General features: G+C 39.0%; 1 protein-coding gene across 1 annotated transcript; it reads left to right on the top strand.

Annotated features, from left to right (window-relative positions):
• The first annotated feature begins 57,418 nt into the window (after positions 1 to 57,418).
• TES (testin LIM domain protein) lies at positions 57,419 to 115,405 on the top strand. Its single transcript, XM_005899128.3, has 7 exons — positions 57,419 to 57,657; positions 91,358 to 91,443; positions 102,631 to 102,883; positions 103,863 to 104,198; positions 105,162 to 105,377; positions 105,784 to 105,942; positions 114,148 to 115,405. Exons 1-7 carry the CDS (start codon positions 57,631 to 57,633, stop codon positions 114,334 to 114,336), a joined length of 1,266 nt encoding a protein of 421 aa, XP_005899190.1. The 5' UTR covers positions 57,419 to 57,630; the 3' UTR covers positions 114,337 to 115,405.
• Positions 115,406 to 144,179: the final 28,774 nt, after the last annotated feature.

The raw sequence follows: 144,179 nt of genomic DNA on the forward strand, positions 1-144,179 counted from the left end.
ATAATTTCTTCAATTCATAGTTTCCTTTTGCTTTTATCAAATTCATCACTGAAACATTATAATCAAATGTTACCAATAATTTTTAAAATAGCACTAAAATTTTATCTATTTCTAACTTATAGAGCAAAATGTAATTTAAATGTTTTTAACACATGACTTTAAAATTAAGTTGAAATTTATAGTTATGTGCTTTTAAATCCCTAGATATATGTAATTCTATATTTTATAGTTCTAATTAAATTATTTAGAGGAAAAAATTACCTTTGTAATGTCTCAGGAACATAGTCTGTGAGAGTCAATCTCTCCATCTGCTTTCTATGTACTATAAGCATTGTCTTTCTGTTCACTCTTACTTCTCTACTTGTTCTACTTCTATGGGAGGTGAAGCTATATAAACCATGATTTAGTTCCTCTTTTTGGCATTACATTCATTTCTCATATTTCTGACTATAATTTTGAAGAGAATGAGTAATATTTAACTGATTATGATTTGAATAATTTGCAATAGCAAAAAACAACCCAGTTCCTTTTCCCCCTCTATCAAATATTTTACCAACAAATGCTCTACATACAAATAAAAGTTAGAAGTGATTAATATAAAAACTGAGAAGTAAGCACAAATTTCCATGTGTAATAAGAGGATAATATTGCCACTGTTAGGTGAAGTCTCCTAGGAAAAGATAAATTATTCCTTTGTCATCATTATCTGGCTTTGTTCCTCTGGATTTTAGAAATTTTCATCCAAAAAGGTCAACAAATAAGTCCAAGTTGGAAACACTGAACTTGCTTCAAACATTTGTAAAGCAAGTAATCTTCCCAGACAAAAAAGTAACTTACATACATCTGTGTATCTATGTCTGTATGTGTATTTGGCAATGGATGAGTGTGGGAATCATTACCAATGCTCACCGTTTTCATTCATATTCCAGTCTCTTATAGTTCAGACACTTGAAGTTAGGCGTTGCCATGGAACTAACTTTGGCACAGAGAAGTAAAGGAGTCTGAAACATTTACTTGCTGGTAATTGGCTCTACATCCCTACTTTCTGGCTGCCTTGGTGGTCGTGGAAGCAAGTGTCCAGTTTCCATCAACCCAGGGCCCCAAATGACTCTGGTGGACAAAATCCTCCTATAACCTACATTGAGCTTATAGCCCAAATGAAAAATAACTATTTTATTAACTACTGAGATTTGGAGATTAAATGTCTAACCTAGTCAATTCTAACTGGTTTAGGGGATGAAATTATAAGTACTCCATTTTCAAAAATAGTGTACCTTTAACTACCCATGTCTAGAAGAACAAGCCTCTGCACTCTCCTGTGAGCTACCTTCCTTCTACAATGAATGTGCAGAATAGTGGTATGGAAAGAGGACAGTGCTTGGGGATCTGCATAGTTGTCCAAAGCAATGCAAACTAATCAGCAGCAAAGCTTTGACTTCTCACTAACTTGTTGCATTATTTGGGCAAGTCATTTAAGCACTCTAACCTTAAGTTTCCCATTTGTAAAATGGGTACAATAATAGCGTCTCTGTTTATACAACCAAGTTGAGTAACATAATAATGTACAAATTTTATGTGCTGCCCTTACTAGAGGATAGAAATGCACTCTATTCTTCTCTAAATCACCAATACCACAATGGATACTAAATAAATGTTAATAATTAAGGCAAAGGCAAATTCTATTTTAATAGTTATTTAAGCCTTTAATCAATGTCTAACACTGGTTTATGGACTGAGAACATTTCTTTCAGGAAATACTTTTAACTAGCAAAGTATTTAATTATTTTAATGTGTTAAATACTTATTAATGACTTACCACATGACAGGTATTGTTCTATGCAATGTGTATGTTAAGTTGCTTCGGTCTTGTCTGACTCATCGCAGCCCCATAGACTGTAACCCACCAGGCTCCTCTGTCCATAGAATTCTCCAGGCAACAATAGTAGAGTAAACTTGCCTTTTCCTTCTCCAGGGGATCTTCCCAACCTGGGACTTGAACCTGAGACTTTTACATCTCCTGCATTGGCAGGCAGGGTCTTTACCACTACCACCACCTGGGAAGATCCCTCTATGCCCTGGAGGAGTGGATAATTAAGCCAATTAGGCAAATTCTCTGATGTGATGGAGGAAAACAGACAGTGACAAGCAGAGGCCATAAGCAGAAAAAGAAGGAGGCAAGGGAGAGTTTGATAAGTAGTCAGAAAAGACCTCCTTATTAAGCTGACATTTAAGCAAGAGTATTCAAAGAAGAAATGTAGACCATGTAAATACTTGAGGAAACAGAGTTCCAGGCAGTGGGTTGCAGCATGTACAAGAGCCATGAGGCAGGGGTGTTCTTGGTGTGTTTGAAGACCAGCATGAAAGCCCCTTAGATTGAGATACCTTGAGAAAAGGATGAATACAAGGATGAGATTGAAGATGCAGAGAAGGAACCAAATCTCCTATAAGCTATGATGAAGGCAGTGAATTTTTTCTGAATGACATAGAAAGCATTAGAAAGTTTTAAGGAGAGGAGAACATGATTTGGCTTACATATTCAAAGGCTCATCAAGGCTGCTTTGTGGATAACGGATTGTAGGAGGCCAACTATGGAAGCAGGAAAATAAGTTGGTTATTGAAATAGTCCAAGTGAGACAATTGGCTTCCAGCACTGATATTTGGACAGATATATATGTGTGTGTGTGTGTGTGTGTATTTATATTAATATAAACTCATATAGAGTTAGTTGCTCATTTGTGTCCGACTCTTAGCAACCCCATGGACAGTAGCCCACAGGCTCCTCTTTCCATGGGATTTTTCCAGTCAAGAATACTGGAGTAAACATATTTATACAGCATATATGGATCATATTTCCTTTCTGCGGCTATTTTCAGAGCTATGTTGCTATGGCAAGAGTCAAACTAGAGCGCCAAGGAAAGTGCTGCATGTGCAGAGGTATAAGTATGTCAGGAATAGCCTCTGAGATAAATCCATGTACCTTTGGTCACCTAATCTATAACAAAGGAGGCAAGAATATACAATGGAGTCTTTTCTATAATTAGCACTGGGAAAACTGGACACTTAAACATAAACGAATGAAATTAGAATACTCCCTAACACCATACACAAAAATAAACTCCAAATGGATTAAAGACTTAAATGTAAGGCTAAATTCTATAAAAACTCTTGGAGGAAAACACTCTTTGACATAAATCACAGCAAGATCTTTTTCAACCCACCTCTTAGAGTAATGAAAATAAAAACAAAAGTAAACAAATGAGGCCTAATTAAACTTAAAAGCTTTTGCACAGCAAAGGAAACCATAAAGAAAACAAAAAGATAACCCACAGAATGGGAGAAAGTATTTCCAAACAAAGCAACCAACAAGGGATTAATCTCCAAAATATACAAACAGCTCTGCATTCAGGAGTGTTAAGTCACTTCAGTCATGTCCAGCTCTTTGTGACTCTATGGATTGTAGCCTGCCAGGCTCCTCTGTCCATGGGATTCTCCAGTCAGGCATACTGGAGTGGGTTGCCATGCCCTTCTCCAGGGGATCTTCCTGACCCAAGGATCATTCGCATGTCTCTTACGTCTCCTGCATTGGCAGGCAGGTTCTTTACCACTAGCACCACGTGGGAAGCAGCTCTTGCAGCTCAACTTATAAAAGAAAAAACTCAAAAAATGGGCAGAAGACCTAAATTGACTTTTCTCCAAAGAAGACATACAGATGACCAATAGGACATGAAAAGATGCTCAACATCAGTAATTATTAGAGAAATGCAAATCAAAACTATAAGAGGTATACCTCACACCAGTCAGAGCGGGCATCATTAAAAAGTCTACAAATAACAAATACTAGAGAGGATGTAGAGAAAAGGGAACCCTCCTACACTGTTACTGAGAATGTAAATTGGTGCTGCCACTATGCCAAACAGTATGGAGGTTCCACAACAAATACTAAAAATAGAGCTACCATGTGATTTAGCAATCCCACTCCTGGGCATATATCCAGAGAAAATCATAATTCAAAGAGATGCATGCACCTCAGTGTTCACTGCAGCACTATTACAATAGCCATGACATGGAATCAACCTAAATGACCATCAACAGAAGCATGGATAAAGAAGATATGGTACATATATACCATGGAATATTACTAGGCCATAAAAATAATAAAATAATGCAGTCACATGGATGGACTTAGAGATGGTCATACTGAGTGAAGTAAGTCAGAAAGATAAATATTGTATGATATTGCTTATATATGGAATCTAAAAAAGGGGTACAAGTGAACTTATCTGCAAAACGGAAATAGAGTTACATATGAAGAAAACCCCTGGTTACCAGGGGTTAAGTAGGAGCAGTAGGAAAGGATAAAGTGGGAGATTGGGATTGACATATACACACTCCCATATATAAAAGGAATAACTAAAAAAGACCTACTGTGTAACACAGAAAATTCCACTCAATACCCTGTAATGAGCTGTGTGGGAAAAGAATATTTTAAAACGTGTGGCTATATGTATATATATTTGATTGATTCACTTTGCTGTACACCTGAAACTAACACAATATGCTAAATCAACTGCACTTCAACAAAATTTTTTAGAAATAAAGAGATGCACAAGAACAGAGTCTGTGTAGAGGAAGAAAGAGAAGTAGGGATAGAGGAGAAATGTTATTTGTTCAATTCAGTTCAGTCACTCAGTCATGTCCAGCTCTTTGCAACCCCATGGACGGCAGCACCCCAGAACTCCCTGTCCATCACCAACTCCCGGAGTTTACTCAAACTCATGTCCATTGAGTCAATGATGCCATCCAACCATCTGATCCTCTGTCATCCCCTTCTCCTCCTACCCTCAATCTTTCCCACCATCAGGGTCTTTTCCAATGAGTCAGCTCTTCGCATCAGGTGACCAAAGTATTGGAGTTTCAGCTTCAACATCAGTCCTTCCAATGAATATCCAGGACTGATTTCCTTTTGGATGGACTGGTTTATTTGCTAACGTTTGGTTATTTTCAAAAAGTGACCTTCAGTGGGAAGACTGGGAATCAAAACAATCCAAATAGTGAGAAGAACATGGGGGCAACACACATGGCTTTAAAAAAATCGCCTGTGATACATGTATATGTATGGTAAGTCCCTTTGCTGTTCACCTGAAACTGTCACAACATTGTTTGTTAATTGGCTATACTCCTATACAAAATAAGTTAAAATAAAATGACCTGTGGACCTATTACTAGAGACATGAGAAGAGTTATTTAGAACAGCCAGCAAGAGGCAGTGTAGGCTTATGAAGTATAACAGATACATCAGCCTGAAGTCCAAGATGAGCCTCTAAATCAATTTTATGCAACCCAATATTAACAGGTGGTAAAAGCAAACTGTGAGATATTATAGTATTACTGTGACACATCATTTTGCAAAATATTCAATAGTCGTTGGTTTCTATTATTGCAAGAACATGTCCCTTTGTTACATATAGTCAGCAGAATCATTACCAGTGTCTGAACTTACAATCTGAGACTCTCTATAGAAGGCAATTTCCTAAACTTCAGGGAAATCTGACCCAATAGAAAGGTGACCCCCTTAAAATATCACCCAGGGGTCAATCCCAGAGAAGCCAGACTAGTTTCTCAGGCATTCTCAGGCATTTCTCCCACATTCTCAGGCAGTTCTAAAGGACAGTTTACAATGTCAGTTGCTCAATTTGGTTGGCAGTCATGCCCTGTGTAAGGAAGAAGACAGAGAGGCATAATCTGAGTGGGGCATGCCAAAGCAGTGGGCATAGGGCAGTCTGGAGGTAAAGAGGAAAAGTTTCCTTGACTTAGACTTAATTTAAAGTCAAGGCAGCCAAGAGGCTGGAGAATAGCTACTGAGAACTTTTGAGACTATTAATTTTTGCACAGTTCAGCACTATAAATTTACGCTGCTCATTAAGAATCTCTAGAATTTTTAAAGAACTCTGATGTTTCTAAGTACCACTATTCACTGTCAGGAGTGTACACTCAGTGTGGTAAAGACTCTGCTGCTAAGACTCTACTACAATGTTAATCTAGAAACCACCTACTTTTTCTCTAGTACAGTGCTATGCTCCTCTGGTGGGTTGAATTATGAGGGCATAGTCTAAGCTTTTGCAACAGAGACCTCAAATACAGGTGGTTTGCTTTGTGCTCATGTAATCATACCAAGATAAGAAGTCTCAGGACTGATATGAACGATCTGCCATTCTCAACAGGGGGCTTCCATCTTCTGGCCAATGTACCTGTGCCATTTCCATCATCATCTAGTGGCAAGCATCACTTTCTCTCCCATCCCTTTGGTCAGGACTAAATCTGTAAGGGAAACTGGGAAAAATAAGGCCTAGAAGACAGCCATGCTCCCTACTAAAATTCAGGATTTCTTTTAATAAAGAAGGAAAGAATGCATCCTGGTAACATCTAAAAAACTCTGCCATAGAGAACTTAATAAAGTATTACAATGTGAGACATCAAAGGAAAAGATTACAGATTTAATCTTCACCATTTTATAGATGAAGAAACTAAAATATAGTTCTATGACATCTTTCAACCTATTCAGAAAAATCTGGAAAATCAGTGAGTTTCCTTGCTATCATTCACTATAAAATCACAAGAACTTGTTTTCCTTAAGTATTTATATCCTTTGTAATTACACAGAATATTGATGAAAATAGTTCTATTCTTTCATAAAGTACTATAAAAATTATTTGTGGCCCAAGAGTTTGAAGACTAAGAATTACAGAACATGCTGTGTAAAACATGGCAATAGTTGAGCTCTCTATTTCTTCTACTAATAAGGAGACACATTTTAATAAATACCTTTAGCTCATATCCTCAAAGGAAAACCCCTTCAACTGAGAAAGATGTATATCTTACTCAAAATTGTTGCTACTATTAACAAACAAATGCTTATAATTCTCCAGCTAGAGATTATTTTAAAATATTGAATCCTATTTAAGATTAAATATACAAAAAAAAGTTACATAAACTAATTATAAATTTCAGTGCAATTGATATTAGTAATACTGTACTATAATTGCCTATGGTGACAGTAAGCATTTTATACATATTAACTATGACTTGCTCATTCAATGGCCCTAAACTGTCTTGTGACTACATGGTGCATTTGAAACAGAATTTTTCTTCTAGATCCCCTAAGAACATTAGCCATAATGTCCATCATTATTATGTACACTAACCTCTTCAGTCTTTAAGTGCAATTAATTCTTTTACTTTTTCTATGATCAATGCAATTCTGATTTGGAAGTTTGGTTCAATTATAGCAATCAGAAATTCATCTTACCTGTGGAAATAAAACAAATAAAGCAAGAAAATACCCTGGAAACCACACTTTCTTTGGGAAGTCGGTCTATTTTCATAAAGTAAAATGTCCAGCAGAGTTTACTCTTTCTTTCCCTTTTTTTAAACTATTAAGACATGGGCATTTGGTATTCTTCACTTCTCTATTCTTGTTAACATAGTTCCTCTTTATTCTATTTGGGTTATAATAAAACTAATAACTGTCTTGGTTCTTGTTAAAAAGTCCCTAACAGTGGTGAGACAGATATTGGAATTAAACTGCTGACTCACTCTCACATGACTGCACTGTGACGTCCTAGAACTTAGGGGATCTAGAAGAAAAATTCTGTATCAAATGTACCAAGTAGTCACAAGAAAGAAGCAAATTCAGAATTGAATAGACTATGGCTAGGTGGAACTTCCATGGGTGGCACAGTAAGACTGAACTTTTCATTATAAAATCTAAGGTTCAGTTGTACCTTCTGTGGAATGAGTGAACAACTTGTCACAGGTCATTCGCAGGGAAGATGGGTTTCCCCAGTGGCTTAGCACGTAAAGAATCCACCTGCAATGCATGGTATAAATCAATGTCACTAAGCTGTTGGCTATATATTATGCTATCCTCATGATCAATAATTAGCTGATTAATGGCTGATTGAAAACTACTGAATTCACTCTGAAGTATAGGCCCTAGTGGAATGCAGCAGATTCCTCATAAGTCAAATGTTTAATCAACTGTAGAAAAGTTTAAGGCATGGTCTTCTGACTCTCACCCATTCTCTCCCCATCCCAGATTATCCTCTGCCCTGCTTTGCTCTGCTCTGTGCCTAGGAGCAGAGTCTGAATTACTGTTGAGCTAATAAAGCTTCTGCTTCAGGGCCCCTTCCAAGCATTGTGTCTAAGAAGACCATGAATTATTTTTCTTGTATAGTACTTCCTAACTGTATAAAGTTCATTGCCACATGACCTGTATCCAACCCTGCCCAGGAGGCTAAATCTTTAAGACTGTCAACTGATACCGTAGGTGGAAGAGTGGCTCCTCCTAAGATGTCCACATTCTTACCCCTAAATTTTAAATATGTTTCCTCACAGAACAAAGATTGTCAGAGTGATGCTATATGGAGACTCAGTCTGCCATAGCTGACCTTAAAGAAGGAGGATTGAGCTAAAGAGTGTGGATGACATCTGCTGCTACTGCTAAGTCACTTCAGTCATGTCCAACTCTGTGCGACCCCGTAGACGGCAGCCCATCAGGCTCCCCCGTCCCGGGATTCTCCAGGCAAGTACACTGGAGCGGGTTGCCATTTCCTTCTCCAATGCAGGAGAGTGAAAAGTGAAAGTGAAGTCGCTCAGGATGACATCTAGATGCTGGAAAAGGCAAGGAAATGGATTCTCCACTAGAGGAATAAGCCCTTCTGATACCTTGATTTTAACCCAGTGAGACCTCTGTATGAGTTCTAACCTCTAGAATTATAAGATTATAAATTTAAATTGGTTTAAGCCATGAAGTTTGTAGTCATTTTTACAGCAGTAACAGGAAGCATAAACCTGGCTTCTGGTTGGATGTGGCTAATGGGAATCATCCAAAGAAGAGTGCAGATTGAAAGGAGAAAATGTTTTTTTTCCTGCTCTATGTTGCTGTTATTATTCAGTCGCTAAGTCGTGTCCAACTCTGCGACCCATAAACTGCAGCATGCCAGGCTTCCCAGTCCTTCACTGTCTCCTGGAGTTTCGTGTCCATTGAGTCAGTGACCGAGCCAGTGATTGAATCCATTGAGTCTGTTCTATACCTGCTCTGAAACCAGTGTCATGGCAGGGCACTCATATCTCTACCACTCAGATCTCTAGAATTACTGCCATGGTCCCCTGCTTCACTGGCCCAGCTCAGTAGGATCCTGGGGCACAATTCCTCTCCTTGCCCCTTTAACCACCTGTTTTCTTAGTCCACACACAACTTCATAAATGAACCTATAGTGTTGAATAGTATCGCTCAAAATTTCATGTCTACCCAGAACCTGAGAATGTAATTTTATTTGGTCATAGGGTTTCTGTAGATGTAGTTAAAGATCTTGAGATAAAATCATCCTGGACTTAGGGTGAACTTTAAGTCCAATGACTGATATCCTCATCTAAAAGAGGAAAGGATGCCAAAAAAAAAGAAAAATACACAAAGAAGGCTATATGAAGATGCCTTTTGAAGCCAATGAATGCCAAGGATTGCTGGCAGACACTAGAAGTTAGAAGAGAAGCATGAACATTTTTTTTTCCCCTTTTAGAGACTCTGCTACTGCTAAGTCACTTCAGTCGTGTCCAACTCTGTGTGACCCCATGGACTGTAACCCACCAGGCTCCTCCATCCATGGGATTTTCCAGGCAAGAGTACTGGAGTGGGGTGCCTCCAGAAGCAACTAAATCTCCCAACACATTGATTTTTTATTTCTGGCCTCCTTAACTTTTGTTTTAAGCCACTGAATTTGTGGTAAGTTGCTTTGGAAACCCTAGAAGACTAATACAATACCTTTATTAAAGTCTATTGAACCATCTGAGTTAGCTTCTGCTTTCTGCCAGGATCCTGGCTGACAAGAAACCTATGCTTATGACACTTGTGAAAGAAAGGAAGATGGAAGAATGTTAAAATCCTAGGCCACAGAGTCAAAATTAAAAATTATCTCACAGTTTAATATAAGGGGCTGTAACTGAAAAATATAAATTGTAACAGCCTTACATTTAGGCTGAAAAAAATCATCTGATGTTATTGCCCATGTAGATTTAGCAAATCACTTAGTATTTCTTATTCTAAATATCACCATGTTTAAAATGGAGTTAATACAATTTGTTTTTCCTATCTAATGCTGTTCTAAGAATAAGAGGAAATAGTAGAATATAAGGAAATGATAGCAGCCATCGGATCTAGACTCGACTTTGTCACCAACAAGTTATGTAATCTTATTTCAGTTAATTAACCTCTGTGATCTCTAATTCCCTCATCTCTAAAATAAGGAGCTTGGACTAGATAATATACAAGTGGATCATTTTGTGATAACATACTATAGTTTGTTCGATTGAGATAAGGAAGACATGTACAAACAGCCCTTCTCATGAAAAAGACCAAGGGGATTTTTGGTAGTTGATCACAAGCTCAGAAGTAACCAGTTAAGTCATGTGGGTACTAAAAATTAATTAATTAGAGAAGAGAAACAATATAGACTTAGTCTGTATTAGAAATATCTATCTAAAGGGAGATAAGAGTTCTACTGAACTGTGTTATGTGGTCAGTTAAAAACATTAAATTTGTAAAGGAATATTAACAATAAAAATTATAACCAAGGCAGGGTTATCAGAATGATTCAGCATGTGGAAAACGTTATATATATATACTGCTACTGCTGCTAAGTCACTTCAGTCGTGTCCAACTCTGTGCGACCCCATAGACGGCAGCCCATCAGGCTCCCCCGTCCCTGGGATTCTCCAGGCAAGAACACTGGAGTGGGTTGCCATTTCCTTCTCCAATGCATGAAAGTGAAAAGTGAAAGGGAAGTTGCTCAGTCGTGTCCGACTCTTTGCAATCCCATGGACTGCAGCCCACCAGGCTCCCCCACCCATGGGATTTTGGCAACCCACTCAGTATTCTTGAAAACCCCATGGACTGAGGAGCCTGGAGAGCTACAGTTCAAGGGATCACAAATGATTGGACACAACTGAGTGACTGAGTATACATAATATATATGTTGATTTAATTAGCAAAGAATATATATCCTGGAAAATGAAAGGTTTAAGATGGTAATAAAGAAGGAAAACTAAGGCTAGAGGATCAAAGTGGAGCAAAGGTAATTTTAGAAGCACAACCAGGGAAAGAACAATAATAATTAAAACTATTAATATCAAACAGTGGAGTGGCAATGTTTGATGCCAGGACAATTCAAAGCTAAGGCTAGGTAACATTTTAGGGTTCTAATCAACCTATCAATGGTTTGTTAATGCTGGATTGTACTAACTCATAAGAGATCATTGCTAGGAACTCTTCCAAACTCCACTGACATCATTTCAGTATGTTGAAACTGGCCTCCATGGGAGTATTTTCACCACAAAAATCAGCAAACACTGAAAATAAGAGTCTTTGTTTTCCCCCAAGACCTGGTAGCTAAACATTTACCATGACACTACGAGGTATTTTAGAATTTCAGCATTGAACAGTTCGACATTTGCAATTTTACTCCCAATCCTTTGAGTCTAAGATTCTATTTGACTTGACTTAGTAGAGGGGAAAATCAAAAGAGAGGACTCTAAGTAAAGTTAAAATGCCTTCAGGGTCTTCCCTGGAGGTCCAGTGGTTAAAACCCTGCACTCTCCATACAGAGGGCTTGGGTTTGATCCCTGGTTGGGAAACTTATCCCTCATGCTACACCACATGGCCAAAATAAGTAAATAAATAAAATGCCTTCAAAGTGGGACCTCTGCGCCCAGTTTCCTGATTCTACACACTCATATTCTTCCTCATATTCTTCTGCTGATAATGACTCTTCCATGTACTTTGGCTATTTCCTCCCCACCAGTTTTCTTTATCATCTTTCTTATCAAGATCTGACAGGGACCCATAATAAAGACCTTCAAATAGGTGAAGGGTTGTTGTGCAGAAAAGAGATAAAGCTTATTATTATTATTATATAATTTATCAGCAGAGGTATTATGGTGTGATTTAAACAACAACAACATCAACAATTATGTTTAGATTAACACCATTCGTTAGTTGGCACTGATTATCTACACATATGACAGAAGTTACTTAATATCCCCTGGATTCTGTCTCTCATCTCTGAAGGACTTACAACTTCTAAATCAAAGATTTTGAAAGTTCTATATGACATAATGAAACAAAAATATTTTGTCAAGTACTGTGGCTTCCCTGGTGGCTTAGACGGCAATGAACTTGAATGAACTGTAATGCAGGAGACCCAGGTTTGATCTCTAGGTCAGGAAGATCCCCTGGAGAAGGGAGTGGCAACCCACTCCAGTATTCTTGCCTGGAAAATCCCATGGACAGAGGAGCCTGGCAGGCTACAGTCTACGCAGCCGCAAAGAGTTGGACACAACTGAGTGACTAACACACACACACGCGAATAAAAATTATTATTGTTATTATACTATCACTAAATTTTACCTGCATCCCAACTTAAAATTGTGTTTATTTTATGATTTTAACAGGAGCAAGAACTGGCTGCACATCCAATCTCCTTTATCCCCCATCCACATCGTGTATCTGAATGTGATTCAAAAGCAAAACAATGCAATCCAGGCCTTGCCATTTCCCACATAACGGCAGCAGTGACCACTGCAAACAATCTCCTGTGACTTTGTTCATCTCTTCAGGAGAATAGTAGGAACTTATAATACGAGAGCCTTGCTCATGTGGAGCATCTCCTTTCTCAGTATGCTTTAAGACATAAAATTTTTGAAAGTAAAAGCATTTTGAACTACTTCACATTGTATTTTCCTTTGTATTATCTCACTTTAAAAGTCATTCCTTCTACCACTAAGGCCAAGGCATAGGGTTCAACAGCCTAGAAAAAGAAAGTGGTAAAAGCCTAGAACAAAAAGGTCAATTTTTTTCTCTTTAAAGTTCAAAGTTTCGATTTTTGAGTCCACAGCAAGAGAATACTCTTGAGAGTCAGGCTTTGTTGAGAGAGTAAAGAATGTTCTAAAATCCAAAGTCTGCCTTTGCATGTGAAGCTTAGAGGTCTGAATATATAATATTTTATAAGGTATAAGTAGAGAAGATACAGGATATCACATCATGTCCTAGAGCTTGTGTCTACCTATCAGTTTCAAATGAACAATTAGGTAGCAGAATGTTGGGGGTGAGAATAGGAGGTAGGATGAGAAATGCAGGGAGCAAGGAGAGAAATTCAGATTAGGACAGTCCAAGAAGTTGCAAGGACTCTGAAAAGAGCCTTAACCCACTGGTTTACAGAAATTCTGATAGAAATTCCAAATAAGCTGAGAATGAGAGCAACTGAGCTGGTACTCCAGTTTACACTGTGCGGAACCCTACAGCAGCAAGGCCAGGAGAAAGCGGTTTAGGTACATGGGGCTGGACATTCTTGCATTGTGCCCTTACCTCCTGAGTAACAGAGAAATGATTCAAGGACTTCCCTGGTGGTTAAGACTCCACGCTTCCACTGCAGGGGCATGGATTCAATCCATGGTCGGTCACATGCTGTGCAACAATATAAATATAAAAATTTTATATTTATAAACCCAAGTTCAATCCCTGAGTCAGGAAGATCCTCTGGAGAAGGGAATGGCAATCCACTCCAGTACTCTTGCCTAGAGAATTCCATGGATAGAGGAGTCCTTGGGGTCACAAAGAGTCAGACATGACTGAGTGACTACATTTCACTTTCACTTTCATATATATATATATACATACATACATATATGTGTGTGATTCAGAAGTTCCCATGAGGGGTAGAAAGATAAAGTGAACTTACCTGAGGGGTCTGGATGAATAGGAAGTTTTCTTATGCCACAGAGCTTTGAAACCAAATTCCCATATAAGGGAGTAAATTGGAGTCATAACTGGATCTCTGGGGACAACATAGTGGGAAAGAGTTGTAGCAAAATCTGCCACCCCAAAATGTCTCTTTGGCACGCAGATTACTTTGAGATGCAAATAACCAAGGCCCAGAGGACTCAGGAAGAAACTCCGACCTTCCCCCTAACCACCTAAAGAATGTAGATGGGAACATGTTCCAGAAAGGGAGCTGTCACCATAGAAAACTATAATGTGAATTAGGTGTGTAGAAGTGAAGGAACCTAGCAGAGTCTGTTTGTTAAAATTTTTATGTGTCTCTGCATGACCTAGCAAACACCTGTTAACCAAACATTCATTTTTCCATGTCCATGTCAAATGCCTTCTTCCCCTTGAAGTCCCAAGCCACTCTCCTCAACACCCTCGTTTGTCTTTAGCTGAAGGTGGTATTTAAGATGAGAATTTCAGCCTGTTTGGTGACTTAGACTTTCTGGGTCTCTCTTATGTATACTGGTTATTAAACTTATGTGTGATTTGCTCCTGTTAATGTACCTCATGTCAATTTAATTCTTAGAACAGCCAGAAGAACTTGGAAGAGTGGAGGAAAATTTCTTCCTCCCCAACAGAGTCAGGGCAGGATTTGGTCAGATGGCGGAGGTAATCAAGTTTACCTGGAGCAATTTCACACCATATCAATGCTAAGAGGACAGAACATAATTTACACCATCTGCAGACACATTAGAAGAGGCAGCTGTGGACACAGAGTGCCCAATGAAGGTGCTGTAAACCACCAAGTTACCTAGTTATGTGTCAACAATAGAGGACTGTGGTTTAAATTATGAGAGTGAAATTTAATGCCCAAAGAATGCAACTCAAGGTCCATGAGAGCCACAGACAGAGACAAAGGGGAAAGCAAATGTTCCTCCTTGGCTCTGACATGAGTTTTGTAAAACAAAGTAGAAGTGAATATATGAAAGACTAGGCTTAATAAAGTGAAAGTGAAATCGCTCAGTCGTGTCCAACTCTTTGCGACCCCATGGACTGTAGCCTACCAGGCTCCTCCGTCCATGGGATTTTCCAGGCAAAGGTTTTGGAGTGGGTTGCCATTTCCTTCTCCAGGGCTTAATAAAAGAAATATTAAATTTAAGAAAAAGAGACCATTTTAAAACAAAAGAGCATGAGCTATTTATTTTTCTGCTCGGTCCCCAAATTTCTCATTAACAAAAATAAGGGCTTGTAAGCAAGGTGATATAAATATAAAGAAAATAAAGGTTACTTTTTCTTGTATATCTGACTGGCAAAGCATATATTTTAACTTGCCATAACCACTCCAAGTCACTTACTTTAAGGAACGGTACTTTGGGTAATAAGTCAGCTAATAAAGAGACCAGAAAACCCACTGTTCTTGCTGTGAAGGGATTAAAAAAGGAAACTCTAATTGAAGGGCCTGCATTCATTTTCTCTTATGACTGAAACCAGTCTCCCTGGAGTCTGGGGAGTGATAAATATCAATATCCATCAGACTAAAGCCCTGAGTATCAGACCCAGGTGGATCCAGGGGATGATGGGCCTCCCTATGGAAAGCAGTGGTTATGCCAAGGAAAGATAGCAGAGTTTTGAATGGAGAGTGTCGAGGAAGAAGGATGTGAAGCTAGAAGAGAGACACAACTGGCCGGTCATCTTTAGAAGGTGGAGCAGAAATCATCCATAAAACCTCATCCCTGTGAAGTCCTAAGTATTTAGATTCCCTAATATGTGGGATTCAAGAGAAACTTCAAGTTAACTAAGACTCTGACCTTGGTTCTCTCAGGCTTGTAACTCCTTTATAAAATTGCCTTTATCCTAAAAATGTCATATACTCCTAGAAAATTGGATGTGATGGTTTTGTGAAGGATGAACAAATAGGATGGCCAAGAGGTTCCATGGATCCAATGGAAAAAGTGTTAATATATTGGGGCAAATATACCTCAGAATCCAAGAGTGGAAATAGAACCAGTGGCAAATCCCTGGGATTTGAAAAATACTCCAGAAGGACACGTAGAAGACAGATTTTACAGTCACATCATCTAGCAGCCCTCACAGGTTACTGAAGGGGACTAGTGAACAGCAAGTTGCATGGCTATGTGTCATTAGATGACTAGTATGGGTTTATGTTATGAGTGGGATTATAGATGATTTTGCTTTCCTTCCTTTATTTTCTAGAGTTTCGGTTCAGTTCAGTTCAGTTGCTCAGTCATGTCCAACTCTTTTCGACCCCATGAATCACAGCACGCCAGGCCTCCCTGTCCATCACCAACTCCTGAAGTTCACTCAGACTCACGTCCATCGAGTCACTGATGCCATCCAGCCATCTCATCCTCTGTCATCCCCTTCTCCTCCTGCCCTCAATCCTCCCAGCATCAGAGTCTTTTCCAATGAGTCAACTCTTCGCATCAGGTGGCCTAAGTACTGGAGTTTCAGCTTTAGCATCATTCCTTCCAAAGAAATCCCAGGGCTGATCTCCTTCAGAATGGACTGGTTGGATCTCCTTGCAGTCCAAGGGACTCTTAAGAGTCTTCTCCAACACCACAGTTCAAAAGCATTAATTCTTTGGCGCTCAGCTTTCTTCACAGTCCAACTCTCACATCCATACTTGACCACTGGAAAAACCATAGCCTTGACTAGACAGACCTTTGTTGGCAAAGTAATGTCTCTGTTTTTCAATATGCTATCTAGGTTGGTCATAACTTTTCTTTCAAGGAGTAAGCGTCTTTTAATTTCATGGCTGCAGTCACCATCTGCAGTGATTTTACATACACATAAATACTGTTTCTCCAACATATAGAATGTACCAGTTATTCTTCAACAGTGAGAAAAAAAAGCAAAAATCAATCCTTGTCAGTATTTTAAATAAATACAATATAAAATTAGGTTATAAATAGAAAAATAGCCACTTTGAATATTTTCAAGCTCAGCAAGCAGATATCTCTCCTCTCTCTTACTCTTTCCTGTGTATTTCCCCAGTATCCTTTCACATTATGACTAATTCTTCGTTTCACTCATAGGTTACCTGAATTGCTTAAAGTTCATTGAGAAAAAAAGATCAGCATTCATAAACAATCTATTATATCCTTAAGCCTTTAGTAAATTAACTCGAACAAAATTATAGAAATGAATCATGATCCTTAGATTAAAACCTCAAACTAATTTTCACATTCTACTATACCCACTACACTACCACCACCATAACATACTCACACACATGCAATAATGTTAAAATTAATATAAATTTTTAAAACTTATTTGCAGTTCAAGTATATTTGTTAAAATAATTATTAGTTTTATATGAATGTTCCATGAAGTAAAAGGGTAATTGTCTCTTACAGGAAAATGAAAAATATTCCACTTATTCCATTAGGTGGCAGCAAAACACTGCCAAATCCTTTGCCTTGAACTGTCTTGACAGGTTATACTACACAGAGAAATAAAAATGTTCAGTTGTTACCTCTCAGTGGAAGGGGCTCCATAAACATCAAGATTCATAGTGTATTGAATTTAAAGGCTTGATTGTTAAATTATTTCAAATTAAAAAAGATTCAAACTTCCTTTGTTTTTAAATCCAATCCAAAGAATTTGCTAATTATATATACCAATAATAATCTACGAGTTTTCCATTTTTATGAAGTTGACTCCAGTAGGTAGAAATAAACATGAAATCAATAAATACCAGTAATGTAAAAAATACTAAGCTTTAGTCTTCATCTCCTTTATCACCAGTCCTGTGTCATCTGAGTGAAATTATCCTCTTTCTAAAAAGTTACCTCTTAACTAGAAGCTCAAGTTTGAAAATCATTATAACACACATTGTCAAAATTGCTTGTCTAAGATTTCCTGAATAAAACAAAGATATCCACTTCCTTCACCCCCAAATTCACCTGTTTTGTAGGGCCCACGTCCATCCCTGAAGTTCTGGTATGGAATGCTGTTCTTGCCCCTGCCTCCATTCATATCTTGGGGTAGAGCAGAAAAAGGTCCAGAAAGGGACAGAAATATACCAAGTACAGGACAAGTATGTATAGAGTTAAAGGCTTAACTCCTTACAGGTTTACCAAACTTCTTTCCAAAGTTTTTACTATTATACATGAGTGAGAAATATGTGAGGGTTCAGGTCATTCTACATTCTCATCAACACTTAGTATTAATACTGGCAGTAATTTTCATTGTACCAATTCTAATGTATAAAGTGATATCTTCCTGAGGTTTCTGTTTTTAAGGATCCCCTTAATTCTCCACATAACTTTGTTAAGAACTTCTACATAAGTGAGCTGGGGCATGGTGGTTGTACCACTTATGTATAACAGATATACAGATGTATCTTTATCTCCCTAGCCCTCGGGGTCTCCAGGGCCAGGATAGCCAGATTACCTAGGCTGCTTTCTTCCAGATCAAAGGTCTCATCTACTTACCTCAAAGTGCCATACAAACTGCATTTTCAGTGTATGTCATATGAAACAGACTGGCAGACTTTTGAAAACATATACTTAAGCTTCTACTTAAGTAGAACACAGGTCAACAAAGGTCCATCTAGTCAAGGCTATGGTTTTTCCTGTGGTCATGTATGGATGTGAGAGTTGGACTGTGAAGAAGGCTGAGCGCCGAGCGCCGATGCTTTTGAACTGTGGTGTTGGAGAAGACTCTTGAAAGTCCCTTGGACTGCAAGGAGATCCAACCAGTCCATTCTGAAGGAGATCAGCCCTGGGATTTCTTTGGAAGGACTGATGCTGAAGCTGAAACTCCAGTACTTAGGCCACCTGATGCGAAGAGTTGACTCATTGGAAAAGACTCTGATGCTGGGAGGGATTGGGGGCAGGAGGAGAAGGGGATGACAGAGGATGAGATGGCTGGATGGCATCAGTGACTCGATGGACGTGAGTCTCAGTGAACTCCGGGAGTTGGTGATGGACAGGGAGGCCTGGTGTGCTACGATTCATGGGGTCACAAAGAGTCAGACACGACTGAGCGACTGAACTGAACTGAACTGAACTGAAGCTTCTACTTCTCCTCCTGTTATGTCAGTTTCAATCAGAATCTTTTGGCACCTGATTAGTAACCAGAATTCCTTCATTTGTATTATTCTCCTCTCTTTATTCTGGGAACAAGGGAGGGGTTGCAGACCCTGGTGGAGCAAGCAGTTTCAGGGAAGATTCAGTAGTGGACTTAGAAAACACTGGGACGACCCAGAGGGATGGTATGGGGAGGGAGGAGGGAGGAGGGTTCAGGACGGGGAACACATGTATACCTGTGGTGGATTCATTTTGATATTTGGCAAAACTAATACAATTATGTAAAGTTTAAAAATAAAATAAAATTAAAAAAAAAAAAAAAAAAACACTTCTGAAATGGGTCTACTACATCCTGAGACCCTGTCATTAAGCATAGGACCTACTCATGTTGTAAAATATGAAATCTGGCAAAAGTTATGTAAGTTTCCACCTGAATAAATCAGCTCTACATCACAGTTTACAAGAAGGTCCATAAAATAATCAAGTTCGAAAAACTTGTTCCTTCCATTTCTATTTTGCAAATGTATGCTATGAAGCACACATTTAGGAAGGATGTGCCCTGTAGCTTCTAAAGCTTATTCAACCTACCCTTCAAAACATCTCCACCATGTGTTATCACTGACCCGTTATAGAATCATGGTGTCAGGGAAAGGGATTGACTGTATGCTCATTGTATTTGGGGGGAAGCTTTTCTGGAAGCATTTCACTCTAGGCTGTCTTCTTATCTTTGATGTTTTTAAACTCACTTCAGTAACTCTGGATCAACAGTCACCTCATTAACATCCTACCTTATACTCCCTGTGCCATTGCTGGAGACCATGTTTGGTTTAAAATGATTAGAATAGGTGATGCATTTGTTCCAGGAGATAAGTTTTATTATCATGAAATATCAGGCAAGACTAGGTTAGATGTTCCTGTGAAATTGTCTGATGAGATGTAGCTTCTGGAGGCAAGAAAATTAGCCTCAAGCCAGTCTCAAGTGTTTCCTGGATTTATTTATTTTCTTAATAATTTATTGAAATAAAATTCATGTAAGATAAACTTAACCATTAAAGTGATAATTTGGTGACATATCTAACACATTCACAGTGTTATGCAATCACCTCTTTAGTCTAAGACAGTTCCATCACTCCAGAGTAAACCCCTATATCCATTGAACCATTTCTTCCCATTTTCACCCCTCCCTAGCCCTTGGACATCTGAATTCTCTATGGATTTATCCATTCTGGATATTTCATGTAAATAGAATCATACAATATTTGACTTTTCATATCTGACTTCTTTCACTTAGAATAATGTTTTCAAGGTTCACCATATACATCCACTGTGGTATGTATAAGTACTTCCGTCTTTTTCATGGCCGAAATACATATATACATACATATATATATTATATATATACACATATTCTTAAAAATGACGGGACACTTGTATTTTTTGGCTGTGGTGCGTGGCACGTGGGATCTTAGCTTCCCAAAGAGGGACTGAACTTGCACCCCTACAATGGAAGTGCGAAATCGTAGTCACTGGACCAGCAGGGAAGTTCTTGAAATATATTTTTTTAACCATAATTTGTTTATCCACTTATCTGTTGATGAATCTTTGGACTGTTTCCACCTTTTGACTACTACAAATAGTGCTGCTATGAGCATATGTATCCAAGAACTTATTTTAGTACCTAAATTCCCTTTTTTTTTTTTTTTTTAGGTGTATACCTAGGAGTTCAATTGCTGGGTCATAAGGTAAGTCTATGTTTAACTTTTTGAGAATTTCCAAACTGGTTTCCATAACAGCAGAACCATTTTGCATTCCTGCCAGCAATGTAAGAAAGTTCCAGTTCTTCCTTGCCAACACTTAGTTTCCATTTATTATTATTATGATAGCCCCAGGAGATATGAAGTAGTACCTCATTGCGGTTTTGGTTTATATTCCCCTGATGACTAATGATGCTGAGCATTTTTCATGTGCTTTTCGGCCATTTGTATATCTTCTTTGGAGAATCTATTTATGTCCATTGCTTATTTTTTAATTCAGTTGTTTGTCTTTTTATTCTGGAGTTGCAACAGTTCTTTATATATTCTGGATACTAGTCCCTTGTCAAATATATTATTTGCAAATATTTTCTCTCATTCTGTGGATTATATTTTCACTTCTTTGAATAATATCCTTTGACACACACAAGTTTTTAATTGAGATAATTCCAATTACCTATTTTTTTCTTCTCTTACTCTTTCTTTTGGTGTCATACCTAAGAATCCATTGATAAGTTCAAAGTCAAAAAAATTTACCCCTATGTTTTCCTCTCATAGTTTTATGATTTGTAATTCTTATATTTAGGTCACTGATCCATGTTGAATTTGTATTTATAGGTAGGAATCCAACTTCATTTTATGAATGTGGATATGCAGTTGTCTGCATCATATATTAAAAAGATGAGTCTTCACCACTGAATGGCCTTGGCACATTGCTGAAAATCTATTGGTCATAGATGTATGGGTTTAATTTTTAAACACTCAATTCTACTCCGTCTGTCTATACTTCCACTGCTGCTGCTAAGTCGCTTCAGTCGTGTCCGACTCTGTGCGACCCCATAGACGGCAGCCCAGCAGGCTCCCCCGTCCCTGGGATTCTCCAGGCAAGAACACTGGAGTGGGTTGCCATTTCCTTCTCCAATGCATGAAAGTGAGAAGTGAAAGGGAAGTCGCTCAGTCGTGTCTGACTATCTTCGACCCCATGGACTACAGCCTACTAGGCTCCTCCATCCATGGGATTTTCCAGGCAAGAGTACTGGAGTGGGGTGCCATTGCCTTCTCCGTCTATACTTCTAGGCTTATACTAATACCACACTGTTTTGATTACTATAGCTCTGTTGAAGTTTTAAAATTGGGAAATGTGAGTTGTTCAACTTTACTCTCTTTTTTGAGATTGTTTTGGCTATTCAGGGCCCCTTACGATTCCAAATGAATATGAAGTAATATATTTCAATGTGTTGAGATTTAAGTCTTTGTTCTTTTATCTTGTGTTCAGCTAGTATTTTGATAGCAATTTCCATGTTCACCAGGAGCTAAAACACACACACACACACACACACACACACAAAACCCTCCCAGTTTTTAGAGATTGACTCGGTGATGAGTCACTCCCTCAAACTTAGCTAGGCTGTTTACAACTCTGAATTAGACTTCACTTCCTGCTTGCACTGAGACTAGAGGTCAGCCAGAGGTAAAAGCTTAGAGCATTCTATGGTCTTTTCTGAGCATCTGACCTTCCTTGGACAAATATTTGGGTTTCTAAATTCCCAAATATATGTGGATGCTTTTCCAAGCTCTGGTTTCTCAAAAAAAAAAAAACTCTTCCCAGCTTTTCTTCCCAGCCTTTGGACAGGCTGTGGCATCTCAGCCAAAATTTTTAGCCCCAGGTGGCTGTGGGTTGTTTGTCACCTTACAATGTTTCAGAGTAATGCTGGCCAGTTGTCTTCCCTGAGTGAGCTCCAAGTTAGGCAAATCAGAGACCTTGCTAGTGTCTCAGGCAGCTCCCAGAGAGCTTAGACTAAACAACATTAATATTTTGTCAATTAGATCTGCTCTGCTCCCTATGGACCAGGGAGTCAGACTCTTACACTGGGTAGGTGGGCTGCCATCTTCAAGAACACCACAAAGCTGGGGAGGGGTTTGAGCAAGAGGAAGGAAAAATGCCACAAAGCTTTCCTATCATTGTTAAGTTGCCTTCTGTTTTTGATTCAGCATCCACCTGGCTGCTGTAAACCTTTAAGTGTTTTCCAGAATTCTAACAAAGTTGATTCTGCCAGTTTCTGCTTCTTTTCAGTGTTTCTGTAGAGAGATAGGAGCTTGGAGCTACAGCTCTGCCATTTTGCTGATATCCCCCAAATTTCTTTTTCAGATCAGATCAGATCAGTCGCTCAGTCATGTCCGACTCTTTGCGACCCCATGAATTGCAGCACGCCAGGCCTCCCTGTCCATCACCAACTCCCAGAGTTCACTCAGACTCACGTCCATCGAGTCACTGATGCCATCCAGCCATCTCATCCTCTGGCGTCCCCTTCTCCTCCTGCCCCCAATCCCTCCCAGCATCAGAGTCTTTTCCAATGAGTCAACTCTTCGCATGAGGTGGCCAAAGTACTGGAGTTTCAGCTTCAGCATCATTCCTTCCAAAGAAATCCCAGGGCTGATCTCCTTCAGAATGGACTGGTTGGATCTCCTTGCAGTCCAAGGGACTCTCAAGAGTCTTCTCCAACACCACAGTTCAAAAGCATCAATTCTTCGGCGCTCAGCTTTCTTCACAGTCCAACTCTCACATCCATACATGACCACTTTTTAAGGCCATGCAAATCTACTCAGAGTGTATTTAGAAGCTCTTGTGATGGTCTGCATCAACAGAATAACTGAAACTGGTTAGGAGGCTACTCATAAATTCACTTTCCCAGGAAATAACCTGTATGCCAATATACAAAAAAAATTTTTTGAACAAATTTGGTTTACAGTAATGAATTTTATTTTGATGCCTTCGGGTATTTTATAAGTATTTTTCATTTTAAAATATCATGAATAAAAATAGCTCAGTTAAAACCTATTATATGCCTAGTCAGTACACCTATTAGAAAAATGCCACACACTACTATTAAATGTAAAACTGCTACAAAACAAGGATAATTTGTAGTTTGAAAGATAATCCATCTTCTGTGGTCAAAATTCCATCTTTATATTTCACTAATGTATTTATTGATGTTCAAGCTGGTTTTAGAAAAGGCAGAGGAACCAGAGATCAAATTGCCAACATCCGCTGGATCATTGAAAAAGCAAGAGAGTTCTAGAAAAACATCTATTTCTGCTTTATTGACTATGCCAAAGCCTTTGACTGTGTGGATCACAATAAAATGTGGAAAATTCTGAAAGAGACGGGAATATCAGACCACCTGATCTGCCTCTTGAGAAATTTGTATGCAGGTCAGGAAGCAACAGTTAGAACTGGACATGGAACAACAGACTGGTTCCAAATAGGAAAGGGAGTACGTCAAGGCTGTATATTGTCATCCTGTTTATTTAACTTATATGCAGAGTACATCATGAGAAACGCTGGACTGGAAGAAACACAAGCTGGAATCAAGATTGCCGGGAGAAATATCAATAAACTCAGATATGCAGATGACACCACCCTTATGGCAGAAAGTGAAAAGGAACTAAAAAGCCTCTTGATCAAAGTGAAAGAGGAGAGTGAAAAAGTTGGCTTAAAGCTCAACATTCAGAAAACGAAGATCATGGTATCCGGTCCCATCACTTCATGGGAAATAGATGGGGAAACAGTGGAAACAGTGTCAGACTTTATTTTTCTGGGCTCCAAAATCACTACAGATGGTGACTGCAGCCATGAAATTAAAAGACGCTTACTCCTTGGAAGGAAAGTTATGACCAACCTAGATAGTATATTCAAAAGCAAAGACATTACTTTGCCAACAAAGGTTCATCTAGTCAAGGCTATGGTTTTTCCTGTGGTCATGTATGGATGTGAGAGTTGGACTGTGAGGAAAGCTGAGCACCGAAGAATTGATGCTTTTGAACTGTGGTGTTGGAGAAGACTCTTGAGAGTCCCTTGGACTGCAAGGAGATCCAACCAGTCCATTCTGAAGGAGATCAGCCCTGGGATTTCTTTGGAAGGAATGATGCTAAAGCTGAAACTCCAGTACTTTGGCCACCTCATGCGAAGAGTTGACTCATTGGAAAAGACTCTGATGCTGGGAGGGATTGGGGGCAGGAGGAGAAGGGGACGCCAGAGGATGAGATGGCTGGATGGCATCACTGACTCGATGGACATGGGTCTGGGTGAACTCCGGGAGTTGGTGATGGACAGGGAGGCCTGGCGTGTGTGGTTCATGGGGTGGCAAAGAGTCGGACATGACTCAGTGACTGATCTGATCTGATCTGATCTGAATGTATTTATAAGTAAAGTACTATTGTTGTTGTTTAGTTGCTAGTTCAGTTCAGTCGTTCAGTCATGTCCGACTCTTTGCGACCCCATGAATTGCAGCATGCCAGGCCTCCCGGTCCATCACCAACTCCCGGAGTTCACTCAAACTCACGTCCATCGAGTCGGTGATGCCATCCAGCCATCTCATCCTCTGTCATCCCCTTCTCCTCCTGTCCCCAATCCCTCCCAGCATCAGAGTCTTTTCCAATGAGTCAACTCTTCGCATCAGGTGGCCAAAGTACTGGAGTTTCAGCTTTAGCATCATTCCTTCCAAAGAACACCCAGGGCTGATCTCCTTTAGAATGGACTGGTTGGATCTCCTTGCAGTCCAAGGGACTCTCAAGAGTCTTCTCCAACATCACAGTTCAAAAGCATCAATTCTTCGGTGCTCAGCTTTCTTCACAGTCCAACTCTCACATCCATACATGACCACTGGAAAAACCATAGCCTTGACTAGACGAACCTTTGTTGGCAAAGTAATGTCTCTGCTTTTGAATATGAGTAAGCGTCTTTTAATTTCATGGCTGCAATCGCCATCTGCAGTGATTTTGGAGCCCAAAAAATAAAGTCTGACACTGTTTCCACTGTTTCCCCATCTATTTGCCGTGAAGAGATGGGACCAGATGCCATGATCTTTGTTTTCTGAATGTTGAGCTTTAAGCCAACTTTTTCACTCTCCTCTTTCACTTTTATCAAGAGGCTTTTGAGTTTCTCTTCACTTCCTGCCATAAGGGTGGTGTCATCTGCATATCTGAGGTTACCGATATTTCTCCTGGCAATCTTGATTCCAGCTTGTGCTTCTTCCAGCCCAGTGTTTCTCATGATGCACTCTGCATAGAAGTTAAATAAGCAGGGTGACAATATACAGCCTTGATGTACTCCTTTTCCTATTTGGAACCAGATTGTTGTTCCATGTCCAGTTCTAACTGTTGCTTCCCAACCTGCGTATAGGTTTCTCAAGAGGCAGGTCAGGTGGTCTGGTATTCCCATCTCTTTCAGAATTTCCCACAGTTTATTGTGATCCACACAGTCAAAGGTTTTGGCGTAGTCAACAAAGCAGAAGTAGATGTTTTTCTGGAACTCTCTTGCTTTTTCGATGATCCAGCAGATGTTGGCAATTTGATCTCTGGTTCCTCTGCCTTTTCTAAAACCAGCTTGCACATCTGGAATTTCACGGTTCATGTATTGCTGAAGCCTGGCTTGGAGAATTTTGAGCATTACTTTACTAGCGTGTGAGATGAAGACATGTCCAAATCTTTAACCACGCCATGGACTGTAGCCCATCAGGCTCCTCTGTCCATGGAATACTGGATACTGAATGGGTTGCCATTTCTGCCTCCAGAGGTTCTTCCCGACCCAGGGATCAAACTCACATCTCGCTCATATAAAGACATATTGCCTATATATTTTTAAAATTTTATTTTAAAAATAACAAAAAAGTATATTTTGGAGGTCCTATTAAATATTTAACCTCATTTGAGTCTCACAGGAAGCCTGTGAGGGAAAGATTCCTAGGGCAATTATATGAGGCATCAGGAGTGTGACTCATGGATATCATAAATATCATTCCTATCTTGTATCTGAGAGAGACAAACTGTGAGAAACAGAAGAATATGACTTATAAAAGACTACCTTAATTGGAACTTGAAAAATGGGACTAGCCACTTGGGAGGGGAATAAAAACCGAGAAAGTATCAAAATATTTTTGGGAACTTCTTGGCCAAGAAGATTCCCTTCTCTTTACTGGACTCTTAATTAATTAGTTTTTTATTTTATTTTATTTTATTTTTTGGTAGGATAGTGTGAAGAAAGTTCTAGAGCTCTAAGAGAGAAATATCAGTTAAAAGGGTTTGCTTATTTGTTTTCAACAAAATCTTACTTATTTTCTATTTTGATCGTAAGGGTCTATTTTGTTTCAGTTATAGGAAATTAAAAGCACCCCACCTCCCACCTCCCCACCCCACCTCACTCACTACTGGTTTTAAGAAAGGCAGACAAAAAGGAGAGATTCATCTTTTATGCTATAGAGAAGCAAGCATAAACTTTTTTTTTACCACGCAAAATAAGATTTAAAGATTTGATAAAATATCCCTTAATTTTGTTTTATCTATTAATCAAACTTAAATAAGTTATTTTTTGTGATTTGAATTGCCCCGGTGTTACAGAACTATATTAAAATAAAATTTTAAAAAACTATTGAATTTTTTCCCTGGGATTAACTAAATCCTACAGCAATGTGTGTAGGTATGAGTCATTTTTTTTCTTATATTCTGTTTTGAACTCTGTTTGATCTTTCTCCATACTTGTTTCTTTCTTCTTCTAATTTTAAATGTTTTCTTTTACGTCTTTGGTAATTTTCTTCCTGCCATATCTCTTCTTTGTTATAGGACTTCCATCATATACTGGGCCTGTTGGGTTTACCCTTTATATCTCACTTTTTCCTCTCTCATTTTTTACACAAATATCTTTCCAAAGAGTTTACTCCATGTCTCTTCAATAGCTAGTGATTATGCTGTTTCCCCTGCACATTTCAAAAGGCCCTGGGAAACTCCACTGTCAGCCACCCTGTGGACACTGGCTGGCACTTCCCAGTGCCATCTGGGATCCTGGAGCAGGGTCCCAACAGGCTGACACTCTTTCCAGTTTGGATCCTGAAAGACCATTCCCCTTACCCTTCATAAGAATTCACAGTACATCAGCCAAATATGAATGGCTGCTTCACTGGCAATCAGAGCAAGCTCAGAAAGAAATTACAAATTTAAATTCTAATAGCTTCCCTTAAATGTCACAAAGAAAGGATTTCCTACGGGTGCCCTGACTCCAACTTCTGACCAAGGTCACCTACCTTCAAGTTTGTAACCATGCGGGGAAAATGCAAAAGTAGACATACTTTAAAAGACAAACTGCTATTGTGCTAGGATGACAGGAATATGGAGGATTGTACTTAGTTTTTCCCCATCTTCCGGTATTTGGGTAAAGTATGCATATTAATTTTAAAATAAATAACAAATTCAAAGTAAATCTTATCAGTATGAAAAGCATATCAGTATTCATTGCTTGATAGTCAAATATTCATGACTTTGTATGTGCTCCTTGTTTTTTATGCATCAAATTCGGTGTCCTTTTACCATATTCCCTATTTTAAAGAGAAGATATCATTGCAAAGTATAGCAAAGCATGTAGAATATTGATGCTTTATGGTATTCCTCAGCTCCCGTAACTTTCCAGTTCTTGATGTAAGACTCATATGAGGCCCAAGAGCACCTCTTGTCCTTGGACCCTATGGTATTCCTGTACTCTCTATCATTTCTTCATGTTTAGAACAAATTAACCTACATGATTTCAGTTAATTAGAATGGAAAGTTCCCTTAGAAAGACACAGGGCAAAAACCTCCAGTGATGAAAAGCCACCACCTAGCTAATATGAAGGCTTTAAAAAATGTAATAGAGATATCTGCCACGTCTTAAACGGACAGTTTGGAAAGGCATTGCCAAAAGCCATTGCAACTGTGTCCTTGATTTGAGTTATAGGAGGAGAAATCAATTAGCAATAATTTTAGTTAGGAAGACAGCTAACTTTGGAAGTCTATTATTAAGAAGTTCACACTTCTTTTTTTCCCCCTATAAATAGCTCTTGGTTTACTTCTTTAAAGTAAAGCACATACCTTAAGGTTCAGAGTGGCAAGCAGTACTCTTCAAGTATAAAAGTTAATCAAAACAATTCATTTCTCAAATGCTGATATTTACTTTTTTTTAAAATACAGTTGACCCTTGAACAAAACAGGTATGAACTATGTGAGTCCATTTATACGAAATTTTTTTTTGTTCAGTATTAACTACTTCAGAACTACACCATCAGCACTTGGTTGAATCCACAGATGCAGAACTGGGGATGAAAAGAAGCCTTGTATATGATGTGTACGTGTGCTCAGTCGCTCAGTGGGCTACCAGGGCTTTCCAAGTGGCGCGAATGATAAAGAATCCGTCTGCCAATGCAGGAGACACAAGAAGCATGAGTTCAATCCCTGGGTCAGGAAGATTCTCTGGAGGAAGAAATGGCAACCCACTCCAGTATTCTTGCTGGGGAAAATCCCACGGACAGAGGAGCCTGGCAGGCTACAGGCCATGGAGTCACAAAAGAGCCGGACGCAACTGTGCTACTGAACACCCACACGCCACAAAGGTCACATATATGGAAGACTGACTATAAATTATATGGTGGGAATAGGGACTCCTTGAGGGTTGGTGCCCCTAACCCCCATGTTGTGCAAAGGTCAACTGTAGATACTATTACCGACTTTTTACAAATGGGGAGATTGAAGCTCAGAGAGCTAACTATTTTGCTTGAGATTTCAAACCCAGTAAGTGCGAAAGCTACCCATAAAATCCTGATTCTAAGTCTATTGGGCTTCCCATCTTTCCAGAGCCACTATTTTTTACAATAAGACTATTAAAAAAAAGACTACTTTTTACAAAAATACAGTAAGACTATACAGGACATTGATCTCAATGGAAACCAGCCTTATGAATAATACAATCAGCTAAAGAATGTGTTGAGAAACCGTGAGCAAAATCCCCTTCTCCAAAGTATTTCACTCACTACCTAACAGATTTCCTCATCCTGGCACCCAGGTCAGGAGGAATTTACCTGAGATGAAAGCAGTAAGACCTCTGCCCTTACCAGTTAGTAATGGATATCAAAATAATATTGGTAGCCTTTTCATTGTATAGTACTTATTCCTAGAACCCTCTATCTCCTTCTCCCAAATCTGTATTTGGTGTGGGTAGGGACTAGCACATATGTATAATGACAATCCAGGGGATTCTCAGTTCAGTTCAGTCGCTCAGTCGTGTCCGACTCTTTGCCACCCCATGATCTGCAGCACACCATACCTCCCTGTCCAACACCAATTCACAGAGCCCACCCAAACTCATGTCCATTGAGTTGGTGATGCCATCTAACGATCTCATCCTCTGTCGTTCCCTTCTCCTCCTGCCCTCAATCTTTCCCAGCATCAGGGTCTTTTCAAATGATTCAGCTCTTCGCATCAGGTGGCCAAAGTATTGAAGTTTCAGCTTCAACATCAGTCCTTCCAATGAACACCCAGGACTGATCTCCTTTAGGATGGACTGATTAGATCTCCTTGCAGTCCAAGGGACTCTCAAGAGTCTTCTCCAACACCACAGTTCAAAAGCATCAATTCTTCGGTGCTCAGCCTTCTTCACAGTCCAACTCTCACATCCATACATGACCACAGGAAAAACCATAGCCTTGATTAGACGGACCTTTTTTGGCAAAGTAATGTCTCTGCTTTTGAATATGCTATCTAGGTTGGTCATAACTTTCCTTCCAAGGAGTAGGTGTCTTTTAATTTCATGGCTGCAGTCACCATCTGCAGTGATTTTGGAGCCCCAAAAAATAAAGTCTCTCACTGTTTTTGCTGTTTCCCCATCTATTTGCCATGAAGAGATGGGACCAGATGCCATCTGGGACCAGATGCTTAGTTTTCTGAATGTTGAGTTTTAAGCCAACTTTTTCACTCTCCTCTCTCACTTTCATCAAGAGGCTCTTTAGTTCTTCACTTTCTGCCATAAGGGTGGTGTCATCTGCATATCTGAGGTTATTGAGATTTCTCCCGGCAATCTTGATTCCAGCTTGTGCTTCTTCCAGTCCAGCGTTTCTCATGATGTACTCTGCATAGAAGTTAAATAAGCAGGGTGACAATATACAGCATTGACGTACTCCTTTTCCTATTGGAACCAGTCTGTTGTTCCATGTCCAGTTCTAACTGTTGCTTCCTGACCTACATACAGGTTTCTCAAGAGGCAGGTCAGGTGATTTGGTATTTCCATCTCTTTCAGAATTGTCCACAGTTTATTGTGATCCACACAGTCAAAGGCTTTGGCATAGTCAATAAAGCAGAAATAGATGTTTTCCTGGGACTCTCTTGCTTTTTTGATGATCCAACGGATGTTGGCAATTTGATCTCTGGTTCCTCTGCCTTTTCTAAAACCAGGGGATTCTAAAATACTCTAATTTAATAACTGTCTTATCGGGATTTGTTGATAGATGGCAGTGAGTAAACTAGTTTTCTTTTGTTGAGGTGGTTGTTGTTTAGTCACTGAGTCAAGTCAGACTCTTTTGTGATTCCATGGACTGCAGCCTTCCAGGTTCCTCTGTCCATGGGATTTTCCCAGGCAAGGACACTGGAGTGGGTTGCCATGCCCTCCCTCCATGGGCTTTTTGCAACCCAGAAATTGAACCTGCATGTCTGATGTCTCCTACTTTGGCAGGCAGGTTCTTCACCACTAGCACCACCTGGGAAGCTCCACACTGTTCTTCCATCTGTGTCCAAATTTCCTCTTTTTATAAGGACATAAGTCATATTGGATTGCTGCTATGTCACTTCAGTTGTGTCTGACTCTGTGTGACCCCAAAGACAGCAGCCCACCAGGCTCCCCCGTCTCTGGGATTCTCCAGGCAAGAACACTGGAGTGGGTTGCCGTTTCCTTCTCCAGTGTATGAAAGTGAAAAGTGAAAGTGAAGTCATCAGTCATGTCCAACCCTCAGCGACCCCATTGACTGCAGCCTACCAGGCTCCTCCATCCATGGGATTTTCCAGGCAAGAGTACTGGAGTGGGGTGCCATTGCCTTCTCTGCATATTGGATTAGGGTCACCCTAATAACCTCATTTTAGCTTAATTATCTCTTTGAAGACTCTGTCTCCAAATATAATCACATTCTGAAGTACTGGAGGTTAGGACTTCACTTTGGGGCAGCAGGGAACAAAATTCAGCCCATAATACAAATTCTTACTGGGTACAATATATAGCTTGCTAGTAATTTCTTTAAGGAATCCTTCATCTTGATTCTGTTCATCTCAGGCTGGGTTAGGTTTCTTTCCTCGGAACTCCCAAAGCAGGATATACATTCCTCTATCACACGAAAGGGTCTGTTTTTTTTCACTCCACTCTAAGATATGTTTTTATTTTCTTCATTCCAGCACTTAACCCTGTTCTTGGAAGATGGCAAGTGTGCAAGACTCTTTGTATTTATTTGCTTTATTGAAGTATTAAGCCTTCTTGCTCGGCTGTATTATGACAGCATTTCTTGAAATAGGAAATATAGGATTAGCAAGTTTGCCCAAGGAGCTTTCTTTTGTATGCTGAGTTTAAGCTCTATCTATGGGAAATTCTTAAAGAGTTGGGAATACCAGACCACCTTACCCATCTCCCAAGAAACCTGTATGCACGTCAAGAAGCAACAATTAGAACCAGACATGGAACAACTGACTGGTTCAAAGCTGGGAAAGGAGTAGGACAAACCTTAGATATGCAGATGATACCACTCTAATGGCAGAAAGTGACAAGGAACTAAAGAGCCTCTTGATGAGGGTGAAAGAGGAGAGTGAAAAGGCTGCCCTAAAACTAAACATTAAAAACACTAAGATCATGGCCTCTGGTTCCATAACTTCATGGCAAATAGAAGGGGAAAAAGTGGACTGTGACAGATTTTATTTTCTTGGACTCCAAAATCACTGTGGATGGTGACTGCAGCCACAAAATTAAAAGACACTTACTTGCTCCTTGGAAGCAAAGTTAGACAAATGTAGACAGCATATTAAAAACCAGAGAAATCACTTTGCCATAAAGTTCTGTATAGACAAAGCTATGGTTTCTCCAACAGTCATGTATGGACATGAAAGCTGTCCCATAAAGAAGGCTGAGTGCCAAAGAATTGATGCTTTTGAAATGTGGTGCTAGAGGACTCTTGAGGATTCCTTTGACTGCAAGAAGATCAAACCTGTTAATCTCAAAGGAAATCAACGCTAAATATTCATTGGAAGGACTGATGTTGAAGCTGAAGCTCGAATACTTTGGCCACCTGATGCGAACAACCAACTCATCGGAAAAGACTTGATGAGAGAAAGATTGAAGGCAAGAGGAGAAGGGGGCAGCAGAGAATGCGATGGTTAGATAGCATCTCCAACTCAATGAATTCGAGCGAACTTTGGGAGATAGTGAAGGACAGGGAAGCCTGGAGTGCTGCAGTCCATGGGGTCGCACAGAGTTGAACGTGACTTAGCGACTGAACAGCAACAACAAAGCAGGGAGTAGGAAGTATGAGCACAAGCTCAACATTTGCTGAATGGGGTGTGATCATTTAGTGAGAATATAAAAATGAGAAGAGAGGCATGAAAAAAGCCTTTAAATAATGACAAAATTTTAAAGAGTGGGAAGAACAAAAATTAAATGGAAAGGTCAGAGACGTAAATGAGACTTAAAGAAGGTGATTTCAAATTGCATTTACTCTAATTTCCAAACTAGAATCTGGAGTTTTTTGGTGAGCTGTTTTCCCTTTATGTTGCCACCAGGGGTCTCCAGTAACCCCTGCAATATCTGTTAGGGGAGCCCTCAACAAGTATCCTTTTAATTCAGTTTAGTTCAGTCGATCAGTCGTGTCTGACTTTTTGCAGCCCCATGGACTGCAGCATGCCAGGCCTCCCTGTCCATCACCAGCTCCCAGAGCCTACTCAAATTCAGGTCCAAGGAGTTGGTGATGCCATCCAACCATCTCATCCTCTGTCATTCCCTTCTCCTCCTGCCTTCAATCTTTCCCAGCATCAGAGTCTTTTCAAATTAGTCAGTTCTTCACATCAGGTGGCCAAAGTATTGGAGTTTCAGCTTCAACATCAGTCCTTCCAATGAATATTCAGGACTGATTTCCTTTAGAATGGACTGATTGTGTCTCCTTGCAGTCCAAGGGACTCTCCAGGGTCTTCTCCAACACTGCAGTTCAAAAGCATCAATTTTTTGGCATTCAGTTCAACTCTCACATCCATGCATGACTACTGGAAAAACCATAGCTTTGACTAGATGGACCTTTGTTGGCAAAGTGATGTCTCTGATTTTTAATATGCTATCTAGTTTGGTCATAACTTTTCTTCCAAGAAGCAAGTGTCTTTTAATTTCATGGCTGCAGTCACCATCTGCAGTGATTTTGGAGCTCCAAAAAATAGTCTCTCACTGTTTCCATTATTTCCCTGTCTGTTTTCCCTGAAGTGATGGGACCCGATGCCATGATCTTTGTTTTTGAATGCTGAGTTTTAAGCCAACTTTTTCACTCTCCTCTCTCACCTTCATAAAGAGGCTCTTTAGTTATTCTTCACTTTCTGCCATAACGGTCCTCTCATCCACATATCTGAGGTTATTGATATTTCTCCCAGCAATCTTGATTCTAGTTTGTGCTTCATCCAGTCCAGCATTTCTCATGATGCACTCTGCATAGAAGTTAAATAAGCAGGGTGACAATATACAGCTTAGATGTACTCCTTTCCCAATTTGGAACCAGACTATTGTTTCATGTCCAGTTTTTTTTTTTTTTTTTCCATGTCCAGTTTTAACTGTTGCTTCCTGACCTGCATACAGATTTCTCAGGAAACAGGTCAGGTGGTCTGGGATTTCCATCTCTTGAAGAATTTTCCACAGTTTGTGGTGATCCACACAGTCAAAGGCTTTGGCATAGTCAATAAAGCAGAAGTAGATTTTTTTTTTTGGAACTCTCTTGCTTTCTCAATGATCCAATGGAAGTTGGCAATTTGATCTCTGGTTCCTCTGCCTTTTCTAAATCCAGCTTGAACATCTGGAAGTTCATGGCTCACGTACTGTTGAAGCCTGGCTTGGAGAATTTTGATCATTAATTTGCTAGCATGTGAGATGAGTGCAAATGTGCGATAGTTTGAGCATTCTTTGGTATTGCCTTTCTTTGGGATTGGAATAAAAACTGACCTTTTCCAGTCCTGTAGCCACTGCTGAGTTTTCCAAATTTGCTGGCATATTGAGTGCAGCACTTTCACAGCATCATCTTTTAGGATTGGTGGCTCAGGGGTAAAGAATCTGCCTGCAAATGCAGGAGACACAGGAGATGTGAGTTCAATCCCTGTGCTGAAAAGATTCCCTGGAGAAGGAAATGACAATCCACTCCATGAACAACTGAGCATAAACGTGGCATTAAGAAGAGGGCTTTTCCAGCTGTGTCATCCACACATCAAGAAGTCCAGGTACCTCACAACAGTAACAGTTTATTGGATGCCTGATACTCTTGACTGAAGTAAAGTTAGATGAGTCATTCAAGTGATCCATTGGTCTGTGGTCTATTGACTTCCCTGTAGTCACTTGTATTGGCAGTTTTATCACATGATAAATGAATGAAACATATTTTCCCATTTCAGAACTGGACTGATTATCTGCCTAGGACACACTAGTGCCCAACATACAGATTGTATAAGGTTTGGTGAGACCTCTAAGCATACTGGAAAAAAAAAAAAAAAACCTGATGTTCTAAAAAAAAATTCATCATGTTATAGTAACTCTAGAAAATATTTTTCTTTCTTTTAAAAAAAAAAAGATGAGAAGAAAAATAGGTCTGTCTCCTGGAATGATGAGAAAAGTGAAACTAGATAAAGCTGCCGCTGCTGCTGCTGCTAAGTCACTTCAGTCGTGTCCGACTCTGTGTGACCCCATAGACGGCAGCCCACCAGGCTCCCCCGTCCCTGGGATTCTCCAGGCAAGAACACTGGAGTGGGTTGCCATTTCCTTCTCCAATGCAAGAAAGTGAAAGGGAAGTCGCTTAGTCATGTCCGACTCTTCGAGACCCCATGGACTGCAGCCCACCAAGCTTCTCTGTCCATGGGATTTTCCAGGCAAGAGTACTGGAGTGGCGTGCCATTACGTTCTCTGAGATACAGCTGACAAGTGTTTATTTCTAAACTTTTCCCTTTTTCTCATTATTCCTACAGATGACACTATTTCTGTAATGACAACATCATTATCTCCAACAGGTTATAATGCAATTAAGTTATGTGCATATATACTTTTATATTGGATATTTAAAGTTTTACTAACATGAAGATGTTTATTAATACAGAAAAGTAGAAAAGTAAAATATCACCTAGAGATGTCCTATATCACTAACACTTTGCCATATTTGTTTGTTCTATATGTTTTTTCTCTTGAACCCTTATAAAATAAATTATATTCTGATGCTTCAACCTAACTGCTTTAGCATGCATTTTTAGAAAAATAAGAGCATTCTCCCAGCTATTGACAGTACTGTGCACGTGTGTGTGTGCTAAGTTACTTCAATCATATCTGACTCTGTGTGACCCTATGGACTGCAGCCCTCCAGGCTCCTCTGTCCATGGGATTCTCCAGGCAAGAATACTGGAGTGGATTGCCATGCCCTCCTCCAGGGGAGTCTTCCTGACCCAGGGATTGAACCTGTGTCTCTTACATGTCCTGCATTGGCAGGTAGCTTCTTTACCACTAGCGCCCCCTGGGCAGCCTGACAGTACAGTAATCACATCTAGTAAATTTGGAAAACATCTTAATGTCACCTATTTCCCAGTTTGTATTTAAATATTGTTACCTCTTTCCAAAGCACATTGTATAGCTTTTTACTTTCAAACCAAGAGCTAATCAAGAACCATGCATTGTCTTTAGTTGGTTTGTCTCGCTGAATCTAAAACAATTACAATTCCCTCTTCCTTTTTCCACTACAATACAGACTTGAGATAAGACAGACTGTCTTGCAAAATATCCCATATCCTTGATTTGTCTATTTCCTTGTCGTATCCTTTAAATTGGGCTTTCCTAGGAGAAGGCAATGGCAACCCGCTCCAGTACTCTTGCCTGGAAAATCCCATGGATGGAAGAGCCTGGTAGGCTGCAGTCCATGGGGTTGCACAGAGTCGGACACAACTGAAGTGACTTAACAGCAGCAGCAGCAGCAGCAGTGGCTCAGACCTGGAGGAGGAAATGGTAACCCATCCCAGTATTCTTGCCTGGAGAATCCTATGGACTGAGGAGCCTGGCATGCCACAATCCATAGGGTCGCAGAGTCTGACATGACTGAAGTGACTTAGCTAGCTAGCTAGTGGCTCAGACAGTAAAGAATCTGCCTGCAATGCAGGAGACCTGGGTTCAGTCTCTGGGTCAGGAAGATCCCCTGGAGAATTCCATGGATGGAGGAGCCTGGCAGGCTGCAGTCCATGCAGTTGCAAAGAGTCGGACATGACTGAGTGACTCACAAACACACACACACACACACACACACATCCTTTAATCCTCTAGCTCCTATATTTCCTATATACTGGAGGTTAAAACTGGGCCTCCTGAATTATGTTCAAGTTTAAATTCTTAACAGGAATTCTTCCTAAGTGATACTGTGAACAACATTGTACATCACACTGAAAGGCACTGGCAGTGTGTCCCTGTCATGTCTGATGTCCCACTATTAGTGACAGTAAATGTGATTACTGGATTAAAGGCGACGAGCTAATCTCTTGGTTTTAAAATTAAGTTATTTTCCTTTGAGAGCTACATATAATCTGCATTCCCCATCAACCATTTACTTACTGGTTTTAGAATTCATTAACTTCCCCTACTGTGACAGGCACAATAAATCCCTCAAAGATGTTCATGTCATAGTCCCCAGAACCTATGAATATGTTACCTTACAAGAAACAAAGAAGTTTCAGGTGTGATTAAAGTCAAGGACCTTGAAATGGGAAAATACACTGGAATATTGAGATGAGTCCAATCTAATCACTTCTCCAAGTAGAGCAGAGAATCTTTTCCACATGTAGTCAGAGAAAGTGATATGATGATGAAGCAGGGTCAGAGAGATACTAAGTTGCTGGCTCTGGAGATGGAATAAGGGATCCATGAGTCAAGGAATTCAGGCAGCCTCTAGGAAGTGGAAGAGGCAAAGAAACAAATTCTCCCCTAGATCTTCCAGAATGGAGCACATCATGCTGACATCTTTTCAGTCCAGGGGGAACCCTCTAGGACTTCCAACCTACAGAATTGTAAAATAATACATTTGAATTTTTAAATAATATTTATTTATTTATTATTTCTGGTGGTGCTGGATCTTCTTTGCTGCAAGGGCTTTTCTCTAGTTGCTGTGAGTGAGGGCTATTTTCTCGTTGTGCTGTTAGGGCTTCTCATTTCGATGGCTTCTCTTGTTGGGAACACGGGCTGTAGGGCACACAGATTTCCGTAGTTGTGGCACATGGGCTGGGTGGTCATAGCTCCTGGCTCTAGAGCACAGGCTCGCTAGTTATGGCATATGGGCTTAGTTGCTCCATGGAATGTGGGATCTTCTCAGATCAGGGATAGAACTTGCGTCTCCTGCACTGGCAGGCAGATTCTTTACCACTGAGCCATCAAGGAAGCCTTATATATTTGTACTTTTTTAAGTCACTAAATCTGTGGTAATTTGTTATAGCAGCAATAGAAAACTAATGCAGATCTTCAACTTACAATGGGGTTGCTGCTGCTGTTGCTAAGTCACTTCCGTCGTGTCTGACTCTGTGCGACCCCACAGACGGCAGCCCACCAGGCTCCCCTGTCCCTGGGATTCTGGGTTACAACCCAGTAAATCCATCATGGGTTGAAAATATGATTAAGTCAAAAATACACTTAATACGCCAAACCTCCTGAACGTCATAGCCCAGCCTACCTTAAACATGCTCAGAACACTAACATTAACCTGCAGTTGGGAAAATCATCTAACACAAAGCCAATTTTATAAGAAAGTGTTGAATGTCTCAAGTAATTGTTGAATACTATGCTGAAAGTAAAAAACAGAATGGTTGTATGGATACAGAATACTTATAAGTGTACTGATTGTTTACTCTTGTGATTGCAAGGCTGACTGGAAGCCGCAGCGTGCCACTGCCCAGCATTTCAAGAGAAGATCAAATGTATGTCACTAACCAGGGAAAAGATGAAAATGCAAGATTCAAAGTATGGTTTGAAATGCATATCATTTTCATGCCATCATAAAGTTGAAAATCATAAGTTAATTGTAAGTCAGGGTCATACCTACATCAATTATTTATTGAGGGATATGAGTGAAAGTGTGTACACATTTTCTACATCAGTCATATTCCAAATCACGTGTTCCTCAAGGCTGTACCTGGTCTATTATGTTGAACTACAAACATAATCATGGCCCATCGGTATTTAAGTAGTTATGCAATTGAATGATTTTTACTAATTTTCATGTCATAGAATGAGATTTTTCTAGTTTTCAAATACTCTATACCTTCTCTATCAAAACTTAGGACTTTATTATATAGCAACAACATGGAGGCAAGCCAGAAAGTATCCATTCTTGGAAAGCATTATCATCATCAGTTAAAGAATACTGCTTATATGGGAATTTTCTTGCATAGTTCAGGAAGTTTTAGAAGCTTTATAAACATTAGTTTCCTCCTCTTCCTGTACACGACTTTGTCCCAGAAGACAAATGCCAACAGTAACTAAAAAGAGCTGGAGTACCTGTTACTATTGTCAGACAAAATGAACTTAAAAATAAGAACTGTTACTAGGACAAAAAGGGCATTTTATAATGGTAAAAAGGATCGTTTCATTAAGAAGGTAAAACAATGATAATATGTATGCACCTAAAAACAGAGCTCCAAAATGCATGAAGCATAAACTGACAGAATTAAAGGGGTAAATAGACAATAACAATAATTGTTGGACACTTCATAATCCTATTTTCAATAATGGATATAACAACTAGAGACATCAACAAGGAAATAAAAACTTGATCAAATTATAAACATAGCAACAGACAAAGAACATCTATAAAACACTCCCCCAATATCAGAATATATATTCTTTTCAAATGCACATGGACCCTTCTCCAGAAGAGATCATATATTAGGTCATAAAAACATGTCTCAAACTTAAAAGAATCAAAATCTTACAAAGTGTGTTCTCCAACTTCAATGGAATGAAGTTAGAAAATCACAATAAAATGACGGATGGAAATTTGAAAATTTCACAAACATACAGAAGTTAACCAACATACTCCTAAATAATCAATAGCTCTACCTGGCTCGGCAGCTGGATTGGGAGATGTTAGTACTGCAGTCCATGGGGTCGCTAAGAGACGGACACCTGAGCAACTTCACTTTCACTTTTCATTTTCACGCATTGGAGAAGGAAATGGCAACCCACTCCAGTGTTCTTGCCTGGAGAATCCCAGGGACGGGGGAGCCTGGTGAGCTGCGGTCTATGGGGTCACACAGAGTCGGACCCGACTGAAGCGACTTAGCAGCAGTACTATAGAAGATTGTGGTAAGCCTTAAGGCTTAAATCAATGTTGCTGCTGCTGCTGCTGCTAAGTCGCTTCAGTCGTGTCCGACTCTGTGCGACCGCACAGACGGCAGCCCACCAGGCTCCCCGGTCCCTGGGATTCTCCAGGCAAGAACACTGGGGTGGGTTGCCATTTCCTTCTCCAATGCATGAAAGTGAAAAGTGAAAGTGAAAGTGAAGTCGCTCAGTCGTGTCCGACTCTTCACGACCCCATGGACTTCAGCCCACCAGGCTCCTCCATCCATGGGATTTTCCAGGCAAGAGTACTGGAGTAGGGTGCCATCGCCTTCTCCAAAATCAATGTTAGGTAGGGCCTAAGGAGCACTGTTGTGTTCAACTCTCAAATATTTCTTGGATCTGTCTTTGTCTATAAGCAAACATACATTTAATGGCTTCTCAGATAAGCTCCCAATCCCATTTATAATCAAACTAATCTATTAAACTATTGCTCATTACTGCCAATTCAACTGCCCAGCTAGATTAATCCCTCAGGGTTTTGTAACTCAAGGAGCCTTCACATCCTCTGTGCCTTAGCTGTACTACTGAATGCCTGCTCTCCTCTCTGCTTCAGTATGACTCTCGATATGACATTGTGCTGTGTGCTGTGCTGTGCTTAGTCACTCAGTTGTGTCCAACTCTTTGTGACCCCATGGACTATAGCCTGCCAGGTTCCTCTGTCCCTGGGGATTCTCCAGGCAAGAATACTAGAGTGGGTTTCCATGCCCTCCTCCAGGGGATCTTCCCAACCCAGGGATTGAACCCAGGTCTCCCGAATTGCAGGCAGATTCTTTACCAGCTGAGCTACCAGGGAAGCCCCAATATGACATTATGTGTATGCATTGTTGTGTAAACTAGAACAATACATTGATGTAAACTACATTTACTTGCATTCACATCCTTCAAGAACCAGTTAAATTTCCTCTTCTTCCAAGAATCTTACTAACTCCTAGAGTCCTCATTGATCTCTTATTTCTTTTTCTTTTTTAGATTTTCCTCTCTCCCTTTCTTCCTTCCTTCTTTCCTTCCTTCCTATTTTCCTTCTAAAACTGTATTTTCCTTCTTCTATACCTCTATCCCCCACACACCTAGTAAAAATTATTTTGAATTGTGTATTTATTATTTCCTGGTTTATTTCACAGAATTTATCATTCATGTGTATTCCCTGAAATAAAACATTGCTACATTTTGTCTTTTTTAACTTCACATAAAAGCAATTATAATGTATTTGTTCTTCTGTACTTTGTTCCTTTTTATCATCATGGGTCTGTCAGTTAACTTGAGTAGGAATTATATACAAGGTTCAGACAGCAAAGCAACACAATACAAAATACTGAATAGCCTTACTCCACCCTCCCCCTCTCCGCATTGCCGCCAACCTATGTCTCCCTCTACCTTCTTCCTATGCTTCTATTGAATCTTTCCAGGGTAAGCAAACACAACTGTATTCTTATCCCACCCTACCTTTTCAATTTAAAAAGGAGTTAACATCATGTATAAATCTTTTCATATAAATTTACACAGAGAACTTTCTTTTTTTTTTTATAATATGCATCTGCCATAGTTTCATAACTAGTCTTCTTTAATGGACTCTTGGATACTCTCTAATCTTTTACTAATACAATGTTGCAGATAACAACATATTCCATTTTCTTCTATGTTCATGTATTTCTGTAGAATAAATTCCTATGCGTAGGACTCCTGGATGGAAGGGGAAAATACATTTATAATTTTGACAGGCATTACCAAATTGCCCTTCAGAAAAAGTGTGCTATTTTATACTTGTCCAACAATATGTGCCTGTTTTCCCTCTGTCTCATTAACCTTAGATTTTTGCTAATCTAATAGGTGAAAAATTCATCTACTGGATTTTAAGTTGTGTGTATTTTCTTATTTTTAAGACTATTTGTCTATCTTTTCTATGAGCTAACTTTTCATGTCTTTGGTACAGTTTTCTCTTAGATTACTGATACTTTTTTCAAATTAATTCCTAGCATGTCAATTCCTAGAATTACAGGAATGACAACTTTTTCTGATTTTTTATCTTTTACTTTGTGTATTATAGTTTTGCCACAAAGAAATTTTTATAAATGTTAGTTTTGTCTGTTTTAAAATAGCTCTGGGTTTTTAATCAAAGGTAGAAAGTGCATTCCTAATTTAATTTTGTCAAGATATTCTTCAATGTTTTCTTCTAGTACTTACGTGATTTTATTTAAATCTTTGAGTTTATATCCATGTAGAGTACAAGGACTGGCTCTGACTGTATCTTTTCCTAAGTGGAGTTACCTAGTGCTCCACCCCAACATCATGTATAAGATTCACCAGTGTTGATGCATATAGCTACTGCTCATTCATTCATTCTACATATTGAATTTCATTGTCTAAATATGAACAACTTATTTATTTTCTCCAGCAATCCAGTGATGTTGGTTATTTCCAAAATTTTGCAATTATAAGCAGAGCTTTGTAAATGTGCTTATAGTATCTTATTTCTAAAGTCTGTAGCACTTACTGTCTATCATGTATAACTTGCATTAACTGGATAAATGAATTGATATTTAACTATTTCCTATTATTTATTCACTCTTTTCACACTAGGACTTGAGAAAAAGAAGACAGTAATCTTACATCTTCTCCACTGACTAGAAGAGAGATGAGCTCTCAGTAGTAAATGAATTGAATTGAATTAAACTGAATAGAATTAGTAGCCTGCTATAGGCAGTGAAATGTAACATTATTTCCTGTTATTCACCAAAAGCAGAAGCAACAGGATAAAATTAACTGCACACATATTTTGAATATATATAGCTGTTTATTTTTTAAGGTTACAGAGAACATGAATCTTAACGAGAAGCCCATTGTTATTGTTCAGTCACTAAGTCATTTCTGAGTCTTCTGTGACCCCATGGACTATAACTCACCAGACTCATCTGTATATGAGATTTCCCAGGCAAGAATGCAACAGTGGACTGTCATTTTCTTATCCAGGGGATCTTCCAGACCCAGGGATCAAATCCACGTCTTCTGCATTAGCAGGTGGTTCTTCACAACTTCGGAGAAGGCAATGGCACCCCACTCTAGTACTCTTGCCTGGAAAATCCCGTGGACGCAGAAGCCTGGTAGGCTGCAGTCCATGGGGTGGCTAAGAGTTCGACACGACTGAGCGACTTCACTTTCACTCTTCACTTAGCCACATTGTTAGTCCACTCAATTAATTCATTCACCTTTGATGCTCTTGGAATATTTCATGTGCATATGAATACTGATATAGATTCTGTGTGTGCTGTGCTTAATTGCTCAGTCGTGTCTGACTCTGCAATACCATGGACTGTAGTCTGCCAGCTTCCTCTGTCCATGGGGATTTTCTAGGCAGGAATACCAGAGTGGATTGCCATGCCCTTCTCCAGGGGATCTTCCCTACCCAGGGACTGAACCCAGGTCTCCTGCATTGCAGGTGGATTCTTTACTGTCTGAGCCACCAGGGAAGGCCTTTTATGACCTATCAAAAACAGATGAGAAATGAGAAATGGTGGAAATTTTATTGCAGTTTCCTTTTCATGCATTCAAAAAGAACATGTTGGCCTTATTTGGTGTTATCTCTCACATCACTTTTGACTAATCCTTTTGTTTAAATGATAGGCGTCTAGGAGTGCCTACATCCTCTTATGGTAGAAGCAAATGCCTTTTAGAATTCATTCCAGGCTAGGTTTTTGCCCAGGGATTAGAAGTCTGAGTTTTAAGTGAACAAAATCTACATCTCTTTCAGAACTGTAATTGATTTTCCTCCTTACCCTGCTATTACTGCAAGTACTGCACTAAAATAGTCACCAATAAGCTGGAGTCATCCCTTTTTAGGACTGATTAAACTTATGAAAAATAAATTAATATCTTATGTTCACACTGAGGCTTACCAGAGGCTCATATTTATACTACAGTTAAGAGACAATCTTAAAAGTACATTTCCATTAGCAATAACATATTGAGCTCTCAGGAAATGTTTAAAAAATGAGATCTATGTACATTCTTAAGGTAAGAAAATTTATTAAACGACAATATAATAGATAGAAGGATGCTTTTCTATAAGGCAAAATCATGATTTTACTATTAAGTGATAATAGTCCATTAAGGCAAGGTGTTGTGTTATAATTTAAATATTGATAGAATTAAAATGCCTGTGAGCTTTGAGCCATTTAGGAATCGCACATAGTACTGTCTGACATACAAGCCAATTTGTCTTTTTCTGTGCTTAAACACTTTTCTAGAAAAGCTATAATTACATTATTTAGGAAATAAACTGCTAAAATAGTTAGAAAAATGTAAGACAATAGTATTTGTTTAATTTTTCGTGATACTTGTCTTAAAAAATACCATAACTTGGTGGCTTATACAGCACGTATTTATTTCTCATAGTTCCAGAGGCTGGGAAATTCAAGACCAAGGTACTAGCAGATTAGGTGTCTGGTGAGAACCTACTCCTCCCTGTGTCCTCACATTGCTCAAGGGCAAAGGAGCTCCCTTGGGTCTCTTCTATAACGAGTGTGTACTCAGTTATGTCCAACTCTTCGCGACCCTGTTAGCCTGCCAGGCTCTTCTGTCCATGGAATTTCCCAGGCAAGAATACTGGAGCGGGTTGCCATTTCCTCCTCCAGGGGCTCTTCTGACCCAGAGATCAAACCCGTGTTGCCTTTCTCTCTTGCACTGGCAGGCAGATTCTTTACCACTGTCATTTGAGAAACCCTCTTTTATAAGGACATTAATCCCATTTATGAGAGTTCTACCATCATGACCTAATCACTTCCCAAAGGTCCCACCTCTTACTATTACCACATTGGAGGTTAGATTTCAACATGAATTTTGGGGGGATGCAAGCATTTAGTCTATGGCAGTGCTCATGGTTTTTTGTTCCTGCTGATGAGCAAAACTTTAAAAAGCCCTCAGTACTTATTCCTAAAAGGTATCATTCTACCCAGGGAACATGCTGCCATAGACAATAATTCCACAAATACCAGTCAGTCCTCACTGCATTTGCCCACAAGGAAATATTTATTCTAAAAATGATGTAAAATTCTCCATTGCAAGAAACACAGGGATTCCTAGCCAATGACTTCAATAAACTCCAATGCTCTAATGTCTCATGCTTTTATTTTACACCCCTATCTTTTACATCACATTTTCCTTTTTTGCCTAGGAAAGTAGTGAGCATTTAGCATTATTATTAATGTTTAACACTGACTTGTGGAAGAAACAGATAATAGCTTTGCTTTCTGCTTTTTACATCATGTCTAAATTCATCCAGCAATTCAAGAGGGATTACTCAATGCTCTAGGTTTAGGTTAAAAGTAAATCTTACTAAATTTTGGTGAAATAGGGATGGAGTTCTTGCTATCAAAACAACAAAAAGAAAGAAAAAATTCCCTAGAATTGAAAAATGATTGTGCCAGTATTTCCCTTAAGATTATAAGGGACTTAAATAGATAATAACATCTTGTGACTCCTTAGTTTAATAAGAAAAAAAAAACTTGATTGGCCATAGATCATTTCCAGAATTTTTCAAAATTAAACTTGTAAAGAAGAGTCTTATTTTACTTGGTTATGAAAGATGTGAACTGGAATTATCTGTTGCTTTGTCACTGGTAACATGAAGAAGCTTTGTAAGCGACATTGAAGTCGCTCAGTCATGTCTGACTGTTTGCGACCCCATGGACTGTAGCCTACCAGGCTCCTCCATCCATGGAATTTTCCAGGCAAGAGTACTGGAGTGGGTTGCCATTTGTAAGGGAATGAATTTGAAATACTACAAGGGAGAGAAAGAATTCTAATGAAGTCAATAAACCCAATTGGGTTAAACTAGTTCAAATTATGTTTCTGTCCTATGCTACCTAGACAATGGCAAGACATTGAGAAACTACTATCTGGAAAATGGGGTATTGCAAAGGAAAGGCCTTAATATATGATTCTATTGGTGAAGGGAGACAATGGTGAGATACAATCCATTGAAAATGATATTAAGAAAGTTAGTTAAATTTCTTTCCAGTTTTCTATTAGGACACAGGCCATGCACACCAAGGCTGTTACTTAAAAGAATTCCAAAACAAATGTCAGGGTATTGGAGGGTGTGGGTGACATCTTGCAGTCTACATAAACTACAAGACAGAGATAAGCTAGGATCCAAAGCTGGAGCATCAGAAAGAAGAAAGGATCCCTTGGTACCAACCAACAGTGTCAGTGTTGTTAAGAGAAGTACTTTCTACCTGTTGCCAAAAATCCAAAGCAGCAGGTCAAAAAAGCACATATTCTGCTCATACAAAGATGAACACTCTGTCTCATACTGAACGTAGTGTGTTGGCTTAGAGAGGTGCTTTCAGGAGGAATCAGAGAAATGGGGAAGATTTTATCCCACGTGACTCACCAAATGATCTGTGTCCTCGCTGTTAGGCTCCTCTCCAAAAGCCTCATTTCAAGATGCAGTAACCTGGAATCAGTCCTGTGGCAAGCTGAAGCTTTCTATTATCTCTGGCTGTTTGAGGATAGTGGCCTAGAGCAGGCAATTAAATTGAGGTTAGAGGGGTAGACAGAAAACCAAACTTGTTGCTCAGAGATCAAATCTATGGCTTAAGGCTAGAGATGGAAAGATTTCACTTGAAAAGGGGGGCAGATTGTATCCAAAGATGACCATAATAATATTTTCCATGCCACATTCTTACTGTGTGATATTTACATCTTTCCTATTGCACAGTAAAGTCTATGACACCATGATCTTGAGGGGACCTTTGTAACTACATTGATCAACAGAATTTAGTGAAATTGATGCCATGAGACTTATGAGGCTAGTTTAGAAAAAATGTTAATCACTTCCACCTTGATCTTTTGGGATGTTTATTCTTGGAACCCAGCTACCACATGTGAAGAAGTTCAAATTAACCTATGCTGAAAGAACACATGGAGAGATCATTTGTAGATGTTTTTGCTGATAATCCTAATCACCAGCCATCATCAACTAGACAGTGAAGCACCTTCAGGTTATTCTAACCCTAACCATTGAGACAACCCCAGGTTTCAAGTCTTTCAGCAAAGAAGCCTTTCCTATGTGTGTGGTCCCCAAGACCACTCTCAGGTTCAATGATTTAGTAGAAAGACTCACGTAACTCAGAAAAACTGTTAAACTCATGTATGATTCATTACAGTGAAAAGATATAGATTAATTTCAGCAAAGGAAAAAGACACACAGGGCAGAATCCAGGAGAGACATGAGTTTCTAGTTTTCTTCTTTCAGTGGAGTTACAAGGACAGCACTTAATTCTCCCAGTAATGATGTGTGACAATATTCAGGAAATATTTCTAGCCAGAGAAACTCACCTGAACCTTGGTGTCTACTGTTCTACATAGGCATGGGTGTCTGTGTGACTGACCTTGGTTACTCAGTCTATAGCCACCCAAGAGGTCAAACTGATACAGCACAGCCCATGAGTCACATTTTTAAACTATCTAGTACATCTTAAGTCTCCAGATAGATAAATGCATTTTTCTGAGGCAGGATACTCCAAAAGTTTAGAGGTTATCTCCTAGGTGACAATTAAAGCCAATTTTATATTTGGAATTTGCAGGGTTTGAACAACTGATATCCATTGAGTTAACCCTCTACTGAGCGTGAGGCTAGTTCAGAAAGATGCCCAGCACTTCCACCTTGCTCTCGGGGACCTTGGAATTCAGCTACCATGCTGTAAGGAAGTTCAAACTAACCCAGGCCAAAAAAAAAAAAAGAAAGAAAGAAATCATAGAGAGGCCATATTCAGATGTTCTTGCTCTTAGTGCTGGTCAATATCTATCATTAATCATACATGTGAAGACATCTCCAGAGAATTTTGTTCCCCAAATGTTTTGTCATCCTTAGCTTTTAAGACTTCCAGCTTAAGTCCCAGAAATCATGGAACAAGACTTCCCCACTATGCTCTCTCCAAATTCTTGATCCACATAGTTTCTAACCCTACTAAAATGGCTTTTTTAGGCAGCCGACTTCAGGCACTGGAAGTAGGGTCCTGCCTCCTTCCCTGCCCTACCCCTCACACAAAAAAAAATCTAAAACATCTTACACTGGCTTTGGGAAGAAGTGAGAAGAAACTCAAGGGCCTAAGTATACTATTTGAAAGTCTAAAGGGATTCCAGGCAACAGTTATCTAAAGCTAAAGAAGGCCGTCAGTGAGTTTTTAAAGGAAAGTATGAAAGTGTTAATAGAAACTGGAGGAAAGAAAGCAGTTGTTACGTAGTGGTAGAAAATTTGCCAAGACTGTTGTCTCTAGTAATGTATAAAACAGAAAACAGCTAGAACTGGATAACTGGAGAATATTGAAAGTGCCACTTGGCTTCTTTTTACTCTCTATGGTAAAATGTGAGAAGAGAGATGAACTAAAGAATGAAATGCATTGTTAAATAAAAAAGGGACTGGTACTTTCTGGGTTCAAAAGTAAAACTGTTTCACATAACCAACATTTCCATATGTCTAACAATTTTTAAATTAAGTATTGAGAAATGGCTTCTTGGTAAATACCAAACCTGGGGTGGTATATAACAGTCTTTGTTAAGACAGCAAAGAGATTTAATAGATTGACTCATATATAGTCTTTAGACAGATGGAGGGCCCCCTGAGGTTCTTAAGGGTGTGCCTCAGATATCATCTGCATTTTAAAGTGTTTCTAAGAATACTAAATATAATATCTCATGGAAATTTCACACTGGAAGGACAAGATAAAGAAATGATACTATCAGAGAAGTCTGTGGATGTGGCTTTGGCTTAACAGAATATATTACACATTGGCACATAAGAAACACAAATGGTTTTTCAAATAATTATAAAAGCTTGAACTGAAAGGGAAAAGTCAGTACAAAATGCTAAAAGGCCTTTGGACTCCTATTTTTTGCATTCAGGAAGCAGGTTGAGAAAATGATTCGAATGCAAACATGATGTGCTCTTGGTAGAAAAAGAAGAATGCATCAGAAAGCAAAGCCAAGATTCCAGAGTGGAGTCAAGATCCATGAAGAACAATTGCCAAGGAACAGAAATGAGTGCCAATCAAGGAAGTCACAACATGGTCCTGGCCAGATTTCAGAATTGCTATGGAACAGTGGTTGTTATGTGCCGCCTGTTTTACACATTATTGAAGGGGGTCGTCTACAGCAGGTATTCCAGGACTCTCCCACTATACACTAAGTATGTGTGAGGCACAGGTATCTTGTTTCTTTAGTTCAGAGTTTTTCAGATCAAGAGGAATTGTACTCAAGGAGCTGTAACCAAATAGCTGCACTTGAGGAGTATCATCCACATCTGGACTTGGTGTGGATGACAGAGACCAGACTTTGTACTAAGGAGACCTGAAGATCTGAGAGAACGACATAGTTATATTTGGCATGTGAAGGAAGGTGAGTTTTTGTGACAAAGGGTAGATGGTAGAAGATTATATTTTCCAAAGAAGATTGCAACTATATCTCCTACTTTATATACTCTTCTTAAATTGTGATTTTTATACTCTTCTCATCAAGGTGGGGTCTATGTCTCTTTCCCTTAAAACTGAGAAGATGTTTATTATTATCTCAAACAACAGAGCATGATAGAAGTGGTACTACTATTATGACTTCCATAGCCAGAACATAAAAAAATGCCATGAATTCTGCCTAACTCTCTTGGAACACTTGCTTTTGAAACCCAGCCACCAAGCTGTAAAGAAGCCCAAGCAGCTCATAGAAGCCCTAGCTGGAGAGGAACCGAGGCCTTCCCCCACCCACAAACATCACTGAGGTCCCAGCTGAGAGCCAGCACTAACGTGCCTGTTGTGTAAAGCCATCTTGCAGCATGTCATGTAGCATTCAGTCATCTCAGCTGATCGTGCATGCGGTGGAGACGGGGGACTCTGGCCTTTCCTGCTCAAACTGCAGATTTGTGAGCAAAATAAAGTTGTTGTTCTTGTTGTTTAAAGCTATTAAGTTTTAGGGTGGTTTGTTACCCAAAAATAGATAGTAGACTTCTGGAATCTTTTAAAGCTGAGTGGTTCTTAACTGGGGATAATTTTGCTCCACAGAACACATCTGACAATGTCTGGAGATATTTTTGGTTGTCACAAGTGGGGAGGGATGCCACTGGCATCTAGTGGGTTAAAGCCAGGAATGGTATTTAACATTCTATAATACACAGGACAGCCCCCTGCAACAAGTAATTATCTGGCTCAAAATGTCATTGGTCTCATGGTTGAGAGACAGTCAGACATAACTAGCACTTTGACTTTTCTTAGCACACAGTACCTGAGACATGAAGTCTTCTCAATCTTCTTTCATCACAGGCCAACCTTCTGAAAGCCATCAACTGGAATTTATTTGGGTTTCCCAGGTGGCACTAGTGGTAAAGAAACTGTCTGCCAATGCAAGAGACACAGGAGGCTGGGGTTTGATCCTTGGGTCAGGAAAATCCCCTGGAGGAAGGCATGGCAATCCACTCCAGTATTCTTGCCTGGAGAATCCCATGGACTGAAGAGCCTGGCAGGCTACAGTCCGTAGGGTCACAGAGAGTCGGACACAACTGAAGCAACTTAGCACACACATAAAATGTCATTGGTTTAATGGTTGAGAGATGCCGATTTAAAGTTTCCCTGAAATAAAAATGGCAGGCATATTCTTAAGTCTCAAGCTTGGCAAAAGGTGTTGTTTTATCCCAAACATCTCAGTCCTCCAAAACTCTGCTCTTATGCTAGCACAGCTTTCCAGAAGGAAATCCTCAATCAATGCCTTTCTAGAATTCATTTTAGGGAACAATGGATAAGGAAGAGTTTTCCAGAAGTAATAATCCAGTGCCTCTAAAGTAGAAGACAAAGGAACTAACGCCACTGACAGTAAATTTAGTGCTTATATTCTCAATTCTGCAAGATATAGTGTTGAGTGTGGAAGAAAGGCCACTGATTGCTTCTGCTTTTTCCTAGTAACAGTTTTATTGTGACTATGTTGCTTTTGTTCTCCTACTGTAATGGGTTATATCATGTCCCCCCCCCAAAAAAAAATTCATATCCACCCAGAACCTCAGAATATAAACTTATTTGGAAATAGAGTTTTTAATAGACATAATTCATTAAGATGAAGTCATATCAGATTAGTGTGCATGCTAAGTTGCTTCAGTTGTGGCCAACTCTTTGCCATCCCATGGACTATAGCCCGCCAGGCTCCTCTGCTTATGGGATTTTCCAGGGAGGAATACTGGAGTGAGTTGCCATGCCCTCCTCCAGGGGATTTTCCCGACCCAGGGACCAAACCCACGTCTCTTAAGCCTCCTGCATTGGCAGGTGGGTTCTTTATCACTAGTGCCACCTGGGAAACCCCATACCTCATTGGGGTTGGCCTTAAATCCAACGACTGGCATCTTCATGAGAGAGAGATGAGAGATTTAGACAGAGATACAGAGAAAACAGCCAAGTGAAGATTCTTCAGGAAGGGCTCATAAGAACTGTATTTCCTAAATTCTATGTTTATAAAAGTCTTTGCCCTTTAACTTGAAAGTTACTTCATATAAAATCCTTGGTTTACATTGTCTTTCTTGAATAGCTTAAAATGTTACTCTATCCTCTTCTGATCTAGAGAATTGCTAAAGCAAAAGCGCACTGTTAATACAATTGTCTTCCCCTTTTAAGTCACATCCCTTCCTAAAGCTGAATACCCAAAGGATTTTCTTTCCTATTCTTCAAAGTCCAGTAACTTTACTAGACTATGTTTTGTGTTGGTTATTTTGAGTCAATATATTCTCAGGTAAGCAATATGATCTTTCAATATCTAGTTTCATATCATTTTTGTAATTTCAGAAAGTTTTCTTGAGTCACCATTTTTCAGCGTTTGTTCCTTTGGTTTTCATCTTCAGAGACTTCTATCATCCATGTACTTGATCTCATCACCTTTTTAATATTTGATACTTTCTCTAGAATACTTTATATTTGTCTTCATTACTTTTTAAATTTTTTATTTATGTTTAATTGAAGGATAATTGCTTTACAATATCGTTTTGGTTTTTCCCACACATCAGCATGAATCAGCATAGGTATACATATGTCATCACTTTTCGATTTTTTAGAAAGAAGAATTTTTACTATCCGTTGTTTGTAGGCATTATCGGTTTTTTGCCATAGTATCCTTTTTAGTTTAGCCTTCATCTATGTAATATTATTTTCTTCATTTCTAATTCTTTCCTGAATTCTATTACCTCAGTTATGAGTTTTTCTAATTCTGATTTGTATGATCCTTTCATGACATGCATTAACTTTTTGATGTCTTTAATTTGTTTTCAAGTAACACACTTTTGCTCTGTTTTGTGGACACATCTTTCTGTAGGGAAGTTATTCTGCTCCGTTTGCTCTCTTTTCTTATAAGTTTGTATTGGATTTGACCTTAATAACTTACTGTTACCCATTATTATGTGACATTAATTTTCCTAAACTTATACGATGATGCAGAGTTTAGAAAATTGTGTCCAACTTCAGAGAGCTCCATCCTCCCTTGTTTTTATGAAGCGCTAACAAATACAACAAGATTTTGGAGATTTCCTGACTCCATTTCCCTTTCCGGCTGTTGAGCACTTGAAATATGGCTAGTATGACTGAGAAGTCAAATTTTAAGTTTTAATGGATTTTAGTTAACCTAATTAATTAAATTTTAAATAACTACATGTGGTTACTGGCTACTACATTGGAGAGAGCTCCTCTAGCCTTTCACTTTCCACTGTCTCTTCTGCCCCAACCTACTTATTCTGATTTCCCTTGACAAAGTTTCTTATTGTGGGACCCTGTCTTAGAAAGAAGTCCTAGTGGGTGAGTCATGAGATATCACGGGGTGAGATTAATTCAGCTCCTTCAGTCACATTTCACTGTTTCAGCTGCTGTTTGAAATTTGGCCTGAAGTGTTTTAAAATGGATATCTGGAGGAGAACATCTTGAATTTTCCTGGTGTCTGTCAGACACCAACTTATTGCTTCTCTCCCTCCCCTGACAGAATTTTTTATACATGCATGTCTTGTGGCTTTTGTTGGCTTGTCCTTATCTGTTGTGTTTTTGGATTTATGGAGATACCTTGCCAATTTTATTGTAAAGGCTGTCCATGGCTTTTGGTTTTGCTAACCAGTTGATCAGTTTTTTGTTTTTTTTCTTTTTAATGTAGATTTTTCAGGCAGGTTGAAAAATTATACTGCCGCTGCCCCATCTTCCTAAAATGCTTTGAATAATATATTTTTAGATAAGGTTTTTCCATTAAGAAATATGCCATGATCATCATGGAATATTTTTTAAAGGAAAGAAGGAATCCCCATGGACCTATCAATCAGAGACAAACCTCTGCTAACATTTTATGAATTTTCCTCATGTTTCTTTTCTGTGCATGATATTTTTGCACAGTTGTGAGCACAATCTATATACCATTCTATTTTCTATTTTGTTCCTATAACATTGATTGTTTACTGTTAGAAAAAAATAATATAAACTTATCATGTGAATCATTCATTATTTCCCTAGCCAAACACCAGTGTTTGGTCAACTAAAAAAATTTTTACAGGTAATAATTTGCTCTGAAAAAATGTTTGTCTCCCCATAGAACAATGTGTAATCCATACAAGCTGCTAATGAGCAATAATAGCTAAGTCAGTAGCACAGGAGTTCCTCTAACAAGTGTTAATAAATTATGAACATTTGCTAAAGAGGCCACCTGGGACTACATTAATAATTGAGGAGACAGGTACAGTCATCTTTATCTTGGAAATTTACCTTACCTGGTGTAGAAAACTTTCCTATTGGTGTTTCATTTTCCTAGTGTTCTGGTATGCTGAGTGTGTGTGTGTTTATACGTACATGTGTATATGTAGATGTTTGTGCCTGTGTATTTATAACCAGTCATCTGTATCTCCATCCCAGATGTCTCTTTTGACTGCCAAACTCAGATCCAATTGGCCTTGCAAAATCATTACATACAAACGAAACTCATCTTAAGGTGGGAAAGGAGAGATTTACAGCCACCGTACAAGTCACCAAATTAGATCCCTAAGAGTGACTCCTAGGAATGCTCATCCTTCCTCCCTTCAAGTCAATCACTCAATTCCAGTATTTTCTACTTCCTTAAAATCACTGGTTACTCCTTTAACTCTCTATGTTGCTGCCTCAGTTTGTCCTATAGCCTATTTGACATGGGATACAGCTTTTACTCCCCAAGTTTACTTTCTGTTAAATTCAATGAGAATTTGACCCTTTTCTATAGCTGGACATTGTTGATGAATTCCTTCTTGAATTTCTTCTCTTAAGAGTTTGTTGGGAACTCTAATTTTTTTTTTTCCTTACTAACTAACCTTTATTTCCTTTCTGTGCTTTTCTTGCTCAACTTTGCTCAATTGAGGTCATTGATATGCTCTCTTATTTTGCTATATCCCATGCTGATCATTTCCATCCATGGCTTTCAATTATTTATCTATGTAAGATATTGACACTTAATCACCATTCCACCCCAGTTCTCATCTCCAAGATTAATATTTGGATACTTCAGTATCCCAACCTCAAACCTAATGAATTAAAAACTGTACCCTTTGTCCTCATCCCACTCCCAGGAAAACACAACTAAACATAGCCTATATTTTCCTTTTTCCAGAACCACCTACAAAAATAAGCAAGCCAGCAACATGTGTGTTATCTTCTACTCATTTTTCTGTCATCAATTACATCTTGTCATCAAACAGTGCCAGTTCTAATTCCTTAGTATCTCTTTAACGTAACACTTGAACAGCTAATAAGAAATCGGAATCTAATCCTCCTAACCTAAAACTTATCTACCTCAATGTTACCTTGTATATAATTGGCACAGTAATGTTTCCAGGTAGATATCACTTAATTTCAACTAGCAAATGATACACAAAGTGATGCTAGAAGGTTTGGGAGGGAAGAGAGAGAGAAGGGCAGAATATGATGCTAAAAAATGTTTCCAAAGTGTTCTTGCCTGGAGAAACGCAGGGACGGGGGAGTCTGGTGGGCTGGGGTCACACAGAGACGGACACGACTGAAGCGACTTAGCAGCAGCAGCAGCAGCAGATATTTTCTTTAGTATTTGTTTCTCAAATTTCACAAAATAAGCCCAAAATTTATGTTACAACATTGTTTGATGCCTTATTTAAACTGTTTCACTGGACATTTTCCATCTGTTAAGCTCCCTGAAAGAGACCAAATTGCCTTGTCATAACTAAACCTCATATTCACTGGAGTTTACATTGGGTAAACTTTGCAGGAGCCCAAACATTGTAGCATGGTTTGGGAAAATGGCTTGGAAAAGTTTTAATTAAACTGAGTGAGAAGAAAAATTCATGACCATCTTGGTCATTCCATTTTTAGTTTATTAATAGAATAAGAAAAACATCACATCATAAATCAGTGCTCCGTTTGTTACTGAACTGAATTTGGGTCTGCCCATCCAATATGAGACAAAGCTAAGCTGCTGACACCAGGCTGTGGTGAAGCAAACTGTAGTGTTTATTGTGAAGGCATCAAGCAAGGAGGACAAGCAACTAATGCTCAAAACACTAAAACTCCCCAATGGTTTTTAGGGGAGGGTTTTTAAAGGCAGCATTTGGGGTATGGGTTGTAGGATGCCTGACCAGCTTGTGCACAATTCTCTGACTTGTCGGTGGTGAAGTAACAGCATGCTATTTCAGGAATCCCAATCATCAACCTTCTTAATTGCAACTGGTCTGGGGCCTACATGTTGGTGGTTCATCTGGTTGGGGTGGGGGCTGGTTTCTATAAAACCAGTACAAGGATATGGCTCAGGATACTATCTATAGCACTGAAGGAAGAAACTAAAGGCCCCTGGCTTTACTTTACAGCCAAACTATTATTATTTAGTTTCATTTGACTGTTTTCCTTTGTTTTTGCAATTTCTCATATAACTGATTAAATTTGCTTTTGGGGACTTGGAAAAAGCCTAGGAAGTTAATGTTCTTCTACAAACAAAAGGCAGGGGACACCAGGGGACTGTCCAGGGGAAGGTCCTAAGGGTTCAAAACGTTAGCTAAAATGAATTTGGGTTTTTTACAGTTACCATATTTCAAAAGGTAAAGGGGATAGAGGACTTCCCTTGTAGCTTGGTTGGTAAAGAATCTGCCTGCAGTGCAGGAAACCTGGGTTCGATTCCTGGGTCGCGAAGATCCTCTGGAGAAGGAAATGGCAACCCCCTCCAGTATTCTTACCTGGAGAATCCCATGGACAGAGGAGCCTGGCAGGCTACAGTCCATGGGGTTGCAAGAATCAAACATGACTGAGAGACTAAACCACCACCACCACCACCACCAAAGGGGAGAGAAATGTGAACCTAAATAGCTATATGATTTGGGACTTTTTCCCTTTTAAAAGTAGATGCAGATTAGGTGGTCACTTGCTATCTAATCATTATAATTTTCTATCATTACCATGAACAGAGGGGAAAAAAAAGACTCCTCTCTTTTAATTAGTCAAAAGGTTGTTTTTTTCCATCCCAAACAAGCTGAAGACACTGTTTAAAGACTCATGAGCTTTAGCTCTGTTCCCAAGAGACTAAGAAATTGGGCAGGTCCCTATACCTCTGGGGTCCTCAGTTTCCTGCAAAATGAGAAAGTTATACTCAATAATCCCTAGAATTCCTTTCAGGTCCACCAAGGCAATAGTATTCATTGCAGTTGCTCCTGAAGGAGGCCATGATATGGATCCAAATCTAGAGCTGAAGCGCTGCTTGTTATGCCTATGATACTGCTTCATCTAAGCATGAGCACATGAGGAGCCTCACATCTTTTCACACAACAGGGACAACGGGCAAGCCTCTTCTTCCAAAGGAATGGTGTAAGTTATCTCTTTAGTGGTTCACATTATCCTCATTTTTGAACTATCAAATCCTCAGACAACCCATATAACCATCTTCATTGGCTGTCTGAGATAAGGTTTCCTGCCAGTGCTTGGGATATTGGAGAAAAGTATTTAGCCAAGTGCCTTTTCCACAACTCAACAGTGAAATTATAGAGTGCAATTATAGAGTGCAATGCCCATCACGAAGATCCCTAACAATCCCCACAACTTGTCTTTTTCTTTGCTCTGAATTCATATTTAAAGTCCCAAGCAAAACAGGTACAAGCTGACTGAATGGAAAAGGCTCTTCCTCATTTCAGCTGGAGGCAGCCTGGGCTCCAATTCTTTGGGAGGAGGTAGTGAGGACGCCCAGCGGAGCCTCAGAGACGAACTCCCGGCTACCCAATTGAGCTCCGCAGGGTACCGCCCCGAACGCGGCCCCGCCCCTCACCTTGCTGGCGCCGCGCTCGGCAGCGAAGGTGCGTGCGGCGTTCAGTGATTGGCGGCTGCCCGGAGGGGCCCGGCTGTCATTGGCTGCTTGGCCCTCTTTGTTCCCGGTCCCCGCCGCAGGCCGGCTGCAGCCGACTGGGCGGCGGAAGTTTGACCGTGCCGGGCAAGTGGCTGCGGCGGTGGTGCCGGTGTCCCGGCACATCTCCTCCAGTACCCGCAGCGGTGCCAGACGCCAGGCGATCCTGGGCGTGATATCCCCGCCAGGAGGAGAAACCCCCTCTGACACATAGACATGGATTTGGAGGCCAAAGTGAAGAAGGTAGGGTGGCTGGCAGCAGCCGCTTCACCTGCGCGGGGCGCCGCCCCCTGGCTATCAGTGGCTGGTGGGGCGCAAGGGCCGTCAGGCTCGAGCGGTGTCGGGATCTCCGGCGCCCGGGGCCCCAGTACCCGGTCCTTCGGGTAGAGGGGTGTCCGCTGGCCCTACTAACTCCTGAAACCCAGGAGCGACTGAGAGTCGCGCGCGAGGGCGGGCGCGGGACATTTCTCCCTGTCTAATCAAGTCCAACGGTTGGAGGTGTTTGAAACTTTTTCTTAAGATGTTTTGGCTGGGCCTGTGCCTCCCTAGAAGAAAAGGATGAGCTTAGGGCGAGTTCGGGCGAAACCATGACACTACTTCTTCCTGTCTCAGGAAGCTGAACTTTATTAAGCCTTTGTGGTTTGGGGTCACTGATGAGACTTTTGACAGCTCAGACCTCCTCCCTTCCCAGCTTGGCAGTCAAGAGGCTGTCTAGAGTGAGCGTTGATTTAACGTCCTTCCTTCGCAGCAGCGGCTGGTGATGGCGTGAAAGGTGAAGTTTTGGGTTGGTTTTTTTTTTTTTTTGGTCTCTCTTTGGTCATTCATTACTTGACTTCCAAAGCACTGCATTCGTCTTCCAAAGAAAATGTTCTCCTTCTTTGGCAACTAGTCCCAAAGGACGATTGTCAGCGGTGGTTTAGCTCCAGGAGACGTTTCCTGACTGGCTGCCCTCCGGGCTTCAGGACCCATGGCCCTACCTGAGCCGCTCCGTGAGTTTAGGAGACTCAGGTTTCCTGGGAGAAAAGGGTGGGGACCAGACTGTGACTCAGAGGGAATGCTGATGTCACATTCCAGTGTAACGTTCTGTGTGAAAGGTCGTCTCATTCCAGGGAATTGATTAAGCTAGTTGCTCCTTGGAGAAGGAAATGTTGCTCCTTATCAAATAAGGAAGGAAGTTCTGCTGAGAGTAAAGGGGGGAAAAATAGAGAACCTAATTTTCTTCTCTTGCTCATTGTGGGTTATCAGCATTGCCATTACTTCATCTTCTAAAGACAAGGTTTCTGGCCTAAGCATGAGTTCTGTTTCATGCCCACAGTTGGATTTTTGAAAATATATGCAAGTGCAAAATATTAGGTTAGGTTAGGAGGCTGTTGAAAAATAAAAAGCCTGCAGTGGGGGAAAAAAAAATGTTTGCCCTTTGTGACTAGACTCAGCATCCAAAAGGGAATTCAAGAACAGGAAAACGTAAATTCTGAGAGTACAGTGATTGAATTCTGTTGTCTTATAGTTTGGTTTCTTATTCTTTTCTTTGCTTTTAGATGACACTAAAAGCAAATTGATTTTTTGTTAATCTTGCTTGCTACTAGGAAAGCATTTTGTTTGCCCCTTAATTAGCCTTCTGTTGATGAACGCTTTGCTTATTTTGTTTTTCTTGTGGGAAACAGTGGGTAATTTAGTACTTGTCTAAAATTTTTTGTGGGGGGATCTTGTCTATGATTAAACACAGTGCTTCAAAAAGGACTTTTTAAATGCCCAGATTCTTTGGAAAGGAGGGATGAGTGGGTGAAACCATTCTGTGTTACTGTAATTGTGAATACCTGTCATATATTTGTCAAAACCCACAGAATAAACACAAAGAGTGCACCCTAAAATAAACTATGGACTTTGGGGGATGATGATGTGCCAGTGTAAATTCATCAATTGTAGCAAATGTACCACTTTGATGTGGGATATTGATAAAGCGGTGGGGGTGGGGGGGTGGTCTGAAAGGGGATAGGAGATATATGGGAATGCTGTATCTTCTGCTAAATTTTGCTGTGAACCTAAAACTGCTCCAGGAAAAAAACAAAACAAAACACCCTCTATTTAAAAGGAGGAAAAAAAAAACACACACACAAGTAACATTCAAAAGTGATTTTGAAATTATTTGGGACGAGAAGTAATTCTGAGGGAGAAAGTCCAGAGTTAAGAATTATATGTGCTAGCAAGGGAAAAATCCAGACATTATTTATACACAGTTTCCTTAGTTTCAGAATGTGGATTATCGTAAATAATCATCTTGATATATGGATGCATCTTCCCTTTACTTTAAAAGGTTATCTTTTCAACCGAGAATCTTATCCTTCTCTCTAATCCTCCTCCCCCCCTCCCCCCACCCGAAGAAAAAGGATTCCATAAATTTAAAACTTTTACAGACAATACCATGACAGTAACAAATCCTGTTTCACTACCTTGTCATCACTGGTGATTCTCAGGGCAAAGTCCTCAACTAGTAAATTGGAAAGTAAAAGATCCCAAAGATGTCCAATCTGATTGCCAACATACCCTCTCTGTGTCTAGGTAGGATCCTTGACAGATTAATGTTCTGTGTATTTGACAGAGTGTTTCCCAGTACAAATAATTTAGAGGTCCCAGGAATACATTTCATAATTTCAAAAAGAAACTTGCATTCCCTTTAGAAATTGTTTTCTAACACATGAGAAGGAAACATTACAATATCATCTTTGATCTTATGAGTCTTCTTACCCTGTTTTGGTATCTAGGATACTTTTCAGGTCTCCCTTCTTTTTGACTTGGATATGCAAGAAAACTGATGGTTTGAATATACCTTTTAAAAATCATAGCTGAAAGTTGAAATAAAGGCACAGCCATTTAAGTAAAACTAAATTCGACTTCTGTTTTAAGATGCATGGCATTTTTTTCCTTTTAAAACCTTTTTACTGTTGTTTTCATAAGAAATTTTCTCCAGGCAGATGACAAATGTTACTTTCCCATTAACATTTCATGTAAAAAGAATTAGAGGGTTGTCTTCATTTCACATCCACCTAGGTGGATGATGTTATTATAAGATTCTTTGTTTTTAAAAGGAGAACTTGGGTGTCTATCATTGGCATAAATTTGGATTAATTACCGGTTAAAATACACCATCAGGCAAGGAATTTTTATAACTAGATTTTACTATATTGTATTTTGTTTGAGATAAGTGAGCTGTTGCTAGGAAGTGAGAGCTAGTTTGGTTATACAGAGTTTTGTTTTAATAATATTTTAGAGTAGAATTTGATTTTTACATCTTTGCCCTTTCTTTGGAGTTACTTGTCTAGATCTCTTCCTTATGTCTTGTGTCTCTTTATTATAATTGACTTCATGTAAGTAGAGCCTGTGTCTGCTTGGAAAAAACAATGACCTTTGAGAAACAGAAACAGAGTCTCATTTTATGGTGAATGCTAAATCATGGCCCACAGCCAGATGTTTTCCTCTTTCCTTTCTGTGTTACTCTCCCCTGAGAGGAGAAGGAAATGGCAACCCACTCCAGTGTTCTTGCCTGGAGAATCCCAGGGATGGGGGAGCCTGGTGGGCTGCCATCTATGGGATCGCACAGTTGGACACGACTAAAGGAACTTAGCAGCAGCTCCCCTGAGAATCACTTTTTTCTCTTTAAAAACATACCAGAGAGAAAGAGAACTATAGTAATTTCCCTTAGGCTGCCTGGAATTGCAAAAGAGCTTTTAATATTACACTTTATTCATTGTTTGCCTCCTTTCTAACCTCCATCTTTTGATCCTTCCTGATGTCTTGTGTATTTTTTCTGTAGGACCCTTTTCTTTGTTTCTTTAATTTTAAAAAGATGAGATTTTAAAGATTACAAAGTCACTAAAACATCTTGTTTCTCAGCATCCAAACATGTTCTGAAAGCTTCTGTCATTGCTGAAAAATCAAAGTGAAACCATGTGATTGCAGTTGGAAAGATAACTGAACCACAAAGATTATTTCCATTAGAAATTAGAATGAACCTTTTCTCTTAGGGTGGTCCCTGACTGAAGTGGAAAAGACAAGTAAATGGTGACCTGGAGGTTCAAATCTACACTTGAATTCTCTGCTTGAAGCCATTCTTGCCTGAGAATCATTGGCAAGACTTGGGGTAATGGGAGGGCTTCCAGGGCTTTACCTTAGAGGCAGTTACTCTCTCAGAACAAGTATAGAATAAAGTGTTCCTTAGCAGGGCTTTTATCTCTTTTAAGCCATAGTGTGAGTCATTACATTAATTAGATATGAAAAGTCACTTTTTCTAACTTGCTTTGAATATTGGTTTGAATAGAACTGTAGTAGGTTTTCTGTTGATTTTCTTCCTTAGTCCTGTCCTGTGAAGTTGAATTAGGGGTTTATGTCTCCACTGGCTGTCAAGCTGTGTACCATCACCTTTCTCCTTGACTTTGCTAGCTCACCTTCAATAATACTAAATATTACTAATCCAAGACACACTCCTCACCCTACATGCCCCCTTTTTCCCCCAACACACACATCACCCTCCTTTTTTTTTTTTTGAAACAAAATAATTTTTATTTCCTAACCATAGCAAACATATACATCCAATGTGTACTTCTTCTTGTTACCAGCTAGATGGAAAATCTCTTTCTTCTATATTCCCAAAGCATCTTATCATAACTCTTAGCAAACTCATTACTTTCTCCCTCTAGATTATAGTCTTTCTCTTAACTAGATTGCAAGCTTCTTGAGGGAAATTCATATCCTATTTATACTTGTATAGTTATTTTGTTTTCTGTTCAAAGCAATTTATGAAGCAGACTAGCTTCATTTTAAGGATAAGAAAACTCAGGCTTAGATAGGTTGATCTGAAACTGGCAGAACGTAACTGTGATCTTGCACCATGGTCTTCATAATCCACGTGACTTCCATTATGTCACCTAGCCTGAGTCCTCTGATACTTTTGCTCTGATCACTGCATATATGTTGAATGAAGTACCCTAATAGAAAAAAACCTAAGATGCATTTAAGCATTTTTATTTGTTTAAAGGAATTATATTGGAGAAATGGTTTCTGTTCCAATAAAATTACCACTCTACTGGTTTCCTGTAGTTAGTTTATACTTTACCCATGGTCATATGTATGCCTTTAGTGTAAGTTGCCTTTGACATTTTTTGCATGGAAACAAAGTCTAAATAAGTACAAATATCATGAAAAGTAACTTCTGGGAGATTTTACAGTCAAAGAAATTCCATAAGTTCCAATAACGTTCTGGACCATATCTTCTAGAATTCCCAGGTTTTGTTGGGAGCAGTTATAGTGCTGCCTTCTAGCTACTTAATATGGTTCTGAACAATAGCAACCCTGCTTTTGGCTCTTTGTCTTTCAACTAGTGACATCTGGAATTGTATACAGGTACTCATGGTTGGCCTGTAGAACAATCTGTTCTACCTGCTGAACCCCAGAGTTGATAGTAAGCCTTACACATAACATGGTAGGCTACACCTCTTTTTCTCCTAGGCACAAAGTACTCTAAGTGCCACTGGAATGGCAGATCATGCAGCTTAGAATAGAGCAGTTAAAAACAAAAAGTTCAATGTTAGGAGAATTGTTCATACAATAAGATCTATTGAGAAGCAGTAGGAAACACCAAAATGAACTATTTAACGAGGCACTCACTGAACTCCAGTAGGGTACCAGTCTTGTGAGCCTGGAATTAACATCATGGACCACAGAATTAGTCTGAGGGGTCTATTTAGTAGAAAGAAAATGATAAATTGATGAAAGAGTATTACTTCCTATGTTCTTTTTCTGAAAGCCAGAAGTAGGGATATAGTTTGCCCCATGCTAATTTGAATATGTTTTTTTACACACCAAATCACTACAGTGTGTTCAGAAATTAGAAAAGATCAATAAGTACCCAGTATAGGTAAAGCGCAGTAGTATACAGAAAGATCTTCTGTGGTATATTAGCTTTCTCATGTCTGTTTATCAGTATGATGTTTTAAATTCGCTCTGGGCTGAGAATTAGCAGATCTGGGTCCACTGTAGTCTTTGTGATCTTGGCCACTCTGGATATCAATTTCCTTATCTATAAAAATCAATAGGGGAGCCAAGTGATTTCTAAGATTTCTTCAAACCCAGTTACTCTTTTTGACTTTGGAAAAATATCAGTAGTTTACCAAATATAATAATGTTCCACAGTGCTTAAAAATCATACAAGCCAAGAATATATAAATATATATGATTTTCAGTGAAATGGCCTGTATATAAATGTTATATATTCTTATGGAGTCCATGAGAAAATGAAAATTTTTTTCATAGATCTTAGCTGTTTTTTCAGCTTGTTTTTACTTAATTAGTTTGCCTTTTAAATATTTGTGGGGTATTTGAAAACATTAAGTTTAATTCATTTAACTCTTTAGTTTACAGCTTCAAAGGCATATAAATTGCTTTATTAGCATGAGGCAAATAAGCCTAGTCATGATGTATATCACTCTCGATGGTACTTAATTATAGGAAAATGAAAAATAATGGAGCTTTTATTGTCTTTAAAAGTTATCTCTCCTAAAATAAGATGATTCATTTAAAAACTATGTGAGTAGTTTATGTGCAAAACATTTTTCTAAACCCTGGGGGTATAGTATGAACAAAAAGACAAGATACCTTGTATTACAGAACTTACACTATTGAGAGAAAGGATAGAGAAAAAAAAAATGACAAAATAAATGATAGAAAGTAAGTACAAATGGGATTATATCCCTTAGTGAACTCTTTACAGGTCAAGAGTACACTAGATTTGTAACACAATGTCCTATTTTAGTGGTGATTCTTGGCATTTGTTCCTGGCTTTGCAAGCTTTGTACTTAGGAGTGATTATTTGTCTTAAGTAATGTCAAATGAAAAATGAGAAAGCAGCTTATATGTATTAGAATGTGAAGAAGCTTATAATCAGATAAAGCTAAAATATTTACAGTGTTACACCTATAGATACACAAACTGTCTTTTTCCTGATTACAAATGCGCTTCAAGGGTCATTCCTGTATTGCATTTCCTGTTTACAATCATTACTAATTTTTGTTTGGTAACTACTGTCATGGTACCTGAAAGAAGGACTTTTAAAAATCCATTTATTAGATCATTGATATATAATACATACAGGAAATTATTTTGCTTTTTACAAAGTAGTGATGTTTAGAGATTATTATATGAATTATGAAATAACTTTTTTAATGATAAGAAAATAGAGAAAAGACTAACCAAATTGAAAATGAGTTTTAGAACCTCAAATTTTCAAGATTTTAAGGAAAAATTAATTTGAAAATTGATAAATTTGTATTTGATCTTTGAGTAAAATCCGTGGATTAAAATGTGCCTTAAGCACTGTTATTAGAGGATTAAATTTAGAGGTTATGTTTTTCAGCTATCCAGCTCCAGTCTTTGATTCTCCTATAAAAAAGCTGTGGTCATATTTAAAATAGTTTCACTTATTTTTTTTCCAAGTACCTGATCTACCTAACTCCCTACTTAAATAATAGGAAATTAGAAGAATTAATATGCATGACTATAATTTTCTAATGCAAGTTCAAGCTGTGATTCTAAAATGACTTTTTAACTATTTTTCTTTCTTTTTTCTTCTCAACCATTATAATCACTGTTCATTGCCAGTTACAAAAACTATAAGAAAGAACAGAAGGTGATAGAAGAAAGAACCTACCTAAAGAAACTCACTAGGTATAATCTGGGGACTGCTATGGAAGTATTTCATGTTTCTGTAGTATTTAGCTATAAAAATTGGTTGATTGTAGGTATCACTGCTTTTATTTTGGTCATATTCAACAAAGGAGAAAAGCATTGTTTAGGATTGCCGGTTTCTCTTATCCTTGGCTAGTCAACAATGTTGGACTGCTTGGGTTTGAGTATGGCTTGAGGGAGGGACTGTAGGAGAAGCCAGGCAGTTTGAGGACTGCCAAGAGCACATCTGCCAAGCAACAGCCAGGCTACCACTATGTAAATATAATTAAACTCTGGATGAGGCCGGATCATCCTCAAATCACCTGTGCTTCAGTCTGTCTTTATTACAGTGACATTCTGACCACCATACAAATTTTAAGAAGGGGTTTCAGGGCATCTGTTGGTTACATAGCTTCGTATCTAAAACAGTGAGCCTAGCAAAAAAAGAGGCTGAAAGCCTAGCACAGATCCTTGGTGCTGAGTCCGTTAATGTCTATTGCCACCATGAACTTATTACCCCTGTTTTGTTTAAAGATAAAGTGATATCATGTTTCATTGCAAAATGACAATGCAAATATTAGGTGTATTTTTCTTTTTATGAGTGTAATATCATGGAAGTCTTGATAAAATGAGTCACAAAGTGAAGGTAAAGAATATATTTCCATTATGGGATACTGGCATACAATACAAATAATTGAGGGTTAAACAAAACAAAGTCACCATTTGTTTTTCATAGAGGATATTAAAATTTCAATTTAGATGTAAAACTACAGAATCTAAATTCCTTTTCTATCAGTATCATCTGTTGAGCTTGTATCCCCCAAAATTCCATGATGTCATCTGTGGTGGATCAAAGAAGGAAGGTAGGCAGGCTAGCTAGTGGGCAAGATGTGAATTAACTACAGTGCTGGATAGAATGACATCAGTGCTATAATGCAGTGTTGCTCAAAATATCTGTGTTGAGGAACCATTTTTTCAAAACTCCGAATCTGTCCCAGGCCAATACTTTTTAAAACACAATAAAAACGAGTTACTAAAAGAAAAAAAAAAGATAAAAATGAGGCCAGTTTAAGAAATATACTAGACATACTGTCAAAGTGCTTAACAATTCTAATTTCTTTCAGTTTCTTTGTATGTTCCATCACAAACTGGTAACCAAAAGTTTGCAGACTGCACACTTTGTAGCACTGCAATAGGAATACAGACAACTACGACTACCATTCTCTACCCTTATCAGTGGAGAATATGTTCCAAGACCCCCAGTGGATGCCTGAAACCCCAGATAGTACCAAACCCTATATATACGGTTTTTTCCTATATACACATGCCTATCACAATAAACTGGAAAATTCTGAAAGAGATGGGAATACCAGACCACCTGACCTGCCGCTTGAAAAACATTTATGCAGGTCAGGAAGCAACATTAGAACTGGACATGGAACAACAGAATGATTCCAAATAGGAAAAGGAGTAAATCAAGGCTGTATGTTGTCACCCTGCTTATTTAACTTCTATGCAGAGTACATCATGAGAAACATTGGGCTGGAAGAAGCACAAGCTGGAATCAAGATTGCCGGGAGAAATCTCAATAACCTCAGATATGCAGACGACACCACCCTTATGGCAGAAAGTGAAGAGGAACTCAAAAGCCTCTTGATGAAAGTGAAAGAGGAGAGTGAAAAAGTTGGCTTAAAACTCAACATTCAGAAAACGAAGATCATGGCATCTGGTCCCATCACTTCATGGGAAATAGATGGGGAAACAGTGGAAACAGTGTCAGATTTTATTTTTCTGGGCTCCAAAATCACTGCAGATGGTGACTGCAGCCATGAAATTAAAAGACACTTACTCCTTGGAAGGAAAGTTATGACCAACCTAGATAGCATATTCAAAAGCAGAGACATTACTTTGCCAACAAAGGTCCGTCTAGTCAAGGCTATGGCTTTTCCTGTGGTCATGTATGGATGTGAGAGTTGGTCTATGAAGAAGGCTGAGCGCCGAAGAATTGATGCTTTGGAACCGTGGTGTTGGAGAAGACTCTTGAGAGTCCCTTGGACTGCAAGGAGATCCAAGCAGTCCATTCTGAAGGAGATCAGCCCTGGGATTTCTTTGGAAGGAATGATGCTAAAGCTGAAACTCCAGTACTCTGGCCACCTCATGCAAAGAGTTGACTCATTGGAAAAGAATCTGATGCTGGGAGGGATTGGGGGCAGGAGGAGAAGGGGACAACAGAGAATGAGATGGCTGGATGGCATCACTGACTCGATGGACGTGAGTTTGGGTAAACTCCTGGAGTTGGTGATGGACAGGGAGGCCTGGCGTGCTGCAATTCATGGGGTCACAAAGAGTCGGACATGACTGAGTGACTGAACTGAACTGATGATGAAATTTAATTTATAAATTAGGCACAGTAAGAGATTAACAACAAGAACTAAAAATAGAAAAATCATAACTATATACTATAGTAAAAGTTTTGTTGATATGATTTCTCTCCTTAATTAACTTCCTCATTGCTACCAGAAATGGAGCTGTGGCTTATTCAATGGCATACCCAGTCTCTGCAGTAATTTTTATATTTTTCTGTCCAAACCTATTCCCAAATATTTGTAACCATCCTTTGCATGTGTGCTTGCTAAGTTGCTTCAGTCGTATCCGACTCTTTGCAACCCTATGGACTGTAGGCTGCCAGGCTCCTCTGTCCATGGGATTCTCCACGCAAGAATACTGGAGTGGGTTGCCATGTCCTTCTTCAGGGGATCTTCCTGTCTCAGGGATCAAACCCGTGTCTCTTTGTCTCCTGCAGTGGCATGCAGGTTGTTTACCACTAGTGCCACCTGGGAAGCACTAAATGGTATAAGTCATTTTAGGGGATCCCTTGCTGAAGTCTTCATGTGGGCTTCATGTTTTCTGGTGCCACATGTTACCACCAACTAGAATATGTTTCTGCTTATGTCTCCCACCCATGAGTTTAATGCCTTTTCCATCTTAACTAGGCAATTAGCACGTACTGTGTGGCTATAATTTCTGCAGTTTGAGGTGCAACAGCAACACTAACATGAATTTGTTTTTCCTTCTTTACAATTTCATGAATAGAAGATTTCTTCCTACCATAGATCTTAGTAGCATCAGCATATAATTTTTTGCTGCTAAGTGGAGAAATATCCTTTCCTTTCACTTAAAGGAATGACCTTTCCTTTCACTTAAAGGAATCACTTTAAGTTTTCTCTTTGGCATATCTGAATTGCCAGCATCACTATTTCTGCAGTTTGGAGCCATTATTAAGTAAAAATAAGGGTTATTTGGAATGCAAGCACTGCAATGATACTGTAACAATCAGTCTGGTAATGAAATTGGCTACTAAGTGACTAACTAGCTGAATAAACTGGTCAAAGGATGATTTGTAACTAAAAGCAGGACAGAGCAGACTCCAGATTTCATCACACTACTCAGAATGCAGTTAAAATTTAGGAATTGTTTACTTCTGAAATTTTCCATTTAATATTTTTGGATCATAGTTAACCATAAGTAACTGAAACTGCAGAAAGCACAAGTGTGGATAAGGGGCAACTACTGTATTATGAGGTTTCAGAAGCAGAAGCAATATAATTGGGTGGATTGGGAACAACGTTATGGAGGAAACATCAGTCAAACTAACTCCTGTAGGATAAGTAGGCAAAGAAGGATTTCCAGGAAGAATAGATAATCTGAACTAAAGAAACATGGCTGCAAAACGTCAGTAAACCCTTGGCATTCTCACCATTAACATTTTCAGCATTGACTCTTCTAGAATAAAGCTAAGGTATATGATTTGTGATTTTCCTAGATTACACGTTTGAATTTTGAAGTGTGCCACTGAGCTTGTACGGGAACCTAATCTACTGCTGAGGATCTATGTCTCTCGCCTAATCATGATTCTTATTTAATGTCATCTCTTGACTTAGAGGAGAAAACATCACACTGGAGTCTAGCTGAGGTAGTCTGGGCTTGGCTGCAAGCTGTGGGTTAGACTATCCTGCTTTGAAGTAAAACTTTACTTTTGCTCTAAATACACCTGAATGCCAATCCTGGGCAAAGTGGAAAATAAAAAGATGGTCTTTTGACACCTTTTACCCCAGATTTTCTGTGCCTTCTCCTCATCGGGCTTTTCCTCTCCAGATTCCCTTGGATGCTTGTCCTTGCCTGGGCAGCGTGCTCTAACAGCTCTTTCAAGCCAGTGCCACAGGCCTTTCCCTTCATTCTGTCTCTGAGAACATGCCTGTACTGTTCTCTTTTCTGCATGTGCTCTGATTAGGTAGACAGTCAATGTCAAGACATCACTTAATTGTATAGTCATCCTTACTCCTCAATTATACTCCTAAAGAAATACTGTAGCCCTTAAGCCTGGTAAAAAATGATGGCAATATTCAAGTTTAGGTATGTGCAGTCTTTAAAAAGGCTTCTCAATAAATAGCAATATATGTGGAATCCACTCTTTGAGCCAGCTGTGGAGTTAGTGACACAAGACCAAATTAGAATTGTTTGTCATGATCTAGATTCTTTTAGGAGACTCTTACAGACGCCTTTTGGAATCACATTTTAAAAATACCTTTTATAGCTGATAATTGGGAGTTTCTGAGGCCTGTGTATAAAAGCACATGCATTACAAAGTCTTTCCACTGAGCCAGAGCTCAGCCAATCCTAATTAAAAAATCATTTCATCGGCAGCTGTAGCCTGTGACACTTTTATAGTCTGCATTGTCTTTCTCAAAGTAACAGAGTTAGGAGGAGGCTCTTTTTGAATAGAATTCACAGAAGAGAATTGGTGAACAGCTCAGGTGACTGCCTTTACATAAGAGTTTAGAAATAATTTGATAGTAGTCAATTTGAAAAATGTTTATAAGGAACCAGCTAAACTGAACAGATGCAATACATTTCTTTTTATAATTTACTTACCTAAAATAAGTGCAGTCTTAAAAAAAAAACAACTAAATTATTTTGTCTCCAATAATATTGTGAGGATATATTAGGTTTTGAATAAGTATACAGTACTGAAAAGTTAGTTATGAACTGCTGCCTATAAATATACCTAATTTGAATCAAGTAATTTACATTCTGATATCACAAAGAAGTACTATATATTTTTTCCTTTTCATCACCAGAAAAGTTATATAATAAAATAAGGTTTATATCAATCTTTTTCCAGTTTTATCCTCTGTTCATTAAGGAGGACTTTGACATATTATAAAAATTGTGAAATTTTTCTTTTGAATGTATTTCTAGAAATTTCTTGCTAGTCAAACCTGATCGTTTGTATTCTGGTTTGTGACTGTGTTCTAAAACATGTATGTATGTGTGTACACAAGTGTGTATATATGTTGAGATGGCTAGAGAATAAGATGAGAGACAAAATCATTCTACTGTGTCTTCTGAAAGATTGTTCCCTGATCTTGACTGAGTGAACAGTTAAACTGAGGGGAATAAAATGAGAGCATTTATAAGGAAAGAGCAAAGTTTTGTTTACTCTGCCCATTGGGGTGGATAGAGACTTAAATATTTGAAGTGGAAAAAAATAAAGGCAAGGGTGGTAGATAAGCACATTTATATCCCCTCCCTTTGTAAAGTCTGTCATTACAGATCACTTAGTCTTAGCATTTAAAATCAAAACAGAATAGAGGCTGTCAAGATGGCCCCCGTTGATCCCACCTCCTAGAATTCATAATCCTTTGTGTTCCCCTTCCCTTGAGTGTGGGCTGGTCCTGGTCAGTAGCTGCCAAGGAATGTAACATGGCAGATGTGATGGTACATCCCTTCGAAGATTAAAGACTTCAGCCTCTATCTTGGGTACACTCACTCTCTGTGGTTTGCTTGGCCTGGGGAAAACTTGCTGCCATGTCATAGGTGCCAGTGTGAGAGAGCTTAAAAGTGGATCTTCCCCAGTCAAGCCTTGAGTGACTACAGCCTTGGTTGACCCCTGACTGCAACCTTGCAAGAGTCTCTGAGCCAGCCCACCTAGATAAGCCACTCCCACCTGCCTGACCCATAGAAAGCTATAAGATGATAAATGTTTGTTATTTCCAGCCCCCAAATTTTAGAGTAATTTGAAAGTAATACAGAGGTTTTCCACTAGGAATCTAGGAATTTAGTGATTTGGAAAAAAAAAAAAAAGAATTATTGCAGTTTTTGCTTCATTATATTACCCCTGGACACTGCATAAATATATGGAATCTTCTATATAATATAGTTAATAATTTTCAGTACTAGTGATAAACCTACTTGTTTTGAATAAAGATCTTTCTACTTTGAGAATTAACTTGTTCATTTGCATTTCGTTGTTTCTTTTAAAACATTTTTTTTCCTCTTCCTGAAACATTGTAAGAGAACTATTTTACATCAGGACCCTGGATGTTTCCTTGACTTATGCCCCATGCTTTTGAGGGTCCTCTTGTATGTGTGAATGATCACCTCAGGGCTTTCTGTGTAGTGCAGGTGGTTAGCAGACACTCGGGTTTTTATAATCAGTCTCAGGTTTGTCTAGGAAGGAGGAATTCCTGGCTGGTAACAAATAGACAGTCTTTCAGATGAAAATCTATTGTTCTACAGAAGTTACAGATGAGGAATATGACTCATTTAAATTATTACTTATCTTCAGAGTCTCATTTTAGAGGAAAAAATAGTGATTTTGTAGTTAAGCTCAGGATTTGGAGTTAGAAAGGCCAAGATTCAAATCAGCTCTGTCAGCTTTTGGCAGATTGCCCACAAGATAGTCTTAGACAAATTACTTAATCTCTCCAAGTCTCAGTGTCTTTATTTGTGAAATAGGAGTAATAACACTTTCCCATCAGTTGTCTTGAAAATTCAATCAGGTGATGTATGTATTGTGCTTGGTAAGTATTCGTGTCTTAACAAATGGTGTGCGTGCATACTAAGTCGCTTTAGTTGTGTCTGACTCTATTTTTGTGACCCTATGGACTTGTAGCCCACCAGGCTCCTCTGTCCATGGGATTCTCCAGGCAAGAATACTGGAGTGGGTTTCCATGTCCTACTCCAGGGGATCTTCCCGACCCAGGACTTGAACCTGGGTTCCTGTACTGCAGGCAGATGTCTTACCAGCTGAGCTACCAGGAAAGCCCCTAACAAATAGTAGTTGAGGTGTTTTTATTACCACTTCCACCTTCACAACTACCAGTGGTCATTAAGAAAAAGCATAATTAGAATTGCTTTAAGGTACCCTAACAAAACTACAATTCATTATTGTTTCCTAGAAAAAAGCAGCAGGATCTACTTCTGGTCTTCGTCAAAAATGTTACTGTATTTATTGAGGTTGTGTAGATGTTTTAAGTAACTTACGATTTGATTATATCCCAGACCAAAGTAGAGAAATTGCCTTGGTTACAGTCCTTATATCACTTAACCTAAGACTGGTACTGCCTTAAAGAATGTAGGGAAAGACTGAGTGGGAGTTATCTATTTAATTTGTTAAAGTTCCAGGAAGATTGACCCAGTACCTCCAGAACAGAATTTATTATGAACTGTTTAGACTGAAAGATCACTTGTTTTCTTTTCCTTCTTATCACAGTGATTTGTTAGTGATGATTTACTACTATATGTGAACAAAAAAGTGTCAGTTCATTTGTCTCACAGTGGATTTTGTGATATAGTTTCACGAAGGGCTCTGCCTTTGTACTTCATGCACTGAAAAGCTGAAAGGATGTGAAAATGAATTCTAGAATCTGTTATGAAGAGTTTTATTTCCACTTGCTTCTGAATAAGTGGTCCTGACAACTAAAGATCCTTACTTGATTATTTTATTCTTGGTATAATATTTTGATCTCAAATTAAAATTTATATTTCTTTCTATTTAAAAAGGATTAATATATTAAATATTTATCTGACCCGAGGTCTTTGCATGTTCCTGATCTGTGCGTAGGCACTAGTGGTTAAGAACAGGCATTCTGCGGTGCAGCTGACCTTAGACCTGTCAGCAGTTTTCTGCTTTAGTTTCTTCACCTGGATGAAAATGCAGAAATAATTAACAGGTTTCATAGCATTGTTATGAGTATAAAATGAGTATAAAATGAGATGACCCAAGTGAAAATTTACGGCCATGCCTGACAATATAATGGCTCAATAACTATTTGCCATTGCAGTTATTATCACCACCACCCCTGCCAGAGCCCTTTTAAAATCTTTATTTATTTTTTGTGAAAAGTAATGGAAATTCCTTGGTGCTATGTCATAAATGATTTGATTAAATTAAAGCAAGTATTAAAAAAGTAGATAATACTTTCTGGCATTTCTACAAATCTCAGGCTCTGCAGCAGGCATCAGGAATTCAAATATGAACTAGAAACTCAGTCCAGTGGAGTAAATGAGTATCATAGTATAGAAAAAAAGGGCTAAATAATAGAATTTGAACTAAGACCAGTGGAATTCAGAAGAACTCTGCTGAGGATGGTTCAGGAAGGATACAGAGTAACTGCTGTTTGAATTGGGTATATACAGATGAAGGAGAAGAGGAATGAGATCCAGGCAAGGGAAAAGCTCATCTAGAAGCAGAGCATGGCTGGAGGGAGAGGGCTTCGAGGAAGGGAGTTGTAGGATCGAGGGTGGTGCCAAGTTGAAAGGCCTTTCTCTGCCAGGCTACGACACGTGGAATTCATTGAACTCACTGAAAGTATCTAACAAGGGTAATATTACCATCACCTTTGGGTTTTATTAAAATAATTTGGGGAGCAGCGCTATGACCTTACATGAAGGGAGTGATCAGTTTGGAGAGTGTGAGCCCAGGTTGATGTGATAGAAATTTGGACATGAACAGGAAAGTGGAGATGTAAGAGCAAAGTGTAGTTTTTAACAGAACTTGGACATTAAAAGCCTGACTTTGACAAGGATAAAGAGGCCTGCATGCCCAAGTTTGGATAACTAGGTAAGTGTAATGACTTCTTCTTCATTCTTCTTCTCTTGTATTTCGGAATTAAGTGAGAGATGGAAAGTTTTTGTTCTTCTGAGCAAAGCAAAAAATAACCGCAATTTTACTAGGAATGATTAATCATACCTCTTAATCACAATAAGTTACTTCTTTGTATTCCCACCTAAAAAACTTGACAAACTATATGAAAGTTGAAGTCTTTATGTTTAAGTCTGGTTTTCTGTGTAATCTGACCTTTTTTTTTTTTTGGTGGTGGGTGGTCACTGAGAATCTTAGTAGATATTGGGAAACAGGCATTGAGCTAAAAAACTAAAACAGTTTAAACTCTTATGTTAGATATTAATGAAAACATACCAATTTGAAGTTGGGTTGAGGGGAAACTTCAAAGATTATACCAGGTTTCTAGAAGAGCCATATGCTGAGAATTATTTATTTAGAAATTTAATTCCTTTGTCTGGAATATTCACTTCTGTGAACAAGATCTAAAATACCTGGGTGTAATATGAATATATGTGTGTATACATATATATATGTGGATGAATAGATGTGTACATGTACAGAGAAAGAACATATATGTATTTCATATAATCTACCTTGGTCAGCTTCATTCCAAGGTGATTAAAGAATTCTTAGTAACACTTGTGTGTTTAGTAACCACATAAGATTTTTTGCTCCAGAGGGAAATTTGGTTATGAAAACAGCATGAATCAGATGATCTCACTATGAATACTGAATAATATCTTCCAGACGTAAATTGTATCCAAATCAAGTCAGACTGTATTCAAAATACCAGATGTTCCCTACTTTGCTTTTTCTTTAAAGTATCTGATATGTAATACCCTTTCCTGGGTCAGAAGGGTCACCTGAAATATTGCCAACCTATGTGGTTGCCTGAAATTATAAATATGGAGAAATTGATCCCATTCTCATTTCTCTCTCTGAAATAAGCAGGAGATGAGGGATATTTTAGGCACAGATCACAGTGCTATATGTTCAGTATCTGGATCCTGTAGTTAAGGATATTTAAAAAGCTTATTTGTCTATGACTAGTATTTCAGGATAAATATTATACAGTCATTTTTATTTTTTCAAAGGACCTAGATAATTATTCCTAAAGCATTACTGTAGTTTTTCCAAATATAGTCAATCCAAAGGACCTGTTTTCTTGGACACTGAAGAAGAAAAATTAATCTGTCATGTCCTTGTATTGATGCTGGCCAGAATATGTTACTAAAATTATATGAAGTAGACAACTTTTGGACTTGTGTGCTTATGAAAAACACGTGTTTTCAGGCACCAAGTGTTGACTCTGCAGGGACTACTACATCCCATTTGCTGCTGAAATAATTATGTATAATAGAACTGCGTCTTACCCTCAGAACTTAAATTTTGTGTTTCCTATGTAGTTTTTAAACTACTCTTCCAAGCTGAATTCCAGATGATTCTGACCTGTTAGAGCCAATAATACATTAGCTTTCTCAAATAATTATTTGCTATTTAGTATTTAAATGTTAAGCTGGTGACCATGCTGAATAGCAACTGAGATGAAGTTAATCTGAAACACAATTTTCAGCCATAATTTTAGAATTGAAAAGTGTCTTAGAATTGATCTAGTTCAATTCCTTCATTACCTAGATGAAGCCTAGAGAAGAAGAGTAACCTCTAAAATCAATGGACTTGGTCGTAATTCCTTAGGACCACATCACAGTTTTCCTGACTCTCTTCCAGTGCTCTTTCTACATTTTCACCATTTAGTCATGTAATTCTTGATCATTAATACCTGATATAGTTAATTCTCATCCATATTACATGTAAGCACATATAAGCACATATGTATAAGCACATACATAAAACACCAACATGTATGACCTTCCTGTTCTAAACAGCCAGGCTGCCTTAGGTGAGGAACTAATACTTCCTCTACCATCCCCTCCCACACACTGTGGATATCATTAAATAACTTCCTTGTTCTCATCACTCACCAAAAATTCTCCAGCCCAGAAACCTGGGCAGAAACTAACCTATAAGATCTGAATGTCTAAGAGTAGTAGCCATAACTCTTGAGGAAAGGAGAAGGACCCTGACTGACCAAAGAACGCAGTCTGTACTGTGGGTAAAGGGAAGCATGAGGTATAGAGAGAAGAATTCTGGGTCCTGGACTTAAGGGAATCCTGAACACTAAGGAGGAAGAGAAGTTGGTTGAGCCCTTAGAACAGATGGTATTCCAGACCCGCAAACTGAGACTAAGAAAAGTTGGAGAATCCAAGCTCCTATGACCTCTGCCCAAAAGAGTCTTGGAATAGGTCTTGAGAATGTTCCTGGGGAAGCTCTGGCTCTGAAATTCATTTTACTACAAAGTAGACTTAGTACATTTTACTTCATTTTATATGTTTAACTTGTTAAAGGGAGAATAGCAGATGCCTAAATTGGTGCGGGAACAAAAGCAGAAGGAAGTTACCTCATACCAGTAGAGATATGTCTGCTGGGGTGCAATTTTATCATATAAATTGGGTTGAACAGGATTAGAGAACACATTATACTCTGGATTATTACTTAATCTGGAAGTAGGCAATCTATAAAACACTGTTTTCCACAGATCTTTGTTGTTTGAGTATGATACAGAGTTTGTGCTTTTGTATCCTAACAGAGTTTGATAAAGAGGGTAAGATTATGGAAGAAGTTCCCATCCCAGTAAGTGGCATAAGTTAGAGATCTTCAGTGCTGGGTGTTAAGGAGGTTGAGTTTATAGCTTCATTTATATCTATAAAATTTATCTTAATGAAATTCCTCTAAAGAAAGTAAGTTTATTGCCAGTCTGAAACTCTGATCACTTTAGCTGCTAAAATGGTTTTGAAACCTAGGTCCTTTTTTTCACTTGTGTGTTGTTTTTTAATTAGAAACATTGGGTTGTAACAGGAGAGTTTGTGTATCATATTGCTGTGACCTCATTCCGCTCTCTTTCATTTACTTGTCTCTTTGTGATATTTTGAGAGTCTCCTCACTCCTTATGTATGGACCCCAGGGGAAGAGGAATGTGTGTGTGTTTGGGAAGGTGGGAAGGGACACATTCTTCAGGTGGACACAAACCCAAACTGCAGGAAAGAAGATGAAGTTGATCTTCCAGGCAGGCCAGCGGGAGTAGAACAACACTGGAGCAGTGCTTTCTGAGCTTTCCAGGGCAGACTGCAGAACTGTTTTCTCAAATTACTGCTTCTCTCAGAGTTAGGTCTCCTAGTCTCCCTGAGGGTCTTCCTGAGGTTTGGCCAGCAGAACTTAAGAGGGGCTCTTGCTCCCCAATTCCCCATCCCACCCTATGCCTGCATGCCTTTTCTCTAGGACCGTCCTCTGTAGAGTCTCATCTTCTCTCGGGGATGTCTTCTTTTTTAAACCTGGTAACCTAAGACATGGTGCCAGATGCTTCAGGAGATTTATTTGTCCCTCAGGAAAAGAAAAAAAAGGATAGAAAGCCCCACTTGGCCGCTACAAGCCTGGCCTTATCACCTCTCATGTTCTCTAAGAGTTCCTCAACTCTAACCATCCTTCTTCTGTCACGGGCTTCAAATACGGTGTCCCTTCTGCTTTGAATGTACTTCCTCCTTCTCTTTACTGAGTTAGATGTTCATCCTTTCCAGCTTATTTCATGGATCACTTGTTCAAAAGATCTTTCCCATCCTCCCTGCCTGATTCATGGTGTCTCTTTATATAGGTTTCAAAGTCATCTCCCTTGAGAGGCATTGCAGGAGGCTTGGGGCTTGTAGTCCTTTTCCTTGAAGCAGAAATGAGCTAGGGAATCTCTTTGGAAAATGGAAGGGCTCCCACTGGACACCCTACAGAGTCTGCCCCAGCAGCACTGCTGCTGCTGCTGCTGCAAAGTCGCTTCAGTCGTGTCCGACTCTGTGCGACCCCAGAGACGGCAGCCCACCAGGCTCCCCCGTCCCTGGGATTCTCCAGGCAAGAACACTGGAGTGGGTTGCCATTTCCTTCTCCAGTGCATGAAAGTGAAAAGTGAAAGTGAAGACACTCAGTCTTATCCGACTCTTAGCAACCCCATGGACTGCAGTCCACCAGGCTCCTCCATCCATGGGACTCTCCAGGCAAGAGTACTGGAGTGGGGTGCCATTGTCTTCTCCGGCCCCAGCAGCACAGTAGAGCACAAGTCAGACACTGGGTTTTAGGTTAGTTTGCTGTTGACTGGCCGTGTAACCAGCAGCAAATCATCTCCTCTAAATTTTGGTTTCCTGATTTCTTATATCAAGGGAATGTCTAGGCTTCTCCAGCATGAAAAATATGTGGGCACTTTAAAAGAGTAGATGTTCATGGAACACCACCAGTTCTAATAGCTCTCATGAATAAATGGATAACAATTTTAAGAATATTAAAAAGCAGGTAGGAAAGAAACAAATTGCCCCTTTCCAAGGCTGACATCCCCAAGAAAAAGAAATGCAAAAAGGCCTTACAAATAGCTGAGAAAAGAAGAGAAGCTAAAGGCAAAGGAGAAAAGGAAAGATATACCCATTTCAGTGCAGAGTTCCAAAGAATAGCAAGGAGAGATAAGAAAGCCTTCCACAGCAATCAGTGCAAAGAAATAGAGGAAAACAATAGAATGGGAAAGTCTAGAGATCTATCTATCTCAAGAAAATTAGAGATACCAAGGGAACATTTCATGTAAAGATGAGCACAATAAAGGACAGAAATGGTATGGACCTAACAGAGCAGAAGCTATTAAGAGGTGGCAAGAATACACAGAAGAACTATACAAAAAAGATCTTCATGACCCAGATAACCATGATGGTGCGATCACTCACCTAGAGCCAGGTATTCTGGAATGCAAAGTCAAGTGAGCCTTAGGAAGCATCACTATGAACAAAACTAGTGGAGGTGATGGAATTCCAGTTGAACTATTTCAGATCCTTAAAGATGATGCTGTGAAAGTGCTGCACTCAATATGCCAGCAAATCTGGAAAGCTCAGCAGTGGCCACAGGACTGGAAAAGGTCAGTTTTCATTCCAGTCCCAAAGAAAGGCAATGCCAAAGAATGTTCAAACTACCACACAGTTGTACTTATCTCACATGCTAGTAAAGTAATGCTCAAAATTTTCCAAGCCAGGCTTCAGCAGTACGTGAACCGTGAACTCCCAGATGTTCAAGCTGGTTTTCGAAAAGGCAGAGGAACCAGAGATCAAATTGCCAACTTCCATTGGATCATCAAAAAAGCAAAAGAGTTCCAGAAAAACATCTACTTCTGCTTAATTGACTATGCCAAAGTCTTTGACTGGGTGGATCACCATAAACTGTGGAAAATTCGTTAAGAGATGGAAATACCAGACCACCTTACCTGCTTCCTGAGAAATCTGTATGCAAGTCAAGAAGCAACACTTAAAACTGGACATGGAACAATAGACTGGTTTCAAATTAGGAAAGGAGTATGTCAAGGCTACATATTGTCACCCTGCTTATTTAACTTAAATGCAGAGTACATCATGAGAAATGCTGGACTGGATGACGCTCAAGCTGGAATCGAGATTGCCAGGAGAAATACCAATACCCTCAGATATGCAGATGACACCACCCTTATGGCAGAAAGCAAAGAAGAACTAAAGAGCCTCTTAATGAAGGTGAAAGAGGTGAAAAAGTTGGCTTAAAACTCAACATTCAGTAACAACGATCATGGCATCCGGTCCCATCATTTCATGGCAAACAGATGGGGAAACAATGGAAACAGTGACAGACTTTATTTTGGGGGGCTCCAAAATTACTGCAGATGGTGACTGCAGCCATGAAATTAAAAGACACTTGGTCCTTGGAAGAAAAACTGTGACCACCTAGACAGCATATTAAAAAGCAGAGACATTAATTGACCAACACAGGTCTCCTTCTAGTCAAAGCTTTGGTTTTTCCAGTACTTATGTATGGATGTGTGAGTTGGACTATAAAGAAGGCTGAACGCTGAAGAATTGATGCTTTTGAACTGTGGTGTTGGAGAAGATTCTTGAGAGTCCCTTGGACTGCAAGGAGATACAACCAGGCTATCCTAAAGGAAATCAATCTGAATATTCATTGGAAGGACTGATGCTGAAGCTGAAACTCCAATATTTTGGCCACTTGATGCAAAGAACCAACTCATTTGAAAAGACCCTGATGGCGGGAAAGATTGAAGGTGGAAGGAGAAGGGGACAACAGAGGATGAGATAGTTGGATGACATCACCGACGTGATGGACATGAGTTTGAGTAGGCTCCAGGAGTTGGTGATGGACAAGGAAGCCTGGTGTGCTGCAGTCCATGGGATCGCAAAGAGTGGGACATGACTGAGTGACTGAACTGAACTGAACTGAACTGATGCCTTCAAGGCACTTGCAATCTAATGTGCTTTCCAGACTGGCACTGAATTCTCCCAGCATCCAAATATCAGCCACGTTTATTCAAAAAACTACTCTATGTAAACTATCAAGGCCTTTGAGACACTTAGGAGAAACCCTCTTATATGGTCAGTACTCTCTGAAATTTACAATCAACAAATTACACAAGTACATAAACATAAGCATACCTGTTACATGCTAATTAATACTGCAGGGTAAGTAAGTGCTGCAGAAGTTTTTCCAGGAATTCACAGGAGGGGTATAGTAGTTAGTCATGATGCAGTGAGTAAAAGTAAAATTTAAAAGGCTAATTGTCATTTCCATACTTAAATTACTTGAGTAATTTTAAATATCTGGAACTGTGAAAAGGGGCTGGACAGGATTGAGCAACTGAACTGACTGAAGGCTGACTTTGTAAATCAGCAATGAGTTCTTAGTATAAAACCTCTGCTAACTGATTGAGGTTCTAGTTATATTAGCTGAGCTTCCAAGTTTCATTCAGAAATACAGAATGAGGTGGCATTGGTCTAGTATGTTTCTGATATTTTAGATCAGTATTGCTCAAACCAGATGATTCAGATTTGAAGGCAGGCAAGAACTTGTTTAGGTGGCCATTTAACTTAGAGGCAGAATCATACTTAGTTCTCCATATTATATAAGCCAGTAAACCTTTGTTTCAGGATTTTATACACAGCTACAAACATATAAGTTTGTATGTGTGTGCATATTCTCTTTCCTGAGATAAAATGTATTTCTTTTTTTTTTTAATTTATTTAATTGGAGGCTAATTACAATATTGTATTGGTTTTGCCATACATTGACATGAATCTGCCATGGGTGTACATGTGTTCCCTATCCTGAACCCCCCTCCTACCTCCTTCCCCATCCCATCCCTTTGGGTCATCCCAGTGCACCAGCCCAGAGCACCATCTCATTCATCGAACCTGGACTGGCGATTCATTTCACATATGATAATATACATGTTTCAATGCCGTTCTCCCAAATCATCCCACCCTCGCCCTCTCCCCACAGAGTCCAAAAGACTATTCTATACATCTGTGTCTCTTTTGCTGTCTTGGATACAGGGTTATTGTTACCATCTTTCTAAATTCCATATGTATGTGTTATTATACTGTATTGGTGTTTTTCTTTCTGGCTTACTTCACTCTGTTATAATAGGCTCCAGTTTCATCCACCTCATTAGAACTGATTCAAATGCATTCTTTTTAATGGCTGAGTAATACTCCACTGTGTATATGTACCTCAGCTTTCTTATCCATTCGTCTGCTGATGGACATCTAGGTTTCTTCCATGTCCTGGCTATTATAAACAGTGCTGCAGCGAACATTGGGGTACACGTGTCTCTTTCAATTCTGATTTCCTCGGTGTGTATGCCCAGCAGTGGGATTGCTGGGTCATATGGCAGTTCTATTTCCAGTTTTTTAAGGAATATCCACACTGTTCTCCATAGTGGCTGTACTAGTTTGCATTCCCACCAACAGTGTAAGAGGGTTCCCTTTTCTCCACACCCTCTCCAGCATTTATTGCTTGTAGACTTTTGGATCGCAGCCATTCTGACTGGTGTGAAATGGTACCTCATAGTGGTTTTGATTTACATTTCTCTGATAATGAGTGATGTTGAGCATCTTTTCATGTGTTTGTTAGCCATCTGTATGTCTTCTTTAGAGAAATGTCTATTTAGTTCTTTGGCCCATTTTTTGATTGGGTCATTTATTTATCTGGAATTGAGCTGCAGAAGTTGCTTGTATATTTTTGAGATTAATTCTTTGTAAGTTGCTTCATTTGCTATTATTTTCTCCCATTCTGAAGGCTGTCTTTTCACCTTGCTTAGAGTTTCCTTTGTTGTGCAGAAGCTTTTAATTTTAATTAGGTCCCATTTGTTTATTTTTGCTTTTACTTCCAATATTCTGGGAAGTGGATCATAGAAGATCCTGCTGTGATTTATGTTGGAGAGTGTTTTGCCTATATTCTCCTCTAGGAGTTTTATAGTTTCTGGTCTTACGTTTAGATCTTTAATCCATTTTGAGTTTATTTTTGTGTATGGTGTTAGAAAGTGTTCTAGTTTCATTCTTTTACAAGTGGTTGACCAGTTTTCCCAGTACCATTTGTTAAAGAGATTGTCTTTTCTCCATTGTAGATTCTTGCCTCCTTTGTCAAAGATAAGGTGTCCACAGGTGCGTGGATTTATCTCTGGGCTTTCTATTTTGTTCCATTGATCTAAATTTCTGTCTTTGTGCCAGTACCATACTGTCTTGATGACTCTGGCTTTGTAGTAGAGCCTGAAGTCAGGCAGGTTGATACCTCCAGTTCCATTCTTCTTTCTCAAGATTGCTTTGGCTATTCGAGGTTTTTGGTATTTCCATAAAAATTGTGAAATTATTTGTTCTGGCTCTGTGAAAAATACCGTTGGTAGCTTGTTAGGGATTGCATTGAATCTATAGATTGCTTTGGGTAGTATATGCATTTTCACTATATTGATTCTTCCAATCCATGAACATGGTATATTTCTCCATCTGTTAGTGTCCTCTTTGATTTCTTTCACCAGTGTTTTGTAGTTTTCTATATATAGGTTTTTTGTTTCTTTAGGTAGATATATTCCTAAGTATTTTATTCTTTTCATTTCAGTGGTGAATGGAATTGTTTCCTTAATTTCTCTTTCTATTTTCTCATTATTAGTGTATAGGAATGCATTTCTGTGTGTTAATTTTATATCCTGCAACTTTACTATATTCATTGATTAGCTCTACTAATTTTCTGGTGGAGTCTTTAGGGTTTTCTATGTAGAAGATCATGTCATCTGCAAACAGTGAGAGTTTTACTTCTTCTTTTCCAGTTTCGATTCCTTTTCTTTGTTTTTCTGCTCTGATTGCTGTGGCCAGAACTCCAAAACTATGTTGAATAGTAGTGGTGAGAGTGGGCACCCTTGTCTTATTCCTGACTTTAGGGTAATTGTTTCAATTTTTCACCATTGAGGATAATGTTTGCTGTGGGTTTGTCATATATAGCTTTTATTATGTTGAGGTATGTTCCTTCTATTCCTGATTTCTGGAGGGTTTTTATCATAAATGGATGTTGAATTTTGTCAGAGGCTTTCTTTGCATCTATTGAGATAATCATATGGTTTTTATTTTTCAATTTGTTAATGTGGTATATTACATTGATTGATTTATGGATATTGAAGAATCCTTGCATCCCTGGGATAAAGCCTACTTGGTCATCTTTTTAATGTGTTGTTGGATTCTGATTGCTAGAATTTTGTTAAGGATTTTTGCATCTATGTTCATCAGTGATATTGGCCTGTAGTTTTCTTTTTTTGTGGGATCTTTGTCAGGTTTTGGTATTAGGGTGATGGTGACCTCATAGAATGAGTTTGGAAGTTTACCTTCCTCTGCAGTTTTCTGGAAGAGTTTGAGTAGGATAAGTGTTAGCTCTTCTCTAAATTTTTGGTAGAATTCGGCTGTGAAGCCATCTGGTCCTGGGCTTTTGTTTGCTGGAAGATTTCTGATTACAGTTTCAATTTCCATACTTATGATGGGTCTGTTAAGATTTTCTATTTCTTCCTGGTTCAGTTTTGGAAAGTTGTGCTTTTCTAAAAATTTGTCCATTTCTTCCCCATTGTCCATTTTATTGGCATATAGTTGTTGATAGTTGTCTCTTATGATCCTTTGTATTTCTGTGTTGTCTGTTGTGATCTCTCCATTTTCATTTCTAATTGTATTGATTTGATTTTTCTCCCTTTGTTTCTTGATGAGTCTGGCTAATGGTTTGTCAGTTTTATTTATCCTTTCAAAGAACCAGCTTTTGGCTTTGTTGATTTTTGCTATGGTCTCTTTTGTTTCTTTTGCATTTATTTCTGCCCTAATTTTTAAGATTTCTTTCCTTCTACTAACCCTGGGGTTCTTCATTTCTTCCTTTTCTAGTTGCTTTAGGTGCAGAGTTAGGTTATTTATTTGACTTTTTTCCTGTTTCTTGAGGTATGCCTGTATTGCTATGCACCTTCCCCTTAGCACTGCTTTTACAGTGTCCTACAGGTTTTGGGTTGTGTTTTCATTGTCATTCGTTTCTATGCATATTTTGATTTTGTTTTTGATTTCTTCTGTGATTTGTTGGTTATTCATCAGCGTGTTGTTCAGCCTCCATATGTTGGAATTTTTAATAGTTTTTCTCCTGTAATTGAGATCTAATCTTACTGCATTGTGGTCAGAAAAGATGTTTGGAATGATTTCAATTTTTTTTGAATTTACCAAGGCTAGATTTATGGCCCAGGATGTGATCTATCCTGGAGAAGGTTACATGTGTGCTTGAGAAAAAGGTGAAATTCATATATTGTTATATCTTCTTCTTCCATTGATCCTTTGATCATTATGTAGTGTCCTTCTTTGTCTCGTTTCACAGCCTTTGTTTTAAAGTCTATTTTATCTGATATGAGTATTGCTACTCCTGCTTTCTTTTGGTCTCTATTTGCATGGAAAATCTTTTTCCAGCCCTTCATTTTCAGTCTGTTTGTGTCCCTTGTTTTGAGGTGGGTCTCTTGTAGACAGCATATATAGGCATCTTGGTTTATATCCATTCAGCCAGTCTTTGTCTTTTGGTTGGGGCATTCAACCCATCTACGTTTAAGGTAACTATTGTTAAGTATGATCCCGTTGCCATTTACTTTATTGTTTTCGGTTGGAGTTTATACACCCTTTCTGTGTTTCCTGTCTAGAGAAGATCCTTTAGCATTTGTTAGAGAGCTGGTTTGGTGGTGCTGAATTCTCTCAGCTTTTGCTTGTCTGTAAAGCTTTTGATTTCTCCTTCATATTTGAATGAGATCCTTGCTGGGTATAGTAATCTGGGCTGTAGGTTATTTTCTTTCATCACTTTAAGTATGTCCTGCCATTCCCTCCCGGCCTGAAGAGTTTCTATTGAAAGATCAGCTGTTATCCTTATGGGAATTCCCTTGTGTGTTATTTGTTGTTTTTCCTTGCTGCTTTTAATATTTGTTCTTTGTGTTTGATCTTTGTTAATTTGATTAGTATGTGTCTTGGGGTGTTTCACCTTGGGTTTATCCTGTTTGGGACTCTCTGGGTTTCTTGGACGTGAGTGATTATTTCCTTCCCCATTTTAGGGAAGTTTTCAACTATTATCTTCTCAAGTATTTTCTCATGGTCTTTCTTTTTGTCTTCTTCTTCTGGGACTCCTATGATTTCAATGTTGGGGCATTTAACATTGTCCCAGAGGTCTCTGAGATTGTCCTCATTTCTTTTAATTCGTTTTTCTTTTTTCCTCTTTGATTCATTTATTTCTACCATTCTATCTTCTACCTCAGTTACCCTATCTTCTGCCTCCATTATTCTACTGTTGGTTCCTTCCAGAGTGTTTTTGATCTCATTTATTGCATTATTCATTATATACTGACTCTTTTTTATTTCTTCTAGGTCCTTGTTAAAGCTTTCTTACATTTTTTCAATCCTTGTCTCCAGGCTATGTATCTGTAACTCCATTTTGTTTTCAAGATTTTGGATCATTTTCACTATCATTATTCAGAATTCTTTATCAGGTAGATTCCCTATCTCTTCCTCTTTTGTTTGGTTTGGTGGGCATTTATCCTGTTTCTTTGCCTTCTGGGTATTCCTCTGTCTCTTCATCTTGTTTATACTGCTGTGTTTGGGGTGGCCTTTCCATATTCTTGCAGTTTGTGGAGTTCTCTTTATTGTGGAGTTTCCTTGCTGTGGGTGGGGTTGAACGGGTGGCTTCTGTTTAGGGAAGCTTGTGTCGGTGTTCTGGTGGGTGGAGCTGGATTTCTTCTCTCTGGAGTGCAGTGAAGTGTCCAGTAATGCGTTATGAGATGTCAGTGGGTTTGGTGTGACTTTGGGCAGCCTGTATATTGAAGCTCAGGGCTATGTTCTGGTGTTGCTGGAGAATTTGTGGGGTATGTCTTGCTCTGGAACATGTTGGCCTTTGGGTGGTGCTTGGTTTCAGTGTAGGTATGGAGGCATTTGATGAGCTCCTATCGATTAATGTTCCCTGGAGTCAGGAGTTCTCTGGTGTTCTCAGGATTTGAACTTGAGCCTCCTGCCTCTGGTTTTCAGTCTTATTCTTACAGTAGCCTCAGGACTTGTCCAACTATATAGCACCGATGATAAAACATCTAGGTTAAAGATGAGAAGTTTCTCTACAGTGATGGACACTCAGAAAGGTTCACAGAGTTACATGGAGAAGAGGGAAGAAGGAGATAGAGGTGACCAGGAGGATAAGAGGGGGAACCAAAAGAGGAGAGAGCAAGCTAGCCAGTAATCACTTCCTTATGTGCACTCCATAGTCTGGACCGCTCAGAGATGTTCACGGAGTTACACAGAGAAGAGAAGAGGGAGGAAGGAGACAGAGGTGGCCAGGAGGATAAAGGAGGAAATCAAAAGAAGAGAGACAGATTCAGCCAGTAATCAGTTCCCTAAGTGTGCGCCACCATCCAGAACACAAAGAGATTCACAGAGTTAGGTAGAGAAGAAAAGTGGATGAGGAGATAGAGGCAACCTGGTGGAGAAAAATGAGAATCAAAAGGGGGAGAGAGCAATCAGGCCAGTGATCTCATTCCCTCGTAAAAATGGGTATGAAGATCGGGTTCTTAAAGGTACAAAGTTGATAACAAATACCAAAAAAGCAAAAATTAAAAATCTAGAGTAGAAGTTAGATTCTCAAAAATACAATATTAAAGAAAAAAAAACAAAGTCACAAAAATTATAAAATATATATATATGAAGTTTGCTTTAAAAAATAGGGTCTTTTTTTTTGCAAAGTAATAGGTTATAAAATGAAAATTAAAGGAGTAATAGAGGACTTAAAAATAAATTTTTTTTTTAAATTTAAAAAATGATAATAGTAAAAATATATCTTGGACTTTCTCTGGTGTTGTGGACAGTGTGGGGTCAGTTCATTCTCAAATAGTTCCTTAATCTGGCTTATACTTCCCAAGATCTATAGGCCCCTTCCTATGTAGTCGGTGCTAACTACAGATTTTTAATCTATTGCACCTGTCTCTTCCAAGGCAGTTCCCTCTGTTTGTTTTAGCTTCTTTTGTTTGCTGGTCTCTTCAGTGTCTAATTTCTACTCTGACACAAGGGGGCGGTGGTGGGCACCTTTTTTAGACTCACTTGTTCAGTCATGCTGTGGGGAGGGAGGGACGCTGCAAACAACACTGGCGTGTGCTCGCAGTGTCTTGGCCACACTGGGTTTGCCCCCACTCACAGCCTTATGGCAGAAAGTGAAGAGGAACTAAAAAGCCTCTTGATAAAAGTGAAAGAGGAGAGTGAAAAAGTTGGCTTAAAACTCAACATTCAGAAAATGAAGATCATGGCATCTGGTCCCATTACTTCATGGCAAATAGATGGGGAAACAGTGGAAACAGTGTCAGACTTTATTTTTTGGGGCTCCAAAATCACTGCAAATGGTGATTGCAGCCATGAAATTAAAAGACGCTTACTCATATTAAAAAGCAGAGACATTACTTTGCCAACAAAGGTCCGTCTAGTCAAGGCTATGGTTTTTCCAGTGGTCATGTATGGATGTGAGAGTTGGACTGTGAAGAAAGCTGAGCACCGAAGAATTGATACTTTTGAACTGTGGTGTTGGAGAAGACTCTTGAGAGTCCCTTGGACTGCAAGGAGATCCAACCAGTCCATCCTAAAGGAGATCAGTCCTGGGTGTTCTTTGGAAGGACTGATGCTAAAGCTGAAACTCCAATACTTTGGCCACCTCTTGCAAAGAGTTGACTCATTGGAAAAGACCCTGATTCTGGGAGGGATTGGGGGCAGGAGGAGAAGGGGATGACAGAGGATGAAATGGTTGGATGGCATCACTGACTCGATGGACATGAGTTTGAGTGAACCCTAGGAGTTGGTGATGGACAGGGAGGCCTGGCATGCTGCAGTTCATGGGGTCGCAAAGAGCTGGACACGAATGAGCGACTGAACTGAACTGAACTGAACGGCGTGTGTGCTTTCTCTGTCTACACTGTTTAGGCTCTAGGTTGCTCTGCCAGGAACTGTCTGAGGCTGGCCCTGGGTTGTATGCACTTCCCAGGTCTAAGCCACTCAGTTCAGGTACTTGGATACTCCACAAAGGCACAGACTTCGTTGGGCCTGTGTTTGTGCCCTTCCTAGGTCTGAGCAGCTCAAGTGACCAGGTGCTTGGCGAGAACGACTGTGACTTATGGCCTCCCCCTGTCCCTGCCGCTCGGTTTTCTGGGTGTACAACCAGTGCACCTTCTCAGGTATGCCGTGTGTCTCTTCTGAGGAGCTGATCTCTGGTTGCGACCCTCCCGGCGGATGTCGACCATCCAGAATCTCAAGAAGTCTTGGTTAGCAATGAAGCCTGCTTGCAGTTTGGTAGATGATGCCTCTCTGGGGCCGCGATTGCCCCCTTCCGGCTCTGGCTGCCCTCGCCTGCCTCTCCGGCGGGGGATGGGCCAGTCCGCAGCCGGCTAGTTCTGCTCAGTCCTTTGTTCTGTGAGCAGGCCTGGTGGTGTCTTAGGTTAAGGCTTTTCTCTGGATAGCTATCCCACAGTCTGGTTTGCTATCTAAAGTTAGTTGCCTCAGATTGCCCTTGGGGCATTCAGTCCTGGTCCTTACTGTAAGCAATGCAGCCCGCACCTCCCTGCCCAGACCCTGCTTGCTAGTGGCAGATGTGGGCATCTGCGGGTGTCTGCAGCTGCTTCTCCGCTGGGAGTTACCATTGGGCACGTAATCTGTGGGTTTTAATTATTTATTTATTTTTCCTCCCGGTTATGTTGCCCTCTGAGGTTCCAAGGCTCGCCATAGACTCGCCAGTGAGAGTGTTTCCTGGTGTTTGGAAACTTCTCTCTTTTTTAAGACTCCCTTCCCCGGACTACCTCTTTTGTCTCTCTTTTTATCTTTTATATTTTTTCCTACATCCTTTCAAAGACAATGGGCTGCTTTTCTGGGTGCCTGATGTCCTCTGCCAGCATTCAGAAATTGTTTTGTGAAATTTACTCAGCGTTCAAATGTTTTTTCAATGAATTTGTGGGAGAGAAAGTGGTCTCCCCATCCTATTCCTCCGCCATCTTAGGACCGCCTCAAAATGTATTTCTTACTGTGAGTTTAGAACCAGCTGATTTAAGCTGAGCTATGTGATTAAGCCTTAATAATATAATCTTAATATTCATCTGAGATTCAGTTTAGCAGGAGATACATGGAACATAGTATGAGGCAAATCCATATACCAGACAGATTCAGGATCGTTACCTCTCCTGTAATGGAAAACTAGAAAGGGCTGGAAAAATAATTGACCTTTTTAGATTTGCTGTTCATTTTACTATGAGTCTTGTAGTGGAGAAAAAAACTCTTTAATTATGTTCATCGCAAAAGACCAGTAAACTAAAATAGCTAGAATCTGTCTTTTGGTAATCCATTTTATTTCTGTACTGTGAACTGTAATGATAAGTGACAGAAAATAATTTGATTCTTTCCAAAAAAAAACAAGTGGCTAGTGTTAAAATGTACAATTTAGAGAATTTTTAATCTTTTGAAAATGGTAATGGAGATATGGCAAAGGTAATAAAGTGTAGTTAATGCTGGACAGATTTTTATCACGTTTAGCAAATATTCTTGAAATGGTCTAACTTTAAAAATCATAGGTTCTCCTCAGCAGTTGGGTAGACCAGCTGGTTTTGAATATGCCCTTAGTTATGTAAAAGGATGTGGTAAAATTCTTAAGAAAAAAGGAAGGGCTTCATTTAAACTTCATGGACTGATCAAGCTGATCTCTCATGGAACAAGTTACAATGTGTTTTGTTTTGTTTTAAATTTTTTAATCGAAGGATAGTTGCTTTACAGAATTTTGTGGTTTTGATTGCAGTGACAAACACAACTTGGTAAAGCTACAAAAGGGAGCCACTGAAAAAAATCTCTTGTCTGACTTGTAACACTCTCTCCAGACACTAAACAGTAACAAATCTGTCAGCAGTCAGTGATATGAATAATCGAAGCACTGGTGATTTGTTGATGTGCTGAAGCAAAGCTAGTTGATCTTTTTCACTCTAATACCAATAGTTGGGTACAGAGCTTACATTGCCTTCTGGTGTCCTTCCCTCATCTGCACCCCTCCTCTTTTGCTTATTAAGTCATGTCTCAGCAGTTCCTGAGAATTACTGTTAATATGGTAGAAGGAAAAAAAATGGTTTGCTATATAAGGGCAATAGTACAATCCCTGCACCCCTATCTAGGGCCTAAGAGCACAGACCTTGGAATCAGACCTGGAGTCAGATCTCTTGTACACCATTTATAACACATTGATCTTAAGTAAGCTCTGTGGCCTCTCAGAGTTTCAGTTGTCATCTCTTAAGATGGAGAATAGAATTGCCTACTTTATAAGTATTTTATGAGGTCTGTAAAATTTCAGTAAGTGCTCATCTCTATCCCTGTCATTCAGTATCTTTGTTGTTGCTATTATTATTATATTTATCAAAAATAAAATAATAAATCAAATATTTAAATAATTAAAACAATATTTCCCCAAATCATTTGCATATTCCTTCTTTGCCAAAAAATATGTCATTTGGGGCCAGGCTTGCTTTCCAAGCTCTGGCTCTTCTGACTGTTCCCTGTACCTATTATATACAGGGCATGTAGTGGCCAAAAAGATAAATTCATTACTTTTTGTGACTTTTGCAATATGTGTAATCTGATATATAGTTGTATTCTAATGCTTTTTTATTCATGAAAGAAGCAATAAGAATACAGGGTATGTTATGTATGCATTTGGAATCGCCATATAGCATACCTGGGTGTCATGACTGATTAAACAATGTGATACTCATGAAAGATTTGTTTGAAAGTTATATCAAGAGGAGTGGTAAATGGAATTAAAGTTGTGGTCTATTGATTTTTTTTAAAGATTTTTTAAAAACATAATAGTAAATCCATGTTGTTTTCTGTTTAACAGATGGGTCTAGGTCATGAGCAAGGATTTGGAGCCCCCTGTTTAAAATGCAAAGAAAAATGTGAGGGATTCGAACTGCACTTCTGGAGGTAATGTTTTGAAAACTAAAACCACATTAGTAATTTCTGCTTTTTGGCACTGCTTCCTCAGACAGTGGAGACTGCTTACAAGTTATCCATCATGGTTGATAAGTTGTGATCTATTGTATTATTTTCTAAGAAATAAGAAATAAAGCTATTCTGACTTCTTATCATTATTTGAGCTTATTGGGCTATAGTGACTGTATTTATTTGCTTGATCTATTTGCTGGTTTTCAGTTTTCCTGTGAGACTAAGATATTGAATATGTCTCTTCTCTGAGTGGCAAATAAGTTTATGGTAATCCTGAAAGACTGTTTATTAATTGTTATTCTTTTATTAAGAATGGACAACTATATTCTTTTATTAAAATGGGCAACTATGCACATCTCATCTGTATATTTGTGATTAAACAATAAATACAATGAATTGAGCATTCATGTCCTAGTTGTCAGGAAATGGACTTGAATCTAGTTTGTTTTTTTTTTCCCCCAAATTTTCAGCTGTAAATTTACTACTGAAAACCTTTGAAAAGCTTGAGTTAAAAAAAATGATAATCCGTTGCCATTGTCTTGATTTGAATCAAGTGCCTACATATGGAAGACAAATGTTAGTGGATCAAAAATGTGAATTTCTTATAGCTCTTATTTGCATGTTTTTTTTTTAAATCATTATTCTCTGTCATATAAACCTAAAATTGGCATTTTAAATCCATTCTTTTAAAGAACATAAATGTCGTTCATCAGTGGCTGCCAAGACCATAATGTTAGTTTATAAGTGTTCACAGTTAGAATTAGCATATTATTGCTAGAAGAAAAAAATTAAAGTGATCAACCATACATCATTATGATGGCAGCTGACTGTTAGAATGAATCTCATTTGAGGACCCCTCTTGCACTGCATATTTCCATAGGAAACATTGTAGAATAAAAAATGTCATCAGCTATAGGGTTGTATACAGTATAAGTTAAAGAAGAATGTAAAATAAAATTTGGGGTATTAAGTTTCTTTAAAAGCTCATTTACATAATAAGTTTTAGGAAACAAGGACAGTTGTTTTAAATAGTGAAGGCAAAGGAAACCTTAGCCCTCCGCCAAATGATGATACAGTTCTTTATGTGTAAGGAACTTAAAATGGCCCAGGGAATTTTAAAATTACAAGACTTTACTGCCTCTTCTTTGTGCTGCCTCTTCAAGGGACATAGCAGTTTGTGAATATGTCTGTAATATTTTGGAAAGGTAAAGTCAGCAGACACAAAATAGTTGTCATGCATTAGAATATTTCAGCTCCTAATGAGAACACAGCTCTTTGTGCTCCGTGGGTTTTATGGAGAGCTGCACTGCCCTCTGCTGGGCACAGTTCTTGCTTTGCCGTCTCAAATCATGCTCTTTTTAGTTTGACTATGCATTTGCCAAAACTGCTAATGAGATTTTTATTTAAAGCTCTTTCCTCAGTGATGGTATCTTTTCTCTAAAGCAGGTTAGTTTATAGTAGTTCTTATTTGCTCTATATTATTTTTGTATTGTAGATAACTATCATCTGATATTTTCAGATAAAAATGTCAAATAAGAGCAGTGACATGAAAATCACTTTATTATCATTTTTCCATGTAGTCTTATCTCCTTATCCTCAGTATTTTCTGAGAATCTGTTAAGAACCATAAAAGACTACATCTTCTGGTTGGGCTTCCCTGGTGGCTCAGAGTATAAAACATCTGCCTGCAATGCGGGAGACCTGGGTTTGATCCCTGGGTGGGGTAGATCCCCTGGAGAAGGAAATGGCAACCCACTCCAGTATTCTTGCCTGGAAAACCCCATGGATGGAGAAGCCTGGTGGGCTACAGTCCATGGAGTCGCAGAATCGGACACGACTGAGGGACCTCAGTTTCACTTTTCTTCTGGTTACTGACCACAGTGTTGGTATGTGATGTAAGCTGACCCAGTCGTGGTACGTCATTTCCTTGTTCACACTGATTTGTCCATTTATCCATTTATGGGCACTTGACAAAAGTCAGATCAGTTGAAACTCTTCCTAGAGGTGGTAGTTGTTGAATAATTTTACCCTCTAGGGACCTGCAAACGTCTTGTGTTTCTGATTGCCTCAGGTTGCTTATGAGAAACCATATGCAAGTAAAAAGAAACAAACTCTGACTATTGCCTAGTAGTATTTGCATTAGCATGTTGCTGCCTGATCTCCCAGGGTCTCAGAACTCAGGCTGAGTTATTTGCTGTTCCACACACATTCACCAAGCATCTGTTATGATTTAGATATTTTGCCATGTGCTAACTCCAATACTTTGGCCACCTGATGCGAAGAGCTGACTCATTTGAAAGGACCCTGATACTGGGAGAGATTGAGGGCAGGAGGAGAAGGGGACGATAGAGGATGAGATGGTTGGATTGCGTCACTGACTCAATGGACATCGGTTTGGGTGGACTCTGGGAGTCGGTGATGGACAGGGAGGCCTGGCATGCTGCAGTTCATGGAGTCGCAAAGAGTCGGACACGACTGAGTGACTGAACTGAAGAAAGATAAAAGTCCCTGATCTTACCCAAAGTGTAGGTATTCCTATGATTTACTAGTTTCTCTATGTTCCCTGAAGTATTTGAGAAGTTATTTATCCCCCATAATCCAGTTTTTTCCCCCTACATTTTCCCTTACATAGTCTGCACAAATGATATTGGCCTCTTTATGCTGTTGGGTAGCTGCTCAACCCTCAGATCATGGCTTAAATGTTACCTCTTCAGATAAGTTTTTTGTTTTCTTTTATTCCCCATTTACATGGATTTATTCTGTTGTTGCTCTGTATTAATGTACCATGTTTCTTTCCTTCCTGATACACATTGTTCTAGGACTTCCCAGCTGGCTCAGTGGTAAAGAATCCACCTACCAATCCAGGAGACACAAGAGACGAGGGTCTAATCTCTGAGTCAGGAAGCTCCTGGAGTAGAAAATGGCAACCCACTCCAGCATTCTCGCCTGGAGAATCCCATGGACAGAGGAGCCTGGTGGGCTACAGTCCATGGGGTCACAAAGAGTCAGATGCAACTGAACATACATACATGTTCACACATGTTCATAAAAGACTAGGGCTTTGCCACAGCTTCCAGTTCAACTTGGATTTATATAGTCAGTACAAATGGTGTTATTTAGTAGTTCTGTCTTCTTCCTGGCATCAGTCCAGACACATTTCTCAGAATTTTTAATAATTCCTTGACCTTTTCACCGCAGCTGGAAAGCTTGAGGGTAAGTCCCTTTGACCTCCAAATGAGCCATTTTCGGTACAGTCTTTGAAGACTTTTACAGACTTTCTAAGGCTGGTTGTCCTGAGTGTAACAAAGATTCCAGATTTGGTCCAGGGCCACAGAACTGCTGTGATTGAAATAGACATGGGGTCTCAAGTTCCTGCCCACTTAACCTCCTCCTCCATCTTCATGGTGACCCTTGACTTCTAAGACGCTTAGGGCTTCTTGGAGCACATTGTGAAAATCAGAGCCTAGTTATTCTTCACTTTTATCAGTCTGACCTTCTATGCAGCCACAAGAATGGTCTTTTGAAAATGGATACTATTGTGTACTTACCAATAGCTTAAGAATCTTAATGCTTTCCCACTGGACTTGATCCTTTGAACAAAGTCTTTGGCCTTTGATGTTAAACCTCAATATCTGTCCTCTGCTTACTCGTCCAACCTTCCTTCCATTTCAAGTACCCTGTGCTTCAATTACTTAGACACATGCTGTTTCCTAAAATTTCTGTGCCTTATCTCATGTTCCCTTTGCCTGGAAAGACCCTGTATGGTCCAACTAAAAAGAAATCTCACCACATGGAAACAAAAAGTCCTTCCTGTTCTCTTCACGTATTGGCCCAGGCAGTGTCTCTGAGAAGTTGTCTTTGTCTCTATATGAGTCAGCTCAGCTTCTGTAGTAAAATACCATAGACTGGTTTCTTAATAGCAGAAATGTATTGTCTTACACTTCTGGAGGCTAGAAGCCCAAGACTAAAACATGAGCATGGTTGGGTTCTGGTGAGGAACCACTTTCTAGTTTGTAGATGGCCACCTCCTGGCCGTATCCTCACATTCCCTTTTCTCCGTGTGTACATGCAGAGAGAGGAATATAAAAGATTGCGGATACCTGATATTAATACTTATCATATAGAAACTACTATCTTCTGGGCACACTTATAAGTAGTGTTTAGAAATAACATATTTATGAAATGCAAGACAGAAACCCAGGATATCAAGTTTATAGCCAATTATTTTATATTGAAAGTAATATCATTGGAACCATAGATCATTTATTATATAAGTAATAGAATAAGTAATAAAATTATTATTTTATTTAATCCTCGATAAATGGTTTCAATAAAACAGTTGCATTTTACAAGAAAAGTGTTATTTGAATGAATATAGCATACATCTCTCCAGAGAATTTCTGATTGGGTGAGAGCTGGCTGAAAACTGAAAATTCCCCACCATAAATGGATTAATGCTTGTGTTGAATTCTATAACAGAGGCGCACTCTTAAGTCCATATATGTATATCCCTGTTATAAAAGGGCAGCTTCCAACCCTTTTAAATTATTCGTTTATAGCAGTGTCATGACCGTTCCGTTAAATCACTATGACTGCTGGCGGTATGTCAGAGCACTCCAGTTGCTACTACTTGCCTTGGAAAAATAATAATTTTTACAAATAGTGCTACAAAAATAACTTCTCTTTTGAGAAGCTATGAGGGATAGTTTCTTGACTGCTTTCAGCTTGAAACTATAAATCTATCTACTTTTCTGAGCAGTGCTTTTGGTAAGTTTTGTACTCTCTTGAACTTAAGAACTCTGAAGTTGTAATATAAAATTGTGAGTTAACAGTTCTGATTTGTCATGCATATTAATCTTTGCATGTGTATGTGTTAACAGCTTTAAACTTTTTAGGACAAATAGCTCTCCTCACCCTACATCATAGAGCTTCCCGGTCTACCAGTCTACCCTCACATCTTTTTTAGAAAGTCATATAAAAAAGACTGTTTTAAACTAACTTAATTCAGAGTCTCCCCTACATTTCCCCTTTGCACAACTTTAATTAACCTCCCATGGAAAATTTGGGCAGAAATGCTATAGGGCAGTTTAGAAGATTTAGAGATATGATGGCTGTGCTAAGTACGGGAGCTGATTTAAATACTCCCCTCAAACGAATAGCTCAAATAAATTTAATAAAAATAAACTTTTTAAGCCTTACACATATCATCAAAAGTTACATGTGAATCATCTGAAGAAACATACTGTACACACCTTATAACATAGCCCCTTGCACATGGATACTCTGGTCATCTATGCCGTTTTCATTTTATTTCAGGTTGGTCTAAAACAAATTTTTAAAAGTTCCTTATTTTCTTAAATGTCTTACTCATCCTCACACTTTCTCTTAGATAAAAAATAACGGTATCTCTCTTTTCTCTAATTTCTCAACAGAATTTTCTGTTTAATAAATTTATTGACTATTTTCCAAATGACTTGAAATTTCCTAAAAGATATTTCTAAAAATTAAAAAAAATTAATTTAAATATGGGAGATTAGAATATAAAACACTGTAGACTAAAACCCCCCCCAAATATTTTTTAAAACCTAGATAAGTAGTGGATAGTGCACCTTTCCACAAGGATAGCTCTTGGCACCTGGCCCAGAATTTATGGGTTTCTTTCTTGCCTTTTTATAGCTGTAGCTGCCCCTTTTTATTGCAGAAATGGAACGATAGTTTTCAGAGTCTGGAACGAATGTGGTCATTCCAGCTACTACATTGATGACAACTCTCTGGCTAAAAGAAACATCCTACCCTTCTTGAGTCACATTCTTGCCAGTTCTGTTATTGCAGGTCACAGTTTTGGAGTAAGGATTCAGATGAGCTTATATGTAAGTAAGGAAGCAGATGAGGCTTATATATATTGGGATTTTAAAAATGATCATGAGTCAGTCATAGGTTTTCCCCACTTAGGAAACTGCTAATCAGGCGTAGGCTGACTCCTTTAACTACTACTTCTTCCCTCATCACTGCGCTATCAGTGTGGTGTCTTAACCTGAATTTACTTGCTTAATAAAGTTATATTGGATAGGTAAACGGGTAGACAGGGAATATAGATTTTCTCAGAATGTAAATCTTCTAAGAATAACCAAGACTAATAAGAAGAAGCAGTATAGAGACGGCTAGTATGTCATTGATTAATATACTTTTTTTATATAACATTTTCATAGTAAATATAATTTATTTAACCATGCTACAGCTTGTCATAGTATAGTTCATGCTTTAGAAAGTCCACAGGCTTTGTTTCACTTACTCTTTTACTGTTAATCCTTCAGATTTTAGAATCTTACTCTCTTTATTTCATGGCATACATGTTATACTGGTGTACACCTGGATAATAAACATTTTTAAAGGAACTCCAATATTTATCACTATCCTTGTAACATTATTACTTCCTTATTTAGTCAGTCACTTTACTAATACCAGGATGCATGCCATAGTTCACAGCCATATAAGGAACTATTTATTTATATAAGAACTAAATTCCCAGCCCACCTTTCCCCTCAGGAAGGTGTCATTTTAAACTTGATCCAAAAGCACTGTGATAGTTTTATGAATAATTATATTATTTTTGTTAACTGAAGAACAAGAATGAAGAACATACTGTAGTAGGATAGTATGCTCCTTTCCAGTAGATGAAAGTATGAGATAACCAGATGTAAGTCTTTTATAGCTGAACTAGAATATGCAAACTATTCAGTAAGTTATTACCAAATAAAGAATTCTGACCGATGTGTACACAAGGGAAGTATTTTGCCTCCCTACCCCACATCTCTTGACACACTATCTTTCTCTCTCTTTCTGGGACTGTATAAGTCCAATGTAATATTTTCAGTTTGCATACCTCACCTTAAGAAAAACAACATAAAAGTAAATAATTATTTAATAATTTGTTATTTGGCAAAGTGTTTAGTTTGGGGTGGTTTTTTTTTTTTTTTTGGTAATTTTCTGATGTAGAGAAATCCAATGATTTATATTAATTTTAAATACGAAAGACTTATTAATAAGCTTTTAATGATGCTAATACATTTTTATATGATCAATTTGAGCATGTGTAATTAACAGTTTAGTTTCTCCCTTTCTGATGAATCCTTACCACTTGTATTTCTTTGAACTTTCTTATTGCTCTGATTAGTACCCAAGGAAAAATGAATGAAGTGGCAATGGCAAGGTTGCTTTCTTGCTTCAGATCCTAAAATGAATGTACTAAGTATGATGGATCCTGAGTGCTTGCTGACTTTTTTCCCCCAGAAACCCTTTCTAAAGTCCTACTTTCTTTCTACAACTAAAATTACTTTAAATGTAATCAGAAGAAATGTTGATATGTATTGAATGTTTTCTGTATCCAATGAGAAGCAAACCTTTATCAGTTTCTGTTATTGTCCTTATTTTCCTTTTTACTTTAGGTTTTGTCTGAATATTTCCTAACCTCCTGAGTTAAACCCTTAGCTTATTAATTTTTATTCTTCTTTCTAATTTGAGCATACCTTAACTATAATTTTCCTCCTCAGCATCTCTTTAGTTGTATTTCACAAGTTTCAGGAAGTAATAGTTTTGCTTTCTTTTTTCCTAAAAATATTGTAATTCTTTTCTTTCAACATTTAATTTTTTAAGACTCTTGTTTTAAAAGTACTTTGTAATGTTTTTGTTGATGATTTTTAACATAACTGCATTCTGTTCAGCTTATCTGGTTGATGATCTGTCCTTGAGACTTGCTCTATGGCATAGTAGATGTTCGGTTTTTCAAAATGTTTCAAATAGTTGTAAGAAGAATGTATATTCTCCAGTCACTGGATATAATGCTTTCATGTGTGTCTTAGGTCAGGCTTGATACTTGTGTTATTCAAATCTTTATCTCTAATTTTTTAAAATCTCACCATAGTGATGGCTTTGTCCATTTGCTTCTTATAATGTATGAAAGTGAAAAGTGAAAGTGAAGTCGCTCAGTCGTGTCTGACCCTCAGCGACCCCATGGACTGCAGCCTTCCAGGCTCCTCCATCCATGGGATTTTCCAGGCAAGAGTACTGGAGTGGCATGCCATTGCCTTCTCCGATAGTTCTGTTACTTTTGCTTATATATGTTGAAGTTAGGTTATTAGGTGGTGTTAAGTTAATTGTTACAGCAGAGAAGTGTTTTTTTAAATATTTGTTACTGTGAAGTGACTCTGATACTCATTAAGGGAAAAAGCCTTAATTGTGTTCCCTAATATCATGGCTCAGTTGGTCAAGAATCTGCCTGCAATGTGGGAGACCTGAGTTCGATCCTTGGGTTGGGATGATCCCCTATAGAAGGGAAAGGCTACCCACTCCAGTATTCTGGCCTGGAGAATTCCATGGACTTAGTCCATGGGGTCACAAAGAGTTGGACACAACTGAGCGACTTTCACTTTCAATATACGTAACAACGTTTTGCTGGTATTTGCCAGGTTAATCTTTTTGCATCATCATACTTTTCATCCTTTCTATGTGGTTAAAATTAAGTGTTTCTTAAACAGCATATAACTGTTTAAATATAACTACTTTGTTATATTATCCTTCTGAAAGCCTTCATCTTTTAACTGGAGAAATGAGTCCATTTATTGTGACTGTTGATATGCTTGGGTTATATCAACCATCTAATTTGTGCTTTCTACATGTCCTAAGTTCCCAAGTTTATTTTTCTCCAATCTTGTTTGACTAATTACATTTTCATATTTTCATCCCTTTTTGTCATAGTTAGAAATTACATTTCTTTCTTTAGTTATCTAGATATTTTAACATACATAGTTAACAACATCCAATGTTAATCTATATCTTCAGTATCTTCCTGAACAGTGTAAGGATATTAAAATGTTTTTTTAACTCTCAGATTTCTCCCTCTAACTTATATGCTATCATTGTCCTATATTTTAGTTCCAGCTTATATTTTTAATCCCAAAAATTCTTTCTACTCTCTGTTTTCCTCTGTCATCTTTGCCAGCTTCTGCTCCTGTACCAGGCTCCCTCCTGAGCCCTCATCTCCCTCTGCTCTTCCCTCAGGAGGTGAAAGTGCTCTGTTCAACTTATTCCCTGGCTTCTGAATTTATATTTTCCGCCAGGCTACAGTTTCTAATAATAGATCTATATATCCTATAATCTACTTGATATCTTTACCCTGTTTTATAGGCATTTCAAACTTATTATTTCAGTTTGGATAGATTTCACCAACGTTTTCATCCCATACCTCAGTTCTATTCTTATTTTGCTTTTATGATCTAATAAATTACATTCCTTTTACAATCTTATTCATCCCAGAAACCTGGGTTCATTTTTTAACTGATTCTGTCTTCCCTTCATCAATGTATTCACAAGGCTTAATTCGTTTCACATTATTTGTTTAGTCACTCAGTCTTGTCCAACTCTTTGCACCCCATGGACTGTAGCCTGCCAGGTTCCTCTGTCCATGGGTTTCCCAGGCAAGAATACTGGAGTTGGTTGTCATTTCCTTCTCCAGGGGATCTTCATGACCCAGAGATCCAATCCAGGTTTCCTGAGAGTCACCTCCATTGCAGGCAGATTGTTTTACCACTGAGCCACAAGGGAAGACCAGTTTCACTTTAAGGATATCTTAAATTTGTCCCTTTCTTTTTATCTCCACTATCAGATACTTCAGTGCAAGCTATTACACATCTTAGCCAGGCCAAAACAGTAACCATCCAAGATGTAAATTCCACTTTTGAAATAGCAGTAGAATCCCTGTTCCTTAGGACCTTGCAGACTGGATGCACCATTGACATGTTAACTGGTCTTCCTGCTTTAAGTTACATCTATCCCTAAGTCCTTCTCCTTACAGTTTTTGAAAATGATAGATCTAATCATGTTATTCCATGACTTAAAAGCCTTTAGAGCCTCCTGATTGCTCTTACAGTGAAAGCCAGACTTCTTAATATGCCTTACAGTAGTCCCTGCATGATCTCAGGCTTGCCTACCTTTCCAGCCTTGTCACTACCCAAGTTACTTAGCTCATTGTAGTCATACATACCAGACATCTCTGATCATAGGGCCTAAGGGCGCAGTCTCCTAATACAGGACGATCACACATACTCTTTCTACCCAAAATGTCTGGAGGCTTTTCTTCTCCTGTCTTTACCTCTTCTCAAACACACACACAGAGTTCACATTCATTTTACACATCCTTCAGATTTCAACCTAAATGTCACTTTCTTAGGATTAATGTTCTTATGGAGTCCTTTGCTCACCAGTTCCAAGTCAAAATTATATCCTCTCAAAGTAGTCTGTGATTATCACAAATGCATTTATAGGGGTGTGTGTGTGTGTGTGTGTGTGTATTTGTTTAGTGTCTGTCTCCTTACCAGGTGGTAAGCATAAGTTCTAGACTGTCAGAGACTGGGCCTAATTATTTTCATCATTATATCCTAGTATCAGGTACATTGCTTGGCATGTGGACACTCATATATGTTGCATAAATGAAAGATTACATGCCATACCAGATTGGGGAAGGGAAATTGTGTCTTTCAACTATAAGAAGGGAAGAGACTTCATCTGTCTTATACATAAGGGAGCACAGGTTAGGTGGTCACTAAATGTTTTGAAGAAATAAAAGAAGGGGAAAGGAAAGGGAAAGGAAGAGAAAGGAAATGGAACATGAGAAAAGAGAGAAAAGGAAATTGGAAAGGGGGACAGGAAAGAAAATGAAAAAAACTAATAAATCTTGGGTTACTGTCCTTGATGAGAAAAGTTATATCAACTTCTTTATCTCTCACTTAGTGGGAAAAAAATAGGTAATGGCTGCTACCATGCAATAAAATATGAAAATGCTTTCTGTGATAGTTTTTGGTGATTTTGTTTTATATGCATATCTGGTTGAGAGAATGAGGAGTATCACATGGGGTTACCCTCAGCCATATTCCCTTGAGCATGCACTTTCTAATCAAAACCTTTTTCAAAGTCTTATAAAGCAAAGATGCATTTTTATGTTTCCTTATTTAAACTTATGTATAGCTACTTGTAATCCCCTCACCCCCACCTGTCATAAGACTTGACTTTGCATAACTTTATAAGGAATATTTGTAAAAATATATTATGAACTATATATGTATGATTGATTAAGTATAATTAATCATTGCCTGCTTATTTCCAAAATTATAGAAAAATATGTCGTAACTGCAAGTGTGGCCAAGAAGAGCATGATGTCCTTTTGAGCAATGAAGAGGATCGAAAAGTGGGGAAACTTTTTGAAGACACCAAGTACACCACCCTGATTGCAAAGCTAAAATCAGATGGAATTCCCATGTATAAACGCAATGTTATGATACTGACCAATCCAGTTGCTGCCAAGAAGAATGTCTCCATCAATACAGTTACCTACGAATGGGCTCCTCCTGTCCAGAATCAGGCATTGGTAAATAATAAGGGGGAGGGAAGTCCCTTTATTAAAGTTCCTAGGCTACTTATTTAGGGCAGTTCCTTTAGTGACCTAATTGACCTCAGGTCTATTATTTTTTGGGGTTCCCATTACCTTGACTTCCAACTCCTATTGGACTTTTGGAAGTAAGATTAGATATCTCATAGAATTTTTCTCACTACATAGATAATCGGTGTTAACCTTTTCAAAGAAATGGCATGACATTTTCAGTAATTAAATGAAAAACATGTTTTGTATAAAGCTAGTAACTTCTTTGTTACTTTTGGGAAGATTTTTCTTAAGATGGTTAAAAAAATCTAAAGAATAGAATTTCTTTCAATTTTTTGTAACTCAAAAGGTGGTCAACACTATATTTCTTTTACTATATAAGGCAAAAAAAAAGCAATTTTGTGTCAAGCTCCTTCCACTAATATAATAACTAGATGAGACATTTGGAAATCTTTTAAGAGGGTTAGTTAAATCATGAGAATGAATCTTGTGATATCATTTTCTTATAGGATACTGATGATCCTTAGGCCATTCTGAACATGTAGCTTAAAAAATTGTTTTCTTTTGCAGTTATACAGTAGTATTTTTGTTTGTTTGGGGGGCTTTGTTTTTTTATGAATTTTATTGGAGTATAGTTGATTTACAATGTTGTGTTAGTTTCAGGTGTATAGCAAAGTAATTTTAGCACAAATAAGCATTAGTAACCCAAGTCTTTACAAAGTGAAAAAAAAACTTTGCTTTCATGAAAAAATGTGTTCATATTTACTGACTAAATCTATTTATTGCTCCATTTTTAATGTTTTTTAATATATTAACATCTCAAGATAACTTGTATTATGAAGATCAATTGTTATTAATGGATAAAACTGAATTATTCAGTAATTTGATTCCAATGAGTGTTATATAGTATCATTTGTCTGATGGCCAAGGCATCTCCCAGTTAACACTGGTCTCCTTTGTGGTCTAGGCCAGGCAGTACATGCAAATGCTGCCCAAAGAGAAGCAGCCGGTGGCAGGCTCAGAGGGAGCACAGTACCGGAAGAAGCAGTTGGCAAAGCAACTCCCTGCCCATGACCAGGACCCTTCAAAATGCCACGAGTTATCTCCCAAAGAGGTGAAGGAGATGGAGCAGTTTGTGAAGAAATACAAGAATGAGGCTCTGGGAGTAGGAGATGTCAAACTCCCCCGTGACATGAACACTCAAGGCCCCAACAAAATGTACATTCCCGGAGGGGACAGAAGCACCACGACAGCAGTAGGGGCCATGGAGGACAAATCAGCGGAACACAAAAGAACTCAGTATGTAAGTAAAGCAGTCATGACGTTAGCCCATTTGGTATATTTTACAGGTTCATTCCATTTCTTTGAATTGTGGGAGACTGGTGGGGGAAGTTGCATTCCTCTGTTTCCAGAAGGGAGTAGATGAAGGAAGTAAATTGAGTTATAATTTCAGTTTAGGCTTATTTTAGAGAATTATCATGTATCATGTTTGAAACCTTGGTCTAAAGCCAAGTTTTCTGATTATCTGTTGCCAAAGATAATTACAAGTGTTATGTGTACACAGCAGTTAACATGGTGTCATGCTGGAATAAAACATACAATCTAGAATCTGTTTCTAAACATAATTTTGGTGTTAATTGTTTCTCTCTTCCCATAAATAAGAATAATATATGCTTAGGTTAATTCGGTTTTGCTCGTGTGAACATGCATAAAATTCAAACTTAAACATGTGGATATATAGTCAATCATACTTTTTAAAAATGTCTCCTAAGACAGGGAAATTGAAGTCATTTTTATGCCTTGAAAGTAGAAGAAAATTGTAACACAGATGAACCAAAAATAAGAACTAAACTTACTGTTATGTATTTCTCATAGATCCTGTTAGCATGTCAACCAACCAGGCTTAGTCCTGTATTAAAACAAAACAGAAAAAAAAATGATAGAATAAGTTTTAAGGTAATCATTTTTGAGAGAACTACTTAAAACTGAAGTGAAAATTACTATTAGCCTTTTTCCATAAGCAACTTTGATTCAGTAAACAGTGCTCTGTTACATACTGGATGCAAGAATTACATTTGGAGAACCTAGAGAAAGCCAAGAGATTCCTTTTCACATACACTAACACCATACTGCCTATATGGACAAATTACTAATTTCAGTAGAAATTATTTCTCTTGGAAGTGGTTTCTGTGAATTCCTTCTGGAACTGTTGATGAGAAGCACCGGTTTTGGATGACTAGATTGTTTTGGCTGGTTTCCCTTTCAGTCCTGCTACTGCTGCAAACTGAGTATGAAGGAGGGAGACCCAGCCATCTATGCTGAAAGGGCCGGATACGATAAACTGTGGCACCCAGCTTGTTTCGTCTGCAGTACCTGCCATGAACTCCTGGTCGACATGATTTATTTCTGGAAGAATGGCAAGCTGTACTGTGGCAGACATTACTGTGACAGTGAGAAACCCCGGTGTGCTGGCTGTGATGAGGTATGTTCTTTAGGGCCACCCGCATACAGGCTCCCTTTTGCGTCTTCCTATGGTTCCCTCACCATGCTAACCAGGCCTCCCTTAGCGAGAGAGCAGAATGAATTAAGCCAGTATCGTGTGCTTTATTTACATCCAACGAAGTTGAATGAAAAAAACATTTCAGTCATTCTGAATGCCCATGTTTATTGTGTTGACAAATGAAGACTGTCCAGATACCTAAAACATTGATTTGAACTAAACCAAGTAATCATCCAAGTTCAAACTTTAGGTTATCCTCAGACTTCAAGCCCCTGAAAGTAGACTGATGTTCCTTGTGGATCTAAATCTGTTGTCTAAAGAACCTAGCTTGGTCATTTGAAGCAAAAAGGAAAAAACACGATTGATCTTATTTTTATCCTCTTCCTAGCTGATATTCAGTAACGAGTATACCCAGGCAGAAAACCAAAACTGGCATCTGAAACACTTCTGCTGCTTTGACTGTGACAACATCCTAGCTGGGGAAATATACGTGATGGTCAATGACAAGCCTGTGTGCAAACCCTGTTATGTGAAGAACCATGCTGAGGTAAGAGACACCTTGGGATTCAGTAGCCTTGACCTGCTTTATTTAGGTCTCTTACAAAGGAGAAACAGAAAGTACTACTCTCAAATAGGAAACAGGTGAACTCTACCATATGGTGTTAAAATCCAGTAATTCAAAAACAGTACATGCGTTGACTAGGATGAACCACCTCAAGACTCTGTATATGCAGTTTATACTATAAAGTGCTACTTGATAACCAAATCTCCACCAAAAAAATTCCTTAATGGGAGTAAGATTGATTGATTCTCATCATACAGATGAGCTTTCACTTAAATTAAGGTTTTTAGAGACTGTTCATATGCCTTAGCTCTATTTGAATGTTTATAAATTTCTGTTCATGTTACCAGATCATGCACTGTGGCTTTGTTTTTGCTACCTGGAGATTGTACAGTGCCCTTTCTTAAACCCTCACTGAATTAATATATATGTGAAACAAAATTTCAGAACAAAATTTGACTTGCGTGTTTATTTGCATAAGCCAAACATTCAAATATTTCATGTGGAAGTACATATATGTATGTGTATACACACACAGAGACACACACATATGTGTATATGTATAAAATCGACCATGCTTACACAGAGCTTCTATTGCATGATGGCCCAGAGATAAAGAGTTGACCATATATGGTAAAACTTATAATCCAGGAATATTAAAAGGATAGATGTTCACTTTATATACAGGTAAATAAGTACTAAAGATCTCCCTGAACTATCAACTAGAGGAGACTCCTGGCTGAGGAATATAATGACATATTTATATAGTTCTAGAAGTATGATATTACTAATATGAAAATAAGGTTAAGAAGTTTTGGTGTCAGTGCCAATTTTCAACATTTACCCATTGCCCTCAGATATAATCCATCAGCCATCATTTTCTATCAACTCTGTCTCATCAATGTATCTCAGGTTCTCACAGTTACAACTATTCCACTTCAGAGCTTTATTTTTTGTCATATTGATTATTATAGCGACCTCAAATTTGGCCTCCCCACTAACATTCTTCTTGTTCAAAGCTACCTTCCATAATGATGGAAGATAATCCTTCTAAAATGAAAACCTGATCATTAAGCCTTTACTTGATAGATCCAGCCCCTTCTTACCTATCCAGCCACTTTTACTAGTTGTTCAGTCGAATCCAACTCTTTGTGATCCTGTGGACTGCAGCAGGCCAGGCTTCCCTACTAGTTATCTAACCCAAATCATATAATTTCCCAAGCTACCTGCATTTCGTAGTTTATACTGTTCTTTGTCTTCTGCTAACACTCATTCCTTTGTCTGATATATCTTCCTATTCTGTTTTTATTTATTTTTGGCTGTGCCACGTGGCTTGTGGGATCTTAGTTCCCTGACCAGGGATCAAACCCAGGCCCCTGGCAGTAAAATCACCAGGTATTAACCACTGGGTTGCCAGAGGATCCCCTTCCTGTTTTACCTGATTATGCATGCACACTCCTCCAGACTCAGTTTAAGCTTAACTTTTTCAGAACACCTTTCCTGATTCCCTACCCTTGTTCTACCCCTTTCTCTCTGGCTAGGCAGGATGTCTCTGTTCCCTTGGGGTTCTTTGTGTACTTACCCACATGTGTGATTGTCAATATCACACCTCTGTCTCTTCCACCAGACTATAAATAGCTGGAGCATAGAGCTTCCCTCTATTTCCATACCCTCAATGTCTGCACTTAGGAAATATTTGAGTGACTGACTTGTGTTTTAACATTTCTCATTTTCTGTGAGGGTCAGCATGGACCCTCCTTATATCTGAGGATAAGATGTTGAATCACTATGCAGTCTAATAGATCATTTAGCTTCTTTGAATGTAGTTGCAACAGTTTCTCTACGGAAGAGGGTTATCATAATAAGCAGTTCACTGTATTGTGTGTTACCTTGGCCTCAAGGACTAGAATGTAAACTCCATGAGGGCAGGGATTTTGTCTGCTGCTTTTCTGTACTATTTTCAACACTAGAACAACACAGGAGGCACTCATGTTTGTAGAATAAAGCTTTTAACAGATGAAACTACTTTGTTATTAATACAAGCTTCTCTCCATTCCGTTGCAGTAGTTATTGGAGAGGAATAACTACAGAGAGAATGCAGGAAACTCTAAATTATTTAGCTTTATAATATAGCATGATTTATTTTAGAAGGTGTACTTTCTCAATAAGATACACTGTTGCCATGTGCTTAATACTACAATGAATATTTATCGCCTGAACAAAACTTAGGTGATAGCAGCATGCTAAAGGATATAAAAATTGGAAGATTGTCTAGTTCTGGGCATTGATCTGCTTAGATCTTTTAATTTTAAAAAGAGAAAAAAAGGAGTGAGAATATAAATTCTTTTTAGACCTAAAGTGAAAACCTCAACTCAAAAAAGGACTTTTCTGAAGAAAAAATTAACCTGGAAGAATGGGAAATACACTTAGTTTGTCTCTGCATGGTCTCTGGAATTCCAGTCTCAAATGGCCACCCCAAGATTTCACATCTCTGAGATTTCACAGGACCCTCCTGCTAGAGAGCAAGCGTCATTATCAATTTTTTAATTTTATAATGTATATACAAATAAAATAAGTAGGAATTGAAGGAAATAATAACATATTGGATTATTAGCTTTAATTAAGAATTCAGGATAATCAAATATCAAGCATAAAGTGGTGAATGAAGTCCATCAACTCCCTGACCAGTCCTGGAGTCGCCAGACCCTTAGTTGAGATCAGGGCAGCTTTCAGATTTACGAAGAATTAGGGATAGGGATCCGGAGAAGGCAATGGCAACCCACTCCAGTGTTCTTGCCTAGAGAAACCCAGGGACGGGGGAGCCTGGTGGGCTGCCATCTATGGGGTTGCAGAGAGTTGGACACAACTGAAGCGATTTAGGAGCAGCAGCAGGGATAGGGATTGGTAGTTTTTACCTGGGGACACGTCAGATTTAGGGATGAATGGCAATCAAATTATTAATAAACACAAATTTTCTGAAGCCCACAAACCCTACATTCTATGCTATTTCAGTTCAGTCACTCAGTCATGTCCGACTCTTTGTGACTCCATGAACTGCAGCACGCCAGGCCTCCCTGTCCATCACCAACTCCCGGAGTTTACCCAAACTCATGTCCATTGAGTCAGTGATGCCATCCAAACATCTCATCCTCTGTCATCCCCTTCTCCTCCTGCCTTCAGTCTTTCCCAGCATCAGGGTCTTTTCATATGAGTCAGCTCTTCGCATCAGGTGGCCAAAGTATTGGAGTTTCAGCTTCAGCATCACTCCTTCCAATGAACACCCAGGACTGATCTCCTATAGGATGGACTGGTTGGATCTCCTTGCAGTCCAAGGGACTCTCAAGAGTCTTCTCCAACACCACAGTTCAAAAGCATCCGTTCTTCAACTCTCAGCTTTCTTTATACTCCAACTCTCACATCCATACATGACCACTGGAAAAATCATAGCCTTGATTAGACGAACTTTTGTTGGCAAAGTAATGTCTCTGCTTTTTAATATGCTGCCTAGGTTGGTCATAACTTTCCTTCCAAGGAGTAAGCGTCTTTTAATTTCATGGCTGCAGTCACCATCTGCAGTGATTTTGGAGCCCCCCAAAATAAAGTCAGCTACTGTTTCCACTCTTTCCCCATCTATTTCCCATGAAGTGATGGGACCAAATGCCATGATCTTCGTTTTCTGAATGTTGAACTTTAAGCCAACTTTTTCACTCTCCTCTTTCACTTTCATCAAGAGGTGCTTTAGTTCTTCACTTTCTGCTATAACGGTGGTATCATCTGCATATCTGAGGTTATTGATATTTCTCCCAGTAATCTTGATTCCAGCTTGTGCTTCTTCCAGCCTAGCATTTCTCATGATGTACTCTGCATAGAAGTTAAATAAGCAGGGTGACAATATACAGCCTTGACGGACTCCTTTGCCTATTTGGAAGCAGTCTGTTGTTCCATGTCCAGTTCTAACTCGTGCTTCCTGACCTGCATACAGGTTTCTCAAGAGGCAGGTCAGGTGGTCTGGTATTCCCTTCTCTTTCAGAATTTTCCACAGTTTCTTGTGATCCACACAGTCAAAGACTTTGGCATAGTCAATAAAGCAGAAATAGATGTTTTTCTGAAACTCTCTTGCCTTTTCCATGATCCAGTGGATGTTGGCAATTTGATCTCTGGTTCCTCTGCCTTTTTTAAAACCAGCTTGAACATCTGGAAGTTCACGGTTCACATATTGCCGAAGCCTGGCTTGGAGAATTTTGAGCATTACTTTACTAGCATGTGAGATGAGTGCAATTGTGCGGTAGTTTGAGCATTCTTTGGCATTGCCTTTCTTTGGGATTGGAATGAAAACTGGCCTTTTCCAGTCCCGTGGCCACTCTGAGTTTTCCCAATTTGCTGGCATATTGAGTGCAGCACTTTCACAGCATCATTCAGGATTTGAAATAGCTCAACTGGAATTCCATCACCTCCACTAGCTTTGTTTGTAGTGATGCTTCCTAAGGCCCACTTGGCTTCACATTCCAGGATGTCTGGCTCTAGTTGAGTGTGAGTGATCACACCATTATGATTATCTGGGTCATGAAGATCTTTTTTGTATAGTTCTGTGTATTCTTGCCACCTCTTCTTAATATCTTCTGCTTCTGTTAGGTCCATACCTTTTCTGTCCTTTATTGAACCCATCTTTGCAGGCTTCTCTGGTGGTTCAGATGGTAAGGCATCTGCCTACAATGTGGGAGACCCAGATTTGATCCCTGGGTCGGGAAGATCCTCTGAAGAAGGAAATGGCAACCGACCCCAGTACTCTTGCCTAGAAAATCCCATGGACAGAGGAGCGTGGTAGGCTATACTCCATGGGGTCACAAAGAGTTGGACACGACTGAGCTACTTCAGTTTCACTTTACATGAAATGTTCCCTTGGTATCTCTAATTTTCTTGAAGAGATCTCTAGTCTTTCCCATTCTATTGTTTTCCTCTGTTTCTTTGCATTGATCACTGAGGAGCTATTTGTAAGGCCTCCTCAGACAGCCATTTTGCTTTTTTGCATTTCTTTTTCTTGGGAATGGTCTTGATTCCTGTCTCCTGTACAATGTCACGAACCTCCATCCATAGTTCATCAGGCACTCTGTCTATCAGATCTAGTCCCTTAAATCTATTTCTCACTTCCACTGTATAGTCATAAGGGATTTAAATTAGGTCATACCTGAATGGTCTAGTGGTTTTCCCCACTTTCTACAATTTAAGTCTGAATTTGGCAACAAGGAGTTCATGATCCGAGCCACAGTCAGTTCCCAGTCTTGTTTTTGCTGACTGTATAGAGCTTCTCCATCTTTGGCTGCAAAGAATATAATCCATCTGATTTTGGTGTTGACCATCTGGTGATGTCCATGTGTAGAGTCTTCTTTTGTGTTGTTGGAAGAGGGTGTTTGCTATGACCAGTGTGTTCTCTTGGCAGAACTCTATTAACCTTTGCCCTGGTTCATTCTGTACTCCAAGGCCAAATTTGCCTGTTACTGCTGTTTAGTATGTTAAATCTTTTTGCCAAAACAGTTTCCTTAATTGTACATAGAACAGTAGTTATCACTTTTTTAAAATTGCAGTGAATACGTGAGTTTTGAAAGATTATAAAATGATCTAAAAATATTATTAAAGGGCTGAGATACAGAGGGTAGATCATGATCTAAAATCAGGGGAATAAAAAATTGAGTGTGAAAACAACAAAGAGCTACATTCTAAATGAATTACAAAGCTATAAAAATGAATTTATACAAAAGCAATTGCTTGCATGGTGCAGCTTCAGATTAGGAGTCATTGTAATCAAAACAGTCATTTTTGTTGTATTTAGGATTGATCATGCAAAGATCTCCCCTGCCTCTCAGGGAAGACTGGGTTGACATAAACTGTGAAATAAGGAGTTACAGTCTCTGTAATTAGAAACCTTGCAGTTATCTAAAAATATAGACAGCATTACTATATTGCAGGTCTGAAATGGATATCTGTACCAAGGCCTCGCACCACATGCTAAATCAATTCACCCAGTGAGTGGCAGTCACACACCTGTGACCCTCCTCATCCCATCCACCTTCATCACACAGGAATTCCTGACAATCACATTAAGAGACCAAGAGTGCAGAAGATTAGCCACTTTTATGTAATGCTGGACAATCTTACTGGTTTCTTCATTTGTTATGAAATATTTAAAAGAAAAATATTAGTCAGTTTCATTCATAACACATATAAACAAGAAGGCATATGAACTATCTAATGTTTTGGAGCTCTCAGTTGGGTAGTTTTGTCTTCTGCTGTAATAATGCCAGTTATTCATTTATTTTCTCGCTAAACATGTTCAGCTAAAGAAGAAAATTATGTGTGTTTGCGGGTGTGAATGTGTGTATCTCATATTTATCTGTACATAACATACATATATACTGAATGGCATATTGAATATAAATGCTAATATTCCATGATATTTGATTTTACATAAATTATAACATGACAGAAGAGATATTTTTAGTGCACACTAATTATTCTCAAACACTGTCAGTATTTTTGATTGAGTCCTGAATTACTTTGAACATAGTTTTCACTTGTGTGTGCTAAGTCACTTCAGTCGTGTCCGACTCTTTGCGACCCCGTGGACCATAGCCCGCCAGGCTCATCTGTCCATGGGATTCTCCAGGCACGAATACTGGAGTGGGTTGCCATTCCCTTCTCCAGATTTTCACTTACTGCTGTCTAGAAATTAGTAGTGTTAATCATCTCACATGTCATAGGTAAGACTGGTAAAATTATCACTTCAGAGCTTTAGTGAATGAGGAAAAAATCTTTTTTAAAAAGACTATTTTTTAGAGCAGTTTTAGGTTTATAACAAAATTAAGAGGGAACTACAGAGATTTTTCCCATATATTCCCTTCTCCCACACATGCATTGCCTTATGCATTATCAACATCACTCACAAGAGTGGTGCGTTTTTTAACAAGGATGAATCTACATGGATATATCATAATCACCCAAAGTCCATAGTTTAGCTTAGAGTTCACTCTTGTTGTGTATTCTCTGGTTTGGACAAATGGCATATATCCATCATTGTAATATCATACAGAATATTTTTACTGGCCTATACGCCCTCTGTGCTCTGCCTGTTCATCTCTTCAAGCTGCCTGTCTCCTACTCCATACCCCTAGCAACCAGTGATCTTTTTATTTTCTCCCTAGTTTTGCCTTTGCTAGAATGTCATATAGTTGCAAGCATATAGCATATAGCTTTTCCACATTAGCTTCTTTCACTTAGTAATGTGCATTTAAGTTTCCTCCATGGCTTGATAGCTCATGTCTTTTTAGCTCTGAGTAGTATGAATGTGGAGACTTCCCTGGTGGCTCAGACAGTAAAAGCATCTGCCTACAATGCGGGAGACCCAGGTTCGATCCCTGGGTTGGGAAGATCCCCTGGAGAAGGAAATGGCAACCCACTCCAGTATTCTTGCCTGGAAAATCCCATGGACAGAGGAGCCTGGCAGGCTACAGTCCATGGGGTCGCAAAGAGTCAGACATGACTGAGTGACTTCACTTGAGTATGAATGTATTATAGTTTCTTTATCCATTTACCCACTGATGGACATCCTGGTTGCTTCCAGATTTTGGCAATTACAATTAAAGCATCATGTGCAGGTTTCTTTGTGGACATAAGTTTTCAAGTCATTTAGATAAATACCAAAGAGCATGACTGCTGGAGTATATAATTAAAGTACGCTTAGTTTTCTTATAAGAAACTGCCAAACTGCCTTCCACACGAGTTGAAACATTTTGCATTCCCACCAGCAATGGGTGAGAGTTCCTATTGTTCCTGCCAGCATTTGTGATATAGGAAAAATCATAAAACTTAAAAAAAACAACTGCTAATATACAATCTAATAGATACAGTGGAACCCAACACACTGCTTTGGAACTTCAAGACTTTCTGCCTTGAACACCCATGGCTTATCTTAGAAGCATCAAGTGCTGTTTGGACTTCACCTGTTATTTCTCACATGCTCCGCATATAACTATGAAGGTTAACTAGAAGGTCATTCTCAGTTGTGTATCTTTAAGATTGTCATTCTTGGTTTATTTTGCCATCTAAAGAAATGCGTTGTTTGTTCTAACGTGAAAATGTTATCATCACAGTTTGATCTCTCATCCTCTTCTCTTCTTTGTATAACTGCCTTAACAGGTATGTCAAGGATGCCACAATGCCATTGATCCCGAAGTGCAGCGAGTGACCTATAACAACTTTAGCTGGCACGCGTCCACAGAGTGCTTTCTGTGCTCCTGCTGCAGCAAGTGTCTCATTGGGCAGAAGTTCATGCCCGTAGAAGGGATGGTTTTCTGCTCCGTGGAGTGTAAGAAGATGATGTCCTAAGAGGAGAGCACCAAGCAATATTGAGCCCTAGCTATCCAGAGTGGTCTGCATTTCTACTGTAAAATGCAATTTGGAAAAATAAAAGGAAAAAAAAAAAACTATAATGGAAACCAGGAAATTTTGTTCAGTATCTTTCTTTGATGTTTTTCCTAACCAAATTTTTGCATCTCGATTTTTAAAACCTGCTTTAAGCATTTAATTTTTAAAATGGTAAAGAATTTTACCTTTCTTTGGCTTTCCAGATGTAAAATCTTCTGAGTTGAAAGCTTGAGTTTAATGTCTTCATATTCCTACCTTCTTCATGCCAAACACAATATATATGAAACACTTAAAAGTTAGTGTTTGAATGGAAAGATGAGCATTTCATGTTCTATATTCTGTTTCCCTTCTTGTATAAAATGAAAAGGAAATTAAACTTGCCCTAATGCCAAGGCTGTACTTTTATTGCCTCATCTTATTCGCTGAATTTTGTAGTGATACACAGTGAATTCTTTTGACAGAGAAAATAGAAATGCAGCATAGTATGAAGAACCGTTATCATTTTAATGTCTATGCATTTGCTATTTCCTAACTTAGGCAGAAATGGCTTTACTGCATATCTCTATTTTTTTTTAATCTGCTCTACCTCTCACTATCCTCTTTGTAAGCTGATGACCTCCATTTGTGGCCTTGAATATTTTATTGTCACGTGTGGCTTCCACACTTTTTACTTCTATAGATGATTTTTGGCAAGCCACTCATTTATGTTATATTTTCAATCCAAAGAACATGTATACTTTTTTGTATCCAAGAAACTATAACTTGTACTCTTTGCACTTGGCTGTGTGGTTTGAATAGACTTTTTGCACGGTTTCCATTCTTTTCTAATGGATACTGTCCTATGATATGATGACTGTTTGTGGATATATAACAAATGTCTTCTTTGCCTGTGTACTTCCTTCCTTAGGTATTTCTAATGTTTATTTTTCCTTTTCTACTTCCATACAAAGCTATGCACTATGAAAATTAAATGGAATGAATGATATATGTATTACTATTCAAAATAAAGTCTCTTTCACTTTAATAATTATACCTTTATTTTTTGTATCTTTTTCATTTGAGAGCCAAAAAGTCCTTCTGCAATTAAGCATTTGTTACAGCAGGGGGCAGTGTTTCCAAGGATAAAAAATAACCTGACAAATAAGGGCTACTTCCTGACAGAACAGAAACTAGACTTTTCATTATGATGAAGGGATAAGTTTTATGAAACTTCATAATAAGTGAAAGCATTTAAATAGTTGGTTTTCAAGTCATGCACGAGTTTTTTCTTTCAGAAAAAAGAGTGTCATTTTAATTGACATCAGGAAAGCTACATTCTTTGCAGGTAAGTCTAACGAAGTATTAACTCTTATACTCAAACTGCAACTCTGGATTTCTATGAATTTTTTTTCACAGCAGCCTATTGTGAAAAAGGAAGCAAATGTGGAATAGTTGCAGCTTTGTTCTTCCTAATATTAGCAGGTTATGAGGGTTTTTTTTTTTTTCCCCCTCAGTCTAAAGTATTTGTCACAGTAGAAGTAGCACTTTTCTCTGACACACACCCAGGATAATTTGATTATTTTTGAGCTCATATTTGTTTGGCTAATAGTGTTTCTCCTAAATTTTATACCCCACACTCCCACCCATCCTAACTCCACACTCACTAACATACCAACGTCCACATCTGTTCCCTCTCTGCATTAGGCTTTCCTCAGCCATGAAGAAGTGAGTTGAACACGTCACCTTATCCAAGAAGTAATCTAATCCTACATATAATTTTAAATGCTAATGTCACAGATATCCATCATTGTCTGTATGTATCACTTTATGCTTTCTCTCGTTTACCTTTGTCTCAAATGGCAAAAGATGTATTTCCACTGCATTTTTTCTGTGAGGTTTAACAGCTTAATTTTCCCAAACATGGCTAAGTGAGAATAAACTGAAACAATTTCTCTGCGTGTTAACAGAACTACTCTTCACAGGTCTGCCTGCACAGCCTCTTCTCTCCTGGAGCTGAGATTGAAGCAGGCTGTTTTGGAGATGGAGAGGCTCAAGAAATTTGGTTAAATCCATCTCTCACTACCTGAGATACTGATTGCATGAATATTAGGTATTTCTGGAAAGAAGAAACTACTTTGCCTGAGGAATACAGAACCTTTGTTTTGATTCATTCCCCTGACTTAGTTTTACTTTGGCCTTGTAATACAATAGAATGAACTGTAATGAAATGTAATGCAAGAGAATGTGCACCATTTTCATTGTTCATCACACTTTTTTTTTTTTTTAAGGGTTTTCAAATACTTTGCCCTTTAAGTACTTAACAAGAGAGTAAGATGGTTACTAGATTCTATAAGATTTTCTTTTTCTCTAGCACTTAGGATATGGTCACCCCATTTTATATAGTCATGACTTTATATTCTGCATTGACTTCAATTCTAAATAATGGCTTACTTGATACAGGTGCCAGCAGTAAATCCTTCCCTTGCAATGGGGAAAATATAAGAAAGTAATATTTCTATCTGAATGTGTGTATATTTTCCTTCAAAAATAGATATGAAGAATAACCTTTTGGCCTACTTACTTCCTATGGGGTCAATAAGTGGAAATTTCTATCATCCAAATCCCATTTAAATTATATTTTTCAAATATATAGCTTATCCCCTTTTTGAGAAGGCAGTGGCACCCCACTCCAGTACTCTTGCCTGGAAGAGCCCATGGACAGAGGAGTCTGCTAGGCTGCAGTCCATGGGGTCGCTAAGAGTCAGACACGACTGAGCGCCTTCACTTTCACTTTTCACTTTCATGAATTGGAGGAGGAAATGGCAACCCACTCCAGTGTTCTTACCTGGAGAATCCCAGGGACGGTGGGGCCTGGTGGGCTGCTGTCTATGGGGTCGCACAGAGTCGGACACGACTGAAGTGACTTAGCAGCAGCAGCAGCATAGCAGGCATTTGACTAACATGTCTGTGTATTGATAATTAGCAGTTGAGAGACCCTTAACCTGAAAGGGACTAGATCAGGAGGGACAGGATACTGGAATATGAACCACACAATAAAGGTACCACAGACAGTAAGAAAATAAATGTCTTTTCCCCTCTTATTCACCTGTTCAGCAGTGAGTACTTGAGAACAGCAATGTTAGATGCAGAAAGAGAAGAGAGATATTTCTTTCCTGAGACCCAGGAAGTTCGAAAGATTTTGACACATCAGTTGGTGGAGTATATTGAAGTAATACATTTATCATCCTTATTGGAAGAATCAGACATATTAGAATGACTAATCATGAACTCATTCACAGAATTTGCATATCCTGTTCATCTTTTAAGGGCTTCCCAGGTGGCTCAGTGGTAAAGAATCCTCCTACCAATGCAGGAGATGCAGGTTTGATCCCTGGGTTGAGAAGATTCCCTGGAGTAGAAAATGGCAACCCACTCCCATAATCTTGCCTGGAGAATCCCATGGACAGAGGAGCCTGGCAGGCTGCAGTCCAGATTGCTTCAAAGGGTTGGACACGACTGAGCACACATGTATTCATCTCTAAACAGAAGGATTTTGCTCTTAACTTTTGAATACAATTGTAATTTTAAGAAATCAGTGTATTTTTGTTATCCAGTCCCTTTAAGAAATACAAGTTGTTTAAGAGACTAGTCATCATACTTTTTGGTATGGTGTCTTATTTATTTATTTATTTATTTATTTATTTATTTATTTTTGAAATGAGGGGCTGAAGTTGTTTTTCCTTTAATCAACTCTAGCTGAAACTTCTGTGACTCTGAAGTCTTCAAGCACAGATTTCCAAATCTGACTTTGAAGTATTTCAGCCCAATTTCACCAAAGTCAAGAGATTCATTACTGACTCATTCTTAAGGAATTTTCAACACACAGTGTTTAAGCTCATCCAACTTCACCATGGTTACCAAAGAGACACCACAGCCCAAGATGAGCATTAAGCCTTTGTCTTAAGATGCCCTGGCATATCTGAACTTGTCTTCTGGCTGTTCACTTAATTCCTCAGAAAACTTATGACTCCATCAGTGTCTCCATAAAATAGCACTTTACCACACATTCTTGCTAGATATGTCCTGCCCCTCCCAGACCTCTCCCAATTTGAGTGCTCAGTGAGAACTCTTAACATTGAACTGGATATTCATGTACATGAACGGACTCACTGGGGTACATGGGTGTGTTTTGAGCAAACAACCTAAAACACATTCTTGCTTGATTAATGAGATTTTTTTTTCATGTATTTACTAGATGTTTAAATAGCTTTAGCTAAGTATTTTGTCTCTTCATGGGCTGACAACATGGCATTGTAGCTTCTATTTAATCTGATAATGTATTTTGAAACCCTCAAGACATCATTAACCTTTCATATTGTTTTGAATGGCATTTTATGCTGACATTTTTAAAGGAGACTATTGATTTTTCTTCAGTGATACTTTTCCCCAGGATATCTTGACCTTCAGACAATAACACAAACAATTTGTACCCAGGTATCTTTACTAGAGCCAGCTATTGAATGCAGAAACATTTGAATTGACATTCCCAAGTAGTGACTAACTTTGAAAGCATCATGGCATGGTTCAAAGGAGGGCTGGGGTTAGAAGTCTAGAGACCTGGCTAAGTCCCACTGATCCTCTCTCTCCTCACAGTTTTACTGAGTAGAACAGAGGAAAGATTGTTGGATTTGAGGAGTCTGGGAAATAACAGGCCTGAGTGTGGGTTGGACATCTACAAATATATCGAAGTCACCAAGAACGGTAACTTCAAAATTGGGAAGGAATACATCAAGGCTGTATATTGTCACTGTTTATTTAACTTACATGCAGAGTACATCATGTGAAATGCCAGGCTGGATGAATCACAAGCTGGAATCCCAGATCGCTGGGAGAGAGAACAAACCGAGGCATGCAGATGATATCACCCTAATAGCAGAAAATGAAGAGGAACTAAACAGCCTCTTGATTAGGGTGAAAGAGGAAAGTGAAAAAGCTGGCTTAAAACAACATTCAAAAAACATTTGAATGGCATCTGATCCTATCACTTCATGGCAAATAGATGGGGAAAAAGTAAAAACAGTGGCAGATTTTATTTTCTTGAGCTCTAAAATCACTGTGGATGGTGGCTTGGCAGCTACAAAATTAAAAGACACTTGCTCCTTAGAAGAAAAGCAGTGACAACCTTAGACAGCATAGTAAAAAGCAGAGACATCACTTTGCTGACAAAGGTCCGTATACTTAAAGGTATGGGCTTCCCCTGGTGGCTCAGTGGTAAAAATCTGCCTGCAAAGCAGGGGTGGCAGGAGATGCAGTTCAATCCCTGGGTTGGGAAGATGCTCTGGAGGAGGAAATGGCAACCCATTCCAGTATTCTTGCCTGGAGAATCCCATGGACAGAGGAGCCTGGCAGTCCATAGGGTTGCAAAGAGTCAGACACAACTGAAGCGACTTAGCATGATTTTTCCAGTAGTCATGTACAGATGTGAGAGTTTGACCATAGAGAAGGCTGCAAACAAAAGAATTGATGCTTTGGAACTGTGGTGTTGGAGAAGACTCTTGAGAGTTCCTTGGACTGCAAGGAGATCAAACCAGTCCATCCTAAAGGAAATCAACCCAGAATATTCTTTGGAAGGACTGATGGTGAAGCTGAAACTCCAGTAGTTTGGCCAGATGTGAAGAGATGACTCACTGGAAAAGACCCTGTTGCTGGGAAAGATTGAGGGCAGGAGGAGAAGAGGGCAACAGAAGATGAGATGGTTGGATGGTATCACCAACTCAATGGACATGAGTTTGAGTAAACTCTGGGAAAGAGTGAAGGACAGGAAGCCTGGCATGCTGCCGTCCGTGGGATTGCAAAGAGTCGGATGAGCCTTAGCAACTAAACACCACCACCACCAAGAATAACAATAGGGGAATTAGCAGAGAGAAGAATGAGCCAGAGGCTAAAGTCATGTTAAAAAATGAAGGAATGTGCTGGATTTGATAGAACATGGCATCTAAGGATAGAAATAGGCGGTACAGTCTGTAGCCATGTACTAGATACATTTTAAAGAGCTGTGACTGAGGAAACAAAAAGGAATTGACATGAAACCAAGAAGAATCTTGAGGGGCTCCTGGGCACAGAAGTCTTTTTATGCCCCATTTGTTGTAGGCAAGACTCCAGTCTTCGCAGTTCCAAAAGGCAGATTCGGACAGTTGCTAATCAGAGGAGAAGCAGCCAAGAAACCACGTGAGGCAACCTTAAAGGGACCAGAGAAGCTCTTAAAGATTAGGAGACCAACCGTCTGAGGCCCTGCAAACACCCTAGTCTTGTCAGCTGCTGCAGCTGCTAAATTGCTTCAGTCATGTCTGACTCTGTGCGACACCATAGACAGCAGCCCACCAGGCTCCCCCATCCCTGACAACCCCATATAAACCCCATTTTTGCTATAAAACTCCATCAGATTCCCCAAAGTTGTGATACCTAGCTTTTGAAGGCAGGAGCTCACTTGTCCCCCTTTGCATGGCCAAACAATAAAGCTATTCTTTACCCAAAACTCTATCTCTGAGATTCAGTTTTGCATTGGTGTGCAAACAGGCTGAGCTTTTGGCATCAGAAATAACAATGAGGAATGATGAGGATACCTACTCCACTGGCATTGCAGAACTCCCATATGGGAGAAAAAGTAGCTGGCCTCTGCTTGAAAGACTTTGAGGGATAACCAGGGATCAGCTGGAGCAAGATGAAGCTCTTGAGAGTACAAGGGAGGCTGCAGTTCATAGAAGTTGAATTTCACAGAACCCAGAGGTAAAGTTAAGGAGTGTAGGAAGGAAAAGAGCCAAATTAGGAAATTCACAAAGAAGAATGGATATCGAGTTTCTAAATGAGGCCAGAAAAATCTAGATATCTGGGGTAAACAGGACTGAGGGGCATACCAAGTTTAGATTGCTAATGAAGGATGAGCTTTTGGCTGTAAATAACTAAAAACACAGCAAGATTAACTTAAAGACCAGACATAGGCTAGTCCAAATTTGGCTCAGAACAAGCTCTTTTTAATCTCTATGCTCTGCTATCCTCTATGTGTTGCATTCCATTCTCAGGTTTGTCCTTCCATTCAAGAACCACTCCCTCACATAATAGCATCCAAGATACAGAGCAGAGAGAGGGCAGAAGGTTATTTTACTTTCTTAATAAGGAGAAAAATCTTTCCCCAGAGGCCCCAGCAGACCTACCTACCCTTCCATTTCATTAGCTAGAACTAATTCACATGCTCCTTCACGTGAGAAGAAAAATACAGTAGCTAGAGTTGACTTATCTGATCATAATTCATACTCTGAGTACTAGGCACATGACCATCCAGAGAAAAATCAATGTTCTGATATAGGAAGAAAAGAAATGACCATTGAGTTGTTGAATGACAAAGACCACATAAATGAATAGTCATTTAGAGCTCAGAGTCTTTTAGCTGGAAGGTATGGGATAGCCGGGCAATTGTTTATTCTGAAACTTGGGGTTTCTGTTGGCCTGTGAGATGAGACAGGGGCATCATTTGGGAGCGTCTTTCTTAGGCAGGATGTCACTTACTTACATGACCAGAGGTTATGTGGAGTCAGAGCAAGAGACACTGTGAAGTCCTTAGGGTGACATTACCAGATTTTGCTTGGCTTGCCTCACCACCACCACCATCTCATTCTGTCTGTCTAATTTGTGCCTCAAAATGGTGAATAACAAAATAAATTAAGTGAGATCTCTATAAACCATGAAAATTAAGTGAGAATTTTACTAAGTTTGATGGAATTCATTTGGTCATTTCTAAAAAATACAACAGTAGAAGAAACAGCTCAGGAGCTATAAGCTAAAAAAAATCAAAGTTTACTTAAATATTTTAAAAATATACTGCTACAAGGATCAAAGTACATTGCTCCAGCAATACTTATTTTAAAAATTCCCTCTTCTGTCCTGCCTGTTTTCCTCAGACCTCCATCTGCTCTGTCCACAAGTCCCCCAAACCCCAGTCTTGTCCAACCTCTCCTCTCTTGACCTCTGCCATTTCCATTTCTCTCCAGTGCTTCATCCATTCACTCACTCAATTAATGTTTATTGAGCATCTGCTATACGTCTGGAATGGCTGCAGTTTGCAAAATAGCAAATGAGACAAGATCCCTACTGTAATGGTGCTTTATGTTCTAGACAGAACAGAAGTAAAGAATTCTAACACAAAAAAAGGAAATGTGGCCAACTGGGGAAAATAAGATTCAAAATCAGAATATATACAAATAACAAATGGAGGTCAAAGCCATTAAAATATTAGAGAATAAGGACCTACCTAGTAGCTACAAATAGAGGTCCACATTATTCTATGATTCTAAGCATTGCCTTTTATCTTTACATGTGAGAATTGGGAACCTCTTTGACACTCTGAGTGGACTGAGGGAAGGCTGTGAACTCTCTCATGTGGATTATTTACCCCATGGCCTAAGAAAATTACTATTAGATGTCAGTACTAATAGAGCTTCACTCTCCAAAGGAAGGCATTCATTTCCACATTTCTGAAATTTAGAGTGAAAAAAATAAATGTAATTTCCCTTTCATTTTACTTCCAGGAAATTTTGAAACAAAATCTGACCCTCCACTAACATAGCAACTATGACTCAAGTATCTCTCTTATTTTTCCAGACTATATTATTATATGAGTTCCCCCTTTGACCTGCTTCAAATTCTTTGTGGAACTAGGTAGCATATATTTTTGGTTAGCATTTTTGTTTCTTTTCCAAATGGCCAAAAAGGTTATTCATCATAAAGGTACAGGCAGGAAGTCATTGGCCTAAAGAAAGAACAGAAATAGTCTGAGCAGCCATCAGATCTCTTCCCATCTTTCTCTCATTCCAGGTCTCCTGTGCACATCTGCTCCATTTTTCTTTTTGCTGTAGACACATTCTCTCCAGTCCTCAGTCCAGTGAAAGAGGGCTGCCCTAGCATTTCTGGGTTCAGTCACAATGAGAGACTGATGGGCTGTCTCTGGTTCTGATTCCAAATTTCCCCCAAAGAAAATCTAATTAATACTAGTTCTTTCATACCGGACAAAATAGTTTAATTCCAAAGGGTAGACTCATGCAATGTAGGTAAACAGTTGAAAATCTGCCTAAATGAGATTTGAGGGGGAAAGAGTGAGAATAAGTGGGGGGGTGGGGTCAGCTATTTAGGGAGCCATTGTGAGCAGAAAGATATTCCTCAAGATGACTATTGTAATTGCAAACATGTAGATAGAATGATAGTGTGATGTTGTTTAGTCACTAAGTTGCATCTGATCCTTTCAACCCATGTACCAGGCTCCTCTGTCTATGGGATTTCCCAGGTAAGAATACTGGAGTGGGTTGCCATTTCCTTCTCAGGGGATCTTCCTGACCCAGAGACTGAACCCACATGTCCTGCATCAGCAGGTGGATTCTTTACCACTGAGCCATGAGGGAAGCCCAAAAATGTGATAAACATTGCCTATTTCCAGTGGGACTATATTTCCCAGCATCCATTACAGTTGTGTGGGGCTTTGTGATTTTGTTCAATAGAATATGAACAAAAATAAGTAGTTTCCTTCTAGGCTTGGCCTTTAAAAAATCAGAATCCCCCAGAAGATGGTGGAGCCAAGAAATAAACTGTTTCACATTGGAACATATGTGAGCCAGAAACAAGCTTTTACTGTTGTAAGCACTGAGATTAGGTTTGTTTGTCATAGGAATTAACCTTTCCTAACTAATACCGATAAATAAAGCAGACCTTTTTCTCATTCTACAAACATCCCTTGACTTGGTCATGTGTTATATTGGGATGCTGGGGAATTGGGGGTGAACAAGGCAAGGCTTCTATTCTTGCCTTCTCTCCCTCTCTTCTCCATAGTCTCATGTAGGAGACAAGTAAATTGGAAATTAAAATAATGAAGACCTGTCCCCTAGAGAAGACAACGAAAATGATACCAGAGTGACTGTGATACTGAAATGTCTTCTCTAATAGCAGAGGTTATATTTAATTTTCTTAGGTGAGTGGATGGATAAATAGAAAAAACGCTGCAAAAACATAGTCTTAAAAGACCTATCACAGTGGGATAGAAGGACAGGAAGGAATCAAGGACAGCTCTGAAGGCCCAGCCCTGCCAATTGAAAGGATGACAGTAAAATCCAGAGAAATGGGAGAGCTGCTTATGGAGGAGCTAGGTTGAGAGGAAAATGATGAGCTTGCTTTGGAACATGATGGGTTTGAGGCAGGTGGAAAGATAAGTTAGAACCTGAAATCTGATGCTGAAGAAACACCTCTGGCTGCAGATGTAGATAAAGAAACCAATGGATGAAAGTTATATTAGTATCTCATATTAACTTACAAAAAGGGGCCCAAGTTTTCTTATGAAGTGTGACTATATGTCAAAAATACTCTTGAAATGATTTTCACATTACTTTTCCAGGATATAATTAAGACAAGTTTACTCTATTTCCTCTTTTTTGAGAAAATGAAAAGTATACTAACAGTTTTGGTACTTCCACAATATACATTGTAAGCTCTGAACAACCATAACCTTTCTGTGTCTCAGTTTCTCATCTATAAAATGAAAATATCAATCCCTATGCGGCAGATTGCATTTTGAAAAATAGCTGTAGTAATACTTCTGGTCCTATATGTTCTTCCAGAACCTTGCCACTCACCATCTGGAGTCTGTCTTCCCTCCCCTTGGACCTGAGCAGGACTTTGTAACTACCTGGATGAAGAGAATGTGACATGCATGCCTTCCTAGGCTAGGTCATAACAAGTGATATGACCTCTCCAGGCTCTCTGCCTCAAGGATTGTACCTAGTCACCATACTGTAAGGAAGACAAAAATAGCCCACTTAGTCCATGTGGAGAGGAACTAAGGCTCCCAGTCCAATACCAACATCAACTGCCAGAAACGTGAGTGAATGATTCTTCAAATAATTCCAATCCAGAGCCTTGAATCTTCCAGTTGAAACCCTGAGATCGGCAGAGACAAGCTAAACCCACGTGTCCTGTCCAACTTCTGGAACCATAGAATCCATGAGCATAATGAATGGCTACTTAGTGCTGCAAAATTTGGGGTAATCTGCTATGCAGTCATGATATCTATAACACCTATTGAACAGAATTATTACATACGTGTTTTACAGGAATCTTCTGTATTACTATACATAATATATATATATATATATACACATATGTATGTATTATCATAATATATACACACTATATACATAAAGGAGCATTCCTGCAAAATATGTAGATTTGCTACAGATACTACAAAATTTTTATTTTTATAAATATAGGATTTTATATTTATATAAATTTATATTCATTTTATATTTAAGCAAAATTTATATATAAATTTATTTATAATTATAATCAAATATTAATTATATATATATAAATATATATTTATGCTTTTATAGAGAGAGAGTAAACACTACAGGCAAAGCTGTTGACATAAAGGGTTTCATCCCCGAGGGAGAGTTCCTCAGTCCTATCGAAGGCTGAGAATATTTCTTGCTTTTTCACTTATAAAATGAACATATGAATTTCCATTACTTATCTCCAGCCAAAAAAATCTTTGGGGGATAATCACAAAGCCTTTATCAAAGTACTTAATGTGGATTTTACTAAAGGAAGAGTTAACAGCTTTAGAATGATCTTTATTACTTGTGTGTGTTGGGACAAGCATTATTAAACAAGAGAAAATTTGGGCTGAAACATTTTCTTTAAACAAAATTCATTCTTAGTCACTCTCCCCTTTTTGTAATTCCCTTTAGATTCTTTTGAACAACTGAATTAGTCACTGTTCTAAATGTTTTATGCATATACACTCACTTAATCCTTATAACAACACTTACAGGTAGGTATTTTTATGAAATCTTTTGACAGATAAGAAAACTGAGGACAGTGGAATAATGTAATTTGGCCCAAGTCACAGACCTAGGAGGGGGAAGAACTGAAATTCACATTCTGGCAATCCGGCCCAAAAGTCTGAATTCTTATTCACCTCACTATACTGCCATAGTGAGTATATGTAACTTCCCTTTCATATAAACTATGTCAAGACCACATAAAATTTTTTTTTTACTTTTTTGGCTTTGCACAGGGATTTCTTATATGCACCTTTGCATCTTCCAAAAGATTTAGCTCATCCTTTAGAGGAAGTTTTTCTCTCCTTAAGGAGTTGCTCCACATCACATTGATCATGGGCCACACAGCCAGCCGCAGCCCTGTGTCAGCCTGCTAAAGACAAAATCCTTTCTGTTTCTCAACCAAATCCCTCATATTTTGAGCTGAAAACAAGAACTGCCCTGCTGAGGTGCCAAGGGAAACATACTTACGTTATGAACTGTTTCTAACAAATGTTTTGGAGATTTTAAAGGGACAGCTTTCTAAATATCTGAGACATTTGCACACAACCCCAGAAACAGGCCAGCTTTGCAGCCCAAGCATTGCTTCTGGTTGTATAATCTTCTTTCTGAAAACAGCTGTTGCAATGCCTGGTTATCTATTGTCAGATGATAACAACAGATGTTTTCTAGGATTAAAGTAACCAAAATAATCTAGGTCTTTGGTTTTTAAATGTGCATTGTTAATATAATTTTGGCATTCTTTAACAGATTTCAAAGTGGAATCAAAGGTTTATGTTTATAGAGTTTATATTCATTCCACAAAGTTCAAGATATTTGGCAGTGCTAGGGAAAACTTGAAAAGAGTAACAAAAGATTACCATGAGGAATTCAAAGCTGCCTTGTATGGTAACACCGATTCAAACCACCACATTGCTCAGCATTATAAACTTAGCTGTAGTTTTAAGGAATGATCAGTGTGTAGCTGCAGAGATTGCTTAGTATAACACGGTAGTTTGCCCATTAACAATGAATAACGGACTTTGGAAAATTTATAATTAATGTCTCAGTTTTGAAAACATTGAAGAAATGAGAGAGAAATAAAGAGAGAGAGAACTGTTCATTTTATTAGTTTCTTTGACTTCCTCAGCACCAGCAGCTCCGCCTCGCCTTGTAATTGTAAACTGCACACTTTTGCCAACCTGGAATGCACACTGTGTTCCTGCCCAGCCCCAGCTCACTCTGAATCTGAGCACTCTCAAACCCTGCTCTCCCAAGCTCTTGATTTGTTGGCAGTCAGTAAAAGGGGTTTCCTTATGAATCATAGTGCGTGGGGAGACTGAGTGGTATACCCCTCACTTGTGCCATAATCTGTATGGAATGCATTTGAAATAGAAGACAAATCTAGAGTTCAGTTCAACATCTGACTTCAAGCACACGATCAAAAAAATTGGAGTGCAATATGGAAAAAGCACTGTGTCTCTATTGCTTTGGAAAAGTTTATTCCCATTAACATTGTCTCCAAAGGGACAGGAACTAAGTTGCACATTTTGGGGTCTGAGCTCTGATTAGGAAGGAGTCCATTTCTTGACCCTTTTAGATGACCCAGCTTTCCTCGTCTGTTAATGTGGTTTTATCCCATCCTTTGGTGTGCTGAAGTGGAAAGGCATGTGTTTGAGAAAACTGAGTTGCCATAAATAATTGTTTTCATCAGTCCTATTGAACAAATGTGAAGTCTGATGGCTCACATCATTAACTGCAAGAAGACTAAGAATATTGTAAGATAGGTATGTTTATAAAAGTCAGAATAGATGTGGGAACACTTTCCCACCACTTGTCGTCACCTGTTTATATTACATAAAGAAAATGGATTTACTTATCAGCAATATGCACGTATCTGGAAAAATGAATTGCAACTAGCTATCAAGTTCTAAATTTCATTTTAAAGAAACTAGATACACTGTACGAACCAAATCTTTTTTTCTTCTTAGACTGCATTAATCACTCAAATATCTTAAATGGAAAAAAAAAAAAAAAAACTAGTAAAAGTACCCTGAATACTCATCAGAAGGGTTGATACTGAATCTCCAATACTTTGGCCACCGGATGTGATGAGCCCACTTATTGGAAAAGACCCTGATGCTTGGAAAGATTGAAGGCAAAAGGAGAAGAGGGAGGCAGAGGATGAGGTGGTTGGGTAGCACCACTGATTCAATGGATAAGAACTTGAACCAACTCCAGGAGATAGTGAGGGACAGGCAGGCCTGGCGTGAGGCAGTCCATGGAGTTGCAAAGAGTCAGACACAGCTTAGCAACTGAACAACAACAAAGGCATTTTGAATGAACAGAAAAACTGGAAAATATGTGGCTACAAGCTTAGAATTTGCCCTAAAAGCTCATATCAAGCTCACATATTCTCTCAAACTATAGAGGATAAATCATGTTTCAGAAGTATAAAATTCACATATGTCACAAAGTTTCCTCTGATTACTAGGCAATAAAATGATTATACCTTCTTACTTCATGAATCTTTAATTACTATTCAGAGAAATAAGTAAAGTTATTTTACTCATATTCCTTGCAACATGTATTTCCTGGTAAAGGTGAATGATGTGAGCAAAGAGGAATGAATAATAAGTAATCCTTTTTTGGATACTCATAATTTTGACTTGATACAAAAGTCCCTTCCATATCAATCATCTGATACAGTCACTGGATATGGCTGATGTTAGCAATCTCATAAGTATGTAGAAAATAACAAGTGTGTGTTCACTCATTTATTCAACAATCAACCTCTCAAGGCTTACCAAATTTTGAGATGTTTACAAGGTGTTTAAGAGGTCTATAAGCTCAAGAAGCTCACCATGGGAGAGGAAGCAGACATGCCCACAACTAATTAGTATACTGCATATAAGGCAATGGCACCCCACTCCAGTACTCTTGCCTGGAAAATCCCATGGACGGAGGAGCCTGGTAGGCTGCAGTCCATGGAGTTGCTAAGTCGGACACGACTGAGCAACTTCACTTTCACTTTTCACTTTCACGTGTTGGAGAAGGAAATGGCAACCCACTCCAGTGTTCTTGCCTGGAGAATCCCAGGGACGGGGGAACCTGGTGGGCTTCCGTCTATGGGGTCACACAGAGTCGGACACGACTGAAGCGACTTAGCAGCAGTACTATAGCAGCAGCAGCAAGCCATCAATAGAAGAGAGCATGAAGGAAGCAGAGAGGAGAAGAGCAGAGCAGACTTCAGGAATAAAGGCAATAGCTGAACTGGGTCATTAACAGCAGTGCAAGTGACCCAGGAAAAGGGTGAGAGGTTATGATATCATGATTTAAGAAATATATATTTGAATAAGCAATATATGTTTGGCCTTTGTCCAGTTCCTGTCACAGGGCTCCCAAAACCCTTGGAATTTCATAAGTGATAATAGAGACAAAGATGTGTTTAGCTGTTCATAACAAGTCCCTTTCAACCACACTTGAGTTTGCCAGGGGAACCAATCATGTGATTAAAGGGTTAGAACTTTCAGCCCCACTCTCTGATCTTTGGGGAGGGCAGAGGGATCAGAGATTGAGATCTGTCAACAATGGCCAATGATTTAATCAATCATGCCTAGGTAATGAAGCCTCTAGAGAAACCCAAAGGGATGGAGTTCTGAGAGTTTCCATTTGGTGAGCATGTGGAAGGGTAAGTGGTGTGTCAAAGAGAGAACAGAGAAGCTCTCTGCCCCTCCCCACATAACTTCCCCATTCTTCTCATCCATCTGGCTGTTCTTGAGTTATACCTTTTATAATAAACTGGTATTCCTGTAAGTCAACTATGTTCCCAAGTTTTATGAGCCTCCCTAGAAAATTAATTGACCCGAGGAGTAGGCTCCAGGGACCCCCAACTTACAGCCAGTGGCCAGATCCCAGGTAACAACCTGGACTTGTGACTGGCATCTGAAGTAGAGGGGAAGCAGTTTTGTGGGGCTGGGCCCTTAACTTGTGGGATCTGATGCCATCTTCAGATAGATAGTATCAGAATTAACTTAAACTGTAGAATACCCAATTGCTGTCACAAAATCGTCTGGTGTGGGAAAAGTACCACATATTTGGTGATCAGAAATGCCAGAAGTAAAGTAGTGCAGTGTGATTGCAAGGAAACACAGATCTGGCCACTGAAGTGTTCTCTGTGAGCAAGAAAAGGAACACACAGGAATGTAGTCTGTTTTTCTTTCTTTTTTTTTTTTTTTTCAGAAGAGAGATGGAGCAGTAAAGGGCAATTCGTATAATGCCATTTGCAGCTACATAGTGGACCCAGAGATTGCCAAACTGAATGAAGTCAGACAAAAAAAGATAAATGTCATGATACTGCTTACATGTGGAATCTAAATTTTAAAAAATGGTAAAAATGAACTTACCTACAAAACATAAATAGACTTACAGATGTAGAAAACAAACTTATGGTTACCAGAAGATAAGGGGGAGAGGGATAAATTGGGAGACTGATATTGACATATACATACTATTATTTTATATACAATAATAACTAAGAAGGACCTACTCTATAGCACAGGGAACTCTACTCTGTAATAGCATATATGGGAAAAGAATCTAAAAAGAGTGAATATATGTATATGTATGACTGATTCACTTTGCTCTTCACCTGAAATTAACACAATGTTGCAAATCAACTATACTCCAGTAACTTTTTTTAAAAAAGACATTGTGCAGGAACAAGACATGAGTATGGGATGAAATGAGGTTGTAGTAATTTTTGATTATAAAGAGAGGGAATATTGGTGGAGACACTGACAGACTTCAGGCTGGCAAAGAATAAAGGCAAGGTGTGAGTCTTACTGCAAGGGTTGCAAAGGAATATGGCAAGCTCTGGGAGTTGGTGATGAACTGGGAAGCCTGGCGTGCTGCAGTCCTGCTGCTGCTGCTAAGTCGCTTCAGTCGTGTCCGACTCTGTGCGACCCCATAGACGGAAGCCCACCAGGCTCCACCATCCCTGGGATTCTCCAGGCAAGAACACTGGAGTGGGTTGCCATTTCCTTCTCCAATGCGTGAAAGTGAAAAGTGAAAGTGAAGTCGCTCAGTCGTGTCCGACTCTTCATGACCCCGTGGACTGCAGCCCACCAGGCTCCTCCATCCATGGGATTTTCCAGGCAAGAGTACTGGAGTGGGGTGCCATTGCCTTCTCCCATGCTTCAGTCCATGGAGTCGCAAAGAGTGAGACATGACTGAGCAACTGAACTGAACTGAAGGAATATGGACTACACAGCAGTATTTTCCAAAAGGTGTTTTATGAACTATTAATTTCATAGACCACTTGTTTCTTGGGTTATTTATAGTAAACGGAAAGCTTCTTATTCAAATAAGTTTGAGGAATGCTGGATTTCTTTTCTGCAGAAGTTCTCGGAGTCTTCAGTATGCTAATCCATATGGCTATACAAGAAAGGGTAAAAAAGAGAATTTCCCACATTTATTTGACCAAAGAACCTTATTTTCACAGGTTACTTTGAAGAACCAGTGTTCCACATAAGGTAATTAGGAAAGGATACTATAAAGAGTTGAGTGGAATTGAAAGTCTTAATTGTTAAAGGTCATAGAGTTTTGTGGCCAAATCTGCATTTCAGAAATGCAACTTTGGCAAGATTAGGGAAAATGGATTGGAAGTGAAACAGAGTTGGAAGATGAGGGAGTAAGCTAAAAGGAAAAAATCTAAGCAAAGGCCATGAAAAAGAAGGGAAAAGTCTGAATTGGGGAAATTTTCAGAATTGACAGCACCAAAGGACTAGTTGGACATGGAGAGTAAAGAAGTGAATGAGAAGGGAAAAGCAAATAATAACTTAACCAAGTAGTCCAAGGTAACATCATCCATAATGAGACAGATTGACACCATGTTCTTACTGATATGTTAAGAAGGATACAGTGTCATCTACATTATATCCCAAATAATATATAACCTGAAAATAACTTTCTTAAGTCTTTATTGAATTTGTTACTATATTGCTTCTGTTTTATGTTTTGTTTTTTAGCTACAAGGCATTTTAGCTCCCGGACCAGGATTTCAAAAGTCTTAACCATTGGACCTCTAGGCAAGTCCATGAAACTAATCTTAAAAAATATCAGATAACCCAAGTTGATAGACATAAAATCAATGGAATGTTCTCTCTAAAAATGTCAATATCACAAAAGACAAAGAAAAGCTGAAGAACCTTATCAGATCAAGGGAGACTAAAGAGAGATGAAAACTTTGTGCAATTCTTCCTGGACCAGCAAAAAATATGTTATAATAGACATTAAAAAGGCACTTGGAGTGACTTGAGTAGGTCTGGTTTTAGAAAAGGCAGAGGAACCAGAGATCAAATTGCCAACATCCACTGGATCATGGAAAAAGCAAGAGAGTTCCAGAAAAACATCTATTTCTGCTTTATTGACTATGCCAAAGCCTTTGACTGTGTGGATCACAATAAACTCTGGAAAATTCTGAAAGAGATGGGAATACCAGACCACCTGACCCGCCTCTTGAGAAACCTATATGCAGGTCAGGAAGCAACAGTTAGAACTGGACATGGAACAATAGACTGGTTCCAAATAGGACAAGGCTGTATATTGTCACCCTGTTTATTTAACTTCTATGCAGAGTACATCATGAGAAATGCTGGACTGGAAGAAACACAAGCTGGAATCAAGATTGCCGGGGAAAAATCTCAATAACCTCAGATATGCAGATGACACCACCCTTATGGCAGAAAGTGAAGAGGAACTAAAAAGCCTCTTGATGAAAGTGAAAATGGAGAGTGAAAAAGTTGGCTTAAGGCTCAACATTCAGAAAATGAAGATCATGGCATCTGGTCCCACCACTTCATGGGAAATAGATGGGGAAACAGTGGAAACAGTGTCAGACTTTATTTTTCTGGGCTCCAAAATCACTGCAGATGGTGACTGCAGCCATGACATTAAAAGGCACTTACTCCTTGGAAGGAAAGTTATGACCAACCTAGACAGCATATTGAAAAGCAGAGACATTACTTTGCCAACAAAGGTTCATCTAGTCAAGGCTATGGTTTTTCCTGTGGTCATGTATGGATGTGAGAGTTAGACTGTGAAGAAAGCTGAGCGCTGAAGAATTGATGCTTTTGAACTGTGGTGTTGGAGAAGACTCTTGAGAGTCCCTTGGACTGCAAGGAGATCTAACCAGTGCATTCTGAAGGAGATCAGCCCTGGGATTTCTTTGGAAGGAATGATGCGAAAGCTGAAACTCCAGTACTTTGGCCACCTCATGCGAAGAGTTGACTCATTGGAAAAGATTCTGATGCTGGGAGGGATTGGGGGCAAGAGGAGAAGGGGACGACAGAGGATGAGATAGCTGGATGGCATCACTGACTCGATGGATGTGAGTCTCAGTGAACTCCGGGAGCTGGTCATGCACAGGGAGGCCTGGCGTGCTGCGATTCATGGGGTTGCAAAGAGCGACTGATCTGTGGATCAGATAATAGCATTGTAGCAATGTTAATTTTTGATTCTGAAATTTTTACTGTGATTATTAGGAGAATATTCTTATTCTTAGAAAACAACGCTGAAATATTTGGAGGGGGGTGCATGAGGTCTGTAATTCACTCTCAAAAAGAACAGAAAAACTTATATGAAAAATGCATGCATATAGGTATATGGAGAGGGAGAGAGACAGAGAATATGAAAAAATGTTAAAAACTGGTGACCGATCTAGGTGAAGGGCATTTGGAAGTTTTTAGTTCTTTTTGGCAACTTTTGTGTAAATTTAAATGATTTCAAACTAAAACATTAAAAAAAAGTAATTCAGCCATTTCACTTGCAATGCCAAGAGGTGCAAAATATAAGTCAATGATGTTTTTGCAGTTTCTAGCATCAGTGATGAATGGACCATACAGGCTAGGGAGGAGCAGGAAAGAGAGAGAAAGGCGGAGTTCTGTTTGGGGCATGTTTTGTTAAAATGACAATATCATGTCCAGTGAAACATGGCTGGTAAGATGTACCTGAAGTTCTGGAAATAGTGCACATGAGTCAAAAATTTTGAAGACACCATTATATATGATGGTCTCTATCTGCTGATATTTTAAATTAAATGATAGTTTCTCTTTTCATTCAAACAAATTTCAGTTGAGCCAGAGCAAATTTGCAATTTTAGTCTGGGCTTAATCTTTAATCCCTAAATATGACATGTGAAATTTTACCACCTTTTTGATAAGCCAGACTCTCCCAAAAAAGATACTGACATAAATGACTTGGTTATAATTAAAATTATGTTATATTAAATAATTGATTCTCAATGGTGTTCGGGATCAACAGCCACAACCTGGCTTCCTAGACATTAACAGCAATTAAGATTTTGTTCATGTTCTCAAAAAGTTGATTGAAAATATAATAACATATTAGTTGAGACTGAGTTCAGTTGACTCAAAAATACCAGTCACGTGTTTTTAACCTTCCTAAACTAGAGCCAGACATCCTGGAATGTGAAGTCAAGTGGGCCTCAGAAAGCATCACTACGAACAAAGCTAGTGGAGGTGATGGAATTCCAGTTGAGCTATTTCAAATCCTGAAAGATGATGCTGTGAAAGTGCTGCACTCAATATGCCAGCAAATTGGGAAAACTCAGCAGTGGCCACAGGACTGGAAAAGGTCCGTTTTCATTCCAATCCCAAAGAAAGGCAATGCCAAAGAATGCTCAAACTACCGACTCATCTCACATGCTAGTAAAGTAATGCTCAAAATTCTCCAAGCCAGGCTTCAGCAATATGTGAACCATGAACTTCCACATGTTCAAGCTGGTTTTAGAAAAGGCAGAGGAACCAGAGATCAAATTGCCAACATCCACTGGATCATGGAAAAAGCAAGAGAGTTCCAGAAAAACATCTATTTCTGCTTTATTGACTATGCCAAAGCTCTTCACTGTGTGGATGACAAGAAACTGTGGAAAATTATGAAAGAGATGGGAATACCAGACCACCTGACCTGCCTCTTGAGAAACCTATATGCAGATCAGGAAGCAACAGTTAGAACTGGACATGGAACAACAGACTGCTTCCAAATAGGCAAAGGAGTCCGTCAAGGCTCTATATTGTCACCCTGCTTATTTAACTTCTATGCAGAGTACATCATGAGAAATGCTGGGCTGGAAGAAGCACAAGCTGGAATCAAGATTGCCAGGAGAAATCTCAATAACCTCAGATATGCAGATGACACCACCCTTATGGCAGAAAGTGAAGAGGGACTAAAAATACTCTTGATGAAAGTGAAAGAGGAGAATGAAAAAGTTGGCTTAAAGCTCAACATTCAGAAAACGAAGATCATGGCATCTGGTCCCATCACTTCATGACAAATAGATGGGGAAACAGTGGAAACAGTGTCAGACTTTATCTTTTTGGGCTCTAAAATCACTACAGATGGTGACTGCAGCCATGAAATTAAAAGACGCTTACTCCTTGGAAGGAAAGTTATGACCAACCTAGACAGCATATTAAAAAACAGAGACATTACTTTGTCAACAAAGGTCCATCTAGTCAAGGCTATGGTTTTTCCAATGGTCATGTATGGATGTGAGAGTTGGACTGTGAAGAAAGCTGAGCACCGAAGAATTGATGCTTTTGAACTGTGGTGTTGGAGAAGACTCTTGAGAGTCCCTTGGACTGCAAGGAGATCTAACCAGTGCATTCTGAAGGAGATCAGCCCTGGGATTTCTTTGGAAGGAATGATGCGAAAGCTGAAACTCCAGTACTTTGGCCACCTCATGCGAAGAGTTGACTCATTGGAAAAGACTCTGATGCTGGGAGGGATTGGGGGCAAGAGGAGAAGGGGACGACAGAGGATGAGATGGCTGGATGGCATCACCGACTCAATGAGCATGAGTTTGAGTGAACTCGGGGAGTTGCTGATGGACAGGGAGACCTGGCATGCTGCGATTCATGGGGTCACAAACCTGACACGACTGAGGGACTGAACTGAACTGAACTGAACTGAAACTTCATTCTACAGATCTTGTGTTTCAGAAGCAACTTGGATATTGGTTTGGTTAAGTTAAACAACATTACAGTGAAAACATTTACTTTAATAAAGACTTCCCTCTAACCTGAACCTCTAACTTCATTAGAAATTGGGAACACTAATGCTAAAGTAGATTAAACTAACCAGGCTAAGAAAATGTCAGCTTTTCCAAACCTTGGGGTATAAAAGTGAACAGGCTCAAAGTATTTTACCGAAATAAATATTATCTCAATTTTGTGTACATAAGGCAGTTTCAACTTTTCCGGGACTAAATGCAAGATATCCTTGATGACTTTTTCCTGTTGTAAAATGCCAGAAATATCTACCCATCACACTGGGACACCAACTCACCCAAACATGTAAATAGCTCGTGCAATATTTCCTTCTGTATCTTGGAGCAATCATTTGAATAGCAGCAAAGTAATCCTTCCACTCTCTTTACTGGATGTAAATGCTGTTTAAAGCATATCAGACAGAATATCTAGCCAGACTGCCTGGGTTTAATTCTGTCTTTGCTTCTATTTACTGTCATCTAAACAGGATGTTGAATCTCTGGAGCAATGGCAGTACTTAGAGCTTTGGTCATTGTATTGTTGCTGTTGTTATTTAGCAGCTGAGTTGTGTCTGACTCTTTTGCGACCCCATGGACTGTAGCCTGCCAGGTTCCTTGTCTGTGGGATTTCCTAGATTAGAATACTGGACTGGGTTGTCATTTCCTTCTCCAGGGGATTTTCCCAACCCAGGAGTTGGATCTGTATCTTCTGCATTAGCAGGTGGATTCTTTACCAGAGCCATCTGCAAAGCCCTGGTCATACTATATATCATTTAAATGACAAAAGTAAAAGTAAAAGTAATCCCACCTACCTGGATGAATGGACTTCCCTGGTGGTTCAGATGGTAAAGAATCTTCCTGCAATGCAGGAGACCTGGGTTTGATCCCTAGGTTGGGAAGATCCCCTGGACAAGGGAATAACAACCCACTGCAGTATTCTTGCCTGTGGAATTCCATGGACAGAGGAGCCTGGTGAGCTACAGTCCATGGGGCCGCAAAGAGTCAGACATGACTGAGTGACTAACACACACACACACACATACACAGCTAGATGAATAGGGCTTCCCTGGTGGCTTAGCAGTAAATAATCTACCTGCAGTGCAGGAGATGTGGGTTCAATTCCTGGGTTGGGAAGGTCCCGTGGAGAAGAAAATGGCTACCCACTCTAATATGTTTGTGTGGGAAATCCCAGGGATAGAGGAGCCTGGTAGGCTACAGTCTGCTGCTGCTGCTGCTCAGTCGCTTCAGTCGTGTCTGACCCTGTGCGACCCCACAGATGGCAGCCAACCAGGCTCCCCCATCCCTGGGATTCTCCAGGCAAATACACTGGAGTGGGTTGCCATTTCCTTCTCCAATGCATGAAAGTGAAGAGTGAAAGTGAAGTCGCTCAGTCGTGTCCGACTCTTAGCGACCCCATGGACTGCAGCCCACCAGGCTCCTCCGTACATGGGATTTTCCAGGCAAGAGTACTGGAGTGGGGTGCCATTGCCGTCTACAGTCTAAGGGGTCACAAAGAGTTGGACATGACTTAGGGACTAAACAACAAACAAAAACCAACCTAGATGAATAAAGGTTCCAGCTTCCTCTAGGGTCTCATCCCTAGCATCATCAAGAAGCTACAGAGGTGCTCATTTACATCCAAAGGGGGAGTCTTAGTATTTCTCAACTACAATTTAGACAGTTTTCTTGGGACACGAGGACTGCACCAACACTATTTATATGACGGCAATTCCAGAAACAAATGCCCTCTGTGCTGCTGTTGTGATTGCTGTCACTCCTGTCCTGATCTGAAGATGCTTCTAGAAGTGACTGTGGCTGCTGCTCATGCTCTGCCTGTGTTTGTTGAACATTACCATGCTCTGATCTAGAAGAGAAAACAACGTTCCTCTTTACCTCTCTGCCCCAAGAACTCTAATTCTATAAGTCTATCACTGCTGTTTAAAAATTCCAAAAACTAACCAATCACTAATTTTAAATTATCTAGCACTCTATCCTGTTTTTTGGTTTTTTGGTTTTTTTTTTAGAATAAAATTCTTAAATAAATTGTACTCATTGACTATCCTGGGAAAATATCCTTATCCCAATGCAATGTTCAGGAGAGGCAATACAAAGGCCATTGGAAGAGGCAGGGGAATTACTACTTGAGGAGGGCAGACTAAAGGTCTAGGTACAGGAACTAAAAAGAGAAAATTGCAACCTGAAGTGAGTTAAAGAAAATTTCTCAAAGCATTTTTCCCTTTCAAAAAGCAATATGTCAGAGAGTTAACAAAAATGAAGTGCAAATAGATGAACATACGAATTTAGGATAATTCTAAACCCAAATATAGAAGGCAGCAAAGCATTTCTACCACTGTCTACCAGTTTGTCAGTGTCTATTGTATTGCACTCAAGGAATGCCTTAATGAAAATCACAATAAAAATTGGAAATGTTTTCTGATGGGTTATTTTCCTGGTACTGATTAACCATGACCTCATATTTTTTTTCTCCTAAAAATTATGAATATTTTGGTAGAAGATAATTTGCTTTTCCACCGCAGAGAGTCAGTAACCTGAGTGAGAAGATACCGCATCATAACCAGAGGATGAGTTAAATGAGTTAGCAACCCGGTGTGACAGCCCCCAGGACAGTGTGTCAAGAGGGGCTGAGTGGCCATGCCACAATATCCTGCCTACCTGAGTCCTGATATCTGGGGCAGCTGGCAGGGGTGGCTAGCATGGCTCATCTAGAGCTCCTCAGAAGGCAGCTCAAGTCTTGCTGTGGTCCATGCAGGGGGCAAGTGTAACAGCCGTTCTCGCCGCTCAACACAGATAGGATATGGCAGTCAGTGAACTTCACTTCAGCAGCCAGCTACCAAGGGCCTACTGCCTCCAGGGAGCAAAGGCCCTGTGTTAGTTGCCTGTGGCTGCGGTACATAGTACCACAAACGTGGTGGCTTACAACAACAGAAAATTATTCTGTTGAGGTTCTGCAGGCCAGAAGTCTGAAATCAAGGTGACACGTTTACATTTCTTCTGGAAGCTCTAGGAGAAAATTTTCTTTTGTCTCTTCTGTTCTTTGACCCTGCCGTTAGCATTCCTTGACTTGTGGCCTTACGGCGGCATCACTCCCGTATCTGCCTCTGTGGTCATATCACCTCCTCCTCTTCTGTCTGTCAAATCTCCCCTGTGTATTTCCTATAGCGACGTGTGACATTGGCTTTAGTAGACTGTGTGGATATTCCAGGACGATCTCTTCATCTCAAGATTCTTAATGAAACTACATCTGTAAAGATCACTTTTTCTGAATAAAGGTTCTAGGTTCCAGGAATTAGGACATAAATGTATCTTTCTGTGGGCCACCATTCAACCTACCATGGAGCCCATGAGGCTACTGGAGGAGTTAGTATTGGATCCACATTTGGATCCATTGTGGATTGGTTTGGACGCACATTGGATCCATTTGGATTGGAGTTAGCATTTGTACACCAAATTAAATTGGAGTTAGCCTTTGTACACATGGTAAAGGGTCAGGACATGACTTAGTGACTGAACAACAAGAAGAAGCTCTGAACCAGTGGCCCCACATTTCTGGCTTCCCATAAATTGATTTTTTTTTTTCGGTTTTCAGTTGATGTGCTGGCTGCACAGTAGCTATTTTGATGTGTAGAAGACCTGTCCCAAAATAGACCTTTGGTATTATCTCAAGACACATGATCTGGAAAAAAAAAATCTATTGGATTAAAAAAAATCTGTCCTCATTAACAAAGGAAATTTCAATGTTATAATTGTCAGTGAGAGAAAAGGAAGAGGTTGCTAAAATGTTCAAATATAATTTTAACTTTGAATATTTTAATGGTTTTAATTTATCATGTATGCAAAAAAAGTGTCTAATCAATGATGATATCAAAAGTTTGATCATTATTGTTGTTGTTTGTTTAGTCACTAAGTCATGTCCAACTCTTTGTGACCTCATAGACTGCGGCATACCAGGCTCCTCTGTCTTCCACTATCTCCCAGAGTTTGCTCAAATTCATGGCCATTGAGTCAGTGATGCCATCCAACCATCTCATCCTCTGCTGCCAGATACTTCTTTTGCCTTCAATCTTTCACAGCATCAGGGTTTTTCCAATGAGTTGGTTCTTCACATCAGGTGGCCAAAGTATTGGAGCATCAGCTTTAGCATCCAGTCCTTCCAATGAATATTCAGGACTGATTTCCTTTAGGATTGACTGGTTTGATCTCCTTGCAGTTCAAGGGACTCTCAAGAGTTTTCTCCAGCACCACAGTCAGAAAGCATCAATTCTTTGGCACTCAGCCTTCTTTATGGTATAACTCACATCTGTAGTGACTACTGGAAAAACCATAGCCTTGACTATAGAGGCTACAGATGCTGTTAAACCTCCTGCAATGTGCTTACCGCAACAAATTGTAAACTGTAAAATAAATGTTTCTCCTAACTTTATTTCTGACTCTTACTTCTATTTACTTATTTTTTGGTGGAAATGTTATTCATTGGAATATAATGCCATTGCTCTCAATGAAAATCAAAACAATAAACCAAGGACATATATGTTCTTCAGTAAGAAGTGTCTATTTAAAGGCCAGGTGAGCCTTCCCTCATGGCTCATTGGTAAAGACTCCGCCTGCCAATGCAGGAGACGCAGTCTGATCCCTGAGTTGGGAAGATCCCCTGGAGAAGGAAAAGGTAATGCACTACAGTGTTCCTGTATGGGCAATCCCATGGACAGAGGAACCTGGCAGGCTACAGATCATGGGATCCCAAAAGAGTCTGATACAACTTAGCAACTAAAAAACAACAGTGTAGCAGCATGACTATACATATGACTGGAAATATGGAGAAGTAGAGTATGCTTTCCAAAAAGGCAATGGCACCCCACTCCAGTACTCTTGCCTCGAAAATCCCATGGACGGAGGAGCCTGGTAGGCTGCAGTCCATGGGGTCGCTAAGAGTCAAATACGACTGAGCGACTTCACTTTCACTTTTCACTTTCCTGCATTGGAGAAGGAAATGGAAACCCACTCCAGTGTTCTTGCCTGGAGAATCCCAGGGACGGGGGAGCCTGGTGGGCTGCCGTCTATGGGATCACACAGAGTCGGACACGACTGAAGGGACTTAGCAGCAGCAGCAGAGTATGCTTTTTGATCAAAGAAGAGTCTATCTCCTCTGTTGAATTTGAGGTAGACTGGAATCCAGATTTTCTGGACTCCAAGACCCATAAGTTTTCAACTAGCTCAAGGGTGGCAGAAGCAGCTGACTGTTTCTCCATCCCCCAGCCTGTCTTAGAGTTCCAGCGGGACCGCATGACCAGTTATAACAGATGGGTGGGAGTGGGAATGGCACATGTCACTTTGAAACCATCCTGACTCTTCTACCTCTCTTTCTAGCACATGAGGAAACAAGACTTTACGAAACAGAAACTGAGTATGGGGTAGGAATAAATTTAGGGAAATCACTTATTATTCACATTAAAATTTAACTGGGAAGGTCATTACAAACAAAAATCATTACTATATAGAGTAGTTATATGATTTTAAAATTTATTTTCATTATCTTTTGCTATTTTCTTCAAATTCCATATAAGTATTTCACAGCTTTGATCTTGCTAATGTCCTTTATGCTTTATTTTGTTTTTAATATAGACAAATACTATAAAATAACAGTCATCTGAAACCTCTCTGTTTCTGCCCCTTTCTGTCGATGTCTTTCTGTCTCCCTGTGTCTTTCTGATTCTCTGTCTCACAAATATATACACATGCCCATTTTTCCACATTTACTCTGAATATTACAAAAATCTACCACCATGAGTAAATTTGCACAAAAAGTCAAAATAGAATTTAGACCTAAATGTCGCTTATGGCTTGTTAACTAATAGCAACCCACTACCACTATGAATCAATGATTAAAATTGCTCTTTCATTTGAATGGTTAAAGAAGAAAGTGTGGGCAATGGGGAGAAGAAGGGGAAGGAGAGAAAGAACAGGGTGTGACTATGTTTAAGAGGAGGCGTGAGTGTTAGAAATGCAGAAGTACAAGTAGTTAGAGAAAAGAATATATTTGAAGAAAGTTATATGGCAGAAAGGAGCCCATTACTGAAGCTTTGAGTTTATAGTTTAATGCCTATTCTTCTATATACTTATTTGTTAATTTCTTTAATTTATTTTGCTGGCTCACAAATTGCACCACCCTTTTTAGATAGGAAAATAAAGTACAGGCAGAAAGAAAACTAGGAAACTGTCTGGGACTTTATGTTGCTTGATGCAGCCGTGCCCCTCCCCCGCTTTTAAAAAGAAATATGTAGGCCAGTGGTTTGTTTAGAAGAAAGCTATCTTCATACTCTAGAAACTCAGCGGGAGGTCGCTGAAAAGAACAAGCAGTCCACACAGAAACACGCCCAGAAGAAACAGTCATTCCCTGAGCTGGAATGTTAGATCTGCTTTGAAGTAGCTGAGGTGATGCTGCTCTCCCTGGAAAAAAGTGGGAGTAAAACCCAGCAAGGTCATTCACCTTGGGAGCCTGGGTAAGAGCAGATTTGGTCAGTCAGCCCATGGCTATATATATACATATATATATATGCAATGCACTATTAAACATGTTTTTAATTGGAGGACGATTGCTTTACAATGTTGTGTTGGTTTCTGCTGTACAGCAACGTTAATCAGTCATAAGTACACATACATCCCCTCACTCCTGAATCTCCTCCCTTACTTCCCTCATCCCACCCCTCTGGGTTGTTACAGAGTACCAAGTTGAGCTCCCGTGTATACAATAACCTCCCACTAGCTGTTTGGTATGGTTTTACGTATGGTAATGTATATGTTTCAGTGCTTCTCTCTCATTTTCTCCCACCCTCTTCTTCCCCTGCTGAGTCCCTGTGGCCATATTTTTATTCAATGTAGTTGACTTCTCAGTGGATGGGGTTTAGGATTCCATAACTAAGGAATCAACAGATGAAGAAACAAATTTAAAAAGGTGGGCAAAAAGAAACCTTGACTACTAGGAGCAAATGGAAGATGCGTTTGTGTGCAAACAGAAAGCTAGGGCATGAGGTGGTGACAGTTGACTAGATTTGGAGACCAGAATCCTGGACTCTTATCTAGTTTGGACTACATGTGAGTAGCTTTTTATGTCTGGTTTTAATTTTCCTCATCAGTAAAATGAACAGATTTTTATTAGATGATCCAATAAGACTTTCTGTCATACCATAAACATTTTATGCATAGCTTTCTGACTGGCTGAAAATTCTGACTCAATATGACTCATAGAGTGTAACTTTGTTCTGGCTTGTCCTTGATCCTGGAGCACCTCGAAGTCTCAGTGAACTCCTCCTCTGAGGCTCTCCTTGTATAATAGTGAGACTCCCCACAACACAGGAGCCATCCCCCACCTCTGTCCTTATTGTTAGGGATTTGGTTCTCACTTTGGCCAATTTTATGGTGATCTTATCCTCTGAAGATCTGCCTAACCAAGTTTGCTACAGAAAACTGAACCCTGGTGCTAAACTGGGATTTAGATGCTCAGTTTTGCTTTCTGTTCCTTAAAAATTGAGAGCAAAGTAGTTCTGAATTAGAATGAAATGATTAATATAATGTATTAAAGTTTGCTTCTAGGGCCATTATTCCAGTGTTTAAAGAATCATATGGATGCTCCAAAATAGCAATTGCTAATTAAGATGCCATCAAAAACTACTAGAGCTCATCAATGAATTCAACAAAGTTGCAGGCTACAAAATTAATATACAGAAATCAAACCTATAGGTATACAAATAGGTATACAAACCTATACCCTAACAATCAACTATCAGGAAGAACCATTAAGGAAACAATCCCATTTACAATCACATCAAAAATAATAGAACATCTAGGAATAAATCTAACTATGGAGGTAGAAGACCTGTATTCGG

Source organism: Bos mutus, chromosome 4 (genome assembly GCF_027580195.1).
Source record: "Bos mutus isolate GX-2022 chromosome 4, NWIPB_WYAK_1.1, whole genome shotgun sequence".
Classification (NCBI taxonomy): Eukaryota; Metazoa; Chordata; class Mammalia; order Artiodactyla; family Bovidae; genus Bos; species Bos mutus.

What these genes read in the sequence shown, in the direction of transcription:
- TES (XM_005899128.3), top strand. Translation starts at nt 57,631, where the DNA reads ATGGATTTGGAGGCCAAAGTGAAGAAG. An exon ending in TTCGAACTGCACTTCTGGAG is followed by an intron (nt 91,444 to 102,630) that starts GTAATGTTTTGA and finishes CCAAAATTATAG; the next exon opens with AAAAATATGTCGTAACTGCA. An exon ending in CTGTCCAGAATCAGGCATTG is followed by an intron (nt 102,884 to 103,862) that starts GTAAATAATAAG and finishes TTTGTGGTCTAG; the next exon opens with GCCAGGCAGTACATGCAAAT.